Source organism: Melozone crissalis, unplaced genomic scaffold (assembly GCF_028551555.1).
Source record: "Melozone crissalis strain CALT ecotype California unplaced genomic scaffold, PUWL_Pcris_2 ptg000038l_1, whole genome shotgun sequence".
NCBI classification, from domain to species: Eukaryota; Metazoa; Chordata; class Aves; order Passeriformes; family Passerellidae; genus Melozone; species Melozone crissalis.
The window spans coordinates 4,849,886-4,994,064 of NW_026535816.1; the positions used below are offsets into that span (position 1 = coordinate 4,849,886).

The 144,179-nt window shown below is 42.9% G+C and overlaps 1 protein-coding gene across 2 annotated transcripts; it reads right to left on the reverse strand.

Moving 5' to 3' along the window:
- Positions 1-52,303: 52,303 nt before the first annotated feature.
- Positions 52,304-111,747, reverse strand: PARVA (parvin alpha). Of its 2 annotated transcripts, none has more exons than XM_054283734.1 (13): positions 111,496-111,747; positions 72,810-72,899; positions 72,640-72,710; positions 71,935-72,037; positions 69,629-69,769; positions 67,615-67,730; positions 62,169-62,227; positions 61,304-61,323; positions 60,086-60,147; positions 59,325-59,393; positions 57,982-58,083; positions 57,147-57,219; positions 52,304-53,841 (listed from the first exon to the last, which is right to left on the reverse strand). In XM_054283734.1, exons 1-13 carry the CDS (start codon positions 111,629-111,631, stop codon positions 53,765-53,767), a joined length of 1,119 nt encoding a protein of 372 aa, XP_054139709.1. In that variant the 5' UTR covers positions 111,632-111,747; the 3' UTR covers positions 52,304-53,764. The 2 variants fall into 2 exon arrangements, with proteins under 2 accessions (XP_054139709.1, XP_054139710.1); XM_054283735.1 differs by having other exon boundaries at positions 111,482-111,533.
- Positions 111,748-144,179: the final 32,432 nt, after the last annotated feature.

A 144,179-nucleotide genomic window follows, 5' to 3' on the forward strand; every position in this document is an offset into this window, starting at 1 on the left:
CTCAGTCACTGGTGCTGGCAGCTCCCCTGACTCCAGGAGAGCACCTGGACACCCCCAAGAGCACCCAGAAAAGGAGCTCCTGGCCCTCCCACCCTCCTTCCCTGTTCCTGGCTCGTCCTTGCAAGAGCTTCTGCTGAATCAAAACTTGCACCAGTGCATGCAGGTAACCAGAGACTTCTCCCAGTCACAGCTTGGCCTTCCATCCTAAGATTACAATTCTTTTTTCCCCACAGGTTTCTATTCACCACAAGGTTCAAGTTACAGCAATTAATGAAATTTAACTACATTAATAGGGAGGGAGCGTTTTTAAGAACAATTTTGGTTTTAATGTTAAAAAAATGCAGTAATAAGAGTGAGGGAGAATATTTTAAATTGATTGCCTGCTTCTTTCTCTGACTACACGTATGAACTTGTTTCCTGGTCAAGGGGAATTTTTGCAGGTAGAAAAAATGATTCTGTCATCCACTCAGTCCGTGAGTGCCTTGTTTTTACACGACAGAAAGGTTTTGTCAGCCAGGTTACCTAGGAGTGAAAGTTATGTCTCATAATCCATAATTCTATTGCCCATTACACACCATCTGGTGACACAGTCAAAGATAATCTGATTCTTGTCTTTCAAAAACATCACATAGCTCTATTGTATGGTGCATGCAACATGATAAATGACTTATTTAAATATGCTATTTCTGTGCAGTTTACAATTTCATGGTCACTCTCAGCTAACGTGAAAGCAGCTTTGAACAGGGCTTTTATTGATTGGCATTTCAAATATCTGAATCCTTAACTGAGGTTTTTTACCTATTTACCATTACACCTAAAATTGTATGATTAAACAGCTAACATCTAGCCAACCTTTAAAAAAACTTTGATTAGAATTGAAAGTTTTGCATCTATGATGGAACAAACATCATGATACAGCCGTCCCAAAAGCAGCAATGCCTTTCCACAGTGTCCTTACCAGGAAGAGCCTGATATAATTGAACTCCAGACTACTCAGTTCGATGCAGGAGTTCTCAAGTATTTCTACAGATTCTGGGAGTCTACCCAGAAAAAGCTCCTTGTAAGGTAATTGTCCATCAATACACCTGTGGGTTTGCAGCAGGTTTGCTTTTGTCACTTTATTTTCAGTCTCCAAAATAGTCAAGTGAGCTGCCAAAAGTTGAATCCTCACAAAACAAATCAAAAAAAGAGAATCAATCATGCTGGGCAGAAGAAAGCTCTTACACAACTAACCTGGTGAAAGGAAATAGGCCATTTGCTGTTGCTCAACTCCTCTGCCAAACTATTTCAGTGGCCCTTGCATTCTCCAAGGCCAAACCTTCAAACAACAATCTCATCCCCTTCTGATGCACAAGACACACCCAAGACATTTTCAGGAGGGGTGGAAAGTAGTAAAAGAAGATTTCTGTGATTTGCAGTCAGGTTCTTCTGGGAAGATTACATATTTCTAGGAGACTGTGATGTACACATGCATCTGTGCCTCTGATACAATCACATAATCACCATTCAGATCTAAAGAGCTATTTTTCCATGCAGATTTTTATTACTTTCTCTTCCTGGAATAATTAACCACTTTCAGATTTTTTTTTTAACATAGGAGAAGACTTCATTTCTAACTGACTCTTCAATTACAACTCTGAATAATTCCCATTTTCCTTGCAGACTGTCAGGCTGCTGTGCCTTTTGCACCGGTAGGTTTTGTTCACAGCAGAGCCTCTGGGCAGAGCACAAGCCTACAGTAATCTCATTTATTGATCCACCTGCACCACTCACTAGGATTTTCCAGTCCCAGGCTTCCTTTGGAGAAGAGGAAGGGAGCATTCCCCAAACCTGGCAGGATGGGGTGGCACAGGAGCCCCAGGTGTGAGGTCACAGCTGCTCCACTGCACTGCTCCTCTGCCCCAAAGCAGAGCCCTGAAAGCACCAGAGCTCACCCACAGAGCCCAGGAAGATCATCCCATCTCCTCTGCCCCCAAACCCCATCCCTGCTCCCTCTGAGCAGGCTGCCCTTGGCCTGTCAGGTATATTCTGCTGCTAGGAGGGATTTGGATAAAGCACTGAAGTATCTGGCAAGCATTTTCTTCAATGAAGACATGCTAGGAGCTAGGCAATCATATTTTTAACTGTGCTGCCTGCCAGAAAAGTGCACAAACTTCCAATAGCAAAGAAATGAGGTCATTTTGGTCATCTGCCAAAATCAGCACATTTCCTCTTTTGGTTCTGGATGCTGCACTTCCATACTCCACAGTGTGTGACAAGTCCTGAGCAGGAGGTGTAGCCTCTCAGGAAAAAAAAAAAAAATCAAAGTAAATTGGTGGATCTTAGGGGTTTTTTTCTCTAAAAAAAAGAAAAAAAAAGGGAGGGGGGAAGGAAAAGAGAGGGGGGAAAAACCCATGAAGTGTCCTGATGTCACATGACTTCCTCCTGAAGATCTATTTAATTGGAATCTGGTGTAACCTTCCTAAGAAGATGTGATGTCGATACCTTGTCCTGATGTTGCAGCAGTGTAAAGCCTCATCCTGTTAAGGAATTTGAAAGGCTTACAGCAGGGATGCAGCTTTTGGTTACAAGGCTGGGCTGGAATTGAGCAGATCAGGATTAAACCCTGATTTTGCCACAAGTTCCTGTGGGGCTTTCAGCAAGACTCCTAAATTGCTTTGCCTTGAGACCCTATCTTGATCCTGGTCTTTGTCTTTAAAAACTAAGTTTTCCTGAGCTGGGAATATCTCCTTGCAGCAGGGCAGATTCTGGAACAGTGGATTCTGGATGCTCATTTGAGCCTCTTAATGCTAATGCAGCACAAACCCAAATGACAGCAGTAGTAGTAATAATAATAATAATTATCTTTCGGTCTTTATTTTCAAGTTAATGTCTGCCAAAAATGTTAGAGAAGTTTCTCATTGTGGCAACTACTGTATTTATGGGCATAATTTACAAGCAGCTCATCTGAATAATTTGAATTTTTTATTAAGATTATTTTCTCATTTTCCATTGAGAAGCCTTCTTAGATACTGACTCACTTTCAGCCTTGTAGGGAAAAGTGCCAAGCATTTGTTTTTCTTCTGTCTGCAGCAGTTATTTGACTCCTGCATTAAACTCAGCAAAGCCAAAACTGAATAGGAACAATCTTAATTTAATTATTAAATATATTCCAAGCTTCGCTGTGATTTTAAAAAGCACTTTCATGTGGGGTAGTGGAAATGTGCCAGGGAAATCTAAAAGAACTGTGTAATCCTCTGTCCCTACCCCTCCTTTCTCGCAGCCTCTCTCAGACGAGGATAGGTGAACCCAAACCAAGCGAAGTCAGGGTGAGACAGTTTCACTTTAGGTTTGCTTGGCAAAAAGTTACCAGGGCATCTTGCCAGGGCTGCCACTTTTGAGATAAATATGACTTTCTTCCAGGGCAGTTTTATGAGGGGCACAGCGAGAGGCTCATCTACTCTGGCAATTCACTTGCAGATGGAGCTATGCAGCAGCTGCTGCTGCTCCATTATAAACAACAGCTCGCTCTGGAGTTCTCTTCACAAGTCTACAAAAGGGACAGTGTATTTATCTGAGTCTGTTACAGTGCTGGGAGATCCACAGATGGCCTTTGACTCTCACCTTCTGCATCACACCCAGCCAAAGCCCGGCCCTCAGAAAGGGTTAGGCTGTACATTTCCCTGCTCTTTTCCCTTCATCTGCCTCACAGTCAGAGCCAGCTTACTTTCCTTGGGAGGGTCAGATTGGCAGATGAACTGCAGGGAAGAGAGGAAACATGTTAAGTATGAAAACATTCTCCTAAGCTCTCACAGGAAAAGGATGTAGCTAACAATAAAGGAGAACCACGCATTTCTCTGCCAAACTTCATCCTACAAGATTCTGCATTTCCAAACCTTACATTTATGCCACTCACATTTCAGTCATGCTGCATCCCAAAAGAGGAGGCACATCCCAAAGTGCCCTTCCTATGCTGCCCATGGTCAGTTCTGGAGGTTCCTTTGGAATTCAGCAGCAGGCACATGGATCACCCCAGGACAGACAGGCCCATGGAGGGTAACTGGAGTGTGACTCACAGCAGAGTGCTGCAGAGTGCGGAGCTCCAGCACTGAGCAGGGCCATGGGTGATCCCTCAGGGAATCCTCCAGGAGCACAGGGCTCTCAGGGAGAGCTGGAAGCAAGCTCCCTTCCCCAGGTGCTCACCCCTGTGCTGATGGCTCGGCCTCACGCTGGGCACAAACACCCTTTGCTGTGCAGCTGGGAGGATAATTACTCCAAGTTTGTCCTTCCTGCTCGGGAGTGCCCTGCACTTCTTCAGTTTTGCACGGCTGGAGCAGTAAAGCCAAGGAGCTGATAGAAGTATGGCTTGGGCATGGCTTTGGACAGCTTGCCTTTTCCTGGCTCAGCAACCACATCCTCTGCAGTTTCACTGAACGTGCCCAGCTCTGCCTGTCCTGGCCAACTTTCATGGCTTTTTGTACCTTTTCAGGGAGCAGCCAGAATGAGCTTTTTGGTGGCCCATCCCTAGTCCAAGCATTTCTCCCAGAAACACAGCAGTCAGCACAGACCCCCTGACCTTTGCTTGGTTTCCCCAGCCCCACCTGGGCAGCTGACTTTGCTTGCTCCTCACTTTGTTCACCTGTGGACGAGTCTGCCCAACAGGCAGCACGAGTGGGTTTTGCAGCACACAGGCTGCTGGACAGACTTTTGCAAGCAGCCCTTGGTTCACATTCAGAGTCTGACCAGTGGGTGAATTCCCAGGCCAACACCTGAACTCAATTCTACCAACAGAAAACAAAAAAGAAAAGTTGCTGGTGTGGGTCATTCTCAGAAGGGATCCAGGGCTCTGTAAGCTGCCTTCTTCTCATGGATCTGGAATCACTGCATATGATGAAAGCAGTCTATTAACAGTTCATCATAAAACAGTCTCTGAGATTTTATGTCCTGAATTATGTGTATGATTGTTTGGCCTGTTTGGTGACTTAGTGCGGTGGGAAATCTAAATTGTTGTTGTTACACCTCTAACCAAGGATTTTTAAACCATTATTTTAATTAAAGAGGGGAAAAAATTAAAAAGACAAGTTCTCAGAAAAAGAAAACATACTTCAAAAAAGCTGTGGTCATTCTTTGAGCTGCCTTAAATATGGACATGATATATTTTCTGGTCCTGGGACGCACCAGTGTCAGTATGTTACTTCAGAGGAGAATCAGCTTGTCTGCAAGGACTGAGACCTATGCAGTCATTTCTGAACTTAAAAATGGTTCTTCACATGCATTTCCATAATAAAGCACTTTATAACTGTTACCCAATTATTGCTTGGAGCATTAAGTAACAAGGTATTATTACTCCAATTTCACAGAAGGGAACAAATCATGGAATCCAAAAAACTTATTCTTCTTTTGCGTAGGCTTGCTCATATTAATTAATTATGAGACTTAATTACATTCAATCTCACCACTCCAAGCCAATTATGGAAAATTGGGTAAAGTACAGAAGGAGGGAAATCTGTCTTGGAGACAATCACTTACACTGACAACATTTCCACACAGGTATGTAAGACAACTTAGCAAATATTGACTTGAAGCATCAGGATGGATTTTTCTCTGATTTTTCCCAACTGTCCCTGCACTAGTAATCTGAGCTGGGATCACTTCTCCCAGCTTCCTCTCTCAACTCTGCCCCAGAAACCAAGTGCAAAACTCTGCTCCCTGACTTGGGCCTTAATCACATGATCACCTTCCTTCCCAGAAGCAGTAAAAGAAAAATCTCCAGGCACGTTAAAAATCACCAGATTAGAAGAGCTCTAATCCAATGATTTTAAAGTGTTGGTCAAAATTGGTATATTAGATAGATAGATCAAAATTGATATATTAGATAGAGATAAATATATAGATAATACAAACTATTTACAGCTTTCTATTTATTTGAATCTACAGCAATTTTATTCACTGAAGCTTTTCCCACAAGGGCAATGGTAAATCCTCTAAAGCATCACTTTAAAAGTTTTTCTTACATTGAAGTATCTGTGAACGGCCTCTGCTGAAACATTAATTCACTATTTCCCACAGCACTCAGCCACAGGGACTCACAACACATTTCAATGCCTTCAACACAGCAGAATTCCACAGGGAACCATTCTCCAATTGCCAAGTCAAGGCTCTTACAAAGATGGACTAAGCCAAGGCAAACTGGCCTTTTTATATTACTACCAACTGATCCTCCCATAAAATGTGCACATTTGAAACCAGAGCAACTATCTTTTGCAGTTTGTCTGAAGAGGGCTACGAGTTCAAGTGAGTCTACTTAATTAAAATTGAGGAGAGATATTGAACAGACTGGATTTTTCCTTATTTTTTTACCCTGTTTGCCAGCGAAAGAATAAATGTGGAAATGCAAGTGGAGGAGACTCCGTGCATTTATGACTTTGACTCCTCTGGAGCCAAGATCTCACCCAGCCTTCACAGTTGTGACATTTTGTGCTCATTGTGGCCTATTCCAGCAGAACATGCAGTCTGTGCTCGTGGCAATTAAGCCTTGTTTGCATCACACCCTGACACGCGTGCCACGAGACTTTCACACGCTGTAATGCACCACAGTTTATTTTAAATACTCTCCACTTCCCCAAGCGAGCCTCATGGCATGGCAGCAGAACCCAATACAATGGGTTCTGGCAGGCTGCATTCACAGGACTGCCTCGTAAAATAAATAAATAAATCAAAGGCAAAATAAACATTAGCGTTTTGACTGTTTCTTGTAGCTTTTCTAAACATTCTAAAGTAAAACAGAAAATACTTTGCTGAGCCTGAAAGACCAAAGGATTTGCAGATGCAGTCAAATGAGGCAGTTCTCAAACATACGTTCTTCCTTACGCAGCAAAGCATTCCCCCTGCTTTGCCCAGGGATATTTCCACTGGGCTGGCAGAGCCACAGGGTAAAACATGCAGAGATAACCTGGCCACTGAGAAGGCTGAGACGTTCAAACCGTCACCTGAATGAGTCCCCACCCCTAATGACAGCTTTACCCTCTCCCAGGTAACCTTCTGCATCAGGATCTGCCTCTGGAAGCCTTCAAAGGCACACAGCTCTCTCCTCTGAATATACTGACAACTAGAGACTCTCCCGGCTAAGACCGGCACCAAAATATTCTGCAATAATTTCAGCACACAGTCCTCTTAATTTGGTTCCATCTTCCAAGCTTCAGAACAGACACGTCCCTCCAGTATGGAAGCTACAAATTGAATTGTTAAAACAAATATCAGCACAAATTCCGTGTCAATGAGAATCATGTCTCTTCCATGCTTTTAATACTAACCCACCAGATTAATTATTATATTTAGTGTCTAGGACAGCAACACTTCCTACTCAGCACCTGTCATGGGTCCAGCAATTAATTGCATACCACTGACCTTCACAGAACACCATGGAAATTTTATTACTGTACAACTCAATTGCAGTCATACAACACTGCCACAGAACTATGTCTTATTACCAAAAAAATCATGTGCTTACAAAAGGGATAGTTGAGCCAACTGAACTATTTATAATTTGCAGAATAAAAAACATTTCACAAGGTTTACAACATACAGAAAAAAAAAAATATTTGCAGCCTTAATACAAGACAAATGTTACCAAGATTCACGTTATAGACAAAAGCAGAATGGAAAATACTCCCCGAAGCCATAATGGCAGGGTTATGTAGTATGCTATTTAAAAGCTATTCACCAATGTCTTCTTCCTATTAGCCAGAACTCCATGGTAGAGAATAAATTGAAGAAAGCCAATTAATTCAAATTGTGGTTCTACAACAGAGGGATTGGATGTGTAAGACAAAGCAGAGGAAGGACAGGACCACACTGGCACACCTGACCCAGTGCTAGGCCCAGGTTTGCCACCCTGGAGTTCCCTCTCTGCCAATTTGCTGCTTTGAGGGGGCTACATCCTGCTTGTTGCTGTGGACAAACCCAAAACAGCCCCACACCAACATGATCAAGAGAATTAACTCCATCCCAGCCGAGAGCAGCACATCTGCCTTACTCTCTTCCAAGAAAGCGCTGCAGCTCAGCACATTTCTTCAAAGCTCAGGAGTGTCCTTGCTCCTTTCCAAACCCAAGGGTTCACTAAATAAATAACTGTTGCATGACTACTCTAATTTCAAACTGGCATGCTAATGTAAGACCTGGTGGAAGTCAGGACTTTCTCCCTGGTTTCAAGGGCTGTGTCCAGGATGAAATAACTCGTCACGCCCAGAATTCCAGCAATGCCTTCCAAGTTCCCAGGCTGGAGTGACCCAGCCACAAACCTCCACTCTCACACATCTGCACCTGCTGCACGCTCAGGGAGGGAAAGGGATGGTGCAGGCAGGGTCTCTGTCAAAGGTGCACATGTGCAAGAGCTGCTGGTTTCATAGCTGGCGCTGTCCCTGTGCACTTCCAAGTGTTATCCAAATTTCCTACCGGAGTGATTGATGGGCAGCAGTGCACAGTGAGGCAAAGCACCCATCCCCTAAAGTCAAACCCCAGAGAGCACCAAGAGATAACCATGGAGCAAACTGGAGGCCACTGCCAAGACCTCATGCAGTATTTTATGGAAGTGTGATATTTACTGAATACCTTGTTTGATTTTCCACAAGCAATGAAAAATGCTTCCTGCCATGACAAATTCCTCACATCTCAGGCAATGCAGTTCATTTCACCAAAATGCAGCTACAGCTGGGTTTGCCACATCAGTCCAGTTTCGCACCTTTTTTGGTTAAAGATTTGTAATCTCTGTGGCCAGGGACAGTAAGATTACCTAGCAAACAAAGCTCACCAACACTGGTTTGCTTTGAAGGATCACCTACGCATGGAATGGATGATATCTACAAGGCAATTCAGGGCTCAGTGAAGGTTGAGATTTTGTTGTGAGGGTTTTTTTTTTTTTCCTAAAAAGTTCATTAAAATTTTTCAGTTGATATAATAGATTCTTCCATCTCTTCAATACAGCAAAGGAAATTAAGTGAAACTAGCTTCATTGTAATGGAAAAGTGATCTCATAATTTAATTCACTTTGCTCCCTAATCACAAATGCTCAGAGAGCACAAGCTAAGGAAGGAAGGTGTAAAGTGATGCTGCAACCTAGCTCCCACAATTAAAATTCTCCTTTCCTGAAGGAGTCTGGGTTGCAAACCAGAATGAGGCACACATGGTACCGAGAGTACTGAAAAGTTGTGGGCAAGGCAGTGGTTCAGAGGCAACAACCCTGCTCTGTTTGAAACCAAATCCAAAATTCCCGTCGGTTTTGCTGACACCTTGGCTTAGATATCCTTGAGGCCTGATCCCAGAGCACATGAATGCACACAGAGGTGCCTGCAATGACTTGCTCCACAGCCCGGTGTAAAGAAGAAATCACAAAATGAACGCAAAGACGACAGACAAGCCCCCCCCTCACCCACCAGGAAAGCTTCTGCTGCCACCTCTCCAACACTTTCACTGCTGCCAGAAGTGCCCTCTGCCCGCCTGCCCCTCCAGCTGTCCCAAGTGTCCCCTGCAGACAGCACTGCTGAGCAGGCAGAGCACGGATTAAACAGCATTACATGCTCTTTCTGTCAGTTTGTTCCCACTAATCGAGAAAATAATTTTTCTCCTTGTGGATATTTTTCAATAAGGCAAGGGAGATGTTACAGAAAAAAAAATAAAAATCTCCAAGATCAGAATATATCAGAAACTTGATATTGCTTAATGTGTCATTGTGACCATGAATATGTACACAAACACACACACAACTAAAGTCGAGTATTTCAGAGGAGGTTTAAAAAAATAAAATATGTTCAACAGGAAGAGTCTGTTTAATGTAGGATTTAAGCAAGGCTCTTCCATTTGCATAGATCACTTACAGCAGCAGCAATTCATTACATTCTCCCATAAAATCATGCTATATTTTGTCTAAAGCGACAGATTCCTTGCAGATCACAGTGCCTTTCTCATGCTGCTAATAAGATAATCTGTCACATGAGGCTTACAAATCCATTTAAATTGATTTTAATTAATGAATCAATCACTAGCCACTGATGACTTGGTCTACAGACAGCAAGCAATTCAAAGCCCCAGGCTTCTAATCCAAAACCAAAATCCACATTAGAGCAACGGGACATCTCTCTGATCGATGGCAGCACAAAGATGTTCAGTTCACACACATTTAAAGTGTATGAACCTGATCAAAATGTATCTCTAGATCTTATGCATTACAATTCCCAAAATCACGACTGTTCAACTAGAAAAGCAATATTAAATCATTTACATTTCTTTGCAAAGGGAAAAAATTAAATCAAGCACAACTATAACCTGATTCTAAACTTTAGATGCTTATTCCACTTGAAGGTTCCTCCCTTTGTTCTCCTTCCCTGTGTTAAACAATCTGTTGTTTAACATTAATTAATAAAAAAATTGCACTTCTTACAATCACAAACACGAACAATTCTTTTTTACATTTGCTTTGATGCTGTGCAAAGTCACTGCTGTTCTCCACTGCTCAAGTGCTCACAGTTTCCCTCAAACAGAAAACAGGGAAGAAGTGAGATTTCTGTCCCAAAAATCAGCAAGCAGGAGCAGCGGGAAGAACATCCTTGTTATTGTAGTAAGTTAATTATTATAATTATTGTTATTACAAGGAGTTAATTACAATGCAGCAAGCTAAACCCACAACGGGCTGTGTGATGCCCAGCACTGCAATCCCTGGAGCACCAGCATCTGCCTCCATGGCACGGGGGACACACCTGAGGGAGCTTCTCCTCCCGTGAGCACCAGCAGCTGGGGCTCCAGCACCCCCTGAACCAGCCCAGAGCAGGCAAGGAATGCTGCCTTTGTCATGCCAAAAATCCCAGTTCTGCCTGTTTAAAAGAAGAGCTCTGCATTTGTTTTTAACCAATTCTGCATATACAGTTTAACTAACACTATCAAAAGTAGACTTTCTTTTTTTAATGTAGTACCTACTGATCTGTTGCTCTCAATACTCTTATTCTTCCTGGTTTGTTAAAAACAAATGGTGTTTTGGAGGGAAGAACAAAAAGAATAATTAAAGAAGGTGGGTTTGGCCTTTATGCGCAGCTAATTAATTTGAGTTAAATTAACCAAATAATAAGTACAAGATACCAAACTATCTTTCATAATATTTAAGAAAAGCATAAAGGGTTGAACACTTTTCAGGTGTAAACACATTAGGACCAACGTTGTACCAAGCCTGAATCTGGCCCCATTAGCTCCAAAAGGTAAATAGTTCATCCCCTTGCACAGATGTCAGAGCATACAGACACTCCAAGTTTAAAGGACAGATTCTGCAGCCAACAATGCTCCACTGACACAGAGACAATCAATGTGTCCTTGATTATGAGGAGGCAAACCGTTTTCACCAAAAAAAAAAAAAAAAAAAAAAAGAAAAAAAAAGAGAGACTGAGAACAAATCATGTGTTTTTATTTTATAGGTTCCAAGTTGGGGTTGGGTTTTTTTTCAAGCCCTTTTGGAGCGCTGAAACAGAATAAAAATAGCTTGTTGCACAAGCATAAAACAAAGTAACTGCTAAATAAACATTTTGAATTTACTCCTATGCGCCCAGTTCTCACTCCCATTAGTCTTCAGGAGTTGGATGATTTCACAAAAACATCTTCCCGTTTTCTGGAAAACTGATTAGATGGGTTTTGTCCAAGAATTGTCCCATAATGTGTTCCCTTTATTCCACATGCTGAATATGACTGCTGGAAAATGTACTGCAGCACAGAAGGCAGTATATGCCAGTGCATCCTGACATTCAAATCAAGACCACAAATTATAAACAGTTTCAGCAAATTGACTCGAGAGCCTTTGTTCCTCAGACATACATCTTCCTATTGCTTACAAAAGCAGCATATACTAACCACGAAGGCTGCTATAGCCAGTACTGGGAAAGGAAGTTATTGAAGCCTGGATTTCCTGCTTTCAGCCCAAGCCAAGAACTGCAAGGCTTGTAGTGGTTTCAGGAACTGACTCATCTAATGATTCATGGATAAGATACTGGTTTTAATATATTTCTGATCATAAGACTCAAACTTCAAAAACAGGGATGCTTCGTTTTTATTTTAAAGTAAAAAAAAAAAAAAAATGTACATCAATCAAGCAAACAAATATTGTCATGGGACAAATGAGCTAATAATTATTAATGTGTTTTACAGCTTTTTTAAAATGGTGTGTTAAACATCCTGGAAATTCATTTCAAGAGAATGTTGACAATTGAATTAAAAATCCACTGTCAAAAACTTGAGTACTTTCACTGCAGTCCTGACAGAGGTGAAATGCAAGTGGAGGGCAGCTGGGATTTCAGTGCATTTTTAGAGATACTCTTAGGTCCAGGTATGGCTGCTACCCCCTAATCAATGACTAGATCTAGTCTAATCAATGATCAGACCTAGGGCTGCCATTGTTAATGCACCTGGTGTCTTCAGCTGTGGACACAGAGTACCGTCAGAGACTGGCTGGTAACAAACAGCCAGGGAAGTTTTGTTCCAGGAGTGACTGAAACTGCTGAGGTCAATCCTACAGCAATGACTAACACTGGATTTTAAGTGCTCTCACACACACCCCCCTGCATTTTGTGCTAATTCAGAATTCAAGCCCGGTTTTTATGCACTGAGCTCTTCCAGAGGAAAGCACGCCTTCCAGAGCATCAAAACCCTTTTTGCCCACAACACAAATCTCATCAGTATGCTGTAACTTGAACTGCCAGGCTCTTGCACCTAAAAAATAGCTGGTGATGGAAGCTGAATTCTGCCAGGCTCATGTATGGAAAAGTACTGGTTTACTTTTTAATTTTTGAGCTGCAAGCTGCAGCCACTCGCAGCGTGCTGGGGACGGAGGGGGATGTTGGCATTTCTGCATTTCACCCCTGCGCACAACCAGCAAAGGGGGGGAAAAAAAAAATAAACCCAAAACAAAATGCAACTTGCTCAGAGGAAAATAAAAAAGGAAAGCAAAGAAAAAAGCAGCAGTTAAAACACTTGACAAGAAAAGGCCAAAGTGCGCTCGGTGGCTGGCAGTCATTTTATGGCTATAGTCCTACAGCAGATTTACTCAGATGACGTCAGTGGCTCCAATCCAGCTTTTCTTTGGTAGCATTTACCACTTGCCTCTTGAAGCCTCCACTATGCTACAGAGCAGTAGACCATAATCAAAATTCCCTTTGTGAAATAGAGTTTACCTCAGGGCACAGAGGCATTGCAAGCTGAATTGCAGGCTCTTCACCCTGTACTGCATGCCCAGAAATAAATAACCTACAATACTGTACTCTCCTTAATACAGAAGAACCATTAAAAGCAGCCTGCTACCTAAAAAAAAAGGGTTCTTTAATTTGTTTCCAAAATCTCAGAAGCCAGGGTATTAGTTAATTTTCCAAGCAACCAAGAACTATAATAATTCTGCTACCCTTTGGACTTCTTCATATTGTTTTTAGAGATTTTGGATGATAAAGTTATTTATGGGTCACTGTTTCACCAGCAAAAAATTATTACTAATGCTAGAGGCTAAAGTGAATCTGTATGGGAAGCTGCATATTTTATACTGTCTTCCAAATATGCCCCTTCAACTGCTTATCTACAGCTGCTCAGTAAGCATACAGAAAATATGCCAAGAAGCAGAGCAAAAAATTACTGTGCATAAGTAATAGTCAATTTAATGAGCAAAATACACATTATTTGGAGCTGTGCATTTCCTATCACAAAGCAGTGGCTGAAACCAAGGGAACACCAGTAAAGCCAAGTTGAGGAGATACCAAATAAACTAAAACTTCACAGGCCCTGGAGTTTAATCAAAATAACCCCCACAAAGATGAGTCCTATGGTACTAAATAAACATAGATTTGTTATGTTTTCAGGGAGCCAGCACTCCAAAGACAGCCATACCCATTATGGGTGGTAACTGGATACATCAGTGAACTGAAAATTGCCTCTCACAGTTAGGCGCTCAGAAATAACTCCCAGGGAAGATGCACACGTGCCTCAGGGAGCTGAAAGGCTCAGCAGCCCTCCTTGCCCAGGCCCTTTGCTTACCTGGCCCCCAATCACACCAGGATGAGAGATCACAGCTCTAACCTGCAATGCCCAGAAGCCAAAAAACACTGCTGCCACCAAACTGCACGAGCCACACCACGGACCTCAGCTCTACATCTGAACTCAAAACAGATTTAAAGTTTGGGGGCAAGCCCAAACCAGCTCAAAGTGGACAGACACACACATTCCATGTCCCTGCAGAGAAACCAGAAGCCCTGCAGCAGCCCCAGATGGCAAGCCAAGGGCAGGGAGGCAGAGCAGCAAGGTGGGAGCATCACCTCTCATTTCCCTGCCCACCCAGCTGGCCCCTGGGTCAGCTCCTGCCTTTTTCCAGGCAGCTCATCTGGGTGGACTTCAGTGAAATGGCAAAGAGTGGCCCACCGCCCAAATCGCTCACATTTCACACAGATGGAGACTAATGGGGCCAGATTCAGGTTTGGTACAATGTTGGTCCCAATGTGTTTACACCTGGAAAGCGTTCAACCCTTTATGCTTTTCTTAAATATTCACACTCCATCGCACACAAATGGAGAAAAATTCACTTTTCTTTGCCACAAAAAAAAAAAAGTGGTGCCAGCAAACAGGTTCAGAAGATGATTGTGAATTTCTTTGAGACAGAATCTAAGTCCTTTTCTTGGTCATTAAGGACCTGGCCATGAAAGGCATGGCAAGCACAAGTGGCCCTTTCTTTCCAACATCCAGGGCAAGGATGGGCTGGGAGCAGCAGCAAAGGGACCCCACAGGACACCACATCCATGAGCAGCAGCAGAGGGCAGGGGCAAGGAGCACCTGGCAAGCTGGACTGCAACAGGAAAAACACAAAAAATCACAGGGACCCAAGGGCAGGAGAGCTGAACCGGGAGCAAGAATGTGTTCCCAAGGGAAGAGGAGGGTGCAGGGACAGCTGGGGTGCCCTGCAAGGAACAGGCAGGAGACAGGAATGTGCTGCAAGGTCAGAGAGCAGCACAGGCACATCCAGCCCTAAGGACAGCACAGAGAACTGAATGGAAGGCTCTATTTATGGCTGGAAACTCCTCCTGCAACAAAATAATTACTCCCAAAGAAAGGCAGGGCTAGGGGCAGGATGAAGGAGCTTCCAGTGGCTCTTCCAGTCTTCTTGTCTTTCAGTTGATCGTGGAAAAAGCAGGGGAAAAAAAATCTTCAGAGATCAGCTGGCAGCAGATATAGGGACATGAGTGGTTTTAAAGGTTAATTTTTTTTGAAAGAATGAAGGTAAAACCAGGGATGTGGAAACTGTTTACAGAGTTTTGTTTTTCCATTTTAAGCCGTAAACCACCTTTAGGACAAGAAAAAAAAGTATGCACTGATATTGGTGATAGATTAGGTGTGAATAAAATTTCCTTTTCCCCCATTAACTATTGTCCCAGATCATCATATTTTTTCAATTGATATACACATAACAGAAGCTTTAATCCCCTAAACCTCTATGAATTTACCTTTTCTTCCAAAATCTATTCTGACATTTTCTCCCCTCAAAACCAAAATGTCATTCCTGAATTATAATCTCCCAACAAGAAAGACAACCATGTAAAAAATAAAAAAAAAAAAACGAACCAAACAAACCATGCCAACTAATTCCAAAAATAAGCATTGCTGTTCACAGCACCGTGAGGTGAATGAATGGTGAGAGATTCCACCAAGGGAATAATTGTGATGTCTATAATGTTAAGGAATAATTTGGCACCAAAAGTACCCAAGGCCATACTGGTTGGCGATTCAAACACGAAGCATATCAAACCACCACTGATAAGCTAAATTAACAGATAGCTTATCTGAAGCATATACTGGCCATATGGTGCCACAACTTCTGTTGCCTGTTGCTGGCATAACAATAGGCTACTGCAGTCTTAGACTGGAAGCACTATTTGACAAACTGTCAACAGCATTTTTATTTTTTTTTGCAGAGCTCTAGGGCAATGGCACACTCGCCTATTTGCATTTTTTTTTTTTTTAAACAGGTGAACAAAGAGTAAACCAGATGTCGACTTTAGAAATCGAGCTGTCTGGATCGGGAGATTTAACAGAGGCAGGCATACTGCTACAGCTCAAATCTAGACAATGAGCTTTTCTAAAAACACTCTGGCCTAGGGGAGTGGCTATTTAAAACACTTGGCTTCTTTTATTTCAGCACTATGGAAGTGAATTCTACTCTTAAGTGCCAGCTCAAATGAAGTCATTTTGTTTCACTGGGGCTTTCTTTGCATTTCAGAAATGTAGCATGTACTGTAGTAACGGAAAAGACCAAAAAATGGTGGGGAGTGTGTGATGTGGAAACCAGCAATTTGATCACATTCAAAAAAAAAATTGAAAGGACAATTAAGGCGCAAGCTACATGAAATTTACTTTTCCTTCTCAAAAAAAAAAAAAAAAACCCAAACAAGCCAACACAACCAAAACAAAACTAACAACAAAAAATAAAACCCAAACCACTTCTGAGTGCTTTAGGAAAACCTGATATTTACAACCCCCTCAAGTTCCACAAAGACAAGCAAAACTGACCAGTAACAACCATTTGCAAGGGGACTTGAGTATGTTACAGAAACACATTAATACCAAATGTATCATGAAAGTTGTCTTCCTGATTCATCTAAAAAAATAAATCTCAGTATTTGAGGAGAAATAATCTTTTCATAACAACACAGCAATCTACTCAATCATTACAAAAATTGACAAAATAAAAACTACTGTCAATCAATATATAGTAGGTCTGTCTATGATATTCAGTTATGAAAATGTGCTTTTAGCTGTGTTCTGTAGGAGTGTGAAAGACATAATGAGAAAAATAGATAACTTTCTGTTCTAATAATCTGTTCTGCTTTGATAGGCAGTTACGGGAACATATTTATTTTCTGACTTATACCCAGCTAAGTATGTAGCATTTTTAGATTATCTTTTCAAATTGTTCTTGAACATTCTCCGTTAAAAAAAAAAAACAACTCCTTTCATGTTAAGTTGAGATTGCACTTGAACTCTTTCCAAAAGCCAGAGCTGTACTGAATTATGATAATTAGAAAGCTGTGCGCATAAAAGGCAGCACAGTTGATGCATTTAAAAAAGTTCATGCCAGAGAATATAAGTTCAATATGTTCTCACATAATTAACATTTCCCATCATTAGCAGCAGTTTTCAGTTCATGTATCTGTAAAAACAACAGCACTCGTCATTGTTTTAGATTCCCAGTCAATAGCATTTTAATAGTTTTACACATAATCCCAAACTTTGGTCCCTTCCCCCTCCCCACACATGGAGATTTCACATTCTACCTCCCGGCCTGCTTGCAAACACACTCGGGTTCAGTGCTCGTGTGCTCCTGCAGCCGCCCAGAGGGGCTCTGAGCCCCGGGTTCAGGGAGAGCCCAAGGAGAGCTGGAAACGCCAGCCAAGGTCCGGCAGGATGCAGGGCAATAATCGCGCCGCTCCAGTGAACAACGAGCGGGACACAAAGGACAAGAAGTTGTAGGTGATACCTCGCACTGGACAGGAGCCAGACCAACACAGGCTGCCTCTGACAAGGCAGGCACAGGCTGCAGGGACCAGGAAATGGGGTCAGAGCCCTGCGCCAGCCGGGCAAGCAACGCGCACCCGTCCCACGCTCGCGGATTTCCATCGCGCCCCGGCCCCGCGCACCGAAATCCACCCCAGCAGCCAGGGCACGGAGCTGTGGTGGGCTGCTCTTTGAGAACTTCCTGCGTAGAATAACTCCAGTTAGTTGTCAGGAGCCAGGTTTTGACTTTCAGCCCCTGTGTTTTGAAATTATTGTAATTCTGGTTGAATATTAATAACCTGATCCAGTATAAAAGTTGCTGAATCTGCATCAGCACAGACAGAAATTTTGGCTTTTCAAATGACAAGATGAAACTCACAGTGACTGCAGTGGGATCACAAAAACGAGAGGTTTGTTGTATTAAATCAGAAAACACTTAGCTGAATTTTATGTGACAGATCTGAGGAGCAAATTTGAAGTTGCTGCCTCAAAGGACTTAAGTCTGCAACTTTGCTCATTTCCAAAACAGAAGAGAGTGAAATCATTAAAACCAAACACAAAATTATTCCAGGAAATATTATTCCATCCTTGTTCCACTTGCAAAAGTCAAAAGGAGTTTTGTCCAAGAACAGAGAGCAAGATATGGTCATAAAGTGGGAACTTACTGCAGAGATTTTTTTTCCTAAAACTGTGTCTTCAGCACAGCTTAGAGTCAGTTGGCTTTACAATTAATAATGCCATTCGTCTGTTCATACATCACAGGATGCAATCTAAATTACACAGCACTTGCACAAACTGCCACGAAACCTGTAACAGCCCTTGCTTGCAGGGAGATGATTTACCTCCTGAAAGTTCTAAAATTTTGTTGAGATTCAAATAATTCTTTAACAGAAAAGGGCTGCAGTTTAGGAATACAAACCATCCCCGCTCGCAGCAAGCGCTAATGGCAGAGCGCAACACGGCGGCACAGCAGAAATCAAACCTCAGGTCCCAGAAAAAAGGATTATTTCTCTCATGAAAAGGTAGGGCCCTCTCATGAGCTGGGGACTTCAAAATCATTTCTAAAGGGCCAATTTGCACCCTCATTACAGCCAATGTAATCCAGCAACAGGCCGTATGAAGTTGATGGAATTAGCCTGAATTTAGACCAGATTTCTAAGAAGTCAGCCCTCGCCTCATATTTGCACATGCTATGAGTAAGAGCCCGAATGGAATGAATGATCAGCTGTTAATAGAAATTTGCCTTCCAGTCTTAGGCAGATTACAAGTTAAGCAGAACATTAAGCCCCGAGCAGAAATTTGAAAAAGTATGTGTGTCAAATCAATATTCTTTTAAATCAAAGATGTCCTTCTTTAGACATCAAACATCACACCAACCATGGACATAAAGCACATGCTGTAAATATCTCAGTATTTGATCCAGCAAATGTTTATTCCTATGAGTCATCCTGGTCACTTTAACCTGAGCAAGGACTGGATCCAGCCAATACTTTCTTTTTAAATAAATGGAATCGCTACAGAAAGACAGTTTTTAAACCATCTCCAGAGGGGTACAGGGTTAATATTAATGACATGAAGAAATACCAGCTAGAATGAGTGATGTGCATATTTTTATATTTATATATATATGGTGTGTACCCAGTAAGAAAGCAAGTGCTCATAACAGGTTTGAAGGTAACCTTCTCCCAAACACATACATCCAGAACTGCACAGTAAATCTCCATGTTTTGGGAACAATCTTAGGCACCTCCTAATAAAATGAGATTAGTCCTGGTGACATTCTTCCAGCAGTGTAACCATCCTACTTTACAGACTGAAAACTGACAGCTGTATCGTAATACACAACTGCATGTTTTTACCTTTCACTTTTTATTAAAGAAAAAAGTATTTCTCTGTAGCTCTGAAGTTTTTATTCCTGTATTGCCTGTACTGTACCTTGAAAGTTTGCTTACAACATTATCACAAAGGCAGCTTAAACAGAAAGAAGGAAGAAATGGATTTTTTTTTTCCCCTCAGCATGTGACTCAACTGAACTTAACTTTTTCAGGCACGGACAAACAAAGCCCAGAAACCACTTTAACAACATCCAAAACCACTGCAGCATCCAGCAGCAGCAACAACAACAAAAACCCAGCGGTTCCAAGGGACACCAAACACAGCACACACATGCTCACACATCCCCACACGCTATCACTGCCCAGCTGGACACTCACGGCCGGGGCTGCTTCGTAATTAAGTTTCTGCTGTTCTTTTCTCCTGTTTAATTAAAACTCCTTTAAGCACACTCTGTCTTTACTAAGACTCCTGTCAAATCAACATTTCCCCTTGGCTTCATTGCTCCTGCACACCCCACTCAGCACAGAGTAAGAAACTGTGGAGAATATAAAACCACAATTTGAACCTCAAGAGCTGCTGCTCCACTCTCCTGGCTGAAAGGGCCAATAATATTTACTTCAACAAAGCTTTGTAAGCAGGATGGATGCTCAAAATACATTGAATGTGTTTAGCAATAAAGAACTTCCCAAAGGTATTTCTAGATTGCTAAGAAGAAAAATGGAAAGAATTTTGCATCTAAAATTTCTGCTTGGTCAGCTGATAAAGACCTGGAGCAAACAAAATGCAGAATTATCCCCACTGGTATAGGAAACTCTTTATGATCTAATTAAACACCAGTGCAGTGTGAAAAGATGTGTTTTCCCACAAAGGTGAAAAAATAAATGCACCTCTAAAACATTTACCCTTTGTGAAAATAATTTCAAAAAGTGGATTTTAAAAACTTGCAACTTCAGAACGAGACTCAAATATAAAATCTTCAGTTTTGCGTTTCAAGAACATCTGCTGTATTAATTCCTGTATTTCTATTCCCAAATAAAGTGCGTGTGTGTATACGTGTGTATATAAAAATACATATGTTCCCATACAAACAAACATTCAAGCTTCCCTCCCACCCCCAGAAGTAATTCAATATCCAGGTCTGTGTCATTTTTAACAGCACCATCTTACCATCAGTACAATCTAATATTCTGTAATGGTATTCCCCAACTATTTATAGAGGTAGAATACATCATACATTACAGACACACATTCCCAATCTAGGGTTGTAAGAAGAACCCTACATAATTTTAAATTAAGTCCTAATGTAATTATAATCATTTTTGTTTTCATATTCAATTGCAGGTAGCACGTAGTTATTTACATGAATTTTCCTGTTAGAGGCATTCCCACAGAGATTTCCATATTAGATGCGCTGCAGAATAACTGAGCATGCAGCCAGGCGTGTTATCCACACGCAGCTCCCAGCTCAGCCCTTACCCAGCCCTGCAGAACCGCTAACCTGCACGATTGCATTTCCAAACTTTATCAGCACGAAGAGTAAGCAAATATGCTCCTGCTAATACAGGAATACAGTTGCACATGGACTTTTTCTCCCTCAGGCTCTGCCATTTCGCCTTACACTTCCTATACACGCTATTTCAAGTCAGAAAACACCGGTACAATCGGATGTTTCTTGCCCTTTCTTGCCTAGAAAGGAGCAGTTTAAAAAAATCCTGGGAGCCATTTCCATTGAGAGAGCGCAGGGCAGAGCTGCTCCCTAACTTTCCAGCACTTCTGGAGGTCACTTTTCATTTCTCCATATCAAAGGCAGGCACTTGTTTCTAATAAGTTAACAACTCTCCTGAGAAGCGTGGGTGGCTGGTATTTCATTGTTTCATAAATATTTTTATACTGGTAACACCGTTCAACTTAAAACAGATTTCAAGAGGAGAAAAATCGCGACTAGGACCGTGCTCGACACAGAGGCAGGAGCGCAAACTTTTTTCCTCGGTGAAAACAGAGATATTTCCCCCCTGGTCTCGCTTTATTTCGCCTCGCTGTTTTTGTCTGGTTGTGTCGAGGGGGCCGCTTTGTTTTAATTCGGGTACAAAAGGCGCAGTGTATAAGTTTTCCCTCCCCCTTGGAAGTGTACTTCCTTTGAAAGCGCTCCTCCGCGAACAAAGGCTGCCACCGGCCCTCCGCACCAGCTGGGCGATGGAGCTCTTCAAAACCTCGCCGAGAAATTAACAAAAAAAACACCAAAAAAACACCAAAAAAACCTTGCGGTTCCTACCGAAAGGAAGTTTTCCAGGGACAATCTCCTCGGCGTTGCTGTAACTGCGACTTTGTCTTTTTTGGATACAACGTTTCTGCTGACTCCCGAAAATTTTCCACTTGAATGTGCAATTAACCAGCAGCGGCGGCGGCAGCGGCAGCAGCTCTGGAGAAGGAGAAGCAGCAGCGAAAAAGGACATTCCTTCTTTCATCTTTTGGAGGAAAACAAGCGCGGGGAGGGAGGGAGGGAGGCAGCGCCGGGAGCTCCGCGCCAGGCCGGGGATGGCTGCTGAGCGCTGCGAGCCTCCGCGCCCGGCCCGCGGCTGCTCCCGGCGTGCGTGCTTCCCCGCGGGAAAAAAAACAACAAAATATGTGAAAAATGCCAAGGATCGGTGCGCGCGTGTGCGAGGGGGAGAGCCTGTGTGTGTGTGTGAGAGTGAGTGAGAGAGAGCGGCGTGCGAGCGCGCCCGGTGCCGGGCGGTGACTCAGGCCACGGAGTGCGAGCGGGGGAGCGCAGCGGAGCGGGGCGGGCGGCAGCGCCTGTTGCAGCTCCGGCCGCGGCCCCGCAGCGCCGCAACTCCGCGCCGAGCAACCCGTGCCCCCGCCGCGGCCCCCGGCCCGCCCGCCCCGGCACCTGCGGGGGCTCCGGGCCCCGCTCGGGCCGCCCCCGGCCGGGACGGGCCCCCCGCCCCGCCGCACAAAGCGCCCGCGGCCCCGCTTACCTCCGCGCCGCGGCCCCTGCGCGCACCGCCAGCGCGCCGCGCTCCGACGGCAAAACTTCGCCCGCCGCCCCCGGGCCGCCCCGGCTATTTATGGCCCCGCGCCTATTTTTAACCCGCCGCCCGGCTATTTATACCGCGGCCGTAGGTTGCCGCGGGCCGGCGGACGGAGCCCTCGGAGGATGAGTTGCTGCCCGGCCGGCGGCGGGGCGGGCCGGGCTCCCGGCCGGGCTGCGCGGCGCCAGCGATGCGAGGAATGCGCGGAATGAGGGGAGGAATGAAATGAACGCGGGAGCGGGGCGGCCGCGGGGCGGAGCGCGGCCCGCCGCCCCCTGCGGCCGCGGGCGGGCGGGCGGGGCCGCGGGCGGGGCCTCCGCGCCGCGCTGACCTCATAGGGGAGCCCGCGGGAGGGGGCCCGGCCGGGGCTCCGCGACTCCACCGGGGCTCCACCGCGGCTCGGGGGCACCGCCGGGCCCGCCCCGCCCGCCCTGGAGCCCCGCAGGGTCCGCGACGCGCGGGCGGTGCTGCGGATCGGAGTCCCGAAGGATGCGCGGGGATGCGCGGGGTCCGGCCGGGGAACCAGCGGGGAGGCTCCTCGGGGATGCTCCGTGTACACACGCTCACATCCAACCCCCGGGTGCCACGCAAAGCCCTGTGCAAAGCCGAAGGAACGCGGGTCTGTGTCCAAAAGGGCCAACAGAGCCCCACAGCATAGGACGAGAAGACATCACACCCCAAATTGACATGGACAATTTGGGTCCAGTCTTCACCCTCAATGGAGATGCTGACCTTTCTCACAAAACTGTTCCCAGATGCAAATTTCACAATGCCAGTTTTGCACGACTCCGAATGAGTGAGCCTGAGTGCCTCTGGACTATCTGTACCCCTCTTGTCTTGTGCAACCCATCCCCCAGAAACGCTCCCCTGAGCATCACAGGCACGTCTCCTTCACTGAACAATCCACTACCTCATGGAAATAATTGCAGGGAAGGCACAGCTGTTGTGCTTGTGACAATTCATATTTGCATAAGCAAAAGGGATAACTGGACACCTTGGTGTTTGTGAAATAAATTGCCTGCTTTGATGTGCAAACACACATTTCTACCCACCTTTGAAAGTTTGCCCAGCAGGGCTGCCGCGTTGGGAGCGGATCACAAAAAATCAAGTTCCAGCCTCAGAGGAGCAATGTGTCGGCATCACCAGGCAGCATTTACATGCTCACGCTGCACCTAAGTCCATGACACGCTGGTGGAATCCTCAATAAACGCCCTGCATATTAATTTTTTGCGACTTTGAGAAGAGATGCCCAGCGTGTCGTTCTGGGAATGCCAGGAGCGTGCTTGTCCCGCTGCTTTCCCAGTCGCAATCCCATGAGACAGCCATGCTGTTAACAGACATCCTTGCAGCCTGTGGCTGACCCCAGAGCCCCTTGAAGCTCGCATTGCAGTTCACAGGGAGCTGCAGCTGGTTTGTACCTCTGCAGAGCAGGCACAGAGTGAGTGTGACGGGCAGAAGGTGCAGGGTTCCCGCTGGTCACACACATGACACTGACTGAAACCTGCCAAAACAGCCCTGCGGAAAAGTCTGCAACAAGCAACAATACCAAACAAAGCCAAAGTCTGAGCAGGTCTTGGTCAAAGGACTGTGAGGATGCAAAACCAAATGTATTTTAGGAGAAATTTTTTCCCCCACGCCATTCCACACTGGCTGAAAAATTTCTTCCGCAAAACAGGCTGCAAGAAACCCCTTCACACATGCAGAATTTCTTTTCTCTCCAGCTCCTTCTTTCCAAATAGCTCTGGCAATATTGTCTAATAAGCATCTGAGTGCCTGCACAATTGGTAAAATTCAATCACTTTGCAGATGTCTGCACAAAAGCTATAGTCTCCTGAGTGCACTTTAAGATTACCAACTCTTTTCCAAAGTTGGAACAGAAAAATGGGACGAAACATTGCCCCCCAACATCTATAACACAGATTTATTTTTTTTAGTCACTAGGCTTTAAACTCCCTCTGCTATGCTCACTGCAAAAACAGAAATGTCTTTAAATAAATGTGACTTTTTTTCCCATAAGGCTTGCAGAGGAAGTACCAAGAATAGCGACTCTTAAATTCTATGCATGTGCCGGGCCCAAAAGTTATCACAGCTCTCCACCTGTGGAGGGAGAGCAGCAAATCTTTGGAGAATGGATAAATAGAGTTTGGAAACTTCTTACCCACAGAAGTTCTCACAAGTGCAAATGATGCAAATTTTGCAGGATCATGCTTTCCTCGTGGAAAAGAAAACAAAAAAGAGGATTGCTTCTGCAGCCATCATTGTGGATGAGCACAGATAGGACCCAAACAAGGCTGTAGCTGTTTGCTGTATCTGCAGACAGACAGTTCACTTTTGCAATTCAGATTTCAGGAGAATTGTGGAATAATAATTACATTTTCCCGATGCCTCCATATTTTCCTGTCAACTGCAAGCAGCAGGGAAGGCTCAGGCAATTCTATTTCCCAGGTTCTGAAGTTTTCTGCTCGTGTCCTTCAGAGGAAGAAATTCTCCCGTGGAAGAAAGGCAAAACCAGATGCTTGGGGGAGACTGGAAGCCTTGTAAAGGTTCATCCACAATGCAGTTTTCAGCTCCAGGCTGGCTCCTGGCAGCATCTTGCTCCCAGGCTCTGCACATACCAATGAAACCACCAAAACTGAGGCCAGGAGGAACAGCAAACCAGCGTGGGGACTGAACCTCAGCCCCTGGGAAGCACAGCCAGCAAGCTCCAGACAAAACCCACGTCCTCTGAACACTGAGGGAGGGAAATTGTGTCCAGCACGGGTCTCTCTCTCACAAACCCTGGAGATTATCCTGTCAAGCCACACCACCCTGGCAGTCACTTCAAAAAAACACATACCTGGAATGCCCATGACTTTGTGACAGGAAAACAAAGAGGTGAACTGGGGAGAGAGAGAGATCTGTGCATTTTGACAGATGGTAGAGACAAGGTGAAACAACATCAGGATCAGGCAGACTGATGTGAGTCCAGCCGCTGTCCCCGTGCCAGGGCAGGCTTTGGATGCTCAATGGATAAAGCAGGAAAGCACACTGGCTGCACGTTCATGGACAGAAGTTTGATGAATTGCCTGCCCTCTGTTTATTGATGAATGGCTTCTTCAGGCACACAGGTGCGCTGGGAATCACAAAAGCTGCAGGAAACAAAGGGACACTGGGACAAGCCCAGGCAGGGGCATTTCCTGGGGACAAATGCTTATCTCAGCTAGAAATGAGACATACAAGTGGGGAATATGGGAAAATGTGGTAAGAAGGAGAAAGAATGGGATTCAAGAGACAGTCCAATAAAAGGACTTCAGGGAGAGAGACTGGGGGAAGAGAAAAGACAGAGAAAGTGAGAACAATTTTTGAAGCTACAGACAGAAGACAGGAAAAATGAAAGTTTTAAAAGGGTGATAAAAATGGAGAAAGGAAAAGTTGAAAAAGAAAAGGAATTGATGGGGCAGAAAGAAAAGCTGAAAGGAAACCAGCTGGGAGAGCAAGGGAAAGTGTAGTTTAGGAGAAGAAAAAATAGGAAGGAGCAGAAACAGGAGACAACAGTGAGGAAAGGGAATTAGCTTCACCATGAAAGGAGCAAGGTAAGGGAGGACAGAAAAGGCAAGGAGAAGAATTAAAGAATAAAGGTCTGCAGCACTATCAAGTCTTGCATTTGTCAGTGGAAGGCTGTTTGGAGTGCAAGTCCTATTGAGTCTGGGGCAGAGGCAAGCGTGAACATGCTTGGAGATAAGGTGGGGGCTGGACTGTGCTTCGCTGTAGGAACCACTTCTGTCTTTATTAATGATAGCAGGGGGCACTGGGTACAGCAACATGATTTATTTACACATTTCACCCTGCCACCCAGAACCAGAGGGTGCTTTAGGTCTCCAGGAGATGAAGCAGCACCCAAAGACACAGAGTGAACAGAATTCCTTGCTTACTCTAGGAATAAGTAAACTCTCATCTGCCCAGAGAGCACTGGCTGATGAAAACAAGATGGACTTTGCAAATTCTAGATCCAGAGCCCATTCTGGACTTGGAATGAACCTGAGAGCTCAACAACATTTGGGCTCAGTGTTTTGGTTACAAACACTGCAAGAACTTTAAAACTTTGTCTTTGGATTGCAGTTCAGATTAGGAAAAATGCTAATCCCAGGAAATGCTTAAAGCACTCCATAGATTAGGATTAATCCATAGTGTGCAAAGAATTAAATATACAAATCAGTGTGCTGCTGAACATGCCAGCAAAACAATGCTGTGGGGAGGCTGCAATGTAATGGAACAGAGCTCTCCACATTACAAATCTAGCTGCTGAGCTTTGTAAAGCAGCAGACAGCGTAAAGAATGAAAACAAATAACAATTTCATAATGAATTACAATAATTGAGTCGAGAGGAAGCCTGGACAAGAACCATGGCCTCAGAGCCCAGCTGAGTTAAAATAGTACAGAGAGTGGAAATATATAATTTCAGACAATCCTGGGTGCTTATTTGTAAAGGTGAACTGAGAGCTTTTTTAAATGGCATGAGCAGAGTGCAGGGCTATGTATTTGTGCCATTGATGAAATCACTAACACCAAAATGGGGTGGCTCTGGTCCTGCTTCAGAGCAAACAATGTAGGCACAGCAGCCCCTTCCTTCTCCTGACAGCAATAATTCCCAGTGCCACTGATTGAAACAAATTGCTGCCATAGCCGCTTGTGTGGTTGGGCTTTTAAAAATGTATTTTGCACTACAAATTTTGTGTTGTTACTGTGCTGGGAGAGAAAAAAAAAAAAAAAAAAAAAAAAACAAAAAAGGGGAAAAAATTTCCCATTCAAATTCCCAAAGTATCTCTTTGATTATAAAAATTTCAGGTTTATGAGCATTTCTCAGCCTGCTTAATATGGAAATGGCAAATTTCGTTCTCTCCCTTCCCTTCAGCCCAGATTTCTAATGCTGTTCAGATGTTTGATGTTAGGTGCAGGAATTTTTAATCCTCTTCAGTATCTAAGTACCTAATTTATTTTGGTTTCAATGGGGTTTAGGTGGGAGTTCTAGTCTGGGTATTCTTCATGCTTACCTAGACACTATGATAATAATAATAGTAGAAATGGCAATAAAAATAACAGTAACAGTAATAACAAAGGTTAATTCTTACCTTAACCACTGAGGTACCCTTAGAGGTTGACATCTACCTCCTGGAAATATTTCAGAGCAGTTGAAAGCACCATCTGCTGTGAGATCTACTGCAAAAGATCATTCCCAAGCGTCCCCTCAGCTCACCAAAGTGCAGGCAGGGGCATTCTGCCACCCCAACACAAGGAATGGAAGAGGTTTCACTGCAGGAACAGCCAGGCAGCTTCCCCAGGTAGGATAGACTGCACACTGAAGGCACAACCAGAATACTGTTGTCATCCTTATTTTACACTGGTTTTTCCATTTCTCCACTCATGCTGCAGGTAGAACCACACATGGCAAATAAAACGTAGAGGAAACAGAAGTGAGAAGGTCTGAGCCCTGCAGAGGTGTTAAGGGTGATGGTGCTAAGAAGGAAGAAGCCTGAGGATAAGGAGATTTCTGTCCTCTTGTCACACAGTCTTCCATGCCATCTGCACCATGAGAGTACCCGAGTTTCTCACACTTCTCTTTTTTCTCTGTGTGTTTTCTTCTGCTCTAATAAAACACAAACCTGTTCCAGACAGCTGCACAGCTCAGGGTTTGCTCAGAGCAGGACAGGGCAGCTGAGAGCACAGCACCCGTTCTCAGGCAGCACAAAACCAGCAGGATTCAATCTTTCCACTTCCAAGGGGGAAGGAGGGAGAGGAGAGGCAAAGGAAAGGGATTCTTACAAGAATATATTCCCATTTCCTCTTAGACTCAACTTTCTAGGTGTTCAAGTGAGTATAAAAGGAAATCTAAGGAGAGGTAACCCATTCCCTCTAATCCTTGAAGGCCAGATTTACATGGGGTTTTTTTTTTTGTAGGAAAATTACAAAGAGTAATTTGCAGTTGATTGGTAATGAAAGAGGAAAAAATTACCTAAAGCTGCTGGGACACGCTGATGGTGTGTGGGTATGCAGTGAGATGGGCTCACTCAGAGGGCTGAGCAGCACCGAGCCCCGATTCTGGAATGGCTGGGACAGAATCTGTGGCAGTAAATATCAGCATGTAAATCCTGACCTTTCCTCCTCCCTCCCAGGGAGAACCACAAATGCTTTTCATCCAGCCAGTATTCAGGAAGACAGCTCAGAAACAGGGGTGGAAACAGAGCCAGCTGAAGATGCAGGAGCCACTGGGGCTGGCTGGACAGGACCATCAGAACAGGACAAACACTTCTCACTTCAGCATCTGATGTCTCTTCTCTCACTGCTTTTCCTCTCATGTTCCTGAAATGACAAACACTAACTGGACTGACAGTGTCGCTGGAAATTAAAACAACTCTTTAATGCATTTAAAATTCCGAGTTTTGCAGCTTTGTGAGCTCCAGTGGATAGAGTGGCTGCTACAAAGCCTAATCCTGAGTGCAAATGCTCTCTCTCTGTTCTGGCTTTTCTGCTCCTATGCCCATGATGTGCTCCATGCCATGGAGAGCCAGCCAGGACACTCTGCCAGGGCTTGGAGGGGTCCATGGAGGTGAAGCCATGCCCCAAAGCAGAGGCCTGCAGGAAGAGCAGGGCCCACAGGCTGGGGAGAGCTGTGGATGGGCACTCTGGATGGGCACTCTGGATACCCACACTGGATATCCACACTGGATATCCACACTGGATGGGCACACTGGATGGGCACACTGGATGGGCACACTGCCCACTCTGGATGCCCACTCTGGATGGCCACACTGGATACCCACACTGGATGGGCACACTGGATATCCACACTGGATGCCACACTGGCCACTCTGGATATCCACACTGGATGGCCACACTGGATGGCCACACTGGATACCCACACTGGATGGCCACACTGGCCACTCTGGATATCCACACTGGATGCCACACTGGCCACTCTGGATATCCACACTGGATGGCCGCTCTGGCCATCCCAGCCCAGGGCACAGGGTGGCACAGGGAACGGGGGCACTCTCCCCCTGGGAGCCACAGCCCTCTAGGTGCTCATTAAAGAGCTGGGCAGAGCAGTGCCAGACAGTGAGGTGATGCCATGGACAAATGTTTATCATAAGCACAGAGAATCCTGACCTCATTTCACACGTGATTCCAGCTTAGGTGACCTCACAAGCCCTGTTACTGCACCACCTGCACAGCCTTGTCTGTTTTATGCTTCTTTTACCCTCTAGATCCTGAGGAAATTAATGAATTTGTTATTTTTCACAATCAGTCCCAGATGGATGATAACTGTCAGCATTTTCCAATTGCATTAACATTTATCATTTTCAAAGCACTCTATTCACACAGAGCAGTTCATCCTCACACCACCCCGATGCCCTGAGCATTAGTATTTCCATTTTACTAACTGGAAATTGGAATGGGAAGTCAGACCAATCCTCACAGGTAACAGCAAAATTCAGCACCATGCAAATACACCTGCAGCACATCACACTTTCCTAATGCAATCACACACACCTCACTGCCCTCAAGTAGTTTTTCTTTCTTATTTACATACAAAAATCCTCTCAGCACTGGTGGTTCTTCCAACTTTCTGCTGTCTGGTAGAGTTGAAGAGCCAAGCTCCATTCCACAAATCAGGTTCCAAAACACTCTAAATGAGCACAACCTCTTTGTGCCCTAAGATATTCCACCCCAAATGTATCCCAGGTGCAACCAATAGTTTTAAAAAGCCATCTTTCTAATTTATTCACTTCCTACGAGGTCACAGAGTCATCTAAATTCCTTGTGGGCACAGAACTGAGGTTCACTGAAAATCAGGCCCCAGCTGAGCTTTGGTGAATTCTTAAAGTAAGCAATTAAATGGCTTGTAAAAGAGAGGCATTTCCAAGCTGACATCAGTAACTCTTGGAAAGAGCTGAAGCTCAGAGGAGCTGTGTTCTCAGTTGCAGTAGAGCATTCAGCAATGTGAAACTCTTTCCAAGCACATGCAATGGGCAGTAATTTGATTAACAATAATGGCCTGACATACACAGCTGTAGGCAGGTGAAGGCTTTGGAGTCACTTTTAGCAGCCAAAGGCAAGTAAAGAAGAAACCCTGGCTAGTAGTTAGATATAATTTGAATCCTGTGGCCCCTTCCTTGGGCACTGTTTCCTCCTCTAATCTTGTCCATACCAGCCAAGGGCAGTGGTACCTGGCTGAGCCCTGCCAGAAAAGGGTTCTGTGACCCTTCTGCTCCTGTGAGCCCTTCACACAAACAATTCCCTGAATAAAACCTTCACAAAAACACCAATTTTTTCATGAGGACATTGCCATCCTCTCCCTTGCAGCAATGCAGCCAAGCTGCAGTCCTCTCAGCACTGAAGGAAAATCAGGTTTGATGCCCTCCTCTGCCTGAGGCAAATCCCCTGCTCCGAGCCCCAAGGAGGGAGCCCTGCCCACGGAGAACAGCAGGTTCTCCTCCAGAGACATTGATGGCATTGCACTGTGCTCCTGGCAGCAGAAAGCAGTGGGTTTCTCCCAGAATTTCTGTGCAAGATTGGTATTATATCCAACAGTGGTTGCTGCCCCTTCAGCTGGGAACTGGAGTGAGATAGAATCCCCTTTTCCATGAGACCAGAGCATGGCCACCAGCGGGGCTTTCAGAGAGGCAAGGGGGCTCCATCAGTGGTGTGGCCCCGGTGTAGCCTGGGGAAAATGTCCTTGTTGGCTTCATCTGGGCTGGAATGGGGCACTGATGCATTGTACCTCCTGCTCTCTCTGCTCCCTTTTGCAATAAAAGAATTAAAGGTTGAAAAAGGGCCAGAGGCAATGGGAAATCCAAAGGCAGTTGGAAGGAACAGAAGGAGCACTCGTTGACTTCACATCCCAGTCCTGTGCTGGGCTCCTGACCAGGTGTTATGGCAAAACAATGGGGAAAATAAACTTGGATGGGATGGAGTTGTTTCAGTGACACACCAACATAAACATCCTACCTGTGAAACGCTGCCCACAGCTCCCTGGCCTGCTCCTTTTCTCTGGGTGACTGCTCCTTAATGCAGGCCAGTAGAAAACAGTGAGTAAAAACAGTTTGTTTGAGGTGTGGGCTTGTTCTTCTGGCCAGGTTTGAAGGGTTTGTGGCTGTTTACCAACATATCATGAGCACTGGCTCACAAAAGTGGCTGCTCAGTTATGTCAGAGCTTTCCATGTGAATCCTGCAGACAGGGAATGAATCTGGCATCCAGGCTGCAACACTGGGCAGGGACTTCTATTTCTGCCTAATTTTTAATCTCCAAAAGCATGAAAAGATCCATTAAGGTGTGGCAAATGGGCAACACGTGCTGTGCTCTTCTATGGCACCACCACCACCAACTGATGGCCTGTGTTATTGGTGAGGAGGAGAGCTGAGCTATTAAAAACCTGATTTATGTCTCTTTCCTCAGCATGTGACTCAAACCAGTTTTGCAATCAGTTACAGGTTAACTAGCCAGGGTTAGGCAAGGTGGGGCCTGCAGCAGATTGCAAAACTGGTTTATTCAATTCACAGGGTGAGAAAACATCCTCAAAAACAGGCATTCTACAGGGGGAGCAGATACCCTGCTGTCATTTACAGCCCCAGGTGGATGTGGGGTGTACCACAGAGCTGCTGTGCCTGAAAGCTTTCCTCTGGTGTTAAACTGAGGCAGGTGCAATACAGAAAAAAATAATTAAATTGTATCAAAAGTCTCTTGTAAATGTGTTAAAATATGTGGCAGATAGTTTCAGAATCTTGCACCCTCTCTTGTTATCAAGGCAGTTCTTTCTATTATTTCCAGACAATACAAATGTAGGCATTGTACAACACTCAGAGAAAAGGTGAAGTATATGATCTGCTTTTCTTTATGTAGCCAATAACATCATTGTATTCGGAAGTTTTTCCAGTCTACAGCCTTAGAAAAGTCATCATAAACCAAGAGCCCTGCTTTCACTTTCATTAGTGGGCCTTTTGCGCTGCTCCAGCCATGTAAAGAGGTCCTAAGTTTTAACTTAAAGATGCACTTTAGCCAATTTCACAGATACCACAGAGTATTCTGGGTTGGAGAGGACTCACAAGGATGGTTGAGCCCAAGTTTTGAGTGTGACATGGTCCCAGCAGTGAACATTTGTGGTGGTGAGACACCAGGACGGGCGGGGGGCTCAGGGGAGCTCCCTTTCCAGGGAGGTTTTGGGATGTGCACGGGCCAGGGTGGTCTGGGAGCATTTGATCCCATTTCAGGGCAGGGCTAGACTGAGTGATTTTGTGAAATCCCTCACGGTTCTGCAGTTCTAAACATTTCTGGTTTCCTATGAGACAATGTCTTTGTGTGTCAGTCAGTGTGGTCTGGTTCTACCCCCAGAACATTGCTCTGTATTTTGGTAAAGGCTATCAGCTTACCCACCGTAGTAGTGAAAATTAAAAACTGCATTCCTGAAATTGGCCCATATCCTAACAACATACCAAAGAAAATACACAGAAAAGGTATCACACATAATTTAATTGAGATTGTTTCTCCTGTGTTTGCTACAGTGTAAACATATTTTCACTTCTTGCTCCCCCAAACTGTCCAGCCCAGCTGAGTTGTGAGCTGTGATCCTAAGGACATCCCACTATTGTGCTTTTAAAAAAATGTAATTAAAGATTCCTCCTTTCATCTATAGATCCCCCAAAACTGTTTGAAGTCTTGCTCTGTCTACATGGCAGGCTGATTTTTTACTCAGAAGATGTCAGTTTTAATCCTCAGTGCCCATGTGTGACCGTGGTCACAAGGGTTGCAGGTGAAGAGAGATGTAAATGTTGACTCCATGATCAGAAGGCTTGATTTATTATTTTATGATATATATATATAACATTATGACTATACTAAAAAGAATGGAGAGAAAAGTTCTCAGAAGGCTAGCTAAGCTAAGAATAGAAAAGAATGAATAACAAAGGGCTGTGTCTCAGCAGAGAGCGAGAACAGCTCTGCCGTGAGTGGTCAGTAAATCCAAACATCCACAGGAGACCAATCATGGATCCACCTGTTACACTCCACAGCAGCAGATACCCACTGCCCACATTCTCCTCCTGGGGCCTCAGCTTCCCAAAGGGAAAATCCCAAAGAAAGGATTTTTATGAAAAGATGTCTGTGACACCCGTGCTCTGGGCTGCAATATCTCCTCAGTGCCCATGCTGTGCTCTGCCTGCAATATCTCCTCAGTGCCAGTGCAGCCCAGTTCCCAAATTTCCACAACGAAAAAGAAACTCCAGCTTGTGCAGACATGGCTGTCAGCATTTTGTAGTGTCCTGTCCATGCTAGAGGCACTGGTCCCACGGGAATCAGGCCAGAGCTGATTTCCCTGCTCGGGAAGGGAAGGGGAGCAGCCACTCTGGGTCACTGCAGCCCACAACTTTGCACTGTGCGTTTCCTCCCTCAGGAGCTACAGGCTGCTTTGTTGAGATCACACACAAACAAATCTCAGGGCGCTTCTTGGTGGTAGATATTGGGGAACAAACCTCAGATAATGGTGAAATGCTCTGGTGGGACCTGCAGAAATGTGGGCTTTATTCCTGGCCGTGGGACCTGCTGGAAGACTGACTTCAAATGAACCTTTTAACCCCTTCGTGTCCCAGTTCCCCTGGGCTGCACAAGAGGCACACCGACCTGCTCTGTGCTGCTGCCACGCCACATGGGCTGAGCTCCTTTGGGGAGCAAGGCTGGCCAAGCCTGGTGCCACCTCCCTCCTGTCCCTGCACAGCTGGGCAGCTGCAGGGGCAGCCAGGACAGACCTTGGCAGCGCCCTCATCCGCAAAACCAGCGGCAGTTTTTATTGTTGTTGTGACTGCAGCCGCTTGACAGAAATCCCACAAAGCCTGAGCTTGTAAAAAATAATAAAAACATTTAAGGGTACAAAAAAGTTACTTGGATGCTAAATGGGCAGGGGCAGGAGGACCCATCGCAAACACCAACGCTGCTCTCATGGAGAGCCCTGGGTCACCCTGCACAGAGCCCTGACACACCTCAGCTCATCCCTTCCCAGAGAAACCCTCAGAGAAACCCTCAGCCAAAGCTTCCTCCACTCCAACCAGGCTGCTCCAGCTGCTCTACAGCTGTGCTGCCCAAAATTCAATTCATCAGGCAAAAGCTCCTTTGCCAACACCTCACCCTCTGCATCCCTGCCCATGCAATGCCTGTATTTGGTCACTTCATGGAAGCCAAGCTCCTCGTTTTTAACTCTGATCTGCAGTTATGCCTCATCTTGGAATGTGCTGTCCCAGCCTGTGGAGCGTTATGGAAGTTGGTATTTTTCTAGGGCGATAAAATCTGCCTCTCAGAAAATCTATGATGAAGATTTATGAAAAAAAAAAATTTAGGTAAAGTTTAGTTGACTTTAATTTTTATGGCTCCTCTGGATGGCAGGACAGCTGTATTGGCTGCATAACATATTTTTTAGAGTAAGGAATATATAGCCATCTGTTCAGCTTGTAACATTGTTAATAGGTATCTCAAATTTCCACTCAAGAAATAAACATTTTAATAAATAACAGCAAGAAACTTGGATTAACTGATGGACACTTAGCTGTAGTAGTAGTGCATCTGTTTGAGTTACTCATTACAGAAATATTCAGGTACAAAGTACTTGGCCAAATGGGACCTTTAGCTGAAAAGCATTAAAAACCTGCATTTCCTGGAAGCTTCTGACTGAGACTAAAAACAAGACCTGGCAAAAAGATTTCCAGGTTTGTGTTGACACTTGGACACATTTTAGAGAGATGAGAGACCTTCAGTAACCATTTACTCACCCAAGCTTCATAAACTCCTCCTATGGGAGATGAGCCAGAGATGAGCCTTTAGAGAACTTCAGACCCAGCTGGGTTTGGAGATCAGGCCCCTAACTCTAGAGGAAGAATAAGGCCCTTGCAAAATACGTGAGTATTTTAAATTAATTAATTAAATTAATCCCAAAATTGTGCAGCCCCTGTAGGACAGTATCCTGCTGAAGTGGTCTCAGTGCAGGCCACATTCAGCTCTGAGCTTGTTGTTTCAAGCTTGCACACGTAAGCATGAAACAACCAAATAAAAGTGTGGTTTGGGGCTTTTTCTTCTTCAAAAGGCTCTTTTTGCTGCACAGTAAAAAGAAGTGCAAAGAGCTCTAACTCCAGGTGTGGTTGCCAAGATGAAGAAAATGTCACCCTCAAGCAGATGGTGCTGCTGATGCAGAAGGTCAGAGACTTGGAAATTCATTTAAACAACCCAAAACAAAAGCAAGGGAATGGTGGAGACAGTCCATTATTATCTTTGAATATTAAAAAGAGGGTTGAGGAAGCACAGCAGAAAATGAAAGCCAGTTTATCCTTAGATTAGCTGCAGAAAATACATTTGACTTCTTTAATAAGAACTCGAGGGAATCATAAGCCACCAGAATGAATCCTGGTGAGATCCTTGGAGTGACAGGTGCAGATCTCACCTGAGTGTGAGGAACCCACGGAGGACACAGCATCAGCATCATGGATGTCTTCACACCAGGTGTCATTGCAGGGATTCCACTTGCCCACACTTTTACCTGGGTGCTGGAGGGGGCTGAGTGCCCTGGCTGGTGCTGCTCCTGGCCCAAGCTTTAATTTTAGGGCTGGGGAGAGCTCAGAGCAACTGACATCTTCTTCTGCCATCCCCAGACAGCTCCAGCTCCAGCTCAGCAGGCTGGTGAATCCCAGCCCTTTGTGGCTGGCACAGGTCAGATGTGACACTGGAGAAGCGACAAGAATATGGCTTTGTGATTTCATAAAGTACCTTCACAGGAACTAATTAGGGGACAAGTTATTAACGGAGAAACCACCGAGTTATGAATGAACTGTCAGTGGCTGTGCCAAGCAGCTTGCATCAGCAATTACAGCCCTAAATGTTCTGGGTAAAAGCACATTTAACAGGACCCTTTCAGGGGCTGGGCAGCCTCTGTCACAGGAACAATTTCGTGGTTCCTTTGTCTGTGCCAGCCACAGAAGGGCCTGGAAGATCTGTGATCTCTATTCAACTTCTGTGACAAGAATTTGCACCCATCTTTGCTATTCATTAACCACTTCCTTCCCCTCCCCCAGATTTTAGCTCATATGCCTGGGGAGAAAATGTGATTCAAGCATATTTTGGAATGGCAAGATCTCCCTGAGCTTGCACAGAGCCTAATAGGAGGTTTGTGAATATAAACTGCCCTATTCACACTGATCAGTACCTTCACTGGCCTCACAACCACAGAACTGCTGATTTTTCAGCGATATACCAAAACTGATTGAATTTTTCACGCGGGCTTTCCCAGAGACACAGCGCTCTACACTTTGTTTGTGCGCTGTGCTGCAATCCCCCAGCAGCAGTTCCTGTTCCAGTGGTTTTCCTGGAGGCAGGAATCTGTGGGATTGTGGTGCATCACCCCCTCCATGCAGCCAGGCAGCTGCAGAGCTCACCTGTGGCTGGTGCTGTGGCCACACAGAGGGGACACCAGGAGCCCGCAGCAGCTGCCTCTGGATCTCCGAGGTTGCTCAGAAATGGGTATTCCCACATGAAAACCCGCCAGCCCATCCATCTGCAGGAGGCAAAACCAACCAGTAAGCTGTATTTTTTTCCTCATCCCTAGAACAGCTTGTCAAAATCCAAGCAGCTTTTAACAGTTGCACAGTGAAGCGCAAGCATCGACAAGCTTCTGCAAACACACAGCTCCAAACAGAAATAATTCCCACACAAATAGCCTGCCACGGCTCAGCAGCACACACAGAGTTTGAAAACTCTTGCAAACAGAAAGAGACGCGGCATCTGACTGGAAAGAACAGCTTTCTATCTTGATTTTAAAATGGAGTTGAAAAAAAAAATTATCTTCCATTTTCATCTGTTCCTTATTAAGAATCACATCCAAAAAAAAAAAAAAAAAAAAAGAGAAATCTTCATCTTGAAGTTTCCTAAGTAAGAAAGTGGCTGCTGGTACAGTATTTCCTACTTGTTAGTATCCAAGTACTTCCAGATTATGATTAAAATATTATGAGCTGCTTTTATGAGAGCTAAGTCATGTAAGGAGGTTTATATGGGCTATTGCAACCCTCCTATCAACTGCAACTTTGCTTAAGGCTACTGTTTATGCTTTCAGAAAATACTGGAGATATCCAAGGTCCAAGGCACCAGAAAAAAGGAAAAGCAGACAAGCATCTATCATGCTACATGGAAAATGAATCCTTCTGGCAACTCCTGCCCAGCCGTAGATTAATATGGATTTACAATTAACATCATCAGTGAATCAAGCAGCGTTGTAATTGTTTTTGCAGCTATTCCAAAACTTTCTTCTGCACAGACATAACCTAATTCTAACTTAGTGAGACAGAACAGCTTGACACATTTGTTATCTAAAGACCACTTCAGCCAAAGAACATAATGAAAAAGCATGGGAACTTGACTCAGAAGCAAAGGCTCTTCTTTAATATTGGTTCTAAAAATAAAAAAGCCTCTCCCCCTTACAACTCTCATTATTTCTGATTCTTGAAGGTCTAATTTTGCCCCAAGGACTGCTTCAAAAATACATTCTCTTTGATAGGATTGCTCAATACTGCTCAGTCGAGTGGGATTAGAGCCTTCCGAGGAAAAGAACATATTTCTCATTCATTTTCCTGACTAATTAGCAAAGATTACTTTGGGAAACCTTAGCTGTAGATGCATCCCTCACCTCTTCCTCACGGAGCAGAGCAGGGGCAGGCAGGGCTGGGCTCCTCCTGGAGCAGCCCTGAGCCCAACCAGGCCCCTTTGTGAGAATTCATCTGCTTCCTCCACGCTCCCTTCCTGAAACTCCGTGAATTTGAACAGGCACACAAAGTAAATAAAAAGAATGTGCCTGAGTTTGCTCAGCTCTGAGGTCTAAGAAGCAAACAGGGACTCTCACGTTGTGTGCTGCTGGGGTTTTCACTGTGGATTGCACCATCAATGCATTCAGGTATTGACACCTGAAATAAATTCTGATAAGGCAAAATCAGATAATAAAGTAAATAAATCATAAATAAATCCGATAATAAAAATAAATTCTGACAAGACAAAATCAGACCCAGGGGTCTGAGTCTACAGTTCTCATTAAATCAAAAGCAGAATTGTTGTTGGTATTTATGCTAAATAATGACTCAGACCTTAAAAAACCTTGATGTTGAGTTACATTTGGGATTTTTTTATTTTATATACCTGGCTGTGTTTAGAGTTCTAGACATAAGACTAGAATAATATTATAACATTATACAAGAGATAATACAACATTGTAATATATGACACGATACGATATAATATAATATAATATAATATAATATAATATGATATGATATGATATGATATGATATAATATAATATAATATAATATAATATAAAATATAATATAATATCTATGAATAATATAAATACTATATAATATTGTTGGGAATTGTCACTTCCCCATGCCCAAAGAGCATTTTTCACTTGCTGGCAGAGGTCAGTAGATGCCAAAAAAAAAAAAAAAAAGGAAAAAAAAAAGAAAAAGAAATAAAAAGTAAAACCAAAAGAATCCAGGAACATCATTCTTAAAGCACTGCCAGAGCTTCCATTTAGACAAGAGTAGTTGGGGTTGGGTCTATTACAGCAGGTGATGATATCCATTCCTCTTCACTAGACAAAATGGAACCTACCTGATCATAGGATTTAACTGCTCGCTTCTCTTTCTTGAAGTCATGTCCTAAAAAGGTGGTCTCTGAGCTTGACAGCGTTAGTGATTGATATTAATTCTGCCTGACAGCATTTTGGGATTTTTGCAAAGACTCCTCAGCTAGAGGTAAGCTGTAAAAAAATCCTCTTTTTCCCTAAATGCAGCAGAATGTGATGTGTTGCCATGTCCACCAACTGCAGGCGCGATTTTTCAGCAGCTCCAGGGATGGATGTAACGCAGCTGTGACCATGAAGCTTCTGGGAAGCACAGAAGGACCTCTGGGACTCTGCAAGCCTCCCTGACACTTCCAGAGAGGGGTTCTACGTCCAGATCTCTCTCTCTGGGCTAAAACCACCACATCAGGCACCAAGGAATCAGTGGAGTCTGAAAGATTGCAATGTGGCACTTTACCTTGCCCCAGAACATCAGAGGGAGTGTGAATTGGCTGCTGGGCAAACCCTTCAGCAGCACATCTGGAAAGGAGCATCCAGCAGGGCCAGATGTGGATGTTCATAGGAGGCCTTGGCCTCCAAAGATGCTGGAGTACCAATCCAGAGGGCTGTGAACAAACAAAAGCCTGGTTCCTCAGTTCTGTCTGGGCAGGCAGTTCCTAGCAGTATTGGCAGGCAGGAGGCCTTCAAGGATGTGGGACAGCAATTCAGATTTCATGAGAGCAGTGACCACCAGAGTCCTGCTTGACTCTGTCAAGCTGCTTGACTCTGCCCTGGAGGCAGACATTAGGGAATGCCCGACACTGGCAGTGAGGTGGGCATATCTGAAAAATCCAAGTAAATTAGCCATGGTCTGGATGGAAACATGGTGGCAGAGTAATGAAAGGAAATAATTCTATTTCTAGAGATATGGTTGAATGCCTAAACTTCACTATGGACTTCATTTCAGAAGCTGTAAGCAGTCATGACAGAATAATTAAACCAATCAAAACCTTCTCAGAATGTTTCACTGATAATAATGTAACTGCCTGGTTCCTTGCTACAACCAGAAACAGATGTAAATAAGAACAGTAATATGATGAATTGTTAATACAAAATCAAGTTAAAACACTAATTAAATCCAAATCTCTATATAGAATGTACATTTGGTTATTATCTTGCTGGGACAACGTTCTGGCCAGGAGGCAGTTAAACTTTTGTATTTTGAATTTGATCTTGCCTTGTCATGAAACAAATTTGAAAATTCTGTAGGTGGTATCTATTAAAAAACTTCCAGTCTGAAGCACATGGTTAGCACAGGACAAATGTTCTACACTGATATGCATGAAAGATTCTGCCTCAGAGATTTTCCTTAAATCAGAGCACTTTAATAAGCACATGTTCTCTATCCCCTGTTGGGAAGCAGGTCCTGTGGTCAGGTAGAGCACTCTGGGCAGTTTCACAGGAAAATGGTTAATGTGCATCACAACAAACTGTCACGCTTTTGGGAAAAGCAGCTCTGCCATGGTGTGTTCTGAATTACAGGCAGGCCTCAAATGGGCTCCAGATGCCAAGCCACCAGTTCAGATGTCCCATCTGTCCCAGTGTCTATTGCACTTCTTCAGAAATTTGGGCACATTACAAAAAGGGGGTTTTTTTGGGCCTCTCTTTTCCCTCTCACCTCCTCTGCCAACATCACCTCCTTTAGGATGTGAAGCCTCCAAATGGCTTTGGGGGCAGCTTTTGCAGAGGAGTCCCACTTTGGATGCTGTTCTGACTCACCACAGTAAAAGAAATCGTTTTTTCTTCTCCTCACACAGCAGTGCCCACTCTCAATTTTGCAATACAGAATCCCTGATCCACGTACATCCCTAATACAACTCTCCTGAAGTGAATGAAATGACTTCAAGAACTGTTTTGGCTGTTGATTTGAATACTAAAATAAAGTGCCTCATCCAGTGAGAAAGCAGAAACTTAACACAAACCTCAGTGTGTTAGACAGCCTTGTCACCACAGCTCTGTGTTTGCTTTTGAATAGGTTCATTATCCACATCCGTTACTTCTAAATCTAGATATTGCATTTGTTACGCAAAAAAGAGAATTACTTTAACTGCTCAGACAGCTGAGTTCCAGCACATGCTAATAGCCCAACTGCCCTCATTTAAAGAGACATTCAGACCTCTAATAGAATGTTGGTTTTTAAGGGTTTCCTCTCCTAAGGCACACGTAACTACCATGTACCATTGCCATCTAGTGGAAAGGTAAGTAAGGACACAGGTTTTCTCCACAGCCACCCGTGATGATCTCTGAAGATTATTTTAGCTAATTTGGAAGTGTATTGTTGGAGCCCTGCTCCCAGGGAAATCAATACCTTTCCATTTTTCTTATCTTTTGGTACGATAAGGAGAAGTGTTTGATTGCTGTTAGCAATCTGCTGAGAAGAGATTTTTTTTTTTCCCTGAAACATGGGAAACTTAGCTTGTTTCCTTATCTTTGATTAAAAGTAATATTAAATACCTTAACAGAAATACAGCATGCTAGTGGATACCCAGGGTCGATGAGGATGTATTTCAGAGACAACTGCTGTGACAGGGGAGGTGGTGGAACGGCAGAAATAGAAATAACACTGCAGTAATGCAGCTTCTCCCTGGCTTGTCTGAAAGAATGAAATCAATGCTGCTTTTTGCCATTCAAAGAGTATGGAAGTTTTGGGAAGGCTGGCAGATTAAGCAGCAAATTGAGGAGCTTCTATACAAAAACTCTAGTCAGGCTGGAAGACTTACTTCTTGTAGCCATTTGTTTAATGACTTTACATCTGCTGTAACACTCAAAGAAGTCAGCAGAGCTCAAGTGTTTGACAGCTGCTCCTAAAAAACCCAAGGAGGGTGCACTTTGCTCATCTTCCTCACAGCCTTTAGATAAGGATGAGAAATGTTACACAGACACACTGGAGACCCTCAAAGGCAAAATACATGATATCTAATTTTACTAGATTCTTATCATTTGCAGTTCACCCTAAAACTCCCACACATTTGTTTCTTAATGTCCCTCATGCTCCGTTAAACCTCACTACAGCAATGTTCCCATAGGAATGTGGCCACTTGCCAGACTCTCTCATGAACATTTCATTAATCTTCTTGGCTCTCATACAAACTACAAAACATTATTTGTTAGTAATTTAACTGTTTTGCTCCCAAATGTGCCAGAAATGTGATCTTTGCTATGCTTTCATTCAAGAATACACAAGGATAATTATAGAGTAAATGAAAAGAGGTTTTTTTACATTTAGCAAGATACTGTGCCAAGAAAGGTGAACTGATTACATCTAGTTTCTGGAATTAATTCTCATGCTATCCTAGATGCCAAATCACTCTCAAATGTTAAGATCTAACTGAAACTTAGCAAAGTACATGTTTAGGTACAGTTTCATTTCATTACATTACACAAATATCTCTGACTTCTTTGAATAATTCAGATCATAGCATATACCATACTTATTTCAGAGGATAATTTAAAAGAAAATATGATTTCTGTTTTCTAGAAGTCTGGCCTGACCCATGCCCAGTGGTGTTGAGAAAAGACAATTGCTGGCTTTGCAGGAAGGAGGAAGAGTCTTGGAAAGCCTGCAAAGCTTTCAAAGCACACGACTAAAGAGAAGGAAAGAGATTTAAAGGAGCTTCATCTTCTGCAAAGCAGGGGGAATTAGTTCTAGACATGCAAATACACAACGTTTATTTCAGAAAATGGGAAACTTCAGAGTGGGATCTGTGGATAAAGCCGTCCTCAGGTGCATTTGGCACTGTTAGGAAAGAAGTAGGTTTCATGTGGGCTTAAAACCCAACAGTATCACACAGACAGAAATGCAACTCAACTTCAAGTGAGAAGTGAAACATCTTAATTTCCTAAGTTCCATTACCTTCATAAATGTAAACTCCCTGGGGTTTGATTTTTTTGTTTTGTTTTTTTTTTAAACTCACTTATAAGAAGTACAGTTAATGCCTCAAATCCCATGCTCCCTTTTTAACAAGGGACTGTTTTCAACAATGTGCATCCATGGCACTGAAAGCAAAGAAATGTGCATCAGCAATGGAGGGCTGAAGAGTAAAGAGAGAATTAAGGCTACAGCCATTTAAATGGACAGGAACAGAGAATTAAAGGGATGGGGAAGAACAACAGCACTTTTATGGATCTGTTTTCTCTTCTGCTTTCTCTAAGTGCACACAAGATACCAAAACACTTGGGAGGTATCCAAGCTCAGGCTCTTGTGAGGTTTTTCCAGTACATTTTGGATTTAATATTGTTCTGCAGTGTATTGGGTAGAGACGTGGAGCGACACTCTTCATAGTGTGCAGGCACTGAACTCCAGCCTGGGAGAGCAGACACGTATGTGACCAGCCAAGAATGAAGCTTTGCCCACAGCCTGTTTGCTGGCTCTGGATTTGGATATTTTTCTCAAAAAAACAATCCTCAGGAGAAAAAAAGAAGGTATTGCAAATTACGTTGCAGGATGTGCTGGGTTGTGGCAAGAAGGAATTGATACAGCTCTTTCAATGCTACCTGTAAAATTATAGCAGCTGAAAGCTGCAGCACTAGGAGTCAATAGAGCATAACTGACCTCATTTCTTATTTTGATTTCATAACTAAAAACAACTCCAGGGAACCCTGAGCACAGAGTCTTGCTCAACCCACACCATAATTGGACTGGCTGATTGAACTAGCTGGTTTGCTAAAATTGTGTTCTGATTAAATTGTAAGACCTTTTCTCCAAATGGCAAAGCTCTCCTCCCTGTAATTCCTGAGAGATCTACCCGAGAATTACAATCTAAAGAAGAAGAGAGTGCACAGTGTCGGGCAGCCTCTGTTGTTCCCCTCAGCAAGTTATAAATAAATATAGAATACTAACAGTGCTCTGTACTAGAGAAAGCCAAGATCAAGGCCAAGTGCCACAGTCCTCCCTGAAAATAATTGCAGCATGCAATATAAACCCACATGCTCTAGCAATATGTAGTCTAAATAGAGATGAACAGCATAGAACTGGATTGTGGGTGGTGGAATTGTACCAGACCTTGGGAATTTTACGTTAATTAAGAAATGCTGATTAATACAGAATGGTGAGTTTTAACAAGCCAGTAATAAAAGTGAAATTGAGTTTCAATAACAGGTGTGTCTTGATTCCTTGAAACAAATCTTCTGATTTTTAATTGGAGGAATTAATCTAGTGGAAAATTTTGTCTGGCTTAAGAGAGCAGTTTTCTGTTGGTGTTTCATTCCCCATACCAGGGGTCTGCCTGGGTAACTGAGCCATTGGGAGAGAAGTCTTGGAAGCAGTAGAAGTTAACGGGCTTGACACCAAAATTACGGGGTGAGGTTGTGTCACACTGGAGGAGGGAGCAGAGGATCACAAGAGTTCTGGGGTTGAAGTGTTGAGGACCCAGCAGCACAGGATAGTTAAGGTTAAATTCCTGTAAGTGCTCAGAAGGAAAATTACAGTTTTGCTGAGAAATATTTTAATGAAGGTGCTGGGACTGTTGTGCCCACCAAGACCCATCCTCTTTCTCACATCAGGATCCAAATGCTTCTTCCCCCTTCTAGTGCCACAACTGAACATTCCTTGAGTACAAAGGGAAGGAGAGCCCTGGATCTTTTCCATTTCTGAGCATGCATGGTAACAGGAACATCCTGAGGTTTGATGCAGATTTCCTTGTACAAATATCCCCAAAGGAGGGAGAGGTGACTCTGAGAAATTTGCCCATTTCTGTCAAATCACCACATCATTCTCTGCACCCTAGTGTAGATCCACAATGCTTTATAGATTATATAAAGGAGCTCTGCCCAATAGAGGGATGTGACTATAAGCATAAAAAAAAGGAATCTAGACAGGGTTGGTGTGGAGGGATAGAATGTAAGAAAATAAAGATAGTGCAGAAGGTAATCTCTCACCTTTGAGGAGCTGCAGCTGTACTAATCACCAAAGATTAGGAACAGGCCTGCCCTTAACAGGCCACAGCTGTGTCCAATAAGAAGATGAGTGCCCCAAAAGAGTGGGTTAGCTGGTTGAAGAGAGATGCTGTTTGTTGGCTGGGTGAAGAGAGAGGTGGAGTTTGTTGGTTGTGCTGTGAAGAAGGAGTCAGTGCTGTGAGGAGATGCCCTTGAGAAACCACTGAGAAGGCATGGAACTTTTGCAATAAAATGAAAACAGTTTGGTATATCCAACCTCAACCAGTGATGGCATAAGAAATCCACTGTAGCAAAGGAAACATGAAAAGCAATGGAATTGCTAGTTATCAGCAATGGAATTTCAGAAGTTAATGCTCAAAACTTCCAGCTGAGGAATACACACATCCCTGAAATGCAGGATAACTGTTTGCAATAGCAATAGATAAATCCATGCCCTAACTCTGCCTCCTACCACCTGGGTAGCTTTCTACAGTGATTGGGAATTGCAGAATGTACCAATTCCCTGCCACACCACCTTGTCTGGCACAGGAGGACAGTGTTCCCTCCAAGACAGAAAAACCTCTGGGTCTGGACATGGAGCTCTGGCTAAATGAAGCCGAGTCTGCTACGTGCCTTTAATTTCCTTGCCTTGGTGAAAGCTTAATGTCACCACTGAGGCATGGAGAAGGTGAGTTAGGGCTTCATCAGGAGTAACTGGCAGCAGGCAGAGCTGAGGGCAGATCTCCATTAAGTGCTCTAAGCCACTGGAATGAAGCTGTGGCACTGCAGAGTCTGGGAAGCAGCGGTCCCCACGCAAGTTTTCATTTCAGAGCACCTCAAGCTCAGCCTCTTTTAAAACCTGACCTTTTCCCTCCAGCCCTCCCCTTCATGCTCCAGGTAGCCTGGGCCCTGCCAAAGCACAGACCCACCTTACCAGTCACCAGACAGCTGGTGGCACACAGAGCCCACTCCTGATCAGTTCATCACTCTGGGTTAGCTTGTGTCCAGCTGGCCCATCCTGTGTTACAGCAGCGTGCTGCAAACCATGAAGGGATCACAGCAACACACATTCCTCTCTTTTCCCTGCAGCCCTTCTCCTTCATTCTGTGCTGTTTCTTTAGGTACTCAGTGGAGCCATCCCACCCCACCACAATCTCTGAGTGCCTGCATTCAGAGCCCCTAAAGTGCCATGAGGAAATCTTACTTAGTGATAAGCAAGATTCAGGCTTTGGTTTCTGTCAGGATTACAGAGGGGTGGTTTTGTTTCCTTGGTTTTATTTTGATTCTTTTGAACTTGTGTAAATATAATTAGTATCACTTCTGTTTTGACAGTACTCGAAGCAGTGGCTCAGATTACCCTCCCTGCAATTTAAATTTGAGTTTATTTAATATTGCTTTATAAAGAGAAGGCACAATGACCCAATTAGAAATACTGACAAGTATACTGACCAAATCTTTACATTTTATCTTCAAGAAGAAAGAAAAGAAAAAAATCTCAGGCAGCAAAATTAGGAAAATCACAATGGGAACTGCCACCTTAAGACTGTACTTCTATTGAAATTCAAACCACCACAACTTTGTTTTCCATTTATCTGAATTACGACTGGAAATATTTTCCCAATGTACTAGAATTCTAAATTTTTTTGTTGTTGTTGTTCTTACAGTTTGCAAAGCAAATAATCCAACCATATTAATTTCAATACTTTAACAGTCTATCAAATACAGCAGCTCTGTCACTTACCTTTCAGGCTACTGCATTCATAGGAATCTTTTTATTTTGCAGCATTATCTCATATAAATACACATGTAAGTTTAGCACAAACCGTAAAAATGTGTTGTACACTTCAGCTAATCTAGTATCTTTCATTTCTAAGGAGGATTTGGGTGGAGGCCAAGTTAATTAAAACCAGAATAGAACTGGGTTCTATTCACATGAGTCATATACCTCTGACTCACAATAGAGTCTGTGCAGCTAATGGGTTAATTTGTCCTGATAACAGAAAAAAATAAGCTGGAGGTTATGACTGTTTGGAGTAAGTGCTGGTTTCAGACAGTAGATGTACAAGGTTTTTATGCCATTGAGAACACAGACCTGCTCTAATGATGTCCTTTCTGTCTATTCAAGTGCTGTAACAAACAGTTCAGAAAGATCTGGAGGCACAGAAGGCTCAGAAATGCAGGCCTGACGCCTTCAAAGCTCTATTATTGTAACAATGTGCACATGGAAGTGTTTAAGTCACTGTCACAGAGAGGGAAGTCTCAGCCACATGCAAGCAGCCAGCAATGCTGGCAAAGAGGCTGATGGCCCTGCAGCATTCAAGGGTAAGGATTCCTCCCCCAGGCACCCGGGAAATCCACACACCTCCTCACCCCAATGCCGAGCACCCACCTCTCCACCACAAAAGTGAGGAAATTTTCTAAGCCAACAACCTTCCTGCCTCCTCTGGGCACTGGCACCACCCCAGCCTCACTGGTCACTTTTAACTCCTTGTTTTACACCACAGCCCAAAGGCAGAAAGGGGCACTCGGTCCCTAACCCACACCTGTCGTTCCTTTCATGAGATAGAGAGGCTCACAGCACAGAATTCCCCCCTGCCTTCCTGCAGGACTGTGAGCCTCTCAAGACAAGTACCTCATCACCATCCCTGCACTCAGTGTATCATCACATATATATTATGCAGAGTGCTGGCAAAGAGGAGTGAAAGTAGAAGCTCAGCAGGAACTTTGCAGTGAAACAGAGGCAAGACAGAGGTCTGTCTGTTTTCTCTTCAAAACATGTTTGGGAATTTTAACAGCTTTTGATTGACTGAAATACAGAAGCAGGCCTTACAGGCGGCCCAGAAGACAGGTTCTTCCCCTAAATCCTTTTCCACCTTTTCAACAGCTTAATCACCAGCTATGCTCCCTCTTCTGCTCTCCTTCTGTCTCAGTTAATGTGGAGTTACTCTACACACTGAGTTCAGCTTAGGCATCAACAGTGCCCCTCCAACAATAATAAAAACATCATTTCTCCTTCATTTCATACTGCAGGATTCTAAAGAGGAGGAGTAACTCCCATGGCTGCAGAAGGGTATTAAAGCCAGATCTTTTGCTTTCTGTGTGAACAGCAATGAAAAGATTGAGGCAGCCAGACCGTGACCTTTGTGTTGTACTGCAATGTTTGAAGAAGAGCAAGTCTTGTTCTTCAGGACAAAACCCACAAAATTTAGGACAAAAGCTCCAAGTGCTTATGGTGGGGGTTGAGAATGTGGATCCTAAGCAAGCAGAACTGCTTCTATCCAGCCCTGAGTAAAACTGGGATTGAAGACTGGCATTAAAACTCACCCTGTCTTTAGTGCTCCCTGTTGATTAGGCAGCTCTGCTTGGTGGTTTCAGCTTTACAAGCAGACCTAAAGATCAAACACCTGCTTCTGGACTCCAGCCAGTAATTCAGTGGCTATAAATGTCGATCTGGAGCACTTTAGATGCCTATATTTTGGACTGGTTCCAAGCTCTGCATTGAAGCTCCTGCATTAAAGGGTCGCAACAAAAACAAGTTTATAAAAAAATAGATCTCAGAATCTTCCTAAATGCAATTATTTTCTGACACAGACATTATAATTTCAATGTTTTGCTAACATTTTGTTAGATTCAAAATTACCAAAATTGCTCTGCAGAGAATTGCATTATATCCAGCTGGGATATCCCCACCGAAGTGCCCAGCGCCACAAAGTTAAAAGTAAAGGTGTTCTTTGCTGCTTTGAGTCAAAGACAGCATTTTCCTGACCTGCTGCTGTTAATCATTTCAAACATATGTTTACATGATTGCTTTTGCCAGCCCCCGTTCAGCTGTCACCAGCCCCCACAGAATATAATAATAAACACCTTGCACACCCACAAAGGGGTTACTGGAAAAGGCTTGGGTGCATGGAGAGGTCTGGAAGTTTTGAGAACACAAAACACACAGCTTGCCTAATTTTTTGTCAGACAACTCATTCTTTGACCCAACAACAACATGCAGGGTTGATTTTCAGGTGCAAATTTTATTGTGAATCATAACAAAAGGTTTCAGGAAAAGCACAGGAAAAAAAAATCAGCAAGAGTGTGTCTTTTACTTACAGAGTACATATATTCTGTGAAAGCTACTAACTCTGCAGCTGAAGGCAATGCAGCTTAATTTTAACTAACAATTATTTTCAGATACACGTTCAGCAAAGTTTGAAAATATTCTTTTTTTCTCAGTTAGTTTGATATTGAAATTGAGGACCAAATGTTTCAATGACTACTATTGTTGCAGCGTGCATGGTATTAAATTGTCAGACAAAAAAGAAAATCTCATTATTGCAGAAACAATCTCACAGAAAATATTTTCAGAATACAAAAAATTAGCCCTTGTAAATGTTGAATGACTCAAAAGCTCTTTGGAAAAATCTGTGGATATTGAGGTACGCCTAATTTCAAAATTTTGGTGGTGCTATGTCAAGTTTTCATGTGACAAATCAAAGTAAAATATCTTCATGCAAGCTAATTGTAACTTTTTACAAAGGATTTCTTCAGTCTGTAACTGTACCTTGACTGTGAAGAGAAAGCCCACATTAATTCTTACAATAAAATGACAAAAGTCATACAGGTAACAGTCTAAAAATCTTGCAAGAGGTCTTCAAGGCACTGTTTTCTCTTTGAATGCTTGGCCATTGATGAAGGTTGTTTTGAGAGGAAGACAAGAATAACAAAAACAAGACCTAAGGCTGGCATCTAGTATATTAAATATCACATATATCTTTACCTAATGAAATAAACTTCTAAAAGCCATTCTGCTTTACAACACTGTGGCTTGCAGTAAGGTGTCTGCTAAAACAACCTGAAACGTGAATTTAAAACCATACTTCCAGAATGAAAAGTAAGAACAAAAGCCAACCAATACCCCAGTCATCACGGTCTGCTTGAATGCAGCCATCCCCCAGCACTGCAATGCTCCTCTAAGAGAGGCTCTGGTGATTCCTGCCACAATTCACTGCAGTGGATTAGGACCTCAGCTCCTGCTGGTCCACTTGAATTCCTGAGCTATGGAGCTGCAAGGGCTGACACCCTCTGTAACATGACTAGGAAATGTAAAGAGCTGCATTCAGCAGTCAGCACATTTAATAGGAAACTCGGTTCTTCTGGGCTCCATCAGAAATACAGAGCAATCCAAATTCTGGGCTTTATGAGTGTGTCTTGGGTAAAATCATGCAAAGGTTCCTTTTTATAGGACTCATTCTTTATGGCAAATAACAGCCAGTCAGCTGAGAAAGAAATCTGAAAGGAGCTGATCTCAAGATATTCGGATTTTAGGTAATTATCTTGACAACAGCTTATTGACACATTATGAAAAATCTGTAGCTCCTCTTTAAAAAAAAAAAAAACCCAAACAGCAAGTTCTGTGTGCTTCAAAGAGCACACCAGGATCCATCAGGAGGGAAAGGATGCCCATCTCCAGCCACAGAAGAAACCTAGATATCCTATTGCTGGATGCAATGGATGAATCAGAAGTCACAGAAAATTGCTCTTTTGGGGGGTTTCACAATGCCCCAGCAGCAGCAATGATTACTGCTTGATTGCCTCTCGAGGCAGGCCAAGAACTGGCCACTTTTTGGTGGGCTCAGCTGCCTGTGGGGCTTGTGTGACACAGCACAGAGACAGGCACAGTGCTCTGGTGGGTGGGATCCCAAAACCACCATGAGATCCTCAGGCAGGGCCCTGGATTTACCCCAGCTGGCTTTAGGATCCGCAGTGCTGAGACAGCAGCCTGGGGACCACAGGCTCCCTCTGGGACCAGGAGAGGAACTGGCCTCTCCAGGTGGCAGCTCATGTCTCACACGAGCTCAATCAATTGATTTGGGTCCACTTAATCATCTTAACTAATTATAAATAAACCTGGGATTGGCCAAAATTTAAACAACTTCTATCTTGATATAAACAGTGAGGAGAATTCTGCTTTCAGCAGTATGTCAGGGTGCATTGCTGTGCATCAAGAATAAAAGAAATGTAGGTGTGGCAGAATTTGGCCCAGATAACTTTTCCCTTCCCAGAAGGAAAGGGCTGGCCTACACCGACTGCTGAAAAGCAAGCTGTCTACAGTAGTATTCTATATTTCTCTTATATTCTGAATCAAAGCAATAAATATTAGATATAATCTCTATATTGGATGAATCTCTATATTGGATTTCATATTTACCTGATAGCTATTTAAATCTACATTGTCAAAAATATAAGCAGTGACCCACTCCTACATGGCAGCATATACTATTTATGTGTAACTGTTAAAACTATCAATGGTTCTATATTTACATAGGATACTGTTGTTTATATAGCAGATTTTCATTTACATAAATTCTTACCATGGGATGGATAATTGTGGAAAGGTTGGATATTGTTTAAATGCTTCTACAGTTCTCCATAATTGCATTTCAATGTGAGGATTTAATAATTCTGTCTCAGTTTCATGTTTTATAAGGATGGAAATGGAGCCTGACAGATAAATCTCCAATAATGTTATGCCCATATAGCACAAGAAATACTTATTTGCAAGTCTAGGCAAAGAAAACTGCTTCAGTGTTCACTTTACCCACACAAATCTCCTCTTAAAAGAAAGTGCACTCCTGAAAACAAAGGCTGTCAAAATCCTTCAGCACTGTTGAAATGCAAAAGTGTTGCAGCTGAGCATGGTCTGCAGAAAAAACATAATTTGTTTTTTAATTAGCTATTACAATTACTACTAGGTGTGCAAACGAAAAGCTTGCATGTTAAACATTAAAATAAGCTGAAATTGCTGCTGATATATACACGAGAAATTCTGTCTCCGTTTGCTCACAAAAAGTTTGGTTCATTCCTATTGTTTAGCTTCTCAGATACTAAAGCTGTAATGAAAATGTTCATTTTCATTGAGGTCAAAATGTCAAAATGTCCAGCTATTTCTCCCTGTAAAGGGGAAATGCCTGTTGTTTTCTGTACCTCTAATTTCAGAACCTCAGTTTAAAACACACAGGTAAGAAAATATTTTAACCAAGATATTTAGAGTGCTTCTTACTCAGATATTCTTAATCAGATAATTTCTGAGATCAGAGAACACCCAGGCATTGTCCTTTGAATTGAATATTGACTTTCCCTTGGAAAAGTTCATATTATGTCTCAGGAAAATAATTTTGTAGCCCCCCAGCAGAAGTCAGCATCTCCTTATTACCAAATACCAGCTGGCGTTTAGCAAAGACAGAAAATCATTGCTGGAGTTCCCTCTGTGCTGACGTTGTACTGTAAAGCTCTACATAAAAGAAAAAGAAAAAAAGCCCTGGCAAATGGAAAGATGCAATGCTTTACATCATGAGTAAAGCACTGTGTCCCTGCCAGCTCTGCCTTTCTGCTGGTGACCATTCAAGCACTGCCCCATCGCTTCTCCTTGACCTGAGCCTGCCCTGCTCCAGCTGCAGGGCTGTTAACAGCTCTCCTCCCTGCACTAAGCACTCCCAAGATTTCTGAAGAGTTATCAAGGAATTTCAGCCTGAGGAATTTTTTTCCTGGCTGCGTAAAGCAGGACCCCAAGAATCTGTGGTGGCAACGGAGCGCTTTGTTTCAGAAGTGATGCAGGCAGCCTCCAGCAGCTTCCTCTGGAAGCATAACTGGAGCTTGGTAACAGTCTAAGGGAAGAATCATCTCCCATTTCCCTTCTGTGTCTTTGTTAAAGCTAAAACCAAACAGGTAACAGCTCAATTGGTGGTAATTAAATAAAAAAAAATCTTTGTAGCCATGTAAAATCACAAAAGAACTTCACGCTCTAATTGAATCTTTGGATGGAAGTAGTTTTGACCATTTCTAGAAAATGAATCTTACTTCTTCGTGTTGAACATTATGCAGTTCATTATGACGAACATACATTCATCATAAAATCAACCAAAGGAACAATTCTAAATTCTATTTAGCAATGAATCTGAACTTGCAATCTGATAATCCTGTGATTAAACTGCCAAAATAAAAAAAAGCCATTCTTCTACTTTTTAAATGTTATAATAATACAAATATTATAGAAAAGCTGTATTATACAGGTGTGTCTTCCTGAAAAGTGTTCTTTGCAAAAAAGATCTCTTCCTTGAACAAAAACAAGTGACAAGCTGCAAAGTGAGGTTCTGTGGAATGCTCAATAGCCCATATTGAAGCAGAGCATCACATCATAGTAAGTCTGAAGGAATGAGTAGGCCACTTCAGTTTGTACCCATAAAATTAAAGCCTAATAATAGCATTGGAACTATATATTCAGCAAGTCAAGCTTCTTCTTCTTAGCTGTCATGTGAACAAGTGTATTTAACTGTTTCTCCCCATGCACATTCCTCACAATTAGAATGGAACTGTCTTATCATGGATAGAAAATACTCTTCCCCTCCCCAGATTAAAAAAAAATTAATGTAAAAAAATAATTAAGTACTCAGTACAGAATATTCCTATGATTGGCCCCAAAGGCTGATTTGAATCAAACTTACTAATTTTCTTTTCATTGTTGCTTCACCTATTAAAAACAGTGTGAAGACAAGAATGTCTCCCAGACAAGATTGAATTATCCCAGAATGAAGACATGAATTCCCCCAGAAAATACCCAGATACCTTCCCCCAAACCCTTTTTTCTTTATAAGTTATATTAGTTTTAAATCTACTGTGAAAATAGTAGTGCCAGAATAATCAACTAAAACCCAAAAATTCTTCAGGTAAATGGATTTGTTCCTTTTAGGATAGAGATGCAGAGGAATACTTATGGAAGATAGGCTAGTTATGATGTTTTCTTTGTCAACACTCCTTTGTGACTCAAATCAATTCTTCACTCCACATTCCTGTATTTGGAAAACAGATTGTACAGTACTCTCAGTGTAGACTTCAAGTCACAATTTACAATATCTAGAAAAAAGACAAGGGAAGACAAATTAGTAACTTCATTAGCTCCAAATGTTTTCCAGAAAAAAGTGCCCATTCCCTACTCCTTTCCCTTGCTCACATTGATTACCATGAACATTAGATCACAAGGATAGCAAAAAGAGTAGAAATATCAATAAAACACAATTTTCAAACTGGCAACTCAAAACTTGGTGTTTTAACCACTTCTAATTAGGGATACAAGTAGCTCTTGCTGCTGCTGCTGAAATGTAGCCAAGCTCAGATGCTCCTGAGTCCAAGTGTGCCCAGGATTACATATACTTGTATGACTTCATCTTCAGACAGTTGTGGCTGGAAAGTAATGATTTTGAAAAAAAAGTCATCAGGCAGTAACCAATGGAAGCTTCCTCTTATGTAAGAATTGTAGGACTTGGCACACTCTGGACTGCAACATCCTTCACTAGGCCCAACTGCAGCAGGACAGCTAGAGGCAAGTTTAAATTTTCCAGAGGATCTAAAGAAGCTAGGTATACAAGTGCTCCTTGAACAAACATCTGAAAATTCTTGGAGTTAGCTGACATTCGTGGCTGAATCAGTCCTCAGAAACTCAACATCTAGAGTAAAGGATTTATATGAAACAAAAAGCTAATGAATACCTTCTGTTTCAAAGAGCAGTTCTTGAGAAAGTCAATATTATTTCACAAGAAATCTATAAAACAAACTGACAAGCACTACTGCAGCAGTCTACACCAGTGCTTGAGTCAACCTCAAACAGGGATTCAGAACTGCCCCAGAAAGAGCAGAGTGGAATCAGAATTGTCCCATCTCTTTCTGCTGAATGCATAGGAACTCAAATTCCTAACTGTGGTTCTTGGAATTGGCCAAAACCTCCAAGTGAGCCCAGTAAATGGTGTATTGTAGTCACCAGAGTTTAGCCATTATATTTATCTACATTGATGTTTCTCACAGATTGTGAAGGGTCACACTTTAAATAATTAATCCAATCAAAACTATGCCTGGTGTCCTAAAGTGTGCCAACTAAAGACATTGAATTTACATCCATGGACAAAGGGTGGAAACACTCAAGGCTACATTTTATTCTGGGCCTTGGTGATACTACCAGAGCCAGCATTGGTTTGTGGCTCTTTATAAATCAGATGAAAAATGCTTGGTATAAAATGAAGAGGAAATGCCAAAAGCTGCAGGAAGGGTGCACTGCCCCCACAACATCCCACAGCAATCTGTAATACTGTTTGCATGCAACATTGGAAGTTTCCTCTTTCAGGCCAGCAGCAAGGTGCAGAATTACTTTTTTTCCAAATACAGAACTTCTATTATTAAAGAAGTAACTTTGTTAGTTCTTTGCAAAGACACCACCACAAAAAAGATACCACCACCACAACAAAATCCCACAGAAGGGCTCAAAGTAAAAGAAGCACACTTCCAGAGAAAGATGGGTTATTCCCATTGCTACATGGGTTTGACCAGCACATGTAACATTTCACTGGTTGTAACTAAGTTTCTAAAAGAGAAACTTGAGTTTGGCTTTGATGTACACATTGCAAGGAGCTCTGAAAAAGCTCAAACTGCAAATGAATTCATTATAGATTCAGCAGATTAATGTTCCAGCCATTTTTAAAGTTAAAGGTCACAGAAAGCTTTTTAAGACCTTTTTGATTATATTGCAAATAACCCAAATAAACTGTTGACCCCATAAAAATCACTGGTTTTCATACTCATTTATTTAACTGCATTCTTTTTTTTGCCACTAAATATGTTTTTCATATTCTAAAGCACTTTTCAGCATATTTTTTCCTCAAGGACCTCAAAGAAACAGTGTAGGAATTCAAAGAGTATTTAGTGTACACATTTAGGGTAAGATCCTTTTCAATACTCTTTTGCTCACTGGAAATTTTAAGTACGGGCATTGTGCCCAATGTAACAACACATAAAACAGATGTGTTTTTCCATTCACTTTGGGCAGGAAGTTTCATATTAAGCATTTCAATAATTGCACAAGAAATGTCTTATATATGCTGAAATATCCTTATGGCTTGATTTATACTGGAAAAATTAGCTGTCCCCTAGAGCAATAAATACCTGAAAAATTAAATGCCATAAGAATTTTAAACCATCCATGGGGAGCAAGGGATCACAGATACTCTGTGTTTTACTTGGATCCCTCGATTTCACTGTTTCCTCATTCTCACTTTGACTATTTCAGACATAAAGGCTTGTGATACACTCACCAGTGGTACAGCTAAGCATGACTGTGGATAAGAGTTCAACCAGTCAAAAGAAGTAAAAAAAACCAGGCTAGGTAGGTGGAGATTTAATGCACAGGCTCGATTATTTTGTGTGTGTGTGTGTGTGTGTGTGTGTGTGTCTGTGGCTGTTATAACCTGGAAGTTGGGAGGGATGGAAAAAACCCTGAATGGAGCAGAACCTGATGGAGCAAGCAGTGCCTGAATCTCCCAAGAGTTCTGACTGTTAGAAGCAGCACTCTGACATGAGCTTATGTCAGCTCCTCAGGGAATGACAATCCAATATTGTGGCAGGAAAAGACTCTGAAATGTAAGTCTGAAATTGGCCTTGAAAAGACACAGCTATGTTGATTTTTGTGGCAGGTAACCAGCAGGAGCCCAGATATCATTCCTGGTGGGAAGAGGGGAGGAGAAGCTGCACACACAGCTCCTGCATGGTAAGAAGTGGTAACTCCTCATAGGAGGAGCAACAAGAGAATCCAGGGCTCTGTCTCCAGCCTGAAAAGCTGGATTTGAACACTGTATGTGTATCAACAAAGAGGAGTGGAATCCCAATGCTCCCAAAGTCAGCAGCAAAACCTTTATCCTCCATGAAGCACATTCTACTGTCAGTCCCCAGCTCTACATCTAATTTAAATATGCATTATTAGGTCCTGCATCCAAAGGCAGTATGTGAACATTTGAAATTCAGCTTCCACAACATCTCCTTCGTTTGTGAAAATCTTATAAATTACTGGAATACTCAAGGTTTAGCATGAAAACATGAGATGGAGGAAAATGGAGCAATTGGAGCAACTGACACCTGCCAGTGACACCAATCACAATTGTGCTCTCTTTCTTTCAGGGAATATTGGAGTATTACTGCATATGTTTGGCCAATGAATAAAAGAAGCATTGCAACCTTTGAAAAAGTGCATTTAAAATACAGAGTTCCTTGAGCACTACAAAATGTACCTCGCCTTTTGCTGCTGATTAACTTTACCTTCACTTAGCCACACTGCAACCTTGTGAGATCTGGAGCCCACACAAATTTTTAAGGAGATACAAAAAAGGTAGAACAGGTACCTTCTGGTCTTGGCTTTGGTTTTTCCAATCCACCATCCTGCATTAGCTCAAATGCAAAGGATACATTGACAACCTGGCAATACAACAGAGGCAGTCACTCCTGTGAACTCTGTACAGTGCAAATGGTCAAGACAAGGTATATTTAAAAGATATTCAAAAGGAAAAAATAGTCAGGGCTCTGTAGGTCTGGTCTTTGGAATGCAGACAGTCCATTGTTCTGCTGTTTCTGGGTGATGGTGGTTGCAGAAAGATAATCAAAAGTTAACATGAACTAACACAACCCTTAATAAAATTACTCACAAGTAAGCACAGCCCACTTCCTACAAGTTCAAAAATTGGAACATGATGGCCCCTGAAGTGCTCTTGTCTTGAACAGACAGATGAATTGCCTGGATAGCTACAGACACTGATGTAATGTTGGTCTTAAATTGACACATTGTACATATATGCCTTTATGCTTCCAAAACCCTTTAAACCTTTCCAACATTAAATTCTTGGATTTTGGACACACAAAAAAAATCAATTCTGTCATCAGTGCCTGTGTGTAATCCTATATATGTTAATGAACAGTAGGTCTTGTATAATGACAGCAACACACAATGGCTGCCAAAATCTGTTAATACTTGCTAACCACCCCATCATTAATATAATTTTCTGTTTCATTCCAGCTAAGTATTAGTACTGATTTTTTTAAATACTTGGAAATGGTTAGCAGTACAGTCCTTTCTTGACTTCAGCTATTAGCATCAAACTTATGCACAAAAGTTTGTGTTATCCTTCTACAACTAGACATATTTATATGTTTGTTTTTAACAGAAAGATGAAATCTAGTTACCTTTTGTTCAAAACTATCAGGAGTCAAGAAAAAGCTGTGCAGGGGAACAAAATAGCCTTCCAAGAGACCCATTAGCAGGACTAAGTACACTCCATCTGCAAACTGTGGAAAAAAAAAAAAACAAAACAAAACATTTCTCAGTACATTTTCTGAAAAACAGTTCACTGCTTTCCTTACTTGACAATGGAGTCCTGGAACAGATTTGCCCAGGGAAGTGACCAAGGCTGGATGGGGCTCTGAGCAAGCTGCTCTGGTGGAGGTGTCTCTGCAGGAGGAGTGGAACTGGATGATCTTTAAGGTCCCCTCTACCCCAAACCATTCCATGTTTCTGTGGTTTTGTCACTCTCACTCCTACCCCAGTGGCATCAGGTCTATGGGTCTGTTCAACCCATCACCTTCCTCAGGCAGGTGATTTTCCTTCAGCTGATGGAAATACAACCTCTCATTTCAGGGAATGCTGCTTCAGATAAATGCTTAAGGAGTTTCTAGGTACATTGGAATGTTTTCCCCCAAGGTAAATGATGCAATGAGCAGAAATAGGGAATGCCCTTTTGAAAGCCTTTGCACACGATTTCCATCTAAATCTTAATTTTACCTTTGAAAAATCTCTATCAGCTTGGTAGGTGTGTAAATAAAGCGGAGATTCTTAATAACAGGAACCAAGACATAAAATAAAGCCTGACCTGAAGACACCTGGGGTTTTTTGATCGTGCAGATCCCATCCCTTCCTGCCTGACCCCGTAATTTTCTTACGATAACTGCTGCAGTTGTTCACATGGGGAGGTATTAATACAGCAGGATTAAGCTTTTCTTTTAGCTTCTTTTCAGCCAATTTAGCAGCTGAGAACATGACAGAAGAGCATGCAGCACATTATTCCTGTGGTGCAATCAAGCCTGCAGCCCAGCTGTACAGCTGCCTGTACACTTGAGCAGCTTTGCTCTGGAGAATCCTGAATTCCCCCCGAATGGAGGCTTTGTGATCCCATGTGCTTGTGCAAAGGTAGGCAGGAAACAACTGCTCAGCCTGGCACTGCAGCAAACCAAGCGCACACAACCCCTTCCTGACCAAAACCAGCAGGTCCTCCTTGCAGCACTTGGCAGCACCCACAAGGTAGCATTTGGTAATTAATTTTTACGCCAATGGAGATACAAAACTGTTTTAGATGCTTGATTGGTGAGGGTCTTTGTACGTCTTTAGAAATGAAGGATTTCCTGCTGAAATAACATCTTAGAGCTCATTCAACAATAATTCAGTGAAATTTCTGGATAAAGCTGAGGGCACAGTGCACAACAGAGTGCAACTACCTCTCCCCTTTAAGAAAGGATTTTATAGCCTTTCTTACCTGTGTATCCAGTTCAGTCACCTCTAAATTCAACTTATTCAGATGCTTGTTCACAAAGGTGATGAGAGTCTGAAATATGAAAACACTGCAATGAAGGCCTATTGAGCAGGGCAGCAGCTCAACACCAGCAGTGTGAGCTCCACTCAGAAGAGAATCTGCGTGAGTGAAGCGACTGCAACACAATCTCCAAATTTTGAAATTGAAATGTGACATTTAAAATGGTTTTAAAATTATTTTTTACAAGAATGAAGAACAGAACTAAAATGAATGTGATATATATATATATATATATATATATATATATATAAATAAATACACTGTTAAAACATAGAAAACCCCCAAATTTTTAGCAGACTAGGGAGAAGTGGGTAATTGGACCCCACTCAAATCTGACAGCAGCCAAAATACTCTAGGGTCAGACCTCTGGCAGCTGTAAACTGGATATCTCATTGGCATCAGTACAGTCAATGTACCAGTTGGGTTCTACTCAGCACACACTTTGTGAGAATTCTCCTGATGGAAACTTTGATAACTGTATGTTGTTCCATGTTCCAAAGTTAAGTTCGTGCTGCTAAACATTAAATAAAAACTAAGATTATAATCATGACTTTGTGTATTTAAGCATAAAGCTGAATTGTATTTAATGTATGCAAAGCATGCCATTTTGCATTATATCCACACACAGCACATCCACACCATCTGATACACACAAGCATGCACATGAGCACATGAGGTATTTCAGAAATAAAAAACCTTCCAACCTTTTTCACTACATTGAGCTTGTCTGGGGCATGGTCAAATAAAGTGTCGAATGCATCTCTTTCTGAAAAACATTCAGGGCCATTAATATACTGGGCAGCAGTTGTTCCAGTGCAGAATAAACACTTCCTGAGACACACATTCATTTCAGACAGCACAGTCAGCAAAATGGTTCAATATAGTCTCTGAATTCCAAGTGCCAAGGAGTTTGCATACTTCTCTCTTGCTGCGACCTGCCAGTTAAACTGTTCTCTATTATTCACAAAAAAGCATCATTTTCAGGTAGGATTTGGGTCACCTAAAGACCCTGTTTCTCAAAAATGAGCTAAGAATAGCATCTTTATGCATGAGATCTTGAACAGCCAGATAGAGACAGCCAAGTAACCAAATCATTTCTGCAGAAGAACATGAGTTTACATTAGTCACTGTATCTACAGAGGAAGATTTTCCCCAAGGGCCACTGACTGCATTATTAAGCAGGTTTATGATTAAACATCTGCAATACAATCCTTTGTACAGATGTTTTTGGCCATTCTCAGAGGCAATTTAGGACAGCCAACCCAAGGTAGCATGACTGGAGTGCTACTGCAGCCACCTTCTGAAGAAAAGAGAAAAATACATAAAAAGGCACCAGAGCCTTTTCTGAGCAATTTGTGTTGCAACAAACACCTGAATAACAGCAAATGACTCAACAAACATTCATATTCCTCAATTTAAGAAAAAACCCAAAGGCATTTGTGGAAGGCAGACTTTACACCAAGCAAGACTCAGGGGAGTGTTTCCTATTGTCCAGCCTCAATCCTGGCAGTGAGACACACGAGGCACAGGGCCTGCTGAATAATGACTCCACATCTTTAAAGTATAAGTAGGTAATGGATGAGGAATATCAACATTCACCAGCTGGTTCACCATTTTCACACTATGCTGGGAACTCAGGACCATCAATACCACTGCAGTAATGTTCTGGAGGTTAAAACACAAAGCATGTGCAAATTAACATGTGCTGGACAGCAATGAAATGTGTTTTAAAGATGATCAGAGTGATTTTATTGGCTTTTTTTCCCCTTGTGTTAAATGCCACAACAGCCTGTGGTGCATATTTACCAGGGCAACTTGAAATCCTCTCCTTTCTTGCCACTTGATCAAAGTGACCACCCACTGCAGAACTCATGTACCCTCTGGCTGCCTCAAGAAAAGAGACAATAATCAAATGAACTTACCATGCCTTCCTGATAATGCCCTGGGGGGAAAAAAATGGAAAAGAACACAACAGTTACATATAATTCACCTGCAGATATTGTGCTGCAACAAAACCCAGCATACATGGTACGATCTTCATACCATGATCTTCAGCTTGCTGACTAATGGAGTAGATCCATGGATTTAGGAGAATTTTGGGAATAACTTCACCAAGTTACTCCAGGGTTAGTCTGGACTCTATCAATATAATATCTCTTGTCTCCACCAAAGTCTCACAGGAGGCCAGATCCCATATTCCCTACTTTGAACCAGATTCGCACACCCTGCCTGAGTAAAGAAGGCTTTTCCATGTTCATTTTGAGAAAACTTTTCCCTCTGCTTCAAAGATGCATCTACCACACCAACCACAATAGAAACCCAGCCCAAACAAGGCTTGGGCTGGGTTCTTAGGAACTGCAGGATTTTGCTCCAGTTGATCCTTCATATAACTATCACACATAAATCCATACAGATTAATAATAAGTCAGTAGTGCAGCTTCTCTCCATTCAATTAGAAACCTGGATATTCTGCTACTGTTCCCTTTTGGTTTGGAACAACTTTTCTGTTATGAAATGTTCAGTGAGATGGCACATACAAGGCTTACTACCATCATTTAACACACCTAAAGTCCTGCTTTTAGTTCCCCACCTCTCTATTTCCTCCCCCTTTTTGTATTTTTAGATGCTTGTTTGCAGCTCTTGAAAAGGCTAAAATACAGTCACTGGCTGATGCATCATCTTCCCTGGAACCCCAATACTGAAAGCTAAATATCAGCAAATGTTTGAATTTCTGAGACACATCTGTGTTCAATTACTGTACTGCTGGCAAATGTGGTGTTGACATACTCAGTGTTACCAGTTATTTCCTCTTGGATTTGTCGAGACTGGAGGATTCCTTCTCGTTTCTGCAAAAAGGAAAAAAGCGACGTTTTTCTCACTAAAGTTTAATGCTTAGGGTACAGTAAAAATTTGTGATCCACAAATACACTTAGATAAGAAACCTGCAGAATAAGACCTTTTCTTACACAAATTTTCAGTAATATATTATTTTACCGTGCAAGTATTTCAGAGAACTCTTTTATACATTAACAAGAAACCTGAAACTCCACCTGTAGAAGGAAGTATTTATTTTCCTTTCTCCATTGTTCTTAATTCACTTTTCTTTTAAAGGCCCCAATTCAGCGAGACATTTGAAACACCCAAACACACATGTAAGTATTTTAGTGGAGATAGGCCTAGGTGAGCTCAATTCAGCCCTGTATTTCAATGAACAGCTTGGCAGATGGTGCCCACGCTTCTCTTTTGCAAAAATCGTGTTCCCAGGCTATTTGCTCTTTTTGTTCTTTTCTTTTTGCCCTGTTTGTACTCTTTTTTTTTTTTTTTTTTCCTCAGTGTTTCCTTTCTCTGCTGACAAACAGCTCTATCGGCTTCTGACGGAAACCAAAAATCCACACTGCCATGCTGGTCCAGCAGTGACTCTGATGTTCCCCAGATGGGAGCTGGTGCTGAGCAGCCTTTGCCCAGAGGCTGTGCCCAGCCTGGCAGAAGCCAGCTCCAGTCACTGCTGCTTGAATCAGCTGCAAAATGCAGCACTTGAAGAGTTTGACACTGTTTCAGTTTGCTGATCACACTCATCTGGGCCTGCTGCTGTAAATACCACACATATGTTTTGCCTCTCTCTGTGCTCTCTCTGTCAATCCTCTTCGCTGGTATTACCAAAAATTTGCAGTACACAGAGAAAAGTCAGGCAAATGCTGACAACTCCATTTCAAGTCTAGACAAGATATCAGGCAATTACTCATGATTCTTCACTCCCTGTCATACAAGGAAATGAGAAAAATAGATTTATGCTGGCTCTACACTCATCTTCTATGTGAAAAAGCAAAAAGGAGAATTACCTTTTAGAAAAGTCCTTCCTGGCATCTGAACTGGGGCTGCTGCTTTCTCCTTCCTTGGAGAAGACAGCACATCCCTACCTGAGGCAGTCCTCAGTGTGTGATGTGCTGAGGACTGAGCCAGGCTTGTCTATTCCTTCCATTACTAAATTACATTTCTTGATATATTTTTCCTTCTACATTGTATTACTAAAATATATCCAAGAAATATATTTATTTCTCAAGAAAAGCTGAACACGGCCCTCTGGGTTATTCCAGACTGGCACTTGGAGCAATGTGAACTGTCCTTGCAGCTAGATGACAGTTTCAGGGGGTTTCCATGATATTTCTGAAAGTCCAGTTTCTAAATATCTTGCACATATTGAAAAATGCATTGAGGGAGGACCCTGGAGAACTTAAAAGACAGAGGGGAGTCGAGGGTGTTACACTGTGGAAGAGGGGGCACAGAGCAGCTGCAGAGGCATTGCCTATCAAAGCCTGAGGAAGAATGACATAATTTAGAATGACATAATTTGGGGCTACCCACACACCCAGCTTGTGCAGACAGCAGTGAGTGCTGTCTCCAGAACTAACTGAAACCCCAAGTCACAATCTAGCTCATGCTAGCACAACTTGGAACTTCACTCTGTTTGGTATTTTTTGTTTATTTTTCCCTTTGCTGCAGGGTGAAAGGAAACTTTTATTTCGTCCTCACGAGGACTCTGACATGCCATTGATGCCTCATGCAGCAAGAACCCTGCTGCTCTCATCTCCCACAGGGGCTGAGCACCACAGCAATGCCATCTGTAGCTTTCAGTGATCAGACTGGGAATATGGGAACAGAAAAAGGTTTCTAATGCTCTACACCTTCTCTCTGCACGCACACCAAAACTGCCAGAAATATACTCCAGCACTGATATTAAAAATATTTCCTTTTCCGATAAAATGCAGCTAAAATATTAAAAGAAAAAAATCCGCAGCCTTATCTTGTTGTTGACAATAACAACAAAAACAAACAAAAACCCCAAACCAAAATGATGCCAAGCCCTTGTTTTGTGTCTGGCACCTGACCACTAACACTGATGGGATTTCCACACTGCCCAAACACAATGTGCATCCTCTGGACACTCATTTGACCAGAACATGTCACGACAGACTTCCCTACACCTTTGATTTGTAAAAAGACTGGTAAATTCCCAATGGAATGGACCCTAAAACACGGGTCTAAGCACCTTCTCTGAAGGCTGCTTCTCATAATCTCTTGCTCTTTAAAAACTCTTCACTCAAAATTGACCCCAGCACTGACATCACCTATTGTGAGGATTGTCTTATACTAGACAGAGAATAACACAATATTCCTGAAAATAGAGAGGTGCTGCTGAGGACTGAAAGACTATCCAGCATGTTTCTTAAAGGCAACAGTGGCTAAAATTGAAACAACAAGCTATAAAAATCAATTATTTGAAAGTCCCTGAGAAAAGAGGCATGAATTAGAATTCTCCATTAAAAAGAAAAGCTGGAGATGCATTCCAGTGATAACAGAAGACCTTAATGAACAGGCTTGGCATTTTCTTCCCTCACAGCTGAAAGACTTCAGAAGGCCCTGAAGATATTCCTAATCAGTTACCATTTAAAACTGGCAACTCCCTAGAACACAAAAAGGTAGTACATCTGGAATTAGAAAAGATCTCTTATCTCCTTTCGAGTCAGCATTTTTATGCAACTGAGGGCCAGCTGCTTAATTTCCCCCACAAAGCCCCAGTCTGAAAATCTTGCCATTATTTGGATGGCTTTTTGCCTGTGTCTTGTTACAACTCATTTCACCTGGAGGACCATGTTTTATAATTGCCCCACCGAAGTGAAACGCAGAATTACTCTGGAGCTTGAAAGAACAAATGCATTTGTCAGGGGTCCAGGGAAGACTTCACTGGGACCTGGAGGCAGTGCTGCTCCAAACCCTTTCAGACCTTCCCAGGCAGTGGTACCAAGGATCTCTGATTAGGGCTGCGATTTACACACTCATCTCATCCCAATAATTCCCTAGCTCTGCCTAAGAGCAGTTCATGCACCCCAGAACTGCTGTCCCAGAACATGCTGAAGCCATTCTGGCTGCTCTGCCAATGCATTCTTACACTCTCAGATTTCCATCTCTTGGACACAAACAATCTGTCATCTAACCATCCGTGGATGGTAGAAATAAATAATTTTTAAGAAGAGGCAAAATGATGACAAGACCTAGCTCTCCAAAAAAGCTCTCAGTCATTTCAGTAGATATGATCAAACAAAGCCTGGGCTTTGTTCAAAGTTATTTATTCTACTGTTATGGCAGGAAAATAAAATAATAGAGTAGCTACAAAAGGTCCAACTATCACATTTTTTCCTCAATCAGCTTAAACCCAGATTTCATATCACTCTCATTGCTAACAGCTTTTGTACAAAAGAGCCAAAGGAAATAAGCTTTCATAAGAACTAGGCTGATTACCTGTTAGACATGAGCACATTTTTTGTTTCACAAATATGCTTTTTCTATTTCAATAAGCTACATCCAGCCAACACAGCAACCCTCACGTTTTATGTGTTTCTATGCCTAACAAAATCATGAAATGAATTAAGGAAGTCTTTCTGAGAAGACTTCATAAAACCACTTTGTTCCTTTATTTCTGTCTCTCCTGTTCTCTTTATTAAACCATGCCCAGCAGAATTTTAAAACAGCTACTGCATAGTCTGTTAAGCTTCCCTAGGCTTGATCTTTCTTTACAGAATGCACAAGTGTTCAGAACATGAGGTGTGCAAGCCTGACCACTAAATCAGTCATTAGGACCTGCTGATAGTTGATTAAAACTTCTGTGAGTTCAAAGAGTACATGATGCATGATACAGAATCAGTCCCACAGGATGTGAAAGATTTAAAAAATAAAAATAAAACCTTCACCCACCATTAAAAAAAAATGAGAAATGTCTCAAACAATTACAGTAACTACAATTACAGTAAATATACTGGCCCCCACCCTCTGTTAATAGGAAGAAGCAGAACTCTGGAGGTCACTGGCTTTCACCAAATCTCCTTCACCATGACTTGGACATTATTCTGGTGGAACTGCCTCCCCTGCCAACCACTGGCGCCTGAGCTGCAGCTGTGCAACCAAGAGTGAGCCAGATTCTCCCACTACTTATTGTTTTAAATTGGTTTATCTGTACTGACTTCAGTGAACTACATTAGCCTGTTAAACAAGAGGATAATGATGCCCACTGATTTAAACTGGAATTTTGTCTGGAGCTATGGAATGACAGCAGAGGTTCTGATTCTTTCTTTAAGGACTGTGTTATTTTTCTCATTTAGTTTTTCATCATAAAGATGCCCTACTCACTGTACTCCAGTTGGTTTTGGTGGAACTTTGAGATAAACCACTATAAATAATACATTTATAATAGCCAAAGGTTAGGTTTCTTCAAAGCCTTAGACATATAAGTGCAGATTCCCAGGGATTGTCCTTCATCATCTGTAGAGAAACCCATGAAGCAGAATCTGAGTCAATGAGTCACTACCAGACAGCAGTGACACATTTACCAGAGACTCTCCTTCAGATTTCTCCCTAAGTTACAAAACTTGTCCTATTTGAATTCTACAAGAGAGAATGTTTACTTTCTCAGATCTGTCTTGCAGATTTTCAGCCACACAAAACTTGAGCAATAGCTCTTTCACCCAGTTACTTCAGGGTAACATCAGTTCAAAGACATAAATAAAGACAGTTGCAGTGTGAAAAATAAAGGCAAAGTTAATTGAGAGAAAGAAAAGCAGATTAAATGGGAAGAGGACAAATAAGATAACGAAAGCACAAGTTCAGCTGCAAGAAAAATGATGAACAGAAAAACATGAATTTGAATGGATGAGGCTCCAATAAGGAGACTGACAAAAGATTTAGTTGATGGGGATTTTTTTGCATGCTTTTGAGAAAACCAACACTGTAATCAGACTAAATTAGCATGCACAGAGCTGAAAAAGAAGTTAGTCACCTAACATAAATGTGAATGTAATAAACAGTGACAATTCATCATTCAGTGCCAAGAATAATTTGAATCTCTACACAAGTGAGAAGAGCATCAAAAAATGGGGAAAATAATAATTCTAGCGATCATTCCGGGTGATAAACACATTCCAACAATAATAATGTTTCACGTATTTTTACTGTCACAGTCTGGCCACTTCACAGTCAAAGTAAGACACTGTGAGGCACAGCTCAAGCTGGGAAAGCAGATTTTTCTCTTCTCATGCCTTTTCCAGGGAAGATGCACGGGTGCTCCTTGTCAGCCAAGGAGACACACATGTGCCTGCCCAGCCAGAAACTCCAGGTGCATTTTCCAAGAAACCCCTCAGTCAACTTCACAACACTACCAAGAGCTGTTTAAAGCCCCTCTTACCTGCACAACAACCACCTGGATGGACACATGGTCAGGGAGTCGGATTGGTGCTCGAAAATACTGAGATAATGCAACCAGAAGATGAAGTATGGCTACGAGACTTTTAGCATGAACAGCTGAAATAGACATCAAAAGCACAAGTTACAAACTGCAAAATAACTAGGGCACAGACTTTTACTTCTGCTTAGGATACAAGGATTATGGGACTCCTTTCCTCTTGCACCTGGAGCCACCTTTAAGGCACCCCATCAGCACCCATGCACCACTCTTTGCAACATGTCTGAGTGTCACAGGCTCATGGAGATGGAAATCTAAAGCTAATCCAAAAGCCAGATTTTATGTACAACAGTCTAAGTGCTGTCTCTGCATTCTCCTTGCCTCTCTTTTATTCCCTTTACTTCAATAAGGATTTATGGACTATCAGAAAGATATTTTTGTACTCATAACATGCACTTATTCATTTTTAAGTGTCACAATGTCTGCAGGATGATAAATGAGCCTGTTTTGGCATAAGCCTTAAGCAATAACTTATTAAACTCAATGACTCAAACATTCCTCATGAAGTTGTTCTGGTTCTGTTACTGAAGGTTTTTTCAGTGGGTTTCATATATGGGTAGTTAACACTAACACAACTTACAAGACATCAAAAGCCAAACTGTAGGAAATCCTTGATCAAGCATCAAACCATTGCCATGCATGTGGATATTTTCCAATCCTTATTATTGCCTTTCTTCTTCTATTTTGTTTTTGCATTCCCCAAAGTGGTATTCCTAAAAGATCTTGGACACTGCTGTGCACTTAGATTTTTTGTACTTGAACTAATCATTAAGTACTACCTTACTGCACTGCTGAAACACGATCAGATTCACTAAAATACCCTTCTTCATAATCCTACAGTGCAAGTCTCAGCTACGCCATGCAGATACACATTGATATAAAATGTGGCATTGCTGGCAAATGCTGCTGGAGTGCCCATGGTCAGAGATGAGGTGCTTACACTACAAAGATGTGTGTCTGCCTACCACCAGTGTGTGCTACAGCTGGACACAGCTGCTGCTCTCTATCTCTATTCAGCTCTAAAACACATGTAAAACATTGAATTAAAACTAGGAGTTAAATTGTCAGGCACTCCAAACACCCTGCCCCCAGCTGCATAATAAAGAATGGAAAGAAAACTCGGGGCAGGTCGGAAAAAGAAGGGGACAAAAAATTCAGCAGGACCACAGACAGGGGAAAGTCAAATGCCAAATATTCACTCTTCCTCCCTTGAGATATTTCTCTCCTTCTAACTAATTTGTTGTGAATGGAACAGGATACAAAACTGCTCAGCACAAGACAGGTACAGAAGACAGGGAAAATGTGATGTACTGGTCAAGGTATTCACCAGCATGAAATGATTCTGAAAACCAAACTTAAAACAGATTAAGAGGCCTAATTTTCTACAACTGATAACCTGCTTTCTCCAATACATATCCACTGAAGTGTCTTGTGCTGGGCCACTGAAGACATTTCTATTAGATACTGCTATGTTCATTTTTAATACAATAGACCAGGAAGGGCACAGAATTAGTCTTGATTAGAGTTTTGTAAACAAAACTAGTGGTTCAGACTTTGCCTGAAATGATCAGAAATATTATTCATATCTATGTCACAAATTCCACACAGAGCTCTAGGACCTAACTCTCCTTATGTCCATCTGCTGCATTTCTGCAGGTACTTGCCTGTTTCAACAAACCAATTTAGCAATACAAAACTTTAGCTGGTATGCACACGGACTTCAGAGCAAAGTCACCATACTTTGATAGACTCTGAGAAGACACCTAACTGGAACAGAAGGCTGAGCACCAGTAAAGAGGACAGAGTGGCACATCTGGAAGTGCCCTTCAAAGAAGTTCCTGCCATAAATCCCAGGTTTCAGCCCTCCCTTGCCACTGGATTTTTCATAACTCCAGATGGCACCTACAACCTCCCAGCTGTCAACAGATGAGAACAGCACAGCAAACACAAAACTTACAGTCAACATTCCACTTAATGCTTCTTGGAGGGAGTTTAAGGGTTTCATTGATCTTTTCAAGCACTGTCTGTAGCTTCTGTTTCTGAGCAATTTCAGACTGAGTGACTTCTGCAACATTCAGCTTCTCACTTTCAAGCTTCTCTGAAGTGACAGAAGAAAGAATGGAAGAAAAAAAAAATTGTCAGCTCCATGAAGAACACAAAGACATTCCATACACCCAGAGGAACATTCAGGAGACATCAGACTTCCTAATTTTGTATCTAAGGTTTTCCAGAGCCACTTTTTCTCTACACTTCTGAGCTCCTAAAGGTAAGTTCACATTTTGCCTTTAGTTGCACACTGACAAGGAGAAGGCCAAGCACTGCTCTATGCCACACCACTGGCTAACAAACATTTGCTGCAACTCCCTTTAGGGAGCACCAGCCTTGGACATAAGGACCTTTCCTTCTATTGCTTCTGCTTGCAAGTGGCTTGCACAGCAGACCATCGAACCTAGGAAACACACACCAACTTTACTTCATCAGTCTCAGCCTCCCAGCTTCTACCTCAGATGCAGGAGATAAAAATTTTACTTGGTCCACTAGTGATAAAATGGAAGTGATTCCATATTCATAGAGGCAGAGGATGCATCAAAGAAAGGCAAACAAGTTTTCATGAAAACAACTAAAACCTCAGGCAAATTTCTCTCCATGAAAGCACAGCCATTTTCTGCACTCAAAATGTGCAGTAGATTTTAAAATACTTTAGGAATTGGTTTGTTACAATTAGTACACTTGCTATGTATATACATACGTGGTTTATTGTTAACCCTTAAAGAATAAGCAAAGAAAATACAGCTGCTCCCTGGTGACAATACCAGAAAAGAAATGCTTGGTCACTTATCAATCTAATTCTACAAAAGAGTATTTTGTGAAGATTTATCTTATTTGGTAGGAGCTGATCTTGTTCCCATCAAAGCCAACTGAGTGTCTTTCCAAAGTGAGTGAGCCTAAACCACCAGCCTAAGAGCTGCTATCTCCTAACCCAGCCTAAAAGCTGCTATCTCCTAACCCAGCCTAAGAGCTGCTAGCTCCTAATCCAGCCTAAGATCTGCTGCTAGCTCCTAATCCAGCCTAAAAGCTGCTAGCTCCTAATCCAGCCTAAGAACTGCTGCTATCTCCTAATCCAGTCTAAGAGCTGCTAGCTCCTAACCCAGCCTAAGAACTGCTAGCTCCTAATCCAGCCTAAAAACTGCTATCTCCTAATCCAGCCTAAGAGACTGCTATCTCCTAATCCAGCCTGAGAGCTGCTATCTCCTAATCCAGCCTAAGAGCTGCTATCTCCTAATCCTGCCTAAGAGCTGCTATCTGCATAGGTTTCTTGCACCTCCTCACCACAAGACTGAAGATTTAGTAAGCAGAGACCTGATCCATAAGGAATTAAGGGTAATGGAAAAGATTCCTCTGAAATCAATAAATGCTAGATCAGTGTATGCATATTTAGAGTCAGGCTGCACCTGATACACATGTTGTGAATTTTGGGTGAAGTCACTGGAGATCTGTCCAGGACAATCCAATTGCTCAGTCTGGGCAAATCCAGTCCATCACAATATATTCAACAGCTTAACCATTCATAGAAGGGAATAGGCTGTGAAGTCTTTATTAGAAGTGCTCACATGATGTTTCAAGATTCATTTAGGATACTGGAAAGAAATTTACTGGAGACTTTATGAGCTGTAATAGCTAAGAAAATGGCTTTCAAGCCAACAGCATAAAAAGCACATGCCAACTCTGCATTAGCAGTTTCTTTTCTCTATCTGTTTCTCAGCTGAAGCTTAGATTACAGTCCACTGGGCACCATTACCTCAGCCATGTTAAAAGCCAGACACCAAACCAGAAAGAAATTCCAACTTTCCAGAGGAACCTTGCGATGAAGAAACTATAGCATGGAAGGAGCAGAGATTAAAAACATCCACCATGGCACTGAGGCTGCCCTTGCCTTCAAACTTACTTTCCACTTGTAACATGGCAAAGTTTGTGCAGCCCGTATGCAGGTAATAAATTTAATTGGAGTGAACAGTGCTGCCAAGACAAGAGCCCTCCCTCTGCAGCACCCCAGGTAGGCTTCGTGCTGCTCTCACCAGCTGCAGAGCACCACACATTGCACTGCAGCCACGAGGGCTGTGCACACAGCCCATTGCTCGGGGGGCTCATAACACAATGCTATTTTTGTACCACTTAGTGCCATAAATGTAAGATGATACTGAGGCTCCTGGGCAGGAACAAGAGATCCACTTCTTTAACACCGTGCACGTGTATTTCTCTTACCAAATAATTTCTGCAATACTTGTCCATCATACAGGTCTTCAGCCAAGTCTTTCACAATAATCCTCTCTCCTACCAACACATCATTAATCCAGTCAATTAATACCTATGTGGGAAACACAAATTTGGCAGTGTTATACACTATTCATTTGCAATTTAAACCACATGCCATTTTTCTTAGCAGAAAGAATACCAAAGCTGCAGTGGCTCAAAATACAGTCTGACATACCTTCAGGAGCAAACAGGAAAGACTCAGGAAGGACTCACCTGAGGTGGCTGTGCCAATGCACCACAAGGTCTGGACAAACACTAATTAATGCAGTATCCTCTGGACTGAAATCTTTCCCTTGCTTTCAGTAGAATTTTAACATCTTAATGTGTTAAAGGTGCTCAAGTTGATTTTAATGAAGCATCCTGCTAAAGTTCTAACACCAAGAGAATCACAAAGACAAGGGAAGATCAGCATGATCTTCAATTGGGGATGGGATGGGACTGACACTCTGGCCTCAGGATTTTAACAGGAATTTGAAAGTCTCCCTGTGCCACATCTAGAGAAAGATACTGCCACAAATGACCTCCCCATTTCACTGAGATGTGGTTCCAACTAATTAATATCTAACTAGTGCTTCCAAATGCTCAAGTGAAAGAGGCAGGGGTGGCATGAAAAAATAGTTCCACTTCCTGACAGGGTTTACATGCTTTCATTACCTTCATTAGTTCTTGCAATTTTGGATCATTTCTTGAATTTGGATCCACCATTGTTCGGACTTCATTTTCCTCTGGAAGGTTTAAAAGAAAAACATTAGAAACTATCCCAGGCACAACACTTCATTTTACAGCAAGTTTTCAGGTTGAGATGTAAAATTTTTGTGAATTACCTAGCATAGTGTCCTCGGGGTCTAGTTCAAATGGAATGGGACTGAGAGGTAAGTTAATGGCATTTATTCCTTCTTCCTGTAATTCAGACACTAGGAAATAAAAAAAGAAAAGCTTGGTCAAATTTCAATTTAATTTGACTTACTATTTCACTCTCACTAAAAGTAGCATTAATTGTCCTAATTTCTTTATAAGAACATGACTCTATTAGATAAGCCACTGGGTGTAATTACAGCAATAAAGTAAAGCTAACAAAAATGGGAGGCCCAGCCAACAAATCTTTACTTGCATGAGTACATTTTTCATGGAAAATGGTGCTGGAACCAACACAATTACCTCAAATCTTTTCCAGGACATGGCCCATTGTCCTCAAAATTTTAAAAGGCTCGCTTGCATGTTAATGGTCCTGACATTTTAACACTAATGAATCATTTCAGCTGAGGGACATGGTTATTGCTCTCAGTATGTCACCGTGGCTCTAGGGATGTTTCAGGTTTAGCTCCTTGGGAAGAGCTGGTGTGGCTGTGCACCCACCCAGGAGTCACCAGGCTGAGGAGCCATCCCAGCCTGAAGGTGCAGCACTCAGCACATTCTGTGCCCAGGATGCCGATGGGCCTGCACTGTCCAGCTGGAGCAGGCTGCAGGATGCTCCTGGCCTGTGCTCTTGGCCTTTCCTCAGCAGAAATCACAGCAGCAAGACACAGGGTAGGATGATGAGCCCCCAGAAAAGGGGTTCAGTCTGCAGGTTAGTGTGCAGTCAATGCAGGTTGAAAAAGAACTTGGATATAGAAATGGAGAAGTAATCCAAGATCCCACAGTTTGGAGATGTTGTCACTAAATATAGACAAGGTCTTACTCAGCCAAAGTCCGCGAATTCTGCAAAAATCAATGTTCTTGAGAAGAAAAGACCAGAAAGACCCAGAGAAGTGGTGTAAAGGGAAGCCTGTCACTTGTTCTGTGACAGGCCAGAGCAACTTTGTTCATCCCTCTGGGTGACCCAAACTTTAATAGGCTGCAAAGACAAAACCCTCCCTTCAGTGCCCAAACATGCCACCCTAGCAGAGGGCAAGGAATCCCAACAAGGCAACACACCATCCTGTGCTGTGGAAGAGCTCCCAGCACGGAGCAGGGAGGGAACCAGAGCAGGGATCACACGAGTTTGTACCTTGCTTTGGGAACAATCAGTGCAAAGCTGATTCACCAATCCAGGAAAGGGGCTCACTGTCTTAGCCATGACCAGGCAGTAATGTTGCTTTGACCACTCAATTTCCAACTAGAAATGGTTGTTTTAGCTCATCTGTTCCAGTCAGAGTTTACGCTTAAATAATTTAATCCAACAATCCTACATATGGCCTAAAGATTCAGGCAGCTGTCCACAGCTTCTGACATGTACTGAAATATCTGACTGATGTGCAGATGCAAGATTCACCATCCAACAATTCAGATCTACCAGCGGATGCTTTCCTCAGTTTAATCTGAAAATCACAGAGACAATTTGGTTTCTAAGAAAACAGAGAACTACTCTAAAGATCTTCTGTTTTGTCTCTGCCCTCATGGCTGCCTCATAAGCCAGCTTTACTTCCTTGGTGCATTAAGTGTAGCTAAATTCACATGAACACTGTGATCATCAGTCAGTTGGTGTGATAACAGGGCTTAGAAATTTACAAATATTTTCTATGTTCCATGAAATGTTTTGTGGTCTGCCAGATGAAATGTTTCTGTGCATGCTTCAAGGATCTGTGTAGCTGTATTCAAGCATCTATGTAAGACTCACAGCAATAATGGCTGCCAGAATGTTTATTACTTTTAATAGTACAAAAATAACTCTGAAAAATCCACTACCTTCAACACTGAACCCATAACTTCACTCCATACACTCACCCTGCTTATGTATCTGTAACAGACAAGTACTGAGCAGCTCTAAAGAGTCATAAACCCATGCTGACAATAACAGTTCCCTCGACTGTTGTATATCCTCTAAAACTGATGGCTGAAAGCAATGGACCAAATGAATCCCTGATGTAACTCCACTGAGTTCTGAGGAGTTACAGCAAGGATGAAGTTGGTCTAGCATGTACAATCTCGGGAACTGCTTGCACATTAAGTAATGGCAATTGTTGAAACTGCTAGCACTCCTTGGAGAAAATCACTGTTGGTTTCTTGGTTTCATTAACCTCTTTGAATTTTTTTTTTTTGGTTATGGGCAAATGTCAGCGGGTAGAAAACTTCCCTGTGGAGGTCTTTCTGCTCTGAAATGTTTAGCTCATGGAGGACTACACACAAAGCCTCCTAGGCAGAAAACGTGGGATTTTTTCACATCAGTCCCAAGGGGGAGCATAGTAAATAAAATCTATTCAAGCCAATAGATTGCTTGCTGCCTCCCCTGAGCTCTCCTGTCCCAAAGGGCTGGAGGCTCTGCTTGGGTGAGACACACTGCAGAAAGCAGTCAGCTCATTTTCCAAGTGAAGGACAGTAGTGAAAGCTTTTGGTTCCTCTCTCCAGGGAGCAGCCCACTGGCAGAGCTTGCTGACAATTTTGCAAGGAGACTGAGTGGACCTTCCAAGGTGGAAAGTTATGTAAGGAATTCTTCACAAGGCCCACTGAACCTTGCCATACCTGTCCTCTAACATGCACAACACTATCTTTAATAACATGACCTCCATCATATTCTCAGAGAAAATAAGAGAAAGCAAACAAACCCCTGCCACATCTTTGAGTGAAAAGTGAACATAAAATACAAATGAGACAACAAGAAATATACATGGGGAACTAAAACACTGGCGTGTTCTAGAATGCAAGTGTTCTATTTACTGCCCAGCAGGGGCCAAGCTCTGCTTGCTGTACACAGCTGTAAGCACAGACATTTTGCACACCTGCCAGAGCCATTTGCAGAACCTCCAGATGATCCAGAGATCCCAGATGGATCCAGGTTTTAGAGAGCACAGCTCCTCCTCACCTCTGCTTTCTGCAGGGCACAACCCATGCCCCAGGCTGGTATTATTCCCTAATAAAGGGACTCCTGCCCTCCTGTCCCCCAAAAGCAGAAAACGTGATGCAGAAACCCAGAGCCTGACAGCATCTTTTTAATTTCTTTCCCACTACTAAAAAGCAGAGATTTAACTGCAGATTAGTAATGCTACTAAATGGAGCACGTAAGCACATGCATTATAATAAGCTGTATTAAACTGAGAGAAAATGTACTATGTAGTATAGCTTCACTTTCTAAGACTTTCCATCAAAAAAATACCATGACAAATCACTGCTGTACACTTAGGTGTTTATAGAGCAACCACAAATATGTGATTGAGGTTAAGAGTTTGCATACCACAGTTTCAGTAGAGGAGTCCATTTTTCAGCTGCTTCTCGTTAATTTGTTTTAATTAATTTTCATGGAAATCACTTCAGCAACTTAGTATTTTAATAAAAGGAAAGAACACAGCATTGGGGCAATTTTTTGCAGCAGCAGAAATTAACACAACATAATCTAATTTCTTGAAATACGCTGAGGAGGGGCTTTGGAGCATCAGTAAGAGCTGCACTCCAAGCCTTACAGGAAGGGAGGAGGGGATGGGATGGACCTGCAGCAGCTCATGTACCACACAGGCTGCCAGAGCAGGGCACTGGGAGCTGTGGCAGCTCCTGTGAAGGACAGCACCCAGGGCCTGGCCACTGCACAAGGCCAGCAATTGGAGCTCAGACCCTCTGCTGTGACCCAGATCCAGCCCAGGCCATCAGCTCACCGTGCTGGCATTGGGAAGATCAGGGACTTCATCCCTTTGGGCATGACAGCAAAATCCAGCCCTCCTTTTTTTTTCCAGTCACTATGCTGAATGGAACTGGGGGAATGCACTTTCAAAGCAAGACCCTGAAAAGCAACAGCTACATCTGGGCCAGACAAATCTCTGTGGATTGGCAATGTGGAAGTCCCAGTTTTAACTCTGGATGAGGAATGGACATTTCTGCTCAGGCTTCTGATTCAGCTCCACATGCCAAATTTCTTATGATGTAATCAAGTGCAACTCTGCTGCTATCAGCTGTCAACAGACTTCCTTCCATCATGCCAGCACCAAATTTGGCCCCAGAGCCGGGGAGCCCTCGAGCCTGTATGAACAGCAACTACAGCAGCTATTTTAAGCTGGATGGAATTCTTACTGTTTTAGATGCTCTAGGATTACGAGGTCATAAACCTGTGCTATCAAACGCAGGCGTGTGCTCTGAGCCAGAGCCTGCCCTGTGATGTGTGCATCCAGCTGCCCTTGGAGCTGCACATCTGAGATGCAGCACGGCCCATACGCTTCAAATTGCCTTAATTCCTCCAGTACATGCAGCCTGTTGCTCCACATTGTATTTATTAGACAGTTTCATTTGGGTTTTTTACTCATTTATTTTGTGTGCTTGAAGGCTTTTTGCTGCCCTATTTAGTATTCAGGGCTTAGAGTCATTCTGATTTGAATGAAACACATCTCATTATTTAACTGAGCTCAGCAATGCCACATCACCAGTGCACTCTCTGTGGTTTAGATGTATTTTATATCCATCAGAAGAATCATGAAACAAATGCAGCAACATGCAGAGTAAAACAGCCTCTCCTCTGAGTGCTGCAGCCATGTCTTCCCCATGTAACTGGTTCTGTACTTACAAAATTAAAATTACTGAAGTGCTATGACAGGAATGGATGAATCCTGAAATTGTGCAATTAGCTAGAACCAAACCATCATTTTGGAGGAGCACAATGCCACAGTGCTTCTAACCTCAATCTTTCAAATCCAGGAGGTTTAGATAGATGCATATACAACTACTGACATATATACATACATAACATTTCTGCAGGTCTTCAATATGCCTTATTTTCTGTAGCATAAGGGTTTTCCATTCAAGCTTCTCAGCATTTTTAAGGTTTCACATACATTGAGTTGGGGTTTTTTTGTTTTGGTTTGGGTGTTGATTTTTTTGGGGTTTTTTTGTTTGTTTTTTTTTTCTTTTTTGTGGAAGCTGAGATTTGCTGACATTCACATGACTCCAAGAGTTTAAGCTTTCTATAAGAAAGTCAAAATCTCCCTGATATTTTAAACTGCTACACTAGGCAGCAGCTTTACATGTCCTGTCTCTATCTTAAGCTATTTTTTCCTGGAACAAGCACCATTTGGAAGGCTAGCTGCAGACATCATATTGCCAGAATAACCCTGGATATTTGCATGTATGCCCACATTCAAACATACATGCCTATGCTACATACATTTAGATATGTAGCCAGAAATTACAGCCAGTTTAGAAAAATGCTGATTTTCAGCACGAAATGTCTTTACTGCTCTTGTATACGACAAACACTCAATTATAGCAGAGCCAAATTTAGATGAATTGGGTTTTGGTTTCACATTCCCCTTATTGGGTGCAAATTTCTGGTAAATGCCCACGACCTCAATGATTTGCTTTTGTAACCACTCGTGCACAACAGCAGCTTTAGTTCTTCTACTGCCTTGATAGCCTGTAATGCAGACCTGAGTGTAAATGACTGTATCCACACAGATCTCAGTGGATTTGTGCTGATTTATACCAGCTCACTGGCTCAGCACGGCTCCTGTTCCCTCTGATATAATTCTGGTGGGGTGATTCTGGATTTGTGCTGGTAAATGAGAGAACTGACCAAAATTACTTAAGACAGCTAGAGAATGAGAGGAAAAAAGAAAACAAAAACACTTTCAAAAAGTCATAGTTCAGACTTCTATAGAATTATACTATTTAGTCAAGAAAACTTACATAATTGCTTTCTGGGCCATCTATCCAAAATGTTAATTTCGAATACCTGTTCATGTGGATCCAATATGTCCACAAAGGGAAAAGAAAATATTAATCTAAAATAGTACTGCCTAATTTTCTGTAATACATAATTCATTAAACATGGATTCTGGCAACTCAGCTTTAGCTCTGAAACAAAAGAAATCCACACAAAAGACAATAAATCTGCTTTACACATGGTACTAAAATGATCCAATGGATTTATAGATGTTTACAAGTTTGCAGAGTGTGACACAGCGTCCACCAGAAATTTGATATTCACAGCACAAAACATCATAAACATATGTCTGCAACTACAAAAGGGCCTTTTTATGTGGGGATCATTGTTAAAATTGTCTTCAGAACATAAACCTTAAGTTGTAAATGCTACTCTCCATTTATTCTCCAAGACATAACAAATGAGGGAAGAAAAGCAGAGATATGTTTGTAATTGAAAATGTTTCTCAGGAAATGATCTGTACAGGAACATCATTCTCATTCCATTAACTGCTGACTCCAAGCCAACCATTTGTAAAAGTAAATAAATATGCAAACTGGCTGACAACAATGTGCCTGCCTTTAATGTTTCTGCATTAGTACTCAGTCTCCAAAAAAGAATCTATTTTCTTTTCTCATTTCTCCATTAAACCAAACATGGCATGCACACAAAAGGAACAGGAGTAATGCTGTTCACAATAAAAGATGGGAGAAATGCTATTATTTGATTTTCATGTATGCAAAACAAATTAAATGCCTTTTGCCTTGAACTTTCTCTGAAGTCCAAAGCCACGCTCAAGGACCTCAGTGACTAGTTTGCTGTTCCTTTCTCTTTTTGGAATTGGCAGGGGAAAAAAGCCTCCACAGACAGACAGACAGATGTCTGGTTTGGGTAGGTAAAAAACAACAAATCAGGAAGCAAACTCAGTCCTTTTTCAAAAGAGTACATGTGATTCTCTTTTGCCAGCTTCACTAAGCCTTCCATGCTTTCTCATTTCATTTGGGATGAAGGTTCTTTCTCAGAAATTCTCCTCTAGTTTCTAAGAGGTAATAAGCAGTGAAGTGCCAAGCTAACACAGATGCCAATCATTCCATTCATTCCTTCCACACATCCTCTCAACACATCTTTTAAAATACCTAAGCAGTATCTGCAGACATTTTGAAAATCCTGTCACCCTACAGGACTGTTTAAAACCCTACTGAAAAATCCCAAAAGGCAATTTTGGGAATAAATACAGACGAGAGTTCAATTGATGCTGATTCTCATTCCCACTGAAGAACACGTCGTGCATATGAGAAATGCTGAGACCATTCCAAGTTCTTATCAAAATGTGCTGTGTGGAATCTGATCCCAAAACAAACTCCAAAGAGCCTGAGATACTTTGGTAGGGTGTTTGTGCAACAGAAGCATGCAGGTTGTTAGCTGCTCTGCACGTGGTATCCCTACATGCAAAATACTTTATTGAAGCAATTCCTTTGACAGCAAAGCACTTCATGGAAACAAATCCTCTGCCAGGTAAGATTTCCAGCTTACTGAGAGATCTCTGAACTGATTTACTGAGGGATCTCAGAACAACACAGGGCACTTGGGGCCATTCAGAGAGGAAGGGAAAGCATTTGTATCCTCCTCACTGACATTTTGATATTTCTCAAGTTACAACAAATCCGCAGGTAGTAATGCCCAGAAGAGAGGCAGCCAGACCTCTTGGTGCAAGTGGGGGCAATTGTTCTTCTTACATGCTCACCAGCTCGCTGCAACAATTTTTTTCAAACACTGAGGAGTGTAGAAGCAGATTTTACAGGGCTGACTGGCCTAATTTTGTGAATCACCAACCAACCAAGAGCAGCTATTCCAACATCAACAAGAAGCGCTCATGCAGAGAAGACAAAACCAAGGATCTGTTCCAAGAAGTCTTTCCCAGCTCAACAAGTTCTAGCTATTCCTAAGAGAAAACCCAAAAATAGCTCTCAGGAATGTGAGGGCACACTAGTAGCAAGCTGAGGATTTCCTGAATTTCTTGCTCTTTTCTTCTTGTGTATATAAGCCTTGTTCCTGAAGGAGAAAAAGTTAAGAGAGACCCACTGCAGCTCAGTAATCTAGATGAGTGCTTTTCCTTGAAAGAAATAAAAAAATTACTACTTTTACTGGAAAGTTAGAGCTCCTTCTCATGGACTACAAACTGCTTTATGTGTCACACATTGTCCCCATTTTCAAACTGCAGTTACTAGAACTACTTGTGTTTTGAGATAAGCAACTCATCACCTTCAAGGAAAGACTGTGACAAAGGATTAAAAGATTTTTAGTAAGTGGCCAAGCATTTCTATGTGCCAGAAGGAAAAAACCCAAAAAACCCCCAAAACACATTAGTATCTTACAAGAGCTTCTCACGCTTCAAGACCTTTCTTTACTATCAAAATCAACCAGGATGAAGTCTGGGGTTGACACCAAGGCTGGAGAAGCAGCAAACACAAGAAAGATGGGATAAGAGTCACCTGAAGAAATTAAAATAATAATGAATACAAATATGTAGATATATTACTTATTTGCATAACTGGTAGTTTGCAGTCCACTTGTTGCTACCTTCTGTGTCAATCGTGAGTATCTAACCCTGGTTCTCAGATTCAGCAGCAGAACTGACTTGCAACATCTAATTCTATTTTTCTTCTTGACTTTAAAGATTTTCAGTTTCTTGCTATGTTTAATATTTGTGGCAAACACACAGATGGTTTCTTAAAGTCTCTGCAATATGTCCCAGGGAACTGGAGTTTATAGTCAAGGACAGAATCAGGATCTAATTTGGGAATTGGGATCTAGAGACAGGCCTTCAACATGGCAAAACCAGGCTGTGGCTTTGGCTGGGTCAACAGAAACCCAGCTACATTCTGAAAGAAAAAGGGGTGGATTTGGTAAAAGGCTGCAAGTGAAACCTTAAAATGGAAGAAATGTGTCTTCTAGCATCCTGAAGACAAAACTGCCCTTCAGAGCTCTCATGGCCAACGTAGAGGTTAATGTGAATTTGAGAGCAGAAAAGCTTCAGGCTTTGACCTGAGAAAGGGAAAGCTCCTTGTCTCACATGGGCGTGCACTGCCAAGCTGCACACCATTTGTGTGGATCCCCTCTGCTTTTCCTAGCCATACACAGCTCAGGGATGACAAGGGATGTGTCAGGGCTGTCTGTGGAAATCCCTGGCTGGAGGGAGGACTTTGGTCAGCTGGCATAAATCACAGTGTGGTGTGATCAATAGTGTGGCTGTGCTATCCTCCTCAAACACTTTTACACAAAAGTGCAAGATGATGATGCAAGACAGGACTTTGGTAGCACAAACTAGAAATTGTGTTTGGCTTAGGAAAGCAGAATTTGTTCTCAACTTGCACAGGAAATAAATCAACACTTTCCAGCCTAGGTTTTCAAATCCCTTAATCAGAATTAATTCATTTACCAGAGGAAAACAGCAGTATCCTCATTCTGCAGCACAGAAAAAAACACAATTCTAGTTTAAGGCATTCATCTACATGTTTCCTTTCTGGAGACAAAATTGACTTGTAAAATGGAAGCCTAGCACTTAAAATACAGCCTTAAAAGCTCATCTGTAATGCTACATTAGCCTGACAGAGCAGACAGGAATACCTGTAACTTTTGCTTTCCAAACCCCTGTCATGGCAAAGAAAACACCCCTTTTTCCATATAAACCAGCAGCAATGATTTTCATCCAGCCCTGTGGCTTGCTCTTCATGGGCCCTGCCAGGCACCCTCTGCGCATTCCTGATTTTGCTTATTTCCTTATAAAATCAAACAGCTGCTCCAGCTTCCAAATGCCCTGTCTAAAACAAACACCTGACTGAACTGTTCACCTGATTTTGGTGTTTCTGTGAAGACAGCATGGTAAGGGCAAAGCTCTGACCTGCACCTGCACTGCCACTGCCTCTTCCAAGAGATCTCCAACATGCTGGAATTTCAGAGCAGCCCTTGCTAGCACCTGTCAAGAGCTGTCAGACAAGGGAAGCATCCCTGGGTGAACTCCTACCTATTAAATGCATTTCCTGGGTTGCTGTCATTGCCAATGCACCAATTTCACCATGAGGAACAATCACAGCAACAGTGCCTGTGGCTGTATTTCCTGTCCCACTTTGCAGGTGGGCATACCTAAACCTGCAGCTCAATCATCGATGTAAATAACCTCAAATGGGTTTTACTCCACGGCACTGACACATTTGGAGTTTCCCCAAAATAATCTGCAGCCTTCTGCTTTGATGTTGTGAGTTTGTGTTACTGCTCCTCTTAGAAAGTGCACAGTACCACGACGTTTTCATTTTAATAAGCATGAATATTAAAACTTACTGACTGCATAACACATAGTCCATTTGAAAATTGCTATCCCAAACATGCCTTTGACTACAAATGAAAACTTGCCCTGAATGGAAATTCAGCTGATAAAAATCACTATTTTCACACTGGAGCCAGTGTTACCCCAAGACTGCATTTGTACCAAACTGAAGCTAACTGGAACACATAATCTTATGAAACATCACAGGGTGAAACAGCTAATTCTATTTCATATTGCAGTAATACTTCCACGAAATAATATTAAACATTAACAGACTGCTGTATCTTCTTCTTCTTCTTCTTTTACCCAGGAAAAACAAAGTCTGACACGAGTAAGAAGGAAATAAACTCTCATTCTTATCTTCAAAATACTGCAAACCAAAAATAAAAATTGCAAAAACTGTAAAAACACAGGGTCAGAAAGCAATAAGCAGAAAAGCAAAACAACCAGATGAGTGGGTCTGGGCTCCTACCTTTAGGGCAAAATGCTCCACAGCCCATCGTAGGGTCGCTGGGCCACCCTCATAGTGCATCCCAGGGGGAACTGCAGTCCTGGAGGTGCTGGAAGCTCTGGCAGGGCCCTGTGCTGCTGCTTTCAGAGGAGCTGGTTCAGCTTTGGAGCTGTTTTGCACCAGAGTGGTCCAAGCACATCTCAACTCCTGGCTCAGAGCATCGCTTCAGAACAAGCGACTGACTGCCTATATAATTTAATATGATGCCACATGAGACTCATAGACCATCTGCAAAAGAAACTAAATCTGCTTTTTGCAGCTTGGTGAGCTGTGTTGTGAAGGCTGGGATGCAGTTTTGATTGTGTGCTTTTGTTATCAGTCATGCAACTAAACAAAGTGCTCAAAGGGCAAGTGCAAAATGCACGTTTTTAGCAATCCCAGTCTGTTTCTGTTCTGGGTAACTTGTACCTTTTCCCCTTGTAACTGAATAAAGTCACAGCTCCCCTTAAAGCATAGGAAAAATATGTGCATACACACTGCAACATTTGATGGGAAATTTCTTTCGCTTTCTCTTTTTTTTTCTTTTGTTTGGTTTTATTTTTTTGTTTTAGTTTTAATTTTTGTTGTTACCTGAATCCTGTTGTCTGAATTAAGATGCATGTATGATATTACCAAATATTACTAAATTCAGATCCTGATTACAGTATTCTTTTCTCCACAAATACTTCCCTACTGAAATAATTAGCAACACACACGGAACAAGGACTAAGCCCTGAAACAGGCAAAAGCATATAAAAAGCTAAAAAGCAGAGGAAAGGAGAGGTATGAGCCATCAAAAAAATAATAAACTACTGGTAAGAAATAAACTAGTTTTATGGTCTATGGGCTCTTCCAAAGGGGAACAGTAATGAAAATATAATCTAAAGCAATTACTTACTTGGGCTAAAAATCAAATTCCTATGAAGTTTTCTACAGACTAAAACTTTTCAGAAGCTATAAAATGTCAAAGTGCTTGTTTCAACTTGGAGCAGGAGGAGGGAAGTGACACATCCCTGGCTCATTTCTAAGTCATGGAAAGTAGTTACCTTTCTAATTTCCAGTGGAACTCCATTTAAAATACCTGTGCCAAAAGACAGCTATGGAGGACGGAGTGGTATTTACTGTTTAGGATTATTCAGCTCAGCTACACAGCATCCCTCCCCAGGTTTCCTAACAGATGTGACTCCTTGCAGAAGAAGTCTCAGAGCTCTTATCAATGTTCTGACACCACATTCTCTGCCAGTTCTAAGGAGCCTCTGATACACACAGGTCTGCAGCCTTTGGGTCACTCCCAAAAGCAGCTTTCCCTGCCAGCATTTCTATTTCATGCTGCACTCACAAGCAGTAATGGGGCTCCCCATTCTGCCTCCTGGAGTCCCACTGCCTCTGGCACTGGAAACCTGCATTGCTGGGCTGCTGAATAACAGCATTCAACTGCAGGCAACACTGAGCTGGCAGCTCTTTACCAGGCTTTCCTTTTCTTAATTTCTGAATAGAATCATAAGTGTCCCACATACTTTATTATGGCAATCCTGTTTGGGACACAAGTACAGCCAAAGGAAAACATGCTTCACTTGAAATGTCAAGAAGGATGCTGAAAGTTATTATATATTAAATCCAAAGTCACAGTTACCTGCATCATCAATTCAATCACTTATAAGTGCTTATTTACATCTGTTCATAAAATAGTATCTTTTTACATTATTATATCATGAAGTCCAAAGTATTTTTTGACATTATTATATCATGAAGTCCAAAGTCACAGTTACCTGCATCATCAATTCAATCACTTATAACTGCTTATTTACATCTGTTCATAAAATAGTATTTTTTTGCATGCACAAAAGCAGTTATTTTACAAAAAATAGTAAATGAAATTTGTTTCTTTTATGCTGAGTTTTTATACCTACAGAAGCAGACAAAGTATCATGCCCAGGTAGTAGGTGAGGTTACAGCAGGGTAAGAAGGCTGTAAATTAGCTAAAGCAGAGCTTTTTCCTCAGAGGGTATGACATGGCAAGAAGTGGAAAACTTCAGCAGGTCTGAAGTACACAGCTTGGGGACCCAGTAGAGGAATTTCTACTCCTCCTTTCCATAATTCATTTTCACTTGCCACAAACGTAAACTCAAGCAGGGCTTGATTTCTAATTCCTGCAATATAACAACACCTTTCAAAAAGCCTGTGCACTCCTCCCTCCCCTTAGCAGAGGTCACTGCAGGGAGAAAACCCAGCACATTGGGAAGATGCTTTGGGCCTAGAGTTTCCCAAACTGTTCCTGAGGGCTCATTCTCAACCCTGCAATTTTCAGCTTTGTAAAAACAGAAATATACCAGGCAGGACTAAAGTCTTATTCAAGACGTTTTGGCCATCAATACAGGAAACAACTCAAAGGCAACATGACACTGATAGCTTAATTTGTGAAAATGGATAAATACTGGATCTGCCACATAGCACATTAACCCATGTAACAAATAAATACAGAAATAGCACTGCAATACTTGGTTAAAAGGTTTTGGTTCACAGAGGAGGAAATTCAATTAAAGCATGTAATGTCAATTACTGTCATTTGTAATTTTATTTTGCTTCCCTAGAAACAATACAGATGCAGGATTCTAAAGTTACCTGCATGTTTGATGCAAATGGGATAAAATTATCTAGGTTCTGAGAAAATCCAGATAGTAGTAAGGAAAAAACCCCACAGCTTCACCTAACCTCACTCATGGATTGTCTTCAGAGTGCTGATCACATGAGAACTGACAAGCCTTCCATTTAAACACATAAGCCAACAACCCAGACCTGAAACAGGACTTTTATGCTTCAAAAGTGATGTTAAGTCATCAGAAAGGCTGGGAGGAGAGCAACTGCTTAATTCTCAGCTACTGCCAATGGGCACAGCCTTACTAAAGCCAACAGAGGAGCACTGACTGATAGCAGAAGAGAATTTGCCTTACTGTTTCCACTGATTGATTCCAATTGGAAAATTACAGGGTCAGGTCCTTAATGCTCCTGTCTCCTTTGCCCTGCTCTGTGTAAGAGTGCCTAAAAGCCACGTGGAAGACTCCAAGCATCCCAGCAGCACAGAAACAAACATCAGATCCCACCAGTCCCTTTTCCCCTCTGCCACGGGAAATGCCCTGCAGCAGCAGCAGCAGCAGCACCCAGCTCTGCCTTCACACCAACAGCAGAGCTCAGGGCTGCACAGGAGCATCCTCCCCCCTGCATCTTCTGCTGACTCAGGAAACAATACAAAAATGGATTCATTAAAGTTACTGGTGGTGAAATAAATGCCAGGCATCTTTCTACCTTGCACACTACAATATGAGCTACACCAGAACTAGCAGAGAATGCGCTGTAAAGACCTCCAATCCAAGCCATTTTCTTTTAAGCATCACCACTTCTAAATATGGAAGCTTCCTGCCTTTGAAAACCCATACCTTCCTCAATAGTGCAATGCTACAGTAAAATGATGATTAGAATGATAGGAAAGAGCTAACAAAAGAAAGCCTAAATCAATCAGATGCTTTCTTATGCCTCTAAATGATACACATAAATTGTGTCTATCAGGTTCCCCCAGGCTATTTCAGGAGCAAGCAGAACACAAAATGATGCAGATTCATTACAAAAAGTCTAAATCTAATCTACCTGAATTTAAAATGCCAGGAATCATGTAAATGGAAGAAAAGATGACAGACTTTGCATGTTATACATAAGCAGAAACAGGAGTCACATAAACTGGGAGTCACACAAAGTGCTCATTTACCAAGAGATTACAGGTGAGATCCTTGGCAGTGCCAGCATCTATTGGTGTAAGTGCAGAGAGGACAGAGGTGTCTCCACACTGCCCTTGTGCCTTCCCCTGCCCTCCAGAGGATGCCATGAGCCTGGCACTGGGGCTCAGGGGTGGCACTGAGGGTATGGGTGGCATTTAACTTCCCCTCTCCACCCACCAGGGCTAAAATCCAAAAGAGAAGAATTCCAGCACAGGCTGTGTGAGGCAAAGGGAGAAGGTAGATCCCAGAGTTATGTTTTTAGACATGCAAATTAAAACGGTGTCCTTCCCAAATAACACACGAATGCTGAAAAAAGTCATTTAAAAGGGTCAATCCCAACTAGATCTAGGTGGCAAATGCAAGAAAATTAGACTCTTGAAAAATAGAATACTACTGATATGACACAGTTCACCTATAATATAACTGACATATGGCAAAAAATGCATTGACAAGAACCTGAGAAACTCAAGCTCTCCCAGAATCTTACTGTTATTTGCAATGCACCTTGCAAGGTCCAAGTGTTACTCAACACAGGCAGGCCCGTGGCCTTTTCCCCTGAACACACAGGAGAAAGAGAATGATGTTATACCTATAAATACACACACTTTTGTATGCCTCGTACCATAAACAAAATCTTTACTGCAACCATACATGCACACAAAATTGGATCATTTGGAACACTCAGTAGTACAGCCTCTCTCTCCTAACAGGCCAGCCTCATTCCCTGCCATTAAATCAAGACACATTCAGGTCTAAAACCTTCACCTGGAGCCAGACCTCTTGACTTGCTATGTGCTGACATTTTAAACTGAATGCAGGAATAGTTCTCCTCCCATTTTTTAAGCTATGCTGGATCAAAATCTAAACCTCAGCAATGCTCCTGAAAAGACAAATCAACCTCGAAGTCAACAGAATCTCAGCAGCATAAACCCAGTAAGCAGATCAGACCTAAATCATAACTCCTGCAGATTTCTCTTGTTGCACAAAAATATTACTCAGCAATAGGCAACACAATTGTTTACCAAATAATTTACTCATTTTTATGTCATTATTTCTCAAGTGGAAAGAGTACTGACTTGCAGGGATGCACTAAATGGGCTCAAAGTTTGTGCCAGAGCAAGAGGAAAAAACCCTTGATTTATAGACCTGCACATTAACAAGTGCCTCTTTCTTGTTACTCTCTCTCTGCCTTCCATTTAGAGTTCATGTTACTGGAGCTGGATTTCCTCTAGGCTGGGCCCTATTCAGAGCCTGCATTACCAGCCCAGTTGCACTGGAAAGTGTTCCCAGAATCCTGCCAAGCTGGCAGGATGGTTCCTCAGAGACTACTTTGCCTGACATGCAGTAAGCTATTTATTGACACACCACTGTTCCCATTCAGTCCTGCACCTAAGCACTCAACTGGATAGCAGTTCCATATGTTGGATCTGTTACACTCCTCTGGAAAATTATATCACTTTGGGTAAATAAAAAGCTAAGAGCAGCAGGAAAAATATCATAAAAATGCAGCCAAATTTGTTTCATCCTGCCTCCATCAGCAAATTTGGTCTATGACCTCTGCATATGAGTCATGCAAGTGCTTTAAAACTTGCAATGATTTATATGTTCAGGATAGGAAGTTCAAGGCTTATATTTCTGCTCCCCTACCATACATTATTATTCTTTATACACAATTTCTTGATAATTATCTATCTAAAATATACAGGCATCTTTTTTCCCTACTTTGTGGTGCACATTAACCAAAACCATTCATCTCAATAACCAGTCTCAGGGTTCTTGGCAGAGTAGAGCTGAATGTGTAGGTTATTCCTGGAACCATGCTAGGCTGATGCTCTCATCATAGTTTTAGTCATGGAAACAGGCTTGCACCAAGACAGGCATTGTTTTTTAAAAAGGAAATTCCTGGCATATCTGTGAGAAACGAGGAGTAATAGGGTACACCACTTAAAATGTAATATTTGCACAGGGCTGTTTGTTAGAAGGCTTTAGTCTGCTCTACAAATCAGGGGATGCTTTTTGAAGCTTTGGGCTCGTGTCCTGCTGAGAAACCACTCTCTGTGTTCACAGCCCCTCTGCAGCACAGCTTCACTCCATGAGACCTCCCTTCACACAAGAGCAACGAGTTCTCTTCAAGCTCTGAAGAGATCTACCAAAAGAGCTGACTTTCCAGTTTCTCTAAGCATTTACAGTGGGGCTTTTGGATTTACAAACCTGCATTTTCTATGGCCTATCTGACCTTTACCACAACACTAGCAAGGTTTTGAGGAGGGTCTCTCTTCCTTGAAAGGGATAATTTGCTTCCCTTGTGATTCAGCCCCATGAGAAGCACAGGGCAGCTCTAGCCGTGGATTTGCCTGTGAAATTCAGCAAAGAGCATCTTCACTGAATAACAGTGTAAAAATCTATCTCCACAGATAAATTCTTTGCAGCTCTTGTCTTCAGCACTTCCCTCTGTGGGACATTTCAAGACAGCAAAAGCAAAGTGTCTCACTCATCAGAGTCTGGGGAGTTTGTGTGACACTGGTGTTTATCCTCCTTGCTCTCTTGGACTGGTCCTGCCCAGACAATGAAAACCTTTTCATCTCATCTCTCCAGAGTACTAACAGAGATCAATAATTCTGCTTTATCAAATGGAAAATCTCTGGGGTCTTGTGAATCATGTGCTGGCAGCTTTATTTAGATGGAAATCTATGTTCATCCCTGGGAAGCCTTGCTTTATAAAACGATTTTCTGTAACATTCAGACTTCAGTTGATCTTTCAAATAATTTCTAGGCTGAATGAGTTAAAACACAGGTGAAGTTTCCCTGCTGAATGATCAGCTCAAGCACAAAACCTGACCTGACAGATCTGGATCAGTTTTAGAAGTCGGCTGCAAAATGTTACATCAGTGAGCAAGTTAATCCTAAGGCAGGACCTGAAAGCTTCTGTTTTTCTTCAAATGTTTCCATTTTCATTAGTACTACAGGGCATGTCAGGCGAATCCTGCCCTTTGTTACTTGTGCAGCCCGATTGCAATTAAGCTAACAAGTCTGCTGTAGTACAGGATGGTGTCCAAACCCTTTTCATAGCTGTGGTAGCTCAGGAAGAAGAAAGCAAACCCTTAATTTGTCACTGAGGTAAGCATTTATCGACTGTGGGACCAAAGGAAGGCCAACACATCTCTGCTGTTTCACAACTACAATGGCACTTTAAGCCTCCTGATACCACTTTGATGCAGACAATGGCCATTACCACTATTTCATGAATATGAGAACAGACACATAGAGGGAAAAAAAAAAAAAAAGGAAGAGAATTTGCACGCAGGCCCAGAGCAGAGCAGGATTAGTGCTCAGAGGCTGCTGGCTCCCAGCACAGGCTCAGCTCAGTCCCCACATCCCCATCCCCTCACCCTCTGTCCTGATTCTGGTCACCTCCTCAGCACTGTTGTCCCCTTCCAAGGCCTGTGTTTGTTATCACCTTTCCAATCTCCCACTCTGCCACTCGCTCCCCACGGCTTCCCCCTTCTGCACCCTACAGCTGCAGGCAGAGAGCCAGAGCTGCTGTGTCCAAGGAATCTTGTTTTCCAGATCCCACAGGGAGCAGAACCACATAGGTAAATGATGAAAAACAGTGCCCCACGTTGCCAATCTAATTCATCATATTTTGAATGAAGGTATTAAAAATACGAAAATTATTATTGACTCTCTCTCGTCCCATTTAGTGGCACCTTAGACTGATCATTTGAACTTTGCCTTAGAAATCTGTTTGCAGAATTAACTGCTGATTTTACATTACATCCTAGACTGACTATTTCTCACCATAATCTCCAGCCCTCTCTGCTCCCTGTAAAACACTTCAATTTCTGAAAAGGCTTTAAACAACACTAGGAAGAGAATCTGATAGTCTATGCTTCTAGGCAGAACCAAATTCAAAACCACTGTACAGGCAAAAAAAAAAAAAAAAAAAAAAATTTCCTGGATCAATCAAAGCTTAGTTCAAGAAAGAGAGGATGTTGCCTTTATGGTCAGAGGAATCTCCCACCTTGTGGAAGAGGCTGAGGCAGGCAAGCCGTGCTGAAGAGCAGAGAGGAGACTCTCGGAGCCTGGCCAGGTTCACACAATTGCAGCTCTCTGTGCCCCAGCACAGAGCACCTGCATGCAAATGCAGCAGCACCAGCCCAGGGGCTCCGAAGGGAACCACTTGCCATAAGTAAATGCACTTTGACAGCAGCTCCTAATAAGAGGAAGGAAATGAGGGAGAGAAAGAAAAGTGATAGGAGACAAAAGGACTTTATAAAACCGGGCTTTATTGCTTTCATTTGCAGCATTTTCCCTTTGTTCTGTTGAGCCTTCCAATTCCAGATACTGCACAAAAGAGATACCTGTCTAAAAAAGTTTATTTCAATCTGAAACTGACTTGTAAGATGCTTCACTAATTCAACAGCCCATTATCAGGAGTAACAATGAGCTACCTCTAATTAATTTGGTGCAGCCCTTGCTTCTGATACCAATCAAATCAATATTAATGGGGAGTTTGTGCTCTCTCATTACAGCACAAAAAGGGTACCAATCTTCTCATGAAGATTTTTGGACCATAAACTGTGTTTGAGGTCAGCGTAGCTGGCTTCTTCCCACACCCTTTTTTTCAACCAGAATGGAAAAAAATATATAATGACGTGCTATTTAGTACCTGGATAAAAATCTACACTCAGGCTGCCTACACCAAAAGACTGAAACCAGTTCAATATGAAGAAATCTCAGTCTAAGAAAATAAAGATTTTAGTAGCTCGCAGAGCTCAAATTAAACACTTAAATAGGTAACACTAGATATTTCTCATGCCGCCTCACATTTCTCTATTTATTTTTATCTGCAGGATCAGGCGTGTTAGAGAGGGAGGCCTGGTAAGAATTGCCTCAGCCATCATTCTTGGTTACTTACATCTGTGGTCAATTTTCCACACTTTCTTCCATAAAAGGTAAACGAGGCACTGTACTTGCAACAGGATAATCTAAACAATATGAACAATGTTACTGTTGAAGACCATCTGGCTCATCAAGCACAGCTCCAGACTTTTAACTCCTTGAATAAAGTGTGGAACCCCACAGTGGTTTTTGTTTTTTGGGTTTTTTTGGTTGGGTGTTTTTTTTTTTTTTTTTTTAATCCAAAATTAATTTTTAAAATGGTAAAAGTAGAGGTCCTGGAGACACGAGGGATTCAGACAGGGAGAAAACTTAGTTTCTGGTTTTATCCTTTTTGTATCTTATGTATGTTGCAATCCAGGCTGCATACAAACACTCGGACGTCAAATTTTCCTATTTAAAAAAAGCCCTCCACGAGTAACTGCTCTGTGTGGGGTTGGTGTTCCAGAGGGGAGACAAGAGGGTTAAGTATTTCATAACTCACTTCAACTTAATGGCCTGATTCTGCCACTTCTTAAAAGGTAATAAAAGTCAAAGGAGGGTCACCAGGAATTAGAGGAAAACAGGGGGGAGGGATAAGGGCGAATGCGACCAAAGAAGGCTTTTGCTAATTGCACACACAATTTCTTATCTGTAGATAAATTAACAAGTGGCGGCTCTCAGGGAGAAGAGCGCGCAAGCAGCTCAGGAACAAAACAGCCGGGAAGAGGGCGAGCCAGCAGGGAGAACACCGCGATCCCCAAAGCCCAAAGAGCAGAGGAAGCACCGGAGCTGTTGGTGCCCCATCCTCGGAGGCAGCCCATGGCTCTGCGCCTCAGTTTCCCCAGCGGAGCTGTGCCAGGGCTCACCTCAGCTCTGGAATACAGAAGGGCAGCCAGTCGTGGCTTACAGCACAACAGACACACAGGAGTTAAATGTTCTTACACTCCCAAAAGGCCACAGACTTAAAAACACGCTTGGTTTTCAGTTGAGCAACATAAAGAATTAGATTTTGTCGTGGGTCTCGGTTCAGTTTTTGCTCAGCTCCCTGATCTCTCTGTGCACAGAGTGGGTTAAAAAGCCCTGTAAGCCTTGGCTGTAACAGGGCAGGGCTTTGGTCCTCAAGGGGGCTGTTATCCTCCAAAGAAGTTTTAATGGCATTATAAAAACCAAAACAAAACAAAACAATAAAAACATCCAAAACAAAACCAAAACCCCACAACCAACTGGTTGTTGAAATACTTCAATGCTTTTTATTTAATTTCTAAACATATTTTTGGAAAGGAAAGCAAAGAAAATGAATTAGACCATAGTTGGATTTTTTTTCTTTTTGTGTAAACACAAAAATTAATTTTCATATTCAGCGGTTCCTTGCTTTAAATTCTGCATCTTGCTTTAACTAGAAACATCAGCCTATCTGATTTCTAGGTAGAGCACACACAGGGCTGAACCTTCCCCTACAGTAAGTTCTTCCAGCCACTCCCAAAAACATGTGCCCACAGCCCTTTTTCAAAGTCTACTCTAATTTAGATCTAATTTTCATTGAAGGTAATATATCATAAGCCCACTGCAATATGCACTGACATACATATGCTGAATTCTTGGCTTACAAAATCATTTTAAGATGCAAGAAGGACTTTCAAAAATTATTTTTAAAGAAACTGTATTTAATATATGCTCATGACTCATCAATTGAAAGGAAAAAGCAATGTTACAGTAAGCAAGATCAGGCAGTTTTATGATTAATGGGGTCAAAAAGTTAGAATTCATGTTTAAAACTTCGGTTACTCACACTGAAACAATTAACCCTATCTATCGAGCACCAAAAAACAATGCAAAATTTCAGAAAGAAGCAACTCTATGTTACAAAACACTTCTTTTGGTGTGTGCTCCTTCACTTCAAAAACAGAGCAACAGATTTCACTTCTTCATCAAGAGATTCTCTGGGTGTAACTCAGAGAACTTCCAAAGCAAATCTGGCTTTGAAGCCTGAGACGTTAGAGCACAATGTGTAAACTAGGCTTGCCCTAATGCCTATTTTGCTGCAAAAGCACCCTGTTTTCTGCTGCCCCAACATAAAGACCCTTTCCTCCTACTTGAGCTAATATCAGGATTTGAAAAATGAAAACAGAAGTCATTTGATCAGCAAGGATTCTGCAGCCAAAACCTCCCGTGCGATCGTGACAGCCCCGGTTACAAAAGCGCTGCCAATTCTATCGTAGCTCAGAGAAAAATCATTCCTTTATGTCGCCCTGCTTTTTAAAGATTTTCTAAGTATTCTGATGTTTACATTCTTGTAATGAACCTTCTCACACACCTTCTGTAAGTAACTTATTGTTTTGCATTCTTTTATGGAAGAAGAGAAATTTGATGGACTGTTGGTTTGTCCAGTGTCATTGGAGAGGTGGCACTGTCACTTTTGGAAATCTATAAACGTTGGAGTCAAAAAATAAACTGTTTTTTCTACCTTGAGAACAGCAGCGTGTCCGTGTCGTTTTGTGTCTCATAGTAACATTTAAATTAATTTTGCTGCTAACTTGACTGAGTGTTCATGATTTGATCATCAAATGCACTGTAAGCAGCTCCTGGATTTTAATTAAGAGCATTCCACAGGAATAATGCTAACACGTGCTGAGTGATAAACATATAAGCACTAATACTGTTCTGTAAAGCCTTAAATTACACGCTCCACTGCGCTGCATTTAAATCCTAGAAGACACTGGCACCAATTGCTGGGATTACAACTTTCAATTAAACCCAGAACTAAATTACTGGATTTCTAACCATTTCTTTAATCCACACCTGTCTGCTAAGCCTTTCACCACATTCACACTCAGTAACCCTTAACATTTTTCATTGAGAAAGCTCAAAGGTTCTTCCAAATTTAATCCCCGTCACCGCTCCACTTCACACATCTGGAAACTGAGGCACACAATAATTAAATATCCCAAACTAATGCAGGAACCTGTGCCACAGCCACTGCTTTTGAAAGGGGCAATTGCACCTTGTTCCACACTTGTTGATCAATCTCACTCCCACCTGATCATCATCTCTTGTGCGAGTATTCACATGGTAAATTATGCCAGGAAAGAGCTTCAGATTAAAACTGGGGGGTAAAAGGAGTTCCTGCATGTAAAAGAACACAGCTGTAGCCATTATTTATGAGGCACCTCTAGGTGGGCACATTTCTAGGCTTCTTCTAGACCTTTCTATATTGACTCAGCACAATCAAAGTCTACAGCTGCCTTTGAAAACCTCAGTCATGTTCTCATCTAATTGAAAAGAGATAAAAAGAAGAGAACAAAACCAAAATATCTTTTCCTCCTGATTCGGGACTGTTCTCTAGATTCATTTAGTAGCCTGGTAAAAAGTGATCTATTGAACAAATATGCTCTGGGCATAAGATCTGTCACAGATCAAAATTATTGAGAATGATTCTGTCTTTCACCCAAGGTTTGATATATCTCATTAGGTATATTGAAATCCTTGAACACACCAGAAGAAAATGGTCTGAGTATTTTGAGAAGTGTGAAGCTAACATGTATCACTTCTGAGGAAAAATATCCTCCCCCTTTTTGGTTGTCATCACAAAAGTAGGTAGTTGTTTCCTGCAGATGAAATCCCTGAAACTGAACATTCTAGTCTGTACTCTGCAGTAACTGCTTTGAAGCAAAAATAAAAATTCTTGGGTTGCAGCTTCTTGTGCAAAGGTTTCCATGTCAGTAACAACAACGAATATAACACTTTTAAAGCCTGATGAACTAGAAGACAAGGAGGACTCTGCTAAACACAAAATCCCTTACAGTGCCTGGGTAAAACAACTGAAGAAAACCGCTGCAGCTGCTTGTACTGTCTCTAGGTTTGGCATTCATTATTTAAGTTCAGTGGAAACTGTTCAGCCTTGAAGTAGACTGACTCACGCACTTTAACTTCCAATTTCCTGCAAACAATCCATTAGTTTTTGGCAAGTTTCATACTGCACAGTACTTCCCTGAAAAGGGCAGCTCCCAAACTCTTCTGATTTCTGCAGCATTTTTTCAGTTTAATCAAAGCAGAATTTGTACTTGTGCCCTTGCAATACTGAGTGTGATCCCCACCTGAAGGTGTCTGACACACTTATCAGAGGCAGATGAATGACTTTGCTTAGAAAGGTTCTCTTCAAATGTACTTGCTGAGACAAATCCTACTGGGCTGTACTGTATGGGTATTTCTCAGAGCTTAGATGTGCACTGTTAAGTTTTACCTGACAAGGAAAGCAAAAGAAATATTTTCATACTACCTACAGCTCTCCCAAAAGTGCACTACCTACCCTTACTTTCTCTGCTTTTATAACAGCTGAAATGAGTTACTTGCTAACTAAATGCTAATTTCATCATTTGCAGCTACAATGGTTTTAAAATTTAGCATTCCCTTCAAATATTTTGTCCCCAAGTGATATGTGAAATATGTCAGTAACTCAGAATGGAAAATAACTGTGGTAGCTCCATTGCCACCAGTTGGTAACTGTATATAAATGTGGTCTAGTAAGCAGGGACTAGTAAAATAATTCTTCCATTCCCAGGATGCAATTATTTAAAAATGAGAAAATAGATGAAAGCATCAACATAAATACATGTGCATACTGCTTTCAAAGCACTCAGTGGGATTCCAAATCTCCAGTTTAGCTGACACAGTAGAAGAGCTTTCCACATTAAAATTAATTTTTTTTTTTACTCTGTGCACCTTGCAGAGGTGTGTGGTGCTGGAATCTTGAGTTTATCCACATTCTAAAAAACCTACAGCAAACAGCAGCACAGATTTTCTCACCTCAGCACACCAAATCTCCATCTACACAAGGCAATCATGAATAGGTTGCACAGTTTTCATGTTCATTCAGGGCCTTAGCCCTCTCTCCTGGGACTGTCAGCAAGCACAATTTAATAACTGCGATGTGCAAACTGCTCCACTCTTTATAAGAGCTGAGCCCATCTCACTCACAAGGGGTTTCACTTCAGTGATACAACCATCAAATGGGCAGTGGCCATCATGGCAAAGTCCCCATGCAACCACCTAGGCAAGGTGGTCTAGTAGCAAAAAAGTTTACCAAAGTGTAGAAGCAAGCTCTAGAATGTTTTGAAAGGCTTGTTTATAAGTGTTTAAAAATACATTGTGACTACCAGGTGATTTTACATATTGTGGGAACTGAAGTGGTTATGGCTGTGGAACTTAAGCACCTAGACCTGCTATGTTATTTGTGTGTTCAAAAGACACCTACCAGTTAAAAATGAGCGAGATAATAAAGCTCTACAGGTGCCTGCATTCCAGCTGAGAGAAGTCCAACAGGCATTTCATTCCCTGCTGCTGTACATGAACACAGGCATAAACCTGACTCCAACAGCAGGCGCTCATTTCCCAGCTTCCTTTCCCAAGCCAGACTGTGCACAGGTATTTCAGCTGTAAATAAGACACAAAGATGGCAGACCAAAGTTGTAGCAGTTCTTACTTACTGCTGAGGGTACCTTCTTTCCTGCACAATTATGTGATGTTTCATAGCAACTCTAAGTTTGTATTATTTCTTGGTATGTGTGTTGTTATCCTCCACCTCAGAAAGAACTCTCTCCTACCTTGCTGAAGCCCCTGGGAAGTAGCCCCAAAGACTGGTTAAAAGCTCAGACAATTAGCATAAGCTTCCCTTTCCCTTCCCTTCTTTCTTCCTTTCTCCCTTTCCTTTCCTTTCCTTTCCTGACATTTCCTGACATTTCCTTTCCTTTCCTGACATTTCCTTTCCTGACATTTCCTTGACATTTCCTTTCCTTGATATTTCCTTTCCTTTCCTTGAAATTTCCTTCCCCTTCCCTTCCCTTCTTCCTTCCTTTCTCTCTTCCTGTCTGTTTTCTTTAATAGACTCCCATTTCCCCACTTTTAAAAATGGGCAATTTCTTGCAGCTTTCCTTAAGGCTGATAGCTCCATTCCCTCTTTGCACTCCATTTCCAAGCCTTAGCAGAGAATGTGCCTGCTTAGTCCTTCAGCTCTGCCTCCTCTGACACGATCCATGTATGCACCTCTCTGAGCCATGAATGCTTTCTTGACTTGCATCTGTGACTTGCCTGCTTGCAGGCTCATTGTCAGGAGGGGAATTAAGTGGTTTGTCAGACTGATCCCAAGTGCTTAGCATCTGAACAGCGTGAAGTTTTACTCCACTGAGTAAGAAAACATCTCCCACAACTTCATCCCTCTAGCCACGATAAGTGCCTACATGCAATTCTACTTCCCTGACAAAAGAATAAAACTTACAGACATCCTTATCTCCCTGGGATTTATTACTGGAGCTGGAGACTGATGGTTTGAACTGGGGAAGTGAATGAAGCAGAGCTGGCACGCCAGTCATCCAGGGGTTAAGCTAATTTGTTAGTGCCCTTGCTGTTTCTTGCTGTCAGCCACAGTGCATCCACTCTTTAAATTCTGAAAAGAACACCGACCTTTAATCTGTGGTATTAGTTCCTTTGACAAAATGGAAGATTATGTCTTTCTCCCACAAGCCTTCATGCGAAGCTTAGCCAGCTTCCATCTGGTCTGGCTAATTAAATGTAAGTTAACATTAAGTTAAGAGCCAGCTCCAGCCCACAGACCTTCTATTCTGCAACGGCAGATTTATTCATTGCCTGAACTATTTGAGTATTTAATACCAATTTTTGATTACTTTTATTTCCTTTGCTCTTTCATGAAAACGGGGAAATGTTTTTGAAGACATATTTGCATAATTTCAGTTCAGAAACACCAAACACCAAGATGTGCTAGTAAGATTCTGAGCAGCCATAACACTGTCAGGTTTTTTTCTTCTGTATTTGACATGTTAATAAAGTACCATCATACCAGTGTGAAGGATCTGCCTATTATGCACAAGATGTGGAATCACTGGAGCTGCACACTTAAAGCTGGCCCTGACCCACAATCTGGCCCTACATGTACTAAAACTACAGCCAGTTGTTGTATTCCTTATTCAGTCAAAACTTTCCTTGACCTTAATGGGCGTCCTGTCTGAACGAAGAACAAAGGGATTACTTCTAATATGGGAAGCTAGTAATTAGAATCATCCCCACAGCTGACTTTTGATAAAATTAATTCAAAAAAATGAAAATACAAAGAATTTACAAAGTCAAAATCGTGCTTTGCCCTTTTTTAATGTTAACTCTGTGTAGGTCTGTTGCCTAATCTATTTCACTGTATTTAACATCAGATGTTTGAGAAGAAAACTATACACTTCACTATATATACTTATATATAGTATATATAAGAAATATATACACTACACTATACACTTCGAGACTTTTAAATAAATAATACAGTGAAGTTAGATTTATAATTTTTTTTTAACACGTGACATTACTTTGAGAAAGACTGTTATTATGTCAAAGATCTTAAACCTCTTAACCAAGCCTTCCTTCTTTGGGATAGAGTCAAAGATCACATAAAGAAATGTTATTTCTTCATATATCTATTTAATATAATTCCTGCTGCTACTGTATGTAAAGCATACTAAAAATTCAAACCCCAGGAAACTTCTACCTAGTTCACATATAAAAACCAATCGAGCAACCAAAGAGCCCCAACCAGTTAAAAGTTCAGTTTCACAAAAAAATCTAAACTGTATCAGGACACACATCAGAGAGTTAAAAAACCAACAAAAACCGTGAATGGCACAAAGCTGCCTAATGGAGCAAGACTAACCACAGAAATGAGGAGACCACTGCTTCCTTCCACTTCCTTGCCTGCAGAAGATCACATGAGAAAATCAATTCACCTTTTCTGCCTCAGTTGCCCAAGCAGATGGTGCAGGGAGAACAAACATTTCTCCTTTTCTGATCTCACCTTAAAATTCTCAGGTGTTTCAGTCAGACGAGATGTTCTGTGTAAGGCCAGACTGTTACCAGCTAATATTATGTTGGGAATAGCAAAGGACAAGCAATTTACTTCTAGGAGACTCTGAAAACAAAACTGCTATTTTAGAGGGTGCAAGACCAACAACAGCATTTCTGACTATCTGTTTATAATATGGGGTTTTCTTATCAACTTATTCTCTTCTCTCATCTATCCATTAAATTATAATGACCTGTTTCCAAAAAAGCCCAAACAACCCAGACCAAAAACCCCAACCCCCTTCTCATTAAGCTTTCATTCTCTGTCCTATCTTCTGTCCTGCTTACTTTACATTTGTGTTCTCTCTGTGTACACCAACTCTGTTTATTTTGATAGCTTACCCTGGGAATGCTGTTCTGCACAGAATTATCTTTTACTCAGGCAACAGGAGAATGTCTGATAAAACCCACATGGGGAACTCCCTCAAAAACGAAATACAAGAGCCCAAACGCAATCTGAACGCACTGACTCTAAGGCCAGACAGGGCTTTCTGCTACAGGCCATGAGGATCCAGCTCATTTTCAGAACAGCAGGCGCGCACACGGGATCTCTGAGCTCCACAGTGACACAGCAGCGGCCGATTCCTGCGGACTCGCTCCTGGCACTCGGGCTGCTCACACCGGCTTTCCTCGTCAGCTGGAGCCACCTTGTGCCCTGCAGAGCACCTGCACCCTGCGGGCTGCTGAGACACAACCGGCTGTGCACGCTGGCTCCCTCTGCATCACACAGCAACTCCTCAAAAACATTTACTCGCGTTCTACATCAACCGTTTCATTTGGGAGTCACCGCAACAAGTCGGTTAAAGATGATTTATTTGCGGGTAACTATTTCAAGTCAGTTAAAAGTGAACAGGATAATAAAGCTGCAGATCAACTGGATGCTGATTATTTTGTTTCCAATTCAACCCACCACTGCAGTAAGGATTTACGAGTAATGCAGGACACTAAGTCACCTGAACACTCGTGGTATAATGAGGAATACCACCACTATTTTCCAGTTTATTCCTTGTCCTTACATATGATTGAAAATTATAACAAAGCAGCGACAAGAATGCGAGACCACGAGCTGCTCTGCTGCCAGTTTTACTTTGCAGTCAAACAGCAAAGTCTCTTTCTCTGCAGTAATGAATTTGAGTGCACAGCATAAGAATGCTTAAAAGTGCTGCAATTCAGATTTGGCCTCTAGCCATAACATTCTAATGCAGCTTTCAAGCACGCCTAAAGTCAGAGTTCATTTTTTTTGGTCTCATTATAAAATAGGGATCACGTGAATCAAATAGGTGTGGACAAACTTCCAGAGGCTACTGGGGCAAATTATGACTTGGGCCCAAATCTGCCATATTCCTATTATTCTGACAGGATCAATATCAAATGTGTTGAGGATATGAGGGTACTGAGCCAATAGATATCTCCTTTCCTTCTCAAAGCAAGAGTGACGTTCATTATTCCAAGTGGGTAGGACAGATGTGATTGCACCTTCAAATAAAATTAATACTTATCATTTAAACACATGAAACCTGACATTTCTTCTTAAACCTGAAAGCATAAGCCACAAAAACCCACAAACAAACCACAAAACCCAAACCCCTGAACTACACAGTTAGAATGAAAAGTGTTCTGACCTTTTACCATTCTTCTTCTTCATGCACTCTGACGACAAGTTAGGCATATCATCTTTTGAATTCAGCTCTGCAATACATTATACTGCATTTACTCTGAGCACTCTGACATTATCATTATCTTCTTTTGTGCCCAACAGCAACTGCAGCTCCTATAATACCATTATTGTAATTAAGAACAATCTGAACCATTGACAGCATTGCCTCGTTTGCTCTAGAATCCCCTGTGCATTAGTGTTCTTCTAAACCAATATTTCACTATTAATAGTTTGCTACTTTAGAACTGCCTACGGTTAAAAAAAAAAAATAAATTAGGCCTCAGCCTCAGTGGCCAAAGAAAAAACCTGCTAAGAAAAAAATAAATGAAAGGCTGTGCACTGGCAAACTGTTACACTTTTCTTTACATGTGTTGAAAATGGATTCACACTCTGCCAACCTATTCAGGCCGTTACCCAGGTGAGGAAGCTTATTTTGGCTTGCTTCAAAAGGACCACCTGGACAGATACAAAAGAAAACATCTCTTCTCCCACTAAATGTACCCAAAGTCTAAACTCTAAATGTACTCTGCCTAAACCCTCCCTTTCATTAATCCAGCTCACAGTTGGGTAAGTAGGGCACAGCAATTTAGGCACTCTTGTCTGGGAGATTCTGACCTGAACTCGCGGCCCTGCAGCGCACGCGCTCTGCAGGCTGCCTGCACCCTGCCCAGGTGTTTGCTGAGGGGGACACCTGCCTGTCCCTGGGCCAGGAGGTGCTCAGCCACAGCCCTGGGACCTACTGACACCCCTGACACATTAACATGCACCTCTCAGAACCCAGAAAGCCCAGAAACAGTCATCAGAAGCAACTTCCATTTTCCCTCTGCAGTAAATGAGAATGCTTAATTCTACCAGAGAAGAACCCAGCAATCATTACCTGCATGCTGCCTGTTACCATGGCTGGTAACGTGGAGTTTCAGGTATTTGTAGATGTGAACATGGGAAAGCACCCTACAAAGATGACCAAACAAACATGGCTAGTGGAAAAGAGCTGGTAACTCCCAAGGAAATTTGGATTGATGTGGTGGCAGACTTTTTCTTCTTGTGAACACGTATTTCATTGAAAAATTACCAACCTTATGTTAAAGGGATATTCAGGAAATGGCAATGCTCAGGCTACGTTTGGAATTTTTTATTCTTTCAAAGCTTTTGCAGTGTGAGATTGTATTTTTATGGCTGGGAAATCACTACTGGGCTGGAGCTGCTCCTCTCTGCACCAGATGGGGAACAGTGCTCACTGACAATTGTTGCACCTCTCTCCCCCTTAAGTCCCTTTTCCCAAGTGGGATTTCATGGGTTTCCCTATGAATAAAAGCTAATATCACTCATCACTGGATCAGTGCCACAGACTGCTCTACCACTCCACTGCAAGGGCCAAGAACAGGAGCAGCTCTATGCTCAGCAGGAATCAGAGAAGCCAGAGGGACTTAACCATAACTGCAACTACCAAGAATGACCCACAGAAATTCATATTCCAGGTGTTTTCTTTCACAAAAATAATTATCTAAGAAAAAGTAACATATTGTCAACCATGGTACACTGTGTGCTGCTTGACACAAAGACCAATAAGAAGTCAGGAAGGGAAGTGCTAAGATTAAAAGGAAAGCAGTATTGCTAAGTCAGGACCTTTTCTGTTAAATCCACATATATGATCAGAACATTGCATAGCACCACATGCAATTATTTCCCACGGACTACTACCAAATTGAAAGGAAACCAGAGTGTTTGGGAGACTCTAGAGCTTTGTTATTTCACCCTGCAGTTCTTTAATATTTTGAGAAAGATGACTGCTTGCTGAACAGTGGTACAGTCTAGAGGCAGGTGCAGGATTTGGGTGAACAGATGGTGGCTAATCTTCCTAATACAGCTCTGCCAGCACAGCTCACTCTTGACCAGTCACATCCCTAGGTTTTTTCTGGCCCTTGGTTTTCCCTGGCCTCAGCACAGCTTTTCAAGGGGTAGTTGCAGAGTAGACTAAGGATTCACAAAAGGCTATTGATCTGATTTTGCTTGTGGTCCAAGACATCTTTTGTTTGTATTTCAGTTTGGTCACTAAAGTGAATTAACTCACTGGTGCACTCAACACAGACATACACACCCAATTCCAGCAGGGACAAAGGTATTCAAGCCAAATAACATTATCTATTAGTAAGTATTAGCACAGCAAACAGAAAATGCATGAGGATGCATGCAGAGAGCAAGGCTTTGCTACACAGAGCTCCAACTACAGAGCAGCACAGGAACTCCTACGAGCTGGAGAAGGCACACAGAACACACAGAGAGCAAGCTACACCTTCAGCCCCAGCCCAGCAACTGCTGATTTCACCCACAGCAACACCAGCATTTTGCTGAGAAAGGCTGCAGAACTCTGGATTAAGTTATTAGGAAGCACTTGATCTCAGATACAGTGACACAACAAACAAACTGGGCTGTCCTTATCTTAATCTCCGTGAGAAAGGCAGAGAGGCCAGCACTGAACAGTTCTGCAGGGAGGGCAGCATTTAATGGTTGGCAAAGGCATTAAAGAAAGAAAATAAAAATTAGGATACATCCCAGAGATTCTGTCCAAGGGAGACTTCTAGAAGCACAGATCTGTACTTGCAGGAAGCTGCCTTTAAGGTGAGGGGTTTCAGAAGATGTAAATCCGATCTTGGCCTCTAGGTCTTCTCTTACCTGCAGGGCAGACTCCTTTAAATGCCATGGGAAATATCAGAGCTCTAAAACTCCAGATTCTCTCGACAGCTCACTCGCTTCACTGAGGGTGAAACCTTTATCCTCAGTTGAGCACCTCATATTTATTCTACAGCATTACTCAATTATATCCACCTTCACTCTGCAAACCAGATATATGTTTTTACGAGGATGATCTAAGGGAATGCATGTTTTAAATCTGGAGGTGTAAAGGAAAAAATTAGCACTGAAACAAAAGTGCATACATCTGAGCTGGTGCCTAGCTGGTTTTGGTGGGGGTTTTTAGGTTTGTTTGTTTGTTTGTTTTTTGGGGGGGGTTGGTGTTGTTTTTTGGGTTTTTGTGGTTTTTTGTTTGTTTTGCTTGTTTTTGGTTTTTTTTCTTTTCCATGGCTCCATCCTGTAATCTAAAGGCACTGGAGGCTCTTCAACCAATTGTTCAATGCATGCTTATTTTTAGCTGAAACCTCAGCTCAGATGATGAAGGAATTATTTAAATGGGAAAAAAGTCAGGAAATAAAAGGCATACTTCTGCAGCAGCTGACTTGCCCATGTAATTTAGGCTTTTGCAAGTCAAATGCAAAGACAGAGTTCAGTGGCTCTGCTGCCCTCATGCAGGTAGTCAGAGAACAGTAGAATTCTGTTTTGGGTCAGAACAGGAGGTCAAAGCCCAGGGTAGAAATGCCTGGCAGAAATGCCTTCTTTCCAATACTAACAGGAAAGGACAAGCCAACAGAAGCTTCATAACAGCTTCATAATGCTAACAACATGTCACAACAGGTATTTTACGATTTCTGAACACAAGATGTCTCTGATGGCCTACGTGATTCACACATGGACCACTGGAGACATGTAAGATCCACACAGACTTGCTTTTAGCCCCCACCCCCCATTCCTTTCAAAAAACACTTCTGGCATCCAAAACACCTCACAGCAGTAATTTTCAGAAAATAATAAAATAATCATGCACACACTCAGCTGTACCATGATAGCCCAGCTCTGGATATACACTCAATTACCTGTCTGGCAGAAAAGCTGGCACCTGGGACTCAAACATTCCTGCAGAGTTGAGCTGCACATGAAACACACAGACTGAGCATAGCCAGACTGGGCCCTGCATGAACTTTGAAACAATGAACTTTTAAGAATAATTTCAGGATCATATTTTATTTTTGAGATTCAGAAACGCATTCACAATATTTCATGTCTTTCTCAGAACCACCTGGAGCCAGAGGCTATCAAAAAGGGGGAGACAAAGGAAGCTCCACCTGGGCAGAGCCCAGCTGGACAGACGCTGAACAGCCCCAAGCAGGGCAGAGATGCCATCCACATTTATCCCTGGGAGCTCTGTGGCATTCACATTCTCTGAAAAACCCCTTTGCCCAGGAGTTTTCTCCTGGGAAGCTGAGAAGCCTCAGAGAAAAAGGAAAACAATTTTTATCTCATTTGCTTCTCCTGTATTGTGCTCATGTGGAATGTGTTTGGAGATTGTTTACCAACAGGAGATTGTTTCATTGCATTCTGCTGTGAGTTGTTTTCACTCTTTGGCCAATGAGTGCCAAACTGTGTCCGGACTCTGGAGAGAGTCAGGAGTTTTCATTATTATCTTTTTAGCCTTCTGTAAGTATCCTTTCTGTATTCTTTAGTATAGTTTAGTATAGTATTCTTTAATATAATATAGTACCATAAAATAATAAATTAGCCTTCTGAGAAGATGGAGTCAGATCCATCCTTCCTCCCTGCAAATACAATACAGCTGCACCTGCAGGGCCATTGCCATCCCAGCCCAAGCAACAGGAGGGCGTTCGGCTTTCAGAGGCAATTCCCTTCCTTCCCACTGAGCAATCCCTTCCACCAGCACAGCCCAGGCCTCCCCAGACAATGCCCTGACAATGTGGCTTCAAAGCACACCACCAGCAGCCTGGTGCTGATCTCCTGAGGAGTTTCTCTCCTACTGCACGTGTGCTCAGAAGGCCTGAAGCAGTGAAGTGACAACAAACAAAGCCAGTGGACCTCCCCTCTTATTTTTCTGTTTGTCTGCGTTCCTTCCACAGAACAGAAGTATTTTATGTCCTTAAGAGAACTTGCTCCAAGGCAGTAACTCCTTCAGTGGTGACGCTAGCAGGTTTTGCCCAGCATCACCAGGGGCACGGAAACGCGCAGCACAGAACACAGGGAAAGGATTCTGAGCACATTGCAGGTGCTGGGCAGTGGGGCTGGTGGAGAGCCACGGTCATGTCAGACAGCAAAGCCAGCAGCTCAGGCACTCTGATGGCACTGCAAGGCCCGGGGTGATGCACTGGTACGTGCACTGAAAGGCAGAATGGGACAGCATTGGCGAGAGTGACAGCAAAGCCTTTCCCACGTCTCCCTTCCCCAGGAGACACCACACGCCATCCTCTGAACACCAGTATGAAATCAGCACCCAGGGGCGCATTTCCCTCATTCATGACATACATCAGCAAATGCAATGGTGGGACACAGATCATTTCTGCCAGCTCCTGATTTTAAATGCAGCACCAGGGAAGAGCAGAGGAAAAGAAAAGCCTGCTGAGTGTTTCAGCCAGCCGAGAACCTCTCACACAAGAAGCAGACAAGCACAAACATCTACTGACACAAAAACTAGTCACTTGCAACTGCTGTGCAGTAAGTTGCAGAAACAGGTCCAAAGAAAATGAGTCAATTAAAATCTACCAGAACACTTCTTCTACATCAAGAAATAAGTTTATTTCATTGGAAAAAGCCCAGAGCAAAACCAAGACATGACCTTTCTGTCAGTGAGCGCCACAGCAAAGCATTTTACTCATGGATTGCAGATAGACAATCATTCTATGTAAAACACCTGAAAAGCTTTCATCAGCCTACATTTACTCTCTGCATTCTGAGATTTTTCTGATTTCATATTATACCATAAAATACATGAAGTAAAGATTAAGAAAGTTAAGGTTATTATCAAAACCCACCAGAATTTACAATATTTTACACTGTTAACATGCTCTTCCCTGAGGCACACAGAGAGGCACACTGCCTACCCCACATACCAAAATTAAATCAAAACAAGACAAACACAAAAAGAAGAAATATCACAAGTGGAGGACAGCAGAAAATTCATTCTTTCTGCTGCCCATCAGCCCCAAATAAACCAGGCAGAAGAGCAGTCAAATCACTGAAATTGATGTCACATCAATTGGCAAACTGACTGAGCCTGTACAATTGCTCTCCACCAAATTCACGGGCTCAAGCTGTCTGTTCCCCATCTGCTCCTCTGCAATTTAAGCAATTCTGAACTTCACTCTGTGTACCCAAATGTGTCACAGATTTATCTGCATGTCAGGGCCCATTCTTTACATTCTCCACTAAGGTAAGCTATTAGGGGGAGGAAATTTTCTGTGTTTATAATAGCCAGGCCAGGAAAATACAAGGAGGACAATCACACATGACCTTACTAAATCCACCATGAAAAATTCATTAGATAACACAATCTCCACTATCCCCCCCCGCCCCCAAATGTTTTTTAAAAAGGCCATTTTGTTCTCTTACGTGTGTTTAAAGACATGTTTAGTACACAGTACAAAATACTGTAACAAGCTTACAGAAAATTGAATTTGTGGGCCTTTTTTGCTCATATGATGAGCTCCATCATGTATGTGAACACCTGACAGATAAGGACTGGGATCCTTCACTAGCATATATGGGGTGGCCAGTCTTTAAATGCCTTTCAGCAATAAAGGGGAGGGAACCTTACTAAAAACCACAAACAACTTTTGCACACCACAGTTCAGTTTGCAGACACGCTGTCAAGTATTTTAGTCTTTGTTCAGAATTCTCCCACTGCCTAAAAAGCTAATTTAATTAATTCCAAACATAGTTAATAATTTGTAATTTAGCTACCTTAACAGAATGCATGCTCCATTTAGAGACGCAGCTGCAGATGCTCTCACAGGGAAGAGCAAAGCACAATGCTCTCACCCTGGAATTACACCACTGGTGATGAGATGCTGTAAACGAAAACCAGACTATGGCTCTACGTGACAGACAACATCAACAAATCCGAGCTCCAAATTCCAGATTTTATCAAATACTCTCTAATATGTAATGGCAATGTATTTTCCATATTAACATACGTCTTATGGTATGACTGATCCCTGCTTACATCCTGTGAGATATCTCAAGTATCTCAGGTTATTCTCTGTTTTGGTCAGTAACTTGTGCTCTGATATTAGAAAATTCATTTCACTTGTCTAAACTACCCTCACCTCTTCCACTGGTGGACCTCTTACCACTGCCAAGAACTTTGAAATACATAAGCACAGGTTTGCTATATATTTTATATATATATATGTATGCATACAAATTATCACCAATACTGAAATTGCTTTTTATGTTGTATTATAAACTATTTCTGCTACACCTAAAACTACATAAACTTTACTCTCTTCATAAATAATCTGCATTACTCCTCATCATAAAGTCCCTTCAGATCCTAAAGGGTTTTCATTCGGTGAAGCATTTTGGCACTGGCTCTGTTGTTGCAATATACAAAAGTGTCGTTTTGACAACAATCAAAACATCTGTTGATGACAAAAATACAAAACTCACAGACATGTAATTGTGTATCACCTACAACAGTTACCCACATATATAGCAGAGATGGTACTAAAGTGTAACCAGCATAGCCCCTACAAGAGATAAAATATATTTTGCATTATTAAAAACCACCAGTTCTTAGCCCTTGTGGTGAAACACTGGAGTAAATCAGTTTGCTTCTCTCCTCTATGTAACAGCAGAATTTACACCAACTGAAAGACATGGAAATTTTCAGAAGTCCCTCATTTATCCTGACCATTATCCTGACTTACACTGACCATTTTCCTATACATCCCGTGTGTAAACAGCTGAAAAACCACATGCACTTCTATGACCAAGACCAACCTCCATGGGAAACCTGCCACAGGTTGGCCAAAGCAGGAAAAAAAACACCAAAGCTCAGATCCTAGATGAACAAGCAAAACTGACCTCTGAAATTCCTAGCTAGGCTTCAAAAACACCCGGAGCCCCACAAAAAAAACCCAGCACAACTTAAGATGGAACCTATGTGGGCCACAGCCAGCAAGGCACAATGCTCATTAATTGTTTGGAAACTTGTATGTATTTTTAGTAGAGAAAAAAATCAAGAAGTAAGAAAGAGAACAGGCTTCACAGTAAGGCTCAAGCCACCTGTGTTAAAACCCATAAATCAATAAAAAGAAAGATAAGATAGCATACTATCAATTTCACCCCTACATATGCTTCCACCAGATAAAGGTCACAAATACACACTCAAGTAAAAATTTAACGGTGAATTTAACACAATACATTTTTGTCCATCAGCAAATAACAGTCCTTACAAAGTGAATAAAAAAAAGTTATTTTTAGACGGACCTTAGAAAATAGGGAAACACAAAAGACAAGGACAATGCAGTTTCAAAATTTCAAAAGGACAGATGATAAAGAAATGGCAGGTGCAGGTTTTAATCCATAAATGTAATACACTAATGAGAAGAAGTATGATTTCACAGAATAAATATTCTTGTAAGATTACGAGATAGTGGATAAAAGTAACTGCTGCCTCTAACAGTTTGCTGGAGATTTGTGACTTCAGACATCTGCCACTAAGGAAAAAAGCATTTAATAGTAAAAACAGTGCTAACGACAATGTAATGGACATACCTAAACTGCCACAAATAGGCTTGAAGATCTCTAAACACACCTACAGCGTGGACTCATCAAGGAAGACTGTTGCTAGTTCAATGTTGCTAATAGTCACAAATACTCTAACAGTAATTTTGAAAAGTAGGTAATTATTGGCGCTGTCATTCTTTACTATTTCATCAACATCTGGTCCATCTGCAATGACCAGAAAAAGCCAAATGATGTGAGCACAGTTGTGCAACATGGATCTAATTGAAAAGCAAGGCCGTACATCACAGAAAGATGACGTGACATCTACAGAATGAGGAGCTGAACCCTCCCGAGTGGTGTCACCCTCATCCCCAGCACTGGAGCTGCTCTGAAACGCTGCGTGCCTGCCTCCAGCGCTGTGTGTGCATGGGGAGCAAGGGCTGCTGAGCCTCACACCCTTCCTCACACTCACCAGCAATGAATTCTGCTTGAAAAACTCACTGAAGCGACTGTTGCGTTTGCTCTGTTTGCATCACATTTAAATTAAGTTCAGCTGTGAAAACGATGGGTGAGCGAGGGTAAATTTCCATTCTCTCGCTGTCATGGGATTTCACACAGGAAAATTCAGCGGGGGACGGGTACTAACTCGCATGTACGGACAAAGAACCAGTCTGTTGTACACGCTCGGCCTTCTCTAAAGGTTCTGTAGAAGTATTTTGCTCAGCACGAGGATAACTGCGCTCCGAGCCGCGGAGGAGCGATAGCTGCTCTGGAACTTGTGTCAGAGGCGTGCATTGCACAGAGCGCTGTGTGCTGACCGCACCGCACCGCCGGGTGACTCACACCGGGTTTGGGGGCCACGGCACCGGGCTCTGGGGTGCCCACGGCACCGGGTTTTGGGGTGGCCGCACCCCAGCAGCGGAGGCAAATCCCGCTGAGGGAAAAAATCCCCGTGCGCTCCCAGGCCTGCGGGGCCCGCCGGGCGCCCGGCCCGCTGTGGGCAGCGCTACTTCCATCCGTCCTTCCCCGGCCGGGCCCGCAGGCGGACCGCGGGAGCGGCCCCGCACACAGATCCAGCACACAGACCCCGGGAGCGGCCCCGCACACAGATCCAGCACACAGACCCCGGGAGCGGCCCCGCACACAGATCCAGCACACAAACGCTGCACACACACTGCGGGAGCGGCCCCGCACACAGATTCCGCACACAAACTCTGCACACACACTGCGGGAGCGGCCCCGCATCCAGATCCCACACACAGACCCCGGGAGCGGCGCCGCACCCAGATCCGCACACAAACACTACACAAACACTGCACACACGCACTCCGGGAGCGGCCCCGCACAGAAGGCCCCGGGAATGGTGCCGGCGGGCCGGGGCGGCTCCTCCCTCGTCGCTCGCCCGCCTGCCCACCCCACCCCGCTCGTCCTTCCCCGCCAGCCCCTTCCTCCCGCTCCCCAGAGCCTTTTCCTCTCCCCCTGTCTCCTCCCTCCCTCCCCCCCACACAGTAAGGTAACTCCCAGGAAATATGCGAACGTGTTAATTTTTACCTTCCTTGGCTTTTTTCCTCCTGGCCAGCGTGCCGCCGAGCTTGCCCAGGAAGGAGTCATCTTTCTTTCTGGAGGGGGGAGATTTGGGGGTGGGGGACTTGGGGGAAGAAGGGGATTTCTGCGGGGAGGTTGCCATGCTGGGCCAGCCGCCGCCGGCGCCGCGGGACGGAGCAGCGGCACGGCTCCGAGGCCCCGGTGCCGTGGGAGGCTGTTCCCGGCTCTGAACGGAAGCGGAATTATTTCAAGCATTTGAGGCAGCTCCTGCTCCGCTCTCCCGGCTCTCCCGCTCCTTCCCTCCCTCCTCCCGCCCTCCCTCCCGCCGGGGAGGGCCCGCTCGCCTCGCACGGCTCCCGGTGGCCCCGGGCGGTGCGGGGGCCGCTCCGCTCCCGGCTGGGGGCAATCGGCGTTCGGGGGGCCCAAGGGAGCCGGGGCAGCGCCTCGCCCCCCGCTCCATCCTCCGGCCGCGCACAGGGGCCGGGCACAGCGGGGCTGGGTGGGCGAGGGACCCAGGGTGGGTGGGTGACCCAGGGACCATGGGCGCCAAAGGGTGAAGGTAGGTGCGGGCACAGTGCTCACACCGCTCAGTTCAGCCTCAGCTGCCCCAAAGTGAAGGGCAGCTGAAGGATAGCAGGGTCACAGCTGCCAGCAGATGTTTGTACGTCCATAGGAAAACAGAATCACGGTCAGGGTTGGAAGGGTTAAGGATAATCTAGTTTCCAACACGGTGCCATGGACAGGGGTGCCTTCAATTAGACTTGATTGTTTAAAGCCCCATTTAACCTTGCCTTGAACACTTCCATGGATGGAGTGTCCAGAGCTTCTCTGGAGAGCTTGTTCCAGAGCCTCACCACCCTCCCAATAAAGAGTTTCTTCCTAATATCTTGTCTAAACCTACCCTTCTTCAGCTTAAGGCCATTTCCCCTTCTTCTGTCACTACCTGTCCTTGCAAGAAGTCCCCCTGAGGTGTCCTGTAACTCCCCTTTTGGTACTGGCGGGCTGCTAGGTCTCCCTGAAGCATTCTCCAGGCTGAACAACCCCAACTTTCTCAACCTGTATTCATGGGAGAGGTGCTGCAGCCCTCTGAGCACCTTGGTTGCCTCCTCGGGACATGCTCCATCAAGTTCATCTCTCTTGTGTTGGAGGCCCCACATCTGGGCACACAAAAGAACTTATGAAGCAATAAAGTCTCACTAAATAGTTTCCTGCAAGTTAAATTTCAAGCTTACTACAGACATTTCAGTCTGGATAACATTTTGCAAAGCTCTTCTGCCTGCTCGTCCTCTGTGTCTGTGGTGAGAAGCAGCAGGCATTGTCATATCCACTGCTACAAAACAAAACAATTGTTGTAGGCAGACCAGTATAAAAAGGCTGTGGAAGGAAAGGTGACTTAACATGATAGATTGCCTATACCAGCCCTGCTTTGATTTGCAGATGAGCAGCTTAAGGAAGGTTTAAAACAGATAATTTGCTGTGACTGGTTCAGGAGGCATCCAGGAGTGGAACAGCATTAATGTCATCTGGATGCACTACTTTCACTTACCACTTAATCACCTGATTAACAATTCAGGCAAAAAGCCACACACACTTCATGCAAATATCTAGCTATCCATTAGGCATAATAAGTGAAATGAAATTACCATGAGGATATTTCTAAATCAGCTAATAATTGTTGTGTCTTTACAAGCTGGTAACGTTGGTTAGCTGATGAGGGGTAGACATCAATGTCTATTTGTTGCATGCAGTTCGTGTGTGCCCTGGAAAAAAACTCTATTCATTCATCCTGCTATCAGTTATAAACAGGAATGAGCCCAAGGCTGAGCACAATCCTTTCCTTGAATTTGCCCTCTGGTTCTAGCACCAGTTACTGTCTCAGGCCTTTTCTCTTTGGATTTCAGCCTGAATTTCACACACTATTCTCTTTTTGCAGACCATGAGAGCAGAAGTGCTGCTTATACAGTGTATGTATCATTTTAAATAACATAATAAACGACAGCTTCAAAAGGAGAAATACACACATCATGCACTTTTAAAAATATGCCTGTAAATCTGTGCTATTTACAAACAGAGCAGTGACCCAGCTGACCCTCCATTTGGAGCCAAATGACTATGCATGGATGCCAATATAGGATTTTGTGGGCACAGCAGAAGAGAGAACATTTTTGTAAGCACAAGTGCACTTGCCTTTGTACCCCTGTGTTTGTGGTACATACAGAAGGAACAAGCCAGATGCCTCACAAAGAGCAGTGGGTACTGAGCTGTGCAGTACAGAGTGGTCAGAAATCAACAAACATTTGTCAATTCCCTCACAAAACTCTTAAAAAGACACAGAATCGTTCCTATTTCTCAACACTCAGTATATGTAAATTAATGATAAATACAGTGTTACTTATTTGATAGCCTTGTGAACTATGGGAGTTTGACATCACAAGGTGAAAAAAATGAAATGAAACAAAGTGTTTAAGATGAAATTTATCAGATCCGGAAACTCAAATTCTGTGTGCTTTAAGTAATGATGCTAAACCAACAGCCAGACCCTAAGTTTAAAGTTTTGATTTTGGGATTTCTTTCAGGATCTTTGTGCAGTTAAGATTGGGCATACTCATATGCTGGAATTTAAAGCACAGCTATGATTTCTACTCTAACTTCTTTGGTAAAAGAATATTCTGTTTAAATAATATAACAAAATAACATCATTTTATAAAAGTAAGAGAGCATTTCCAAACAGATTCTAAAAACACACAGCAAATTTTTGTTGTGCATCAAGGAGCAAAACAGATTAAGATGTGATGAGGAGAAATGTACATGAAAGATAAAAGATAACGTTGTATACAGGCACAGAAATTAATAATGTGAAAGCTTCAGAGGCAAGAAAGTGGGTTTAAAACTTTTTGGTAAAAATGGCAACTTTTGGTAAAACTTTTTGGTAAAGTGGTATTCACTACTTTTGGTAACATGTTACATCAATTAGTCATTTATAAAAACTGGGCCAAATTTACCTGCCTTTACAACTGTCCTTCTTGAGATAGTTTCAGGAAAAAAAAAAAAATCAGTATTATGATTTTTTTTTTCTTAGGAAGTTTCAGTTGTAGCCTTTGTTTGGGCCTGTAGTTATGTACAGGTGTGTTACACAAATGTTCCAGCAAGCACAATACTGGCATGCAGTGACACCATGATATTCCCTGAAAAATCCCTTCACCAGGATTTTCCTCCTGAGAAGCTGAGAAGCCTCAGAAAAGAAATGTAAACAATAATTATCTGATTGCTTGGAATGTGGTCTGGAGTGCATCTTGGATTGGCTCCATGTGAATTGTTTCTAATTAATGACCAATCCCAGTCCAGCTGTGTCAGACTCTCTGGTCAGTCACGGGTTTTTATTATTCATTCTTGTTAAGCCTTCTGATGTCTCCTTTCTCTTTCTTTAGTAAAGTTTTAGTATATAATTTCTTTTAATATAATATAATATCATATCATATAATAATAATAAATCAGCGTTCTGAGAACAAGGAGTCAAATTCTCATCTCTCACCTCATCCTGTGGGTTTCTTCTGTTGCTCATGAGAAGCAACAGAAGAAACCACAATTTTTTTCATAAATATCAGGCAAAGAGATCTGTGTGAAGTCCAGCAAATACCTTGCCCATTTGAAGGAACAGCATTTGCATGCTGCCATGGCAAACCCATTGTGCTAAACAATGCCAAAATGTGTGGCCCATGAAAGCCCAGCAGGGACAGCTTAAAAGCAAAAATCTTAACAGCAGCAAAGTCACAAAAGCTACACAGAGTCTCCAATCTGCTATGCCACATCCTGTTACTTGCTCAAGCAAGGAAGAAAACAGTGTCTCTCTCGTGGAAAATAACTACTAAACTAATGCAAAAATCTTAGTTGAAATCAGAATGCATTGGGCTACAAAACAGAAGTTTCAAGGCACAAGACCTTTAAATTTGTTTCCTATGGTCAAACACACTGAAAATCAGTGAGGTGTCCCTTTACCTTGGAGGCAAATGGGTTGGTCTTGGTTCAAACAGTGATTTACAAAATTGTTTTCCCAAGCTTTTTATAGAATCACAGAATTGTTTAAGTTTGAACAGACATTTAAGATCAAGTCCAGCCATTAACCCAGTGCTGCCAAATCCACACTGAACCACATCCCTAAACACCAACTGAGCTTCTTTAGACCCGTGATCTTTTGAAGAGGGGGTAAGGAGGGTGTGTGCATGCACTGTGATTAGAAGAGCCCCAGTAAATTCCTGTGGTGGCATTTCTGTTCTGCTCCTGGGACAGAAAAGTTCACAAGATGGAAGGGAAAGGACATGACAGTGAAAGGAAAATCTCAGTTCAAAGATGCCAGAAATGACACTGACCTCTGAAGAGAAGCAGCTGTCTGTCAGAACCCAGGAAATTCCTCTGGCTGCCCTGGAGGACTCAGGACCCTGCCCGGGGTCTCAGAGACCTTGGCACAGAGCCCAAGACCCCTGTGCCTTTGATTTAGCCCTTGGAGCAAATCACCACCTTTATATGAAGAATTACAAGTCAAGAGAGTTTAAGTAAAATAATAGTTTGTCACGGGATGAAAAATAGATTTTTGAGTTTTTTAGAATGGGGGCTTGGGATCCCAAGATGGAGGAATTTGGGTGTACCCTGTCCTTCTTCTTTCTTCTTCTTGGTCTCCATCTTCTGGGTGATGCTGGCACTTTGAGATTGGTTTAGGGTAGAAGCTCACTGTCTAACATAGGTGATAGGTATTGGGAAGTTATGGTAAATATTGTACACGTAGTTTTTAGAATAAAAAGATAACATGGCCCTGAGCGGACCTCAGCAGGCCAGAGAAAGAATTTCATAGATAAGAAACAATAAACAACCTTGAGAACAAGAACTGAAGAGTTCTGACTCCTTTGAGTGCCGGGCTGGGAAAAGAGACTTTCTAACCCATCTGGGGTCACTGTGAGCAGCAGAGATTCTGAGAGCTGTCCGTCTGTCCTGTGAGGAGGAGGGACCCATCCATCAGTCCAGAGTCACTGAGCAGGGCACAATCATGCTGGCTTATCCTCTTCTCTCCTCTGGGCAGCACATGGTCTGGGTCAGTGAGAGTCTCCCACTGCTGGAAAGCAACAAAACAACATGACCTGATAGAGGGAAAGTTAGTGCCGTTTGAAAATTGACAACTAATTGGCAATTATGATTTTGATCACCATTTTGTCAACACTTTTCCTTTGAGTCTTGAAGGAGCTGTTGTAATTTGTGTGTCAAGCCCAAGGAAAGCAGCTGGTGAACTCCTGTGTAAGCATGTGTGGAAGTTGTTGGTCTCCTGGGGTTTGTAATCTCTTCTGTTAGAGATGCCCCCTAACCTCAGTGTCATTATTTCTGAGCCACAAAAGGAATCTGTGCGTGGCAAGATGCTGTGATTACTTACTGGTACATGAGTTCAGAAGATGATTTAATTTCTTTAGCTAAAGATCTGTCCTCATCACACATTATTGTGCTGCAGGTGTCAGTAGAAAGAAATTTCTATGGAAATTATCGGGGGACTTCAAGAGTGAGCCAGAATTTTATTCTTTCAAATAGATAATTTCTCACAACCAGCCCGTTTAGACACACTCAGTACATTCCAGCACATCACGTTATACCCCAAAATGACAGTGCTATACCCCAAAATGACAGTGCCATCAACTTCAAAATGAACAAATCTATTATAAATTAGGGAGCCAAGTTACAGAAAAGATTGAGCAGCAAGAAAACTGATAACCAAACCAGTGTTTAAATACATTTCTAGTAGAAGCCAGCCATAATAAATTGACCTGGCAACAGTGCACATAGCTTCTCCTTTTTTTAACCCCCTTCTCTACTCTCACAATACACAAAGACCTGCTTTAAACAACTTAGGAGTTTATGATTTTCTAAATCACTTGCACAGTTTATTTTTGGATCTGATCTTGTGAGGAACTCAATATCAGGCAGGGCAGCAGTAGCCTGACAGGTTTTTCCACCAAGGAGCAGACAGTTTTGGGTGGAACACGTGCAACCACCACAGGGCATCCAGAAAAGTGCTTCTTTAGCAAAGAATGTTTTTGATGTCCATAAAGTTCTGATGGCCCTCAGCTCCTGCAGACTCTGATACTCTCAAGAGTGCAAGTCTTTGAAGCTCAAGGGAAAGCACCCTTAGGAGTTTGGTTTTATAGCTGAACAGGAATCTGTCTGCTGTAAGCTGAAATCTCAGGGCATATTTGCAGCAGCAAGACTAATGTGAATGGGACTACTTAATTGTAAAAGTGAGGTGAGAAAACCAATCTTTGATGTAACTGGAGATTTCTGCAGAATTCTCCTCCTTTGCAAAGCTCTAAGAATTTTGCTTTCAAACTTTTGAAGAATACCTTGGAATCATTATGATTTTCACAGAAAACGATGACATTTCCTAGACTGTCTTTTTCTACAGGACTGCATGAGGGAGGATTGGGGACAGTGATAAAACCCAGAAATTTTCTTCACCAAACTGGAAATACCGGCAGATCTCAACAGAGAAAATGAAAATATTTATTGCTGCTCTGCCTCTCCTACTTTGTGTCAGTCTTAAGTAATAGAGTTAGTTTAAAGAATCAATCACTGCAATCCATCTCAGTAAATATTTCATCTGAAGATCAGGTATGCTTAGCCTATGAATGAGAGGGGGGAAAAAAAAGTCTGGTGGTTATTTTGGAAAACATTTAAGTATTTCTTCCATATCTTTTCACTGTGATGGAAGACAAATTGTATGTTAAAGCCCTGAATGCTGTATTTTAAGGATATCCCTTCAAGTTGCAGTCACTGAGAACACTGTTTAAAATCTTAATTCATATTTTAATGCTAATTATGTACCAAACCTATAGAGCTGTCTACTCTACCAGGCACAGTTTTGCTGCACACAGCTGTAGAAATACACATTTTTCAATCAAAATCAGAGCCAACATCCAAACTGTAAGATGCTACCAGACACTCTCACCCTCTCTAAACAGTCTAATAAATAGATATAAATAAATATTGCAGAGCAATAGCATAAAGCTTGCACCAACAGAGGTATATTATTTATCTGTGACCAATAGCAAAAACTTGCTTTTACCTTTAGAAAGGATATTTCAAATTTCTTGCAATAAAGAATGAAAAACAAAAACAAAACAAAACCAACCCTAAAGATAACTCAGAAATTATTGTGACAGGATCCAGTGTGTCTGTTACTTTACCAGTACCCACCAAGAGGTTTTTCAGTTTAAAGCTTTTTTAATAGGAATGCTTCTATCTTTGGCTGTACCACAGGCAGATGCTGCAAATTAGCACCATTCACAAAATAATGAGAATTCTCAAAGCATGAGGTAAAATGATATTCAAAAAACAGTCTTTCAGTTTCCTCTTGTTTTTTCCAGTTTGAAAATCTACTGTATCACACATACAGCTGGGAATATTACCAATCTTAAATTGGCAGAGTTATCTCAGATTTGAGAAGTTACTTAAATTAGGAGAATATCTGCATGCCTTTTTACCAATATCTACAAATGCATGTACAAAAAAGATAGGAGATGGTCCCTTTAAGCAAAAAATATATATTCTCAAGCAGCAGGATAAATGTAATTGAAATACACTCACAATATTTTCTATCAAATGTTGATACTAAAAACTCAACATTTTTGCAGTTCTTTTATGGGATGGTTGTCAGGGAAGTCTTTAACTACTATACCATTTATTACACACAACAACACAATTTGTGATGTGTTTTGTGAAGAAATTTTAAACTATACCCTAGTAAATTCTGCCCTATAGTCCAATTGGGACTGAATTACTATTTTTAAATTATCTTTTTTTCTGATTTTAAAGACCTTAGTCTCTGATATACAGAAACTTTTTTGTGCATGTAACAGCTGTAAGGATAGTCACCCCTTTGATAATCCCTTACCCTTTTACAAATTGCAGGCATTTAATAATGCTTTAACTTCTTGTTCAAAAATACACAGTGCAATAAAACTTATAAATACCTGAAAAATTAATTTCTGGCATTGCATTTACAGTAGTTTCAGCAAGTGCTCATATGTAGTTATTAGTCAAATGACTCTTCCTCCACCAGAAATAAAGACTAACCCTATTTTTATGAGATGCTTGTTTTCTGACTTTTCTATAGTTGACCACGGCTTGGCTGTGCCAAAATATTAACAAATCCACACAGAGATTCAGACAAACAGATGGAGAGTAAGGCTGTCTCAGAAATACTAAATGATGTCATCGTGTTCCTCAGAAACTCTACCCTCAGCATTAAAATAAAATTCCAAGAGCATAATGGAGCTCTGATTTCCCTTTCGCTGGCCCTGGTGCCTGTCAGACAGACACAGTCAGTCCAAATCTGGATCCCAGTGATCCTTTGAGCTCACAGTGAAATGACTGTCTCTGGGCTAAGCAAAAGACCTGCTTTAAAGCTTTTGATAACAAAATGACGTGCTTCCCAAATAAGTTGATTTAAAATTTGAATTCCTTCATTTTCCAGAAGAGCGGATCTCCGTGAGAGGGAATACTGCTGAAAGGATGTTTATTTCCAGCATGTGGCTGTTTAAATCCTGCTCAGCTGATAACCTGTAGATAAAATAAGGCTTTCAAAGTGCTGGTCTTCTGCTCTTTCTTTCACTCTCTGCTCTTCTAAGGCACATACGAGTCTGTCCCTTTCTTCAACCACTTTCATCATCTCGGTAAAAATTTCATCCTCCTCGTTCAGATCCATCTCATCTTTAAGGCTGTCTAAAAGGCCACAAAAAAGAGGTTAAGAACCAGATCACTGTTTGCATTTTAACAGCTTGAATTAACATTATCATCAACGACAAATGTAGTCAATAGCAGTTAGTATTGGTAAAGTTACAGCTCAGGAGAATTTTCTCCTGGATTTGGGCCACTTGAAGTTGATCATTAGGGTTCCTAGAGTCTATAGTAGATCTGGTACAAAATTTAGACTGGAAGGGATAGGAAAAGCACTACTTAATTATAGAAGCAATTAAGCTGTAGTTTAAATTTAGCTCATTAGTTAAAAATCCCTACATGAAATGTAGTACCTGTAAGGAAATGGAAAGCATTTTTCAGAAAATGTACTGAAACCTGCCATCACTTGCAATCCACATGCCTAGAACAAATCAGGATATTTTGGGATACTCAGTGCTATGGAAGCACTCTTCTCCCTGCATTGCTCCTCCCCACGCTCCTTTTCAAATCCCAAATGAAAGGACAAGCCCAGGCTGTAATCCCAAGTACTTCACAGCAGTCCCAAAACACTGTGGTGCCCAGCAATGCTGCATAAGTGCAGAAAATATCTTCTCTTAGGTGACAGAAGTCACTTTCCATTGGTGTCCATCATCAGCTGGCCTGGAGAGCTGCCTGAGGGAGCACAGGAGCCTCAGCCACCCTTTTTGGAGCAAGCAGGGCTGGCACAGTCTGTCCCTGTGGGCTGCAGCACACTATCCCCTCTGACTTACCATCAATGGCCATTTTCTCTCTCAGCCTTTGCTCCAGCCTGCTTTGGTGGTCCTCCAATTCTAGCTCTTGGGCTCTGGGTGCAGCAAAAAGTATGTTAAAGAAGCAGCTTTTTTCAGTGAAGACGTATATGTTAACATGATTTCAATTCTGGGATTCTGTGTTCTGTTTACATAATTTTCTCCTCATGGGCTGCCAAAGCTGAAAGGTTTTCCTGTGCCAGCATCTCCAGAGCAGCTCCAGGAGTACCACTGCCACCTTTTACATTAGGTATGGGGTTAAACTCCCCCATGCACAGCAATGCTTAAGGCTTTGAACCATCTGTGCTTTGCTGGTGGCACCCACATTGTAATTCTGCACAGGGCTGAACCCACACATGAAGGGCCTCCAGAGCTACTCTGGATTTTATTCCTCAGCTGTCTCAAATGCAGCACACAGCAAGGTGTTCAGGTGTATTGTGAGTTGTGAGTACATTTTTCCCTCTCCCCTCCCATCTTTAATACTTATGCTTGTTCTTACTTACATAATCAGGAGCTCAGACTCGTAACGCATTAATTTATTCTTCTCCATGACCAGCTCAAACCATTCATGTAGCATCTGATTTTCATCCTTTGTGCCTGAATCTGTGGGAAATGGGAGACTTGAGTGTGCTTTCTTTCCAATGCTTTTGCCAACTAAGTTCTCCTGTGTAAGCCTACATGGCTCCAAATGGAGATGGTTTTGGTGTGACTTACCCCAGTAATGGCTGAGTACAACAGGTGTGACATTTTTGTCGATTTTTGGTTGACAGTTGTGGCTTATTGCAGCTAAAGATGCACTGGATTTTAAAAAAAAAAAGTTGTCCTTAAGTTTTTCCTTTCAAATAATCACATATTGGGCACTATTTCTGTCTCTTAGCTCAGTGTCTCCTCTGAAAGTGGGCTTCAGAGCTGAACTGTGTCTTGGTGGATATTCCATTAACACCATCAGCCTTCAGGATGTGCACACTGGCAGCTTAATCCCTGCTTGCAGTGGGCATCAGACACACCACTGCAAATGCTCTCCAAATTTCCCTTCACTTGTCAACTGGCCTCTAAATCTGCATCTGCTTTGAATGACAAATCTATGATAACTGGGTGGTTTTATAACACAGGGCATCACTGATGGACAGCCTTTCTCCCAAAGAGCTCACAGCTTGACTCTGCCTTGCTGTAGAAAAGGGTGGATCTCTCTCACTGGGTAAGGACCTTTACTCTCCTAAAATACCATCTGAACAAAACTCTTTGGCAATGAAGTGTTTTCAAATGGCAAGTCAGAGCACATATGTATTTCTTTTCCTTGCTGTCCTTTTTAACATCCTCGATTTCACCTTTTCCATTCATTTTTTCACAAAACAAAGCCACCCCATCTCCCTTTGATGCAGAATTACAGCAACACTGGTAGCACTGCCAGCACACCTCCCACATCTGTTCTGCCTGTTCCTGCCTGCTGCCACACTTTAGAAACTCTGTCTCTCTAATAAAAGACTGTGTATTGTAGCTTGATTGAGGTAAGCAAAGATGCTGCAGTTTGCAAAAAACCAATCGTTTTCATAAAATCCACAAAAAGATGCAATAAAAGTAGCCCTTGTTTTGCCTCCTCCTCCATCCCACAGAATCCCCCTAAGTGTTCCCAGTGGCATTTTTCCCCTGAGCTTTTCAAATGTTTGTTACTAGCAATTTAAATACTTATTTAAGTCTGATGGAGCGCTCGATGCCTTCCAAGGGCAGAACAAACCAAAGAAGCATTTTGGATGATACAGTTTGACAGATATTTTTAATAGGTTAGAGGAAAAACAGTTTGTGAGTTTGTTTTGTGAGCCATGTTGACTTTTCCCTACAGCATTGCTAAAGCAAACCTGTCCTGGTTTACCCGAGTCTCTTGACTGAGATCCATTTGAAAGTCAGCCATTCTTCTTATTACATCAGAGGCATTTCTATTTTCATCACTTTTGAGGGAATTGTATATAGGCTGTGGAGGAGTATTTACTGAACACTCCTCTCAAAACCTGAACCTTCTCAGGTTGATGCTTCACTGCCCCTTCTTACAGTCATCACACTGTAAAGGGATCTTGGCCAGTTTGCACCTTTTTAGGTACAGTTAAACCTCATATTCCTTATTTCTATTGCACCTTTTTAGGTACAATTAAACCTCATATTCCTTATTTCTATTGCACATTTTAGGTACAGTTAAACCTCATATTCCCTATTTCTATTGCACCTTTTTAGGTACAGTTAAACCTCATATTCCTTATTTCTACAGGCTTGCAGCTTATTTCTTTTGACTCTGTTGAAAATTCCGAGACACCTCAGCTATGTTTTTTGTGAAATCAAAAACTAGCTCCAACATGTGCAGATATTTATTCACCTTCCAAAGCATGGAGACATTTCCTAACGTTCTCTCAACATTGCTTTTCTTCTTTGCTATCATTGTTCATGACTTGATTAGTCAACTGAGCCCTTATGCTAATTTCAGTGGAAAACGTGTTTTGCGATTTTTATTTCTGTATTTTCTGGTAGGCAGAAGCTCTCCATAAGCCTTCACAAATGTCAGTGGAAAACAAAGCAATGGTACATCAGTGATTTATTATTTGGTATTTTGAAGCAGAATAAAGGAAATAACGAACATGAAAAATTATTCATAGGACTGATATTATTTCTTCTCATTTTTGGGGGTGGTTTTTTTTTTGGGTTTGTGGTTTTTTCCCTAATGCATGAATTATTGTCACTACAATTACAAGATCATCAAAACCTCATTTTGCTCATCAGTCTTCATGGCAGTTGTTTCGCACCCACGCATGTTCTCTTCTAATTCAGTTGAGGAGCTAATGAATAACTCCCCCTAACAAAGAGGCCATTCATCCCAGGCTTGCAGAATTATTAGAGGAGAGTTGCGTAAATGTCACTGCAAACTGCTGTTTGCAGGCCTGCCTCTAAATTTGGTTATTCACAACCTTTGCAGCTCAATATTATTGCTGAACTGTGATCGTTTTCTAATTACCTTAATAATACCTATTAAATCACTTGAATTGCATAAGCGCAGACCTGCTTAAATACAACTTAACCTGATAAACACTGGTCATTCATTAAAAAGTAATGCTCATTATTTTTAGGAAGCTTGAACAGAATATTAAATTCAGAAGTTCCTGCATCATTACACACATGTTACTGTGAGCAACAAAGCACTCACATTTTGTCTGGGGAGCTCATGGCTTTTGCACCACAAGAGTTATTGAGAGACAGTAACATCCTACCTTTCAGTATCTGCCCTATTTGTAACTGGCCACCTACACACAAACAATCAACAGGGAGAAAAAAACCAGTACTTTCACCTTAATGAGGGCAATCCAATTACCAGGGATGGTAAGAGAATGAGAAGCATCGATCTCTTGGCAGGCAGCCTTCTTCAGGAAATGCGATTGTCAAAACAGCAACAACAAGAAGTGGCTCTAGGCCATTTATCCTGGCATTCTGTGTCTATCCCAAGAGCTAGAAGCTTCTCGTCCCTCTATATTTTTGAGGTTTACAAAAAACAACCACCTTCATAAAAATCAGAAGAAAAAAGCTAACTCTATAATTCTCACAGCCTTTCTAGCAGACTTTCTCACAGGCAGTAAGTGGGGTGCTGTTTGATAAAGGGTTAAGATTTCATTTAAGAAAAATAGATTATAAATTTTTAAATAAAATTTGGAATAGGCTGACACGGTCAATTCTAGGAAATTAGTTAATAAATATGAAAGTTTGGGTGAATGCTCTCTTGCTGAACTGATTAGTGCTCAGAATAGGGGTGGGAGCTGCTATGAAATGTGGCATTCAAAAGACCAGCATGGAGGGGTTGGACTGGATTGCCTGGTTAAGACAACAACAAGATCAGGTGCCAGAACCTATCTGGGCTTTCCATGTTGTGCAAGTGCCTGTCAGGAGAACACAAGGCTGCCATCCCCTGCCATCCTCCAGGGGAAGAGCTGTGCTGGTGGGGTCTGTGTGTGTGCCTGCAGGCTGCTGTTGCTATAGCATGGCCACTGGCTCTAATCATATTAATGGCATTTCACACTCCAGGAAAGTCATTAAAGACTCTGTTACTAGGCACGGGCTGCTGCTGGCTTGGTAACTGAGATACAGCTCCTGGAAACCTCACTGGTTCCCTCCACAAGATGAAATTTAGCTCAGGATGGGACTTAAATTAAAAAAAAAAAAAGTGTGGGGGAGGTGGTGTTGGGGGAAGTGTAAATTCACATTCAATAGCATTGCCATTCATTCCAAATCTATGATAACCAACAGAAAATTTAAAGTATTCAATGTAAAGGTGCTTGAGCTAACAGAGAGTTTGAGAAAAAGGTTTATCAATCATTTTTGTCCTGCCAGTTATTGTTCCTTTTCAGATTTTGCACCAAACTATTTCCATGACAACCATTAAAACCCTGTGTTTTGGAACAGGTTAAAAATCCCACCACAGGTTAAAAATCCCACCACTGAACAAGCAAACTGCTTTGTGTACCTGCTTCTCCTCTTAGTTCTCTCTCCAGTTCGACACCAAAAATCTCCAAAGTTCTTTGTCTTTCCTCCAGTTCTTCTAGCTGGCGCTGGATTGCCTGCAAAAATGTAATGATAGAAAAGCTACAGACACAGCTTCAAAATTCAGAGCCAAAAGATGGTCTCAGTTCCCAGAGAAACAGCTGGAAAGGTCTTGGAGGAGTCGTGGCTCCTGCCAACTCATTGAGTGTCCCAGGCAATTCAAATATGCCACCAGGTGTCTGTCACAATTTTATCTAAGTATCACAGGCACCAAAAGAACCTCAGCTTGTTCTGAGTTTTAGCTCTCCCATTGTAAAAAAAGAGATCACAACATTTTTGTGTCTCACAAGGTGCACAAAGTCAATACTTTCACATTCAGAGACATATATTCAGAGATATTACATTAGTGAAGCTCATATAAATAGGGAAGGTTTACAGCTGGAAAGCTCTGCTTGCTATTTTATTGTCCATGGGATTTTGTTTGGTTTGCTTTCATATTTCACCAGCTTTTGACCCAGAAAGAAAAGGGTCTAATAGCTGTGACAATTCAGTGGCACTTCAGGAAGGATTTCTACATTCCCTTTGAAATAAGACTTTTAGAGGTATGGTGGGGATAAAAAGCATGAAACACCTTAAAAGGTTGAAATGTCAAAGAGAGATGCTCAGCAGTTCCCATTTCAGGCTGTGTTAGGGCATTCCAAGCCAAGCCCTCAGCAACAGCCTAACAAATACAAAAGATCATTCAAAAAGTTTGGACTTCATTGTCTCCACAAAGCATTGAAACAAGAGTAGTCACATATGCATCTAATGTCACCTGGAGATCATTTACAATTCCCAGATAAAAAACTAAAACACAGCTTCTCTTCCCATGTATTGAGCAGGATACATCTGAGATCAAATTGTGCAGAAGTGCATGTACAAATCTTAAACTGTAATTGGAAATAATCACACATCAGTAGAGTGCAGAGCTTTCCTAGCATTCTCTGAATAGCAGGGCCTGTATAAAATGAAGTGGCTCTCTGTCATTAAGGGGAAAAATGATTCACTTTCGTTGTTGTAGCAGGGAGAGAACAAAAGCCATCACTGCATTTTTGTATCCTCCTGTCATGCACAGAGGTAATGGCTGAGTTTCGTACATTCTACAGGGCTGATGTTACTTCCCCTTTCTATCTCTCTCCCTCTTCAGCTCCCTTCTCTTATTTCCAGCCACTATTCCCTCTCGTTCTTCGTGCACATCTACAAAATTATGATGCCAATTTTGATGATCTCCATGGGTTTGTCAGGGCCCTGGCACAGGCCCCTTCCTGCTGCTGCTGCTGGGCATTTCAGCACAGAGAGCAGAGAGCCATGCTGAGGAGGGGAGCTGCAGGGCCCCTTTGGGTCCCCCCATCCTCACCAGTCACTCCTGGGGACAAGGGGGACATCTGTGAGCTGCATTTTCACCTGTGCTTTGTGAAGCCTCTTCAGCTCCTCTTGTTTAATCAACTGCTTTGTCTCCTTCTCCAGCTTCCTTCTCTTTCTGAGAGCCTTTTTTGCCTGTAAGAGACACAGAGGGAAAGAGAAAGGCAATCAAAGCACGAGTCTGCCATTGCAGCTTTCCTCAAAGCTCCCCCAGAACCACGGAGCCATCGAGGGTGGCACTGACCCTGGGGACAGTCTGAGCCCATCCCCTGCCCAGAGCAGGCTCAGCTACTGCAGGCAGAAGGGAAACAGCCATGTAGGAGCATTTACAGGCATTTGCCATGCTGCCTTTAGAGCTTTACAAGCTCCCAAGGCAGCCCTAAGTGGGTGTGAATAAAACATTTCCAAATCACAAAGCTGGCTGTATACAACCATCCCACTATACACGGCCATGCAGAGGCTGGGGAAAGCACCAGTTTAAGGAAATGCAACCCATTTCCATCGCTGGAGCTCTAAAGTGGTGAATTCACATCATGGGACACTACTTGAAGCCCTGTGAAACCTTCCCTAACGCCATTGCTGTGCTGCATTACAGAGACTTTTGCTTTTCCCCAGGGCACTTGCTGCTGTTGGGAGATCAGGACAGCACAGGGAATCACCTGCCAGGGAATCACTGCCATTTCTCCATCTTGCCTTTGACCCAAGCTGTCCTGAAGTGCTTCAATGCTGTGGTGTTCCCATTTTTGAGGAGGCAGGGGCAAAATTAAAAATTAACTAGCCACGAAGTCACTAAAATTATTCCCACCAAGTTTTGCCAGATAGAAACGGTGGCACTGGCAAAATAGCAGCCAGAAGCGGCATGAAGAGGGCTGGTAGGAGGGAGCTGAGAGAAGCACACCGAGTGGGGAATGTGCATCCAAACTGAACTGCTGGTAATGCCCATGTGCAACAGCTGATCCTTCTTCCCCTTTCTGGCAGCTTTCCTGGAGCTCTGCCTTCTCCTGCCCTGGTCCTGCCCTCCCTGAACTGCTGGGGTCACTCCTATCCAGCTTGCTCCCATGCCTCCCTTCTTTTCTCTATTTTATTTAAACCTGCTTTAATTCCCCATGACGTTATTGTACTGCAGATTGCCTTTCCTGTAACAGGCAAGATGAATGAAGAATTCCTGCCATCTCAGCACACCCTGACACAGAGCCTCTGGGGACAAGTGCTCCACACATTGCTCTGCTCTGGCTCCACTTTTTCCATTCAAAGTCCCACTTGGCACTGATATTTTTCAGTCTTTTTCAGTACTTTGCTTTCCTTCCTCTTCCCCCCACCCCCAAATCAAAAGGTCCCCTCATACTATAAATCACATTTACTGATATCCTGCACAGGAAAGAGATATAACAGCTTTATGGTGAGCCATTCAGACAACAAAAGCTGTGTTTGGTTGGAGGGTTCAGGGGGCTGTAGCCCCCAGCTCCTGCTGTCAGCCCTTTTGGGGTACAGGGCCTGGGGGGGATTTATCCTAATCAGCACAAGTGGGTGAGCCACAAACAGAGTGTTTTCCAGGCAACCTGCCTGCAGCTCTTCTCCAATGAATCTGCATTCCCCCAGAGGAAATCTGCATCTGTTTGGTTTGTTTTTTTTCAATAGCTTGCTTGTTGGGCTACTTATTTAAGGCCACTTAAGAATCAGCTTCAAAGCAGCTTCAGTGAAACATTTCTGTTTGTCAGATGAAGACCTCCTCTGTCAGTGCTGGTATAACCAGGGGAAATTGAAGGTCCAAAGAGGCAAAAGAATTGTTGATGTTCATCAGTCTTAATGTAATGACATGTAACCTCCAATGTTCCAATCCCCACTCTGAGGAACTGCTGCATGTTTTAGATCAAAATCATATGATGAATTTTAAATACAGCCCAACTAGGGAAAGACCTTTCTGTTTCCAACTCAAATTACCTTGTGTGTTAATGAAGGCTTGGATTCAAACTCCTCATCAGAGGATGAAGTAGAATAGTCAGCAGCTTGTTTTCTGACAGGTATGTGTTTATATCCTAAAACACAATAACAAAACGATCAGTGAAGCAAAAAATACTGTTCTTTAACTTAAACAGACACTTTGCACCTGCCCTGAGCTCTAATCAGCAGCACCTAGAGCAATTTGGACATTCAGCTGACAACACTAATTAAATTTTTTATCCATGTCAAAAACTGTCTGGCCATATATTTTATTTTTTTCTAGGTACTCCAAACAAATAAATTAATTCCTTGAGCACCCTGCATGTAGCACGCTGGTCTGAATGCACTCAACATTCATTAAAATGTATATCTGAAGTTAGCCATATTACCCAAATGATTGTATAAGGCTCACTATACAGTGTAATTGAATGCACAAAGTCTGAGCCAGCTCTTAAACAAATTACCCTTATGTGGCTTGTAGCATCTGGCACCCATTTTTACTACATGACATCTGCTCAGTGTAAAATAGTTGGCGTCAGAATGTCTGGTCATATAAAAAAATCACAAATGTAATCAGAAGCAAATGGACTAAGAGAACAGGGCTTTATCACACAGCCTCATGCAACATAAATATTTCATTAATTATGTCTAAACAAATGTCACTTATTTTTCTGCTTTAGGAATATTATCACATCATTGGGCTGTTGATTAAAATGCCATAAGAAGTCAGGAAAATCTGTACATCACAACAATACGCTCCATAAGGAAAACTCAAAGTCTGCCTTTGGAAGAAACATGCTTTCAGAATTATAAATTAAATTACATTTAATTGCAGCAACTTTATCTTGCCTGTTTTTCCAGCATCTTGTTTCAACTGGGTGTAAATATTTGAACTTCTTCTTAATTTGTCTAATGCGTAGCTTCATTCTCTTTAATTCAGAAAATAAAACCTCTTTTGGAACATCTGTCTCTATGCTTCAACCTGCTGCAGGTTAATGATTAACAGCTGGCCATCCTGGAAATGTCCATAATTTAAAGCAAACACTGTTAGTTTTTCTTTGTATCTACAAGGCAACAGTTGGCTTTCTAGGTGTGTTCCGATTGAAATCTCCTCCCCTTCTCCCAGTGTAGATATTTCTTCTTTGCCTTGCTCTGGGTCCCAGGGCTGAATTAGGACTTTTGCCTCCAGCCCTAATTTAAACTCAGGATCCATGAAACGTGTTCATCCCATTGTCCTCCCCTTTGGCTGATATCAATAATTTAGGAAGCATTACAAGGTCTAGAGGAGAAGCAGCCTGCTCCATACAATAAGACAAACAAACAACAAAAATCCCCAAACCAAAAACCCCCAAAAACCCCCTCCAACCAAACAGGGTGAGATAGGCAGAACTTAGCCAACAGCTGTGAGAATTTGGACAAAACAAACAGAACAATGTTCAAACTTAGGGACTTTACTGAGTCATTAAGATCTGAAATTTAGAACTGCAGTACTAAAGTTAGATGATAATAATTTGCCTCCAAATATGACAAGCCTAAAGCTTGAGCTGCTGCAGAACTGATCCCAAAAATGTAGGTTCTTTTCCAAATATTAACTCAGGTCCTCTAGACTTGGGCTTTCACTTTCCAGGCATCTCATTCCGTCAGACTGGGAGTTATTTATTGCGTATTTCTTATTTCCTGAGTACTCTAGCATCTCCCTCATTTTCAAATTAGCGTATGTTGAACGAGCCCTCAGATGGAAGTGCAATGCTTTTGAGAACCTCTCCCTTAACATGAACAAGGTACTCATGTTCCCAGGAAGCCTGAGGTCCCCTGGAAAACAAGGGAGCTGTGATGTGAAGAGCTCCTGAGGTGATGCCCTGAGTTAGATGTGCGAGCATTTCTGACTGTCCTGCAGATTCCCAGGGAATCCCAGCCCTGGAAAACAAGGGAGCTGTGATGTGAAGAGCTCCTGAGGTGATGCCCTGAGTTAGATGTGGGAGCATTTCTGATTGTCCTGCAGATTCCCAGGGAATCCCAGCCCTGGAAAACAAGGGAGCTGTGATGTGAAGAGCTCCTGAGGTGATGCCCTGAGTTAGATGTGCGAGCATTTCTGATTGTCCTGCAGATTCCCAGGGAATCCCAGCCCTGGTGTCCATCTGCCTGTCACAGCTCCCTGCCCTTTCCTCCCTGGGCTGTTTCTGTGCCATGCAGCCTGAACACACAGAACGTCTTGGAGCAGGAACTGTTCTGATAACAAGATGCTGTATTCATCTCTTGGCTTCCTCCACAACTGTCCAAGACTGCATATTTTTGTGAAGTCATGGGATTAATCCTGACCACTGTAAGAACTTCAGTGTTTTACAAGAGAGAGAGATAAAGTTACACACATCTCCTGGGGCACTGGTGTGCAAAATGAGATGGAAGCTGGTAGGAAATGGAAGGAATGGCCAGTAGGAATCCAGAACAATGAGCAGCAGAAAGAGAGGACTTGGCTTGGTTTCACATCTCTGCTTCTCCACAGATTTCTCATGTGGTCTTATTATGCCTGTCATGAATTTTCTGGTGCCTCAGCTCCCCTTCTAAAATACAAAATCAGTGTCCTCACTGAGCAGACACTGCAAACACAGAGCTTCTGGGGCACAACAATGCAGTCATGGGAACCTGAAACATTTGCAAGCAATCCGTTCCCAGTCTGAGTGAGCACAAAACCAGCAAAGAGAGCTCACAGCACGTTGAATTTCCTCATCAGCTGAACTGGCTATCCTGCCTAAAGGATCAGTAATTAACATGGCACTTAGGCATTTTTTTGAATTTCAAAAGGTCAAGTAGGCTTAGGAGAAAACAGCCATCTGATTGAACAATTTCATTGATCAGTTTTTTGGGGGCAGTTTTACTGCAGGTTGGAACACAAAGGAAGCATCAGAAGACAAAAGCCTTAAAGATATTTATGCAGTAAATAAAAAATCTGAAATAGATGCTGGGAGTACTTTTTTCCATTAAAGAAATTTTCTGAAATTTGTAGTAAATTTCAAGAGAGGAAAATAATAACAAGAAGTGTGTGCTAAAGCTTGTCATCACTTCATGGCTAAAGTTTGCCAAGCCTGGGCCTCTGACAAGGGCCTGTATGAGACAGAAATGCCATTTCTGAGAGTCAAACAGGACTCAGCTCTTTACTAGTTTTACTATATACAGATTTATTCAAATATGAATGTTTTAAAAACTTCAGAGAGCTACAATGTTGAAACATTGAAGATAACAGATTACTGGGCAAATCACTAGATTAGAGCTTCATTTTCTTTTTTTTCTAAACAGACCTTGCATTGCCTATATTCAATAATTGTAATAATTTAATAATTTCTCTTCTGGCTTGGACAGCAGAGGAATCCAACACGTTACACCAGCATGTTATTTCAAAATATTTTCAGCATAAATCAAGTATAGCATTATTCAAACCTGCAAGAACTTTTCCCATTTCAGTATGAGCACAACATACCAATTACTGCAAAAATATTTCACACCTGAATCTGTGCTGCACCTAATTCTTTCTGAGCCTCTGCTCACATCACTCAGACTGCTCTTGGTCTGGCATTAATATTTCTTGGACTTGTCTGCAGTTCTAATACTAACCTTGCTCTAGCAAGCAAACAAGAAAATTGATGCCTTTTAATCACTGCCCAGATAGACTCACAAATAGGTCAGAGGAGGTCAATAAGGTGCTCTCTCCTCTCAGATTGAACAACAAGGGGATATTAATGACACTGCAAAGCTCCCAAAAGTACGTCCACAGTGGTCACTGACGGCAGAGCTGAGGAGACACGTGCTGAGGAAGCACAAACACAGAGCAAAGCTTCTTGCTGCTGCAACCATATTGCTTCAGTCTCTGGTGCCTCATGCAGGGAAAACAAATGTACTCTGCACTGCAAAAACTGGAGCTTTTGGTGCTTGTCCTTCTGCTTGCCTGCTCTCGTCCCCCTTCCACAGCCCAGTGTCACTGCAGAAGCTGCTGTGCCCTGCGTGCCGCTCTGCCTTGCCACCCCTGACCCACACATGTCCCAGCAGCAGGGAGCAGCAAACCAAACTCTGGTCCAGCAAGATGCTTCTGCCTGCAAGTCCACTCCACTCCTTTGAATCTGCAGCAACTCCTAAACTTTAGCCACAAAATTGTAGGAAATACCTAGAAATCAAACATAGCACACCACAGGTGTGTGCCTGCATAGGCATGCACAGGTCTTTCAAAGGTTAAGTGCTATTATGCAATAATAATAATAGGAATACTGATGATAATACTGATAATAATGAAGGAGAAGGAGGAGAAGGAGGAGAAGGAGGAGAAGGAGGAGAAGGAGGAGGAGAAGGAGGAGAAGGAGGAGAAGGAGGAGAAGGAGGAGAAGAAGGAGGAGAAGGAGAAGAAGAAGAAGGAAGAAGAAGAAGGAAGAAGAAGAAGGAAGAAGAAGAAGGAAGAAGAAGAAAGAAGGAAGAAGGAAGGAGGAAGAAAGAAGGAGGAAGAAGGAAGGAGGAGGAAGAAGAAATAATAATAATAATAATAATAATAAAGTAAATCCACTGGGGTCCTCACCTGTGAAAGGATAGCACAACCTCTCTGGAGAATGGTCCTTAAGGACAGGCAGAGATGACACCAAGGAATTCCGTTCCCTCTCATGAGCTTTGCTTCTCAGTCTGTTGAAGAGTGACCCTTTCTGTGCACAGTCACCCAGACTGTCCTTGGGCTCTGCAGATGAAAGGGGAGTGGACTTTTCCTTACAGACACATATTTCATCCATGGGAGTCCCCAGAGGACTGTCCTCAAAGGTGAACTTTTCTAGGAGTCCTGGGACCTCCTCCATCCTAGTGCAAGCTGGTTTCTGAGGTACATGGGCTGTCTTGGAGGGCCTGTGGGGTGTGAAGGATACCTCCTCCCTGGAGTCCCTTAGAGATATCCCTTCTGAACCCACAGAAGAACGAGACTGATTTGAGTAAGGGCTCCCATCTCCTACGTATTTTCCTGCCCACTCCCTTGTTTTAGCATGCTGTGACTGAGTGTTATTGTTGTTCCTGTTCCTTTGGCTCAGGGAATACCCAGGAGCGCTGGGGAAGCTGAAGAAGGCTTGTTCTGAGGAGGCTTTGACTTTGCTGTCCAAGTCCTGCTTTAATCCTTCTGGAGCTGAGGTCAGAGGCTCCCAAATGGACCTTCTGATGGCATTGGCTATGAGCCTCAGCGGGGACTTTGGCTGGGTGGCTGCATGCTCCCTGGACACCACATGTGGAGCCCTCAGAGCACCCTTGGTGTGCACTAATGAAGCTGGTGGAGAACCATCTGCAAAGAGGGGCAGTTGCCCAGGGCAGCCAGGGCGTTGGAACGCTTCTTTTGTCCAGGCAGCATCCCTTTTGTCCAGAGCCATGGGGGCTCTGTTCTTTGCCCAGCCTGCACTGCTCCCTCCTGGCTCTGTCCTGTCTGAGCCACACAAGGGCTGCTGCTGCTGCCTCTGTTTTGCCTCCTTAAATTCTTGCTCAAACTCCTCTTCTGGGTGCCTGGTGGCTTTGCCATCTTTCTCTTTCAAGTCCAGAGATGACAGTGTGTTTGTCTCCCTGTTAAGGTGCTCTGGTTCAAAGGTGTATTTCCATGTTTTTTCCTTCCAGTCCCAGGCTGAGCTGTCACTGTCTGTGTCTTCAGGCTCAGGAAAATCAGCACCCAGTGTCTCATTCCCAGCAGGGCTCTGTGGAGAGCCCGTGGTGCTGCTCTGAAAGGGACAGTGGGGAACACAGCAATGGGTGTCTTCAGGCATCCCCCTGGCTTTTTCTTTTCTTTGAAATACTGGGCTGCAGGGTTTGAAATGTCCTCTTGGAATTTCTGGTGGTTTCTTGTAAGAAGCCAACTGTGAAGTGCATGAAAAAAAAAATTATTTTAGGGATATAAAAACACTGATCTGTGTAGCCTCTATTTTATAAAATATTTTATTCCATTTTAATCTCAGCATAATAGTAATGAACATAATGTTTAATTTATACACAAATACACGTGTAGATGATAATGTGAGAAAAGCTTTTCTTCCTAAAGGGCTAATATTTATCTAGGAGTAGCAATCTAATAATAGTGGAAATTTTAATAGTCTAAAAATAATATTATTCATCTTTATGAATTACCTTTAATATTTTCTTTAGAAAGAAACAATCCTATCTCCAGGAAAGCAGACAAGAGCAGATCTGCTCTATTCTCCTGTGCATTCCAGTTGCATCACCTTAGAGTTTTGAGCAAGCAAAAGAGACCATTATCCATCCTCTTCAAATTTCTAATAAACACTACATGTTTATGTAGTGCAGGTAGGAATGGAAAAAGTGACCCAGGAAAGATTATAAAATGTAAAATGGTAGTTTTATACAATTAAATTAGTTCCCTCTCGTGGCTATTTTTCCTTTGGTAAAGGCTTAAATTCATTACTCCAGCCACCAAAATCTTCTGCTAAAGATAGTAACAGGGATAAATACCCACTTCATGTAGCCAGCAGAACAAAACTAGAGTTCTTCCTTCCTTCTTAAAAGGGAGGCATTTTGTCATCAGTGCTATGTGATAATGGATGCTGTGAAGATTGAATTCCTGCTTCCACTTCTGTGCCAGATACCCAAATTCACATGGGTGAAGCCATTAATCTGTCTGACTTTTCACTTCCCAGAAGCAGCAGAAGCAAGGCAATAATGATTGCACTTTGTTTCACGCTTCTGTTTGATGCCTAAAGTTGTTACTGGCCAGGATTTTGGATTTAAAAAAAAAAAAACAAAACATAAGAAACAATAAACAAATAAACACCCTGTTAATCCTTGCTTTCCAGAGCAAGGAAAAGGGCTGTGAGCAGTGCTGGTAGGGCAGGAGCTGAATGGGGTCAGGCAGGGTTGTGCAGCTCTGCTCCCCTGGGACCTTCCCTTCCTGGCCCCATTGTCCTGCACCGGATCTCAGCCACCACCATGGACGTGGAAGAGTTCATTTCTTTCCCAGCACAGGCCCAGAGGTCAAGTAATTTCAGTCCTGTTTAAACCATGGGTGAGGACAAGTGTCCAGGGCATGGAGGATGTGGGCTGGTCCCTGCTCCACCTGGCTCTGGGGACTCTTTGCTCAGGATGGGCAATCAGGACTCCTGCTCTGCGGCACTCACGGCAGGCCCACCCTTCCTCATTCTTAAAAAAACTAAAAACAAAAAGCCTTCAGAAAACACCATGGAAATCTGAGGTCCTGAAGGACACAGAAGATGCTCCTGAGAAGTGGGAGATGTGAGGTCCTTTTCCAGCCTAAACTATTCTGTGGTTTTATGACTGATGCGACAGATTAGTGGCCAACTCCTTGTGTGACTGAGGCCTGAGTCTCGCAGACACTTGATTTGGAATGATCACATCAAATCCAAGTCTCTGCCCTCTGTACAGCACAAGTCTGGCTCCACCCTCAGTGGTCACTGTGAGGACCAAAGCTCTTTAAAGGAGCAGGGACAGCCTGTGAGAGCAGTCCCAGCCATCCTGCTGTGCACAATTCCCTTTGTACCTGTGTCTGGGAGAGCTCCTCTGCAGCACCACCCTGGCAGCTCCCTGAGCTCTCCTTCCCGTGTGGTCCAGGTTTCTTGCTTGACAGCAGAGGAAAGCCTGCAAAATACACAACTTTTACCTTCCCATTGGTATTGGTTTTGTCTAAAATGAAGCCTGCAATTGAAGAAGAAGAGCAGAAGATTAAACAGCCTCCTGGGTAGAGTTAAACCTGAAGAACTGACCTGCAGCATTGAAGTTTATGGCCTCACTCACATATGTGTGTGCCTGCTGTGCCAAACACATGTTGATATTTTCAGTTCAGGACCTGAACTGCTTCCACTTCTGGGCTGGATGTAGTGAAGCAGCTTTGGAGTTCCAGGAAACTTCTGGAAAGCCAGTCCTCTTTAGAGGGCCTTCAGGCCGCAGAAGCAGTCAAAGCAACCTGTGACTTTTGAACTTTGGGTAATTCCAAGAAATGAAGGAAATGGATGACTCCTGAGAGGGCTGTCCATCAGAATGGGGACAAAATAGGAGATGCATCCACCTGCAGGCAGCAGGGACAGAAAAAAGTCCCCCAAGTCAGGACAACAGGCAATACGATCTGCTGGGATCAGGCAGGGTAATTAATTACTAAAGGAGGCAACACCCACCTGAAGGGAGGCAGGAGAACTTTCCCTACTTGTGCCTATGGGAATTTTGCATAACAAATAATCTTTGGACAAACAAAAGTATCCCTGAACCAAGATATTATCATGTCCAGCTATAACATGACAAGTACATTTACAGCTCAGTCATTAACTCCCAAACACAAGCATTAGTTCTGAAATCCATGCAAACTTTGGTTCTTCTGCATGGGGATTAAAAGGTGCATAAGGACAAAAGCAACACTCCAGAGACAGAGAGGACAGTTCCAGCAAAGCCAGGGAGGGAGGCTGACCTTCCTCTCAGTGTCCCACCTATTTGTCCCCAATCTTGGTGCAGCTTGTTGTGTTTGATCAGGGCTGGAGGCACACACTGTGCTGGAGCCTGTTAAGGAGCTCCTGCAGGGATGGCAGCCAGGGCTGACCTTTATTTTCTGTAATTGAGCTACAGGAAAACATGAGAATGCACAATTAGGATAAAAAAGCCACTACTCGACCTCACATGAGTGAGCCAGGGGGCTTCAGCCTGGTCCAACAAAGCCTTGAACCTCCTGGCAGGAGCAAATGCCATGGCTCAGGACACTGAGGGGAAATGCAAGTGCTGCAGCAGCCACAGCCAGAACACTGATGAGGGCACACAACCCCTCCCAGGGCTCTGCTCATACCCATGGGAGGAATTTCTGCCCACCCCAGCTCTCATGGGCACATGTGAGAACATTGCTCCACACAAAGCCACAGCCCCCACCTGTCATAGGGAAAACAGTTTTGCTCCCACCAAGATGCTGAACCTGTATTTTCAGCTTTGCTTTCGAAACAGGATTTAAAATTTAAAAAAAAAAGTTCCCTAGGGCACTATCATGATCTTGTTGGCCCCAAATCCCAAGATAAATTAGGAGCACGGCGTTCCCTGTGGCCGTGCATGGGGATTAAAGGTTTTGAAAGGTAATATCCTGCTCTGAGCCTTTCAGCCAATATAGGCATGACACTGATTTCCTCTCCTTGGCTGCCTACCCTGTGCTGTTTATGAAACATATGTGTTTGGGGAAATATGCCTGAAAAGGAGACAAAAGTTTTTTCATGTGACTGATGATCACATGAATTCCTTTAATCAGATTGGATTAAATATAGAAACTATGACTTACAGTCTTCCTCCAGAGAGTAAAAAAAGATTTTATTCTGCTCCCAGTGTATGCTGACTGTGCTTTACACCTCATCCTAACAGCATGCTTGAGCTGCAGGCAGACTCATGCAGCACATTGCTTCCCTCTCAAAGGCTTTTAGCTCCCTCTACAGCCCTTGAGGCACACGGAAGATTTTAACAAAATGATGGAAATATTAATTGGCAAACCTGTAAGTAATGCCCTTGCTGAGAACAAGCTGAAAATCAGTCAGAATTAAGAGTGACACCCCCTCCAGTCTTCTCTGCTTTCCTCTCTAACAATCTTTCTTACCCCACACACAAACCTGGATCAAGAATCATTATTGATCTTTTAAAAACTGAGATCAATTCAGGCGAGACTTTAAATCCAAGCCTTTGGTGGAGCCAAACTCTGCTGTCTGTGCCAATTCCCACGTGCTAGAGCAGTGCCAGTGCTCCAGAGGCAGAGCCAAGGCTGGCAGGGATGCCAGGAGACCTTGGGGACACCGTGTCCCACCTGCTCATGCCAGGCATGGTGGGACACCCCAGGAGCCTTTCAGAGCCTCCTGGCACAGGCAATCCCAGGGCATGCAGCCCTGTCTGTCTGTCTGGCACAGCTGCCTCTGCAGGGACAGACCTTCACAGAGCTTGTGGGAGCCTCCTCTCAGGAGCATGGAATGGCTCTGTGTGTGCCCTACTGAGATTTACTGGGTTATCCTGAGGCACCCAGGCCTCCAGGGCACTGTGGGTGGGCAGTGACAGTGCTCATGTGCACCTGATTGAAGGCAAGGCTGATGCCAGGAAGAGGAAATGCATCTTATCTCGTCATTTGAGATATAAAAATTCATCCCACAGCAGAGGGACTTGACAATAATCTCAAAGCTTTCTTGTGCATTCAAAGCAAGCTGAAATGCCTCTGCTTGAGCACTGGTCCCAGCATGGGCACAGGGATCCTGCCTGCTTCAGCAGCAGAGCCATAACTTCTCTGGGATGCTGGGCAGCAGCAGAAATGCCCCTGGCTGCAGAGGGCAGCTTGGGGCAGGGTTAAAGAGCAGCTGTTCCCACCATTCCCAAATCCTGCTGTCCCGGTGCCCAGGCACTCAGTCCCCTCCACAGATCCCACCGTGCTGCTGCTGGACACGCACGTTCCACACTCCAGCCTGCCAACACCCCCACTCCAGACACAGCTGCACCTCTGGGGGGCTCTGGGGGCTGCTGGGCTCCCCCAGCCCCTCTCTGGTGAGGCCATTCCCAGCAGGAACCCGCCAGTCCTTGGGGCACAGGCAGGGAGGTGAGGGCTGTGCAGGCACGAGGGACATCCAGCCCCAGGCAGCAGGGCTGAAACCAGGGCTGGTGTCTGTGCCATTCACATTCTCTGAAATATCCCCTCTCCCAGGAGTTTCTCCTGGGAAGCTGAGAAGCCTCAGAGAAAAAGGAAAACAATAATTATCTGATTTGCTTCTGCTGTGTTGTGCTCACTTGTGGAATGTGTTTGGAGATTGTTCACCCACAGGTGATTGTTTCATTGGATTCTGCTGTGAGTTGTTTTCACTCTTTGGCCAATCAGGGCCAAGCTGTGTCAGGACTCTGGAGAGAGTCACGAGTTTTCATTATTATCTTTTTAGCCTTCTGTAAGTATTCTTTCTGTATCTTTAGTAGAGCATTCTTTAATATAATGTAGCATCATAAAATAATAAATTAGCCTTCTGAGACCATGGAGTCAGATCCATCATTCCTGCCCCCATCTGGGGGGAACCCAAATACAACAGGTGTCTTGCCTGGGGACCCCAGCCCAGGAGGAAGGTTACCTCAGCTGGGAGGGGTGACCACACTGTGTATCAGAAATTAATAAAGCACAATCTCTATCAAAATCACTGCATTCCTGTGTGACTCCCACAGGGAAAGGCAGGTCAGCCCAAAGCAAGGAAAACTGCTACAGGACAAGAACCACTAACACTTATTTTTACCATCTCACCTCTTGGGATTGGCTTTGTCCCTTTCACCAATCCAGAAATATCACCTGGGTTTATTTCCCAACAGAAAAGAGGTGACAGCACCAGTGGGAGTGTGTCAACAGGCACCTCCAGGAGCACTTCCAGTGAGTGACACCAGGTCAGCCCCAGAGCCACACCTGGTCAAAGGCAATCAGTGCAGGCAGGCTAGAGACAAAACCTGCACCTCTGGGACAGGAGTGAGTGTTCCCACCTGGAGAATGAAGTGGACACCACCTGCTGATGGGTGCAGTCACACAGAAAGGGAGTTTGATCTTTTGAGGGTAAGAAAATGGAAAGAAACATTTGGTGCGTTTTAGATCTCTGTTTTCTCAACTAGTGACTCAAAATACAAAACTAGTAGTGACTAGTGACTCAAAAACCACAGAAATTCTAAAGGAAAGGAGGAAATACAGACAGCTAAAGGACAGGAAAACAGCATGAATAGAAGATACAATCACTTCTCAGGCTCTACTCACTCGTTTGGATTTTTCTCCTCCAATTCTGGTACTTATTTAACGCAGTGGACTGGAAACTGTTGGCTCTCTGGAGCGCTGGGCAGAAACAGAGGGGACACAGGGTCAGCTAATGCAGCACAAGCCGGGGAGCAAACGTGGAGCTGGGGAGAACAGGTGGGTGGAGGAGCAGAACCCCAAATTCCCGGGGCAGGGGCTCCGTTCTCCGAGCAGCTGCAGCCGGGAGAGGGCAGCGCGCATCCGCAGGGATGCAGGAGCAGCTCTGAGACCCGCCTGACCCCGAACCACACAGGGATGGGGCAGGAAAACAGCCCAGCAAACAGGGATGGGACAGGAAAAACAGCCCAGCAAACAGGGATGGGGCAGGAAAACAGTCCAGCAAACAGGGATGGGACATGAAAACAGCTCAGCAAACAGGGATGGGGCAGGAAAAATCCTCAGCAAGCAGGGATGGGGCAGGAAAGACACCACAGCAAGCAGGGATGGGGCAGGAAAACAGCCCAGCAAACAGGGATGGGGCAGGAAAACAGCCCAGCAAACAGGGATGGGGCAGGAAAACACCACAGCAAGCAGGGATGGGGCAGGTAAAACAGCCCAGCAAACAGGGATGGGACATGAAAACAGCCCAGCAAACAGGGATGGGGCAGGAAAAACAGCCCAGCAAACAGGGATGGGGCAGGAAAACAGCCCAGCAAACAGGGATGGGACATGAAAACAGCCCAGCAAACAGGGATGGGGCAGGAAAAACAGCCCAGCAAACAGGGATGGGGCAGGAAAACAGCCCAGCAAACAGGGATGGGACATGAAAACAGCCCAGCAAACAGGGATGGGGCAGGAAAAACAGCCCAGCAAACAGGGATGGGGCAGGAAAACAGCCCAGCAAACAGGGATGGGGCAGGAAAAATCCTCAGCAAACAGGGATGGGGCAGGAAAAACACCCCAACAAACAGGGATGGGACAGGAAAAATCCTCAGCAAACAGGGATGGGACAGGAAAAATCCTCAGCAAACAGGGATGGGACAGGAAAATCCTCAGCAAACAGGGATGGGGCAGGAAAAACACCACAGCAAGCAGGGATGGGACAGGAAAGACATCTCAGCAAAGAGGGATGGGGCAGGAAAAATCCTCAGGAAACAGGGATGGGGACAGGAAAAACAGCCCAGCAAACAGGGATGGGGCAGGAAAAACACCCCAGCAAACAGGGGTGGGAGCAGCGGGACACTGGGGATGAAGAGGGATAAAATCCTTTGGTGGCTACATGGAGCCACATGCTGCTGGGCACGTTTTGGGGTCTGCTGCTGTCCTTTTGCCTCAAGCAAGGGCTCCTTATTCAAGAGGGGATTTAAATTGCTGTATAAAATCCCCTCTTTTCTGCTAGGATTAAAAATGCATATATAGACATGGGAGTGGTGGGAGATGGGAAGAAAGGAACGCTGGCAGCCTTTTATTTTCTGCAGAACCATGTCTTTGGCTGCTTTGAGCACATCTTTTAGTTGTGACCAGCTCCAGAGACGAGTTTCTTTCCATTTGAAGGCAGATTGCTCCCAAAGCTCTCCCCACCTCCCTGCTAGCTATGTCCTTTCCTCCCTGTGCTTTCACTGGGCACAAAACCATGCAGCAGCTACCTGTAGAAACCCAAATTGTTGCAAGCAGAGCTCTCCAGTGATTCCCAGCCTCACTCTTGCCTAGGCAGTGCTGCAGATTGCCTAACACCACCCTAACATTTTACTGGTGGGAAAACATCCCTCCCACCCCTGCAAGCCAAGCACGAGGCACAGCTCCTCCAGGCTACCCTGCACGGTGGGAATGGTGCACCAAAAAGGCAGAAAACCCCCCAAAAAGACACCCTGGCCACACTGCAGGGAGCAGCCTCCACTTTGAAAAGTCTCCCCCAGTCCTGTCTGCACCCTCAGAGAGGCTGCTGGAGCACTCCCAGGTCAGGGTACTGCTTACCATCAGCCACTTTGGATGTTTTGGAGCTTTCCTGGGGCACCACGGGGCTCCTGATGAGCGATGCCCACCTCGGGATGGGGCTGGAGCAGGCGGGGGGCGAGGCTGGCACCGAGGGATGGGCTTCGCCCACCTCCGAGCTCGAGGAGCCCCCGGGGACATCAAACTCCAGCTCAGAGCTACAGGGAAAAGGGAGAGAAAAATGCGCGGTTTGTGATGGGCTTTTGGCAAATATTGAAATGAGTATTATATGGGTTGTGTTAGAAAGTTATGCTGTATTAATTCTCTTAAGCGTGTGGTAAATATAGTTTTAGGTTATAACATCATGTTAAAATAGAAACTACGCTATGTAGGATACTTTTTTTTAAAGGGAGGACTCACAGTGAGACAGCAGCCACAGGACACCTGAATCTTTCAGAGAAAGAGAAAGAGAATTTATTGCCCCATTATCAGAAGAAACGAACTTCTTCCCACCTCACTCAGTCCTGGAGACCCCATCAGGATTCAGAGGAAGAAGCTGACACTGCCCAGACAGAATCCTGTGTTTGAATGGAATTTATGCATCATGGATGAGGTGTATGAATATGCAACAGGCTGTTGCTTTTAAGGGTTAACCCTCTGTTAACGTGGGGCCTTTTTTGGGCTTGTGCTGCCCAGAAAGAGGCACCCAGACTGTCCATAACTCTTTGTCTCTATTGTCTCATATTGTCCTAATCCAAATTGTCCAAATTTTTATCACTCTAATTATATTACTATTTTTATAACCATTTTATTACTATTAAACGTTTAAAACTTTAAAAACAAGTGATTGGCGTTTTTCACAAGGGCAAGATGGAAGTGGGGCATTTCAGGGGGTGCAACCAGCACCACCATGAGCCCTGACAGCAGTGTGGGTGTTTCAGAGGAAGAGCTGCCTGGCAGCCAAAGCTGATGGCCTCACTTTCCTCCTTTCATCACCACGATGCCAGGACTGTGATTTGCTGTGGGTGCTATCCAGCTGAGCTATCCCCATTGCCATCAGAGTCTGCATTTGCACCCACAGCCACAAGGTTCAGCACCTGGGATCAAAGCCCTCAGTGAAACCCCTCAGTGCTCAGGCAGCAAGGCCAGGCACTTCTGCCTGCCAGCATGAACTGAGGGAAACAGCATTTGCAGTGCTGGGATTGGCCTGGAAACAATGCATAGTGCCCTGTTCACATTTTTCCTGCAGATTTGTGAAAATAAGAGGAGAAAGGAGCCTGGAGGAGAGGCGTGAGGACAGCCACAGGCCCAGCAAGCAAGGCTGAGTCAAGAAGGTGGAGAAAATTGTAAGCATAAGTCTAGAGAGAGAGGATTGAGTGAAGCTACTTAAGCAGCCTTCAAACATGCAAAAGGTGTCTGTAGGAAAGAAGGAAACAAACTCTGCTCATTCCTGGGAGCCACCGAGTCAGCCCATGGAACAGTGAGCAGCACAGGGAGGCACCTGAGCTGATCAGAGGCAGATTATGGCATCCCCTTGTGTAAATGTAATTAAAAATGCACCACACAAACACACCATGCGCATCCTGACCTTGCCTCAGGGCACAACAACCTTTGGAGGTGATTATTTGCCCTTTTTCTAATAACCAGGCCATTTCTTTCATGTCTGAAGTCCAGGCTGTAGGGAACAGACACCA

Excerpts from the sequence above, each read along its gene's own strand:
- PARVA (XM_054283734.1), bottom strand. The coding sequence starts at position 111,631 with ATGGCAACCTCCCCGCAGAAATCCCCTTCTTCCCCCAAGTCCCCCACC. Across the intron at positions 62,228-67,614 it reads TCCAGGTGGTTGTTGTGCAG|AAACGAGAAGGAATCCTCCA; the intron begins GTAAGAGGGGCT and ends TCCTTTTTGCAG. Across the intron at positions 57,220-57,981 it reads CTGATAGTTTTGAACAAAAG|GTTGTCAATGTATCCTTTGC; the intron begins GTAACTAGATTT and ends TTGTATTGCCAG.